Source organism: Engystomops pustulosus, chromosome 1 (genome assembly GCF_040894005.1).
Source record: "Engystomops pustulosus chromosome 1, aEngPut4.maternal, whole genome shotgun sequence".
Lineage (NCBI taxonomy): Eukaryota > Metazoa > Chordata > Amphibia > Anura > Leptodactylidae > Engystomops > Engystomops pustulosus.
The window spans coordinates 20842566-20945412 of NC_092411.1; the positions used below are offsets into that span (position 1 = coordinate 20842566).

The 102847-nt window shown below is 46.9% G+C and overlaps 1 protein-coding gene across 3 annotated transcripts; it reads right to left on the minus strand.

Annotated features, from left to right (window-relative positions):
* Positions 1-1331: 1331 nt before the first annotated feature.
* On the minus strand, positions 1332-57218 carry CPLANE1 (ciliogenesis and planar polarity effector complex subunit 1). Of its 3 annotated transcripts, none has more exons than XM_072135158.1 (53): positions 57101-57218; positions 55107-55243; positions 45059-45182; positions 43767-43886; positions 42742-42977; positions 41993-42099; positions 40662-40818; positions 40476-40579; positions 40203-40385; positions 38386-38641; positions 38126-38281; positions 36191-36915; positions 35882-36093; positions 34957-35037; positions 34697-34876; positions 34305-34472; positions 33288-33510; positions 33065-33204; positions 32709-32926; positions 31923-32087; positions 31704-31842; positions 30614-30723; positions 30025-30180; positions 29255-29363; positions 28818-29100; positions 26863-27748; positions 25993-26156; positions 25450-25583; positions 24677-24756; positions 24502-24569; positions 23937-24138; positions 23412-23705; positions 20023-20667; positions 17803-17912; positions 17269-17389; positions 16326-16383; positions 15909-16040; positions 14507-14590; positions 14262-14353; positions 13503-13638; positions 12360-12580; positions 12115-12202; positions 11900-12028; positions 10761-10791; positions 8672-8800; positions 8433-8592; positions 7838-7890; positions 7057-7203; positions 6690-6796; positions 5951-6034; positions 5611-5727; positions 2196-2344; positions 1332-1497 (listed from the first exon to the last, which is right to left on the minus strand). In XM_072135158.1, the coding sequence occupies exons 2-53, from the start codon at positions 55185-55187 to the stop codon at positions 1357-1359; spliced, it is 9195 nt and encodes a 3064-aa protein (XP_071991259.1). In that variant the 5' UTR covers positions 55188-55243; positions 57101-57218; the 3' UTR covers positions 1332-1356. The 3 variants fall into 3 exon arrangements, with proteins under 3 accessions (XP_071991259.1, XP_071991250.1, XP_071991268.1); XM_072135149.1 differs by having other exon boundaries at positions 57060-57216; XM_072135167.1 differs by lacking the exons at positions 38126-38281; positions 38386-38641; positions 40203-40385; ... (6 more) ...; positions 55107-55243; positions 57101-57218 and adding an exon at positions 37230-37271.
* Positions 57219-102847: the final 45629 nt, after the last annotated feature.

Here is a 102847-nt window from a genome sequence, read left to right on the forward strand (position 1 = left end):
TGTCTAGGGCCACATGCTATGGGTTTAGTGGGCAAGGTTTCGTAGCACAAGTGATGATGCTGGTGGTCAGAAAGGGTTGTGTGTTCCTGTTTGGAGTAAGACATTGGCGCATGCTCCGCTTCCAAACTGAAGGTTTAACTTTGCTTTGAAAACATCACATCTGGATTTTCTGCCTCATCAGTGAAAAAAACTGATAGACTTCTATGGGTTTCTATGATCTGAACCTGTGGGAAAAATGTTTGTTTTCACATTGATCCATTTATTGTGGGGGAAGAAAAAAAAATCAATGGCTTTGTGTGTAAAAAAAAAAAAAAAACTAAACCGCAGATGTGGAAAAACATCAGTGTGAACGAGCTCTTAGCTTCAAGAGCCAATGATTATATGATCCAGAGGTGTGAAGGATGTCAGTGCTTAAAGGGGTATTCTCTCTGCACCAAATAATTGACATGATTTGTGTAATGAAAATGTATATAATTTTCCCATATACTTTATGTATCAATTACTCACAGTTTTCTAGATCTCTGCTTGCTGTCATTCTATAGGAAGCTTCTATGTTACTTCCAGTGGACAGAAATCCGTCCATGGTCACACAGGTGCACGGCTCGTTATATCACACGGCTCTGATTAATTTGATTTCTATCCACAGGAAGTAATTATAGAACCTTTCTATACAAGGACAGCAAGCGGAGATATGGGAAACCGTGAGAAACTGATTCAATAAGTATATTATATAAATGTATCATTTTTCCATCACCTCTTTGTGTTGAGTGTTTCCAGGTAATAGAGAACATAAGGAGATAGTGATAAAGACATCACAAGGTGCAGTGGATTATTATTCCATAATAGTTTCCTCTGCCTGACCTGAAATGACCTACAGTTCACCTCTTAAAGGGAACCTCCACCATCTCCAACTCTTTACGACCCTCATGAGTCGCTGCACTGGAATCATGCTAAGGGATACAAAGATACAATTCATATTTGTCATAACCCAGAGCTTTGTCCATTTCTATGCAGATAATTTGGTTTCTTGTGTTCGCCTTGTACAATTCGGGAGACGTCTCTATTGCTTCCTGTCTTAGACCTTGTGTGGGATGTGTTCTGCCTCTCACTGATAGACGCGTTTCCCATGTGATTCTCTGGACAAGTTTTGCTTTATTCTCCCTGTACATTATATATAAAATTGCTGGATAAATTAAATTTTATTTAAAAAAAAAATATATAAACTTTATAAAACTTCACACAAATACAAAAAGGAGCAAAACTCCAAAATCCTGAGCCTGTGAATGCCGGACGCTGCAGGCTGAGGGGCGCCTGTGACTCCCTTGGTTGCACTATGATGCATCACATGGGTCCAGGTTAGGTTTCGGTGCTGCCCACGCTGGCCACCATGTCCTCTATGGCCGACCAGTCCAGCTTACTGAGGATACTCCCCGTGCTCTCCGAGGAATTGTCCGGGGTCAGTTTCTGGGAATCGGCTTCTCCATTGATAAATGACCCCTGTGCAGAGGGAGAGGAGAGGTTATGATATGCAGCAGTAGGGGGCGCTCCAGACTTGTGTCCTGCAGGTAGTGGCTGGTTTATTCTCTGGCATGAGCGCCCAGCTCTAGGTGCCATGGTTCCCGTGCTCAGGGACGAGCTGCAGCCCCTGTATGTGTCCCCCATATCACTGGGCCCCCACCTCATGGGACATCTATGGAGGGAGGTGGCGATGCTGTAGCCCCAGCGTATAATCTATACATCCCCTGTGTGTAGCGGGGTCTTTAGTTACCAGACCCCCAGTGTGACTCTCCCCCATCGGGCTGGCTGAGTATTTTGAAGCAGCCCATGTGACCACCAGGCACAATCACATCCCCCCGTGACCGTAATCATGATGGGGGTAGTAGCAGTGCGCAGTAGTAGGGCTCCTGGCTGAGGTTATGAGGCGCTGCAGCAGCTGACCGCTTTTTATACACTTCCAGTTCAGCCACTAGAGGCAGCACGACTTAGGACATCACTATAACACTAGGCACCTGTGGAGAGCCGCCATTGGAGACACCCCGGAGGACATTATGTATGTTAGTGTGGCCCCTCTAACACCACACATCTATCCTCTGCAGCTGCTGCCTCCTCCAGGCTTCTCTCTCGCTGGACTCTGTCTCCACCTGCTGGTGACTGCTGATGTTACATCTATGTAGAGGTCACATCATGTTTCATACCTGGGACAGGATGGAGTCTCTGCTGCTGTGTAATATCCGGTTTATTTCATCAGGGATTTCCCAAGGACTCACAATGTCCCTCTCATAGTCATCTCCTAGCGGGAGTTCACCGTACTGTGAGAGCGGACTGGTGCCTTTACTGCTCCTACCTGTGCAGGGAATAACACCACCAATTATATACCTGTATTATACCCCAGAGCTGCACTCACTATTCTGCTGGTGCAGTCACTGTGTACATACATGACATTACTTATCCTGTACTGATCCTGAGTTACATCCAGTATTATACCCCAGAGCTGCACTCACTATTCTGCTGCTGGTGCAGTCACTGTGTACATACATGACATTACTTATCCTGTACTGATCCTGAGTTACATCCTCTATTATAATCCAGAGCTGCACTCACTATTCTGCTGCTGGTGCAGTCACTGTGTACATACATGACATTACTTATCCTGTACTGATCCGGAGTTACATCCTGTATTATACTCCAGAGCTGCACTCACTATTCTGCTGCTGGTGCAGTCACTGTGTACATACATGACATTACTTATCCTGTACTGATCCGGAGTTACATCCTGTATTATACACCAGAGCTGCACTCACTATTCTGCTGCTGGTGCAGTCACTGTGTACATACATGACATTACTTATCCTGTACTGATCCGGAGTTACATCCTGTATTATACACCAGAGCTGCACTCACTATTCTGCTGCTGGTGCAGTCACTGTGTACATACATGACATTACTTATCCTGTACTGATCCTGAGTTACATCCTGTATTATACACCAGAGCTGCACTCACTATTCTGCTGCTGGTGCAGTCACTGTGTACATACATGACATTACTTATCCTGTACTGATCCGGAGTTACATCCTGTATTATACACCAGAGCTGCACTCACTATTCTGCTGCTGGTGCAGTCACTGTGCACATACATGACATTACTTATCCTGTACTGATCCTGAGTTACATCCTGTATTATACTCCAGAGCTGCACTCACTATTCTGCTGCTGGTGCAGTCACTGTGCACATACATGACATTACTTATCCTGCACTGATCCTGAGTTACATCCTGTATTATACTCCAGAGCTGCACTCACTATTCTGCTGCTAGTGCAGTCACTGTGTACATACATGTCATTACTTATCCTGTACTGATCCTGAGTTACATCCTCTATTATACTCCAGAGCTGCACTCAATATTCTGCTGCTGGTGCAGTCACTGTGCACATACATGACATTACTTATCCTGTACTGATCCGGAGTTACATCCTGTATTATACTCCAGAGCTGCACTCACTATTCTGCTGCTGGTGCAGTCACTGTGTACATACATGACATTACTTATCCTGTACTGATCCGGAGTTACATCCTGTATTATACACCAGAGCTGCACTCACTATTCTGCTGCTGGTGCAGTCACTGTGTACATACATGACATTACTTATCCTGTACTGATCCGGAGTTACATCCTGTATTATACTCCAGAGCTGCACTCACTATTCTGCTGCTGGTGCAGTCACTGTGTACATACATGACATTACTTATCCTGTACTGATCCTGAGTTACATCCTGTATTATACTCCAGAGCTGCACTCACTATTCTGCTGCAGTCACTGTGCACATACATGACATTACTTATCCTGCACTGATCCTGAGTTACATCCTGTATTATACTGCAGAGCTGCACTCACTATTCTGCTGCTAGTGCAGTCACTGTGTACATACATGTCATTACTTATCCTGTACTGATCCTGAGTTACATCCTCTATTATACTCCAGAGCTGCACTCACTATTCTGCTGCTGGTGCAGTCACTGTGCACATACATGACATTACTTATCCTGTACTGATCCTGAGTTACATCCTGTATTATACTCCAGAGCTGCACTCACTATTCTGCTGCTGGTGCAGTCACTGTGTACATACATGTCATTACTTATCCTGTACTGATCCTGAGTTACATCCTGTATTATACTCCAGAGCTGCACTCACTATTCTGCTGCTGGTGCAGTCACTGTGCACATACATGACATTACTTATCCTGTACTGATCCTGAGTTACATCCTCTATTATACTCCAGAGCTGCACTCACTATTCTGCTGCTGGTGCAGTCACTGTGTACATACATGACATTACTTATCCTGTACTGATCCTGAGTTACATCCTCTATTATAATCCAGAGCTGCACTCACTATTCTGCTGCTGGTGCAGTCACTGTGCACATACATGACATTACTTATCCTGTACTGATCCTGAGTTACATCCTGTATTATACTCCAGAGCTGCACTCACTATTCTGCTGCTGGTGCAGTCACTGTGTACATACATGACATTACTTATCCTGTACTGATCCGGAGTTACATCCTGTATTATACACCAGAGCTGCACTCACTATTCTGCTGCTGGTGCAGTCACTGTGTACATACATGACATTACTTATCCTGTACTGATCCTGAGTTACATCCTCTATTATACTCCAGAGCTGCACTCACTATTCTGCTGCTGGTGCAGTCACTGTGCACATACATGACATTACTTATCCTGTACTGATCCTGAGTTACATCCTCTATTATACTCCAGAGCTGCACTCACTATTCTGCTGCTGGTGCAGTCACTGTGTACATACATGACATTACTTATCCTGTACTGATCCTGAGTTACATCCTCTATTATAATCCAGAGCTGCACTCACTATTCTGCTGCTGGTGCAGTCACTGTGCACATACATGACATTACTTATCCTGTACTGATCCTGAGTTACATCCTGTATTATACTCCAGAGCTGCACTCACTATTCTGCTGCTGGTGCAGTCACTGTGCACATACATGACATTACTTATCCTGTACTGATCCTGAGTTACATCCTGTATTATACTCCAGAGCTGCACTCACTATTCTGCTGGTGCAGTCACTGTGTACATACATGACATTACTTATCCTGTACTGATCCTGAGTTACATCCTGTATTATCCTCCAGAGCTGCACTCACTATTCTGCTGCTGGTGCAGTCACTGTGTACATACATGGCATTACTTATCCTGTACTGATCCTGAGGTACATCCTGTATTATACTCCAGAGCTGCACTCACTATTCTGCTGCTGGTGCAGTCACTGTGCACATACATGACATTACTTATCCTGTGTTACATCCTGTATTATACTCCAGAGCTGCACTCACTATTCTGCTGGTGCAGTCACTGTGTACATACATGACATTACTTATCCTGTACTGATCCTGAGTTACATCCTGTATTATCCTCCAGAGCTGCACTCACTATTCTGCTGCTGGTGCAGTCACTGTGTACATACATGGCATTACTTATCCTGTACTGATCCTGAGGTACATCCTGTATTATACTCCAGAGCTGCACTCACTATTCTGTGTCACTATGTACATTAACCCTTACCTTTCCGGGACATTTGTTTTGCTGTGGGTTTTGTATTCTGTACAGTCGTCCTGTTCCTGGAGGGCAGCATGCCGCGGCGGGTGATCTGGGAGAGGCGGTCAGCAGGTAGGGATGGATCTAGGAAGAGAGGTAGAAGAGCTGAGGACCCGTCCGGCTATGTTATCACTCATGTGTACTTCACACTTACAATATGTTCTGGATCTGTGGACCCAGGCTCCACCCCCACAGATTTGAGAATGACATGTTAATAGCTGGAGTGGCCCTTTAAGCACCCCAGTGGAAACATGATGACCTAAACATGCACTGATCAGCCTTCCCAGTGTATATTATGGCCGCTCACCATACTTCCTATGCACAGGATAGCTCGGGGCGCTGCGGGTTCGGGGGTCCCTGTTGCTCTTTGGAAGCACAAATGTTGCTGATCCTGAGGAAGAAAAAAAAACAGAGATCAGGACCCTGCACCGAGCTCCACACATACAGGGTCACCACCTCCTGCAGAACTACAACTCCCAGCATACCCCAGGCACAAACAACTAGATCCTGTGACAAGTGACATCTACATTGGTTCAGCACCTGCACAAGTGAGAGTGTCCCCCTTTAACCCTTCACTATCTCCCTGTTTAACCCCTTCCCTACCCTAGATTACCAAGTATATGTATTAACCCCATCACTTCCCCACTAACACCCTCCTAACATAGATAACTAGTTGAGGGCCCCATTAACCCTTCATAACCCTAGACATCAGAGATCTGGCCCATTATCCCCTTTCCTACCCTAAATTGCCGGGTACATGCCCTTATTAACCCCATCAATTCCATGGACCACAATGAATGTTCTATTTAACCCCATCCCATAACCTTGATGACCAGGTTCATGCCATATTAACCCTTTCCCTGCCCTAGACCAAACATGGATCCGCCTCATCACCCCTCTCACTTTCCCGGACCACCGTGTATGTGCTCATTAACCCCTTCCCTACCCTATAATGACCTGATCTGAGGGATCATGACACATATAATGAGCAGCATATGGCGGCATTACGAGATGATCTGTCATCTCCAACCGAAGGAAACTCCTACCCCTAATCCGTGTCTGTGCAGGGGTAGATGTGGACTTGGTGCCGCCTCTTGAAGACGACCGACGCATCTCCTGATTGGCTGATAAACTCCGTGCCGCACTGCGAACGCTGCAAGAACAAGGGACAAATCACTAGATGTCACAGGGAACCGTACAGGGTGTGATGCAAAGGATCATTCATATATTTGCTCTTATCTGTCCCTAGGAAAGATGGGTGATGGCCAGTAGGTACTTGTTACCCGTGGTACTGGATATATGGGTCATCACACATCTTCCCTAGAATCAGACACTAGTGGTGTGACCGGTCCATGGCTCTACCACCCCATGTGCATGGACCTATGGACAATGTGGTCTTGTAAGGTCATTTACCCTTTAACAGAGGTCTGGGGTCCGGAGACGCGGGATGTGTTGGGTCTGGAAGTCGTAGAAGGAATTTGTTTGGCTCCTGACAAAATTTCCTGCATGAGACCGATGGCGTCTGACACCCGGTGACTGTGATGCTCCAAAAGCAGAGACCTACAAAGAGAAAGTAATCTGTATACAGCGGACCCCCGACAGCAGTCACCTCCCCCACACTACAAGACGATCTGTATACAGCGGACCCCCGACAGCAGTCACCTCCCCCACACTACAAGACGATCTGTATACAGCGGACCCCCGACAGCAGTCACCTCCCCCACACTACAAGACGATCTGTATACAGCGGACCCCCGACAGCAGTCACCTCCCCCACACTACAAGACGATCTGTATACAGCGGACCCCCGACAGCAGTCACCTCCCCCACACTACAAGACGATCTGTATACAGCGGACCCCGGACAGCAGTCACCTCCCCCACACTACAAGACTATCTGTATACAGTGGACCCCGGACAGCAGTCACCTCCCCCACACTACAAGACGATCTGTATACAGCAGACCCCGGACAGCAGTCACCTCCCCCACACTACAAGACTATCTGTATACAGCGGACCCCGGACAGCAGTCACCTCCCCCACACTACAAGACGATCTGTATACAGCGGACCCCGGACAGCAGTCACCTCCCCCACACTACAAGACGATCTGTATACAGCGGACCCCCGACAGTCAATCAGGTGTGCACTACACTGCGAACCAATGCACCTGTTGAATTACTGCACCGCACTCACCGATCCCGCTCATCCTTCACATGTCGCATTTCCTGGATCGTTTTTGAAGTTTTCTAAAAGAAAAAAAAAAAAAGTGAAAACCGGAAAATAATGATAGATTACCCGGTTGCCTCCTATACAGCGATCACCTGCTCATACAGGAGGGGCACATTTACCAAGGGCCTCGCACGTTATTGTAGGTGCAAACGGATTGCAAAAAATAAAAAATGGTGCCCTCTGTCGGGGCAGTGCAGGGGACGCCAGATTAATGCACTGCACTATACACAGGTAACTGCACATAGTACACAACACTGCACTGCTCTTAGTAAATGTGCCCCAGTATCTTCTGGAAGATTATATATTATATCAGACACGCACTACTCCCTACAACCTTTTACATAGTGATGAACTATCCATAAATCTGACTCATTGCCCCCTGCAGAGAAGGGTGCAGCTCCCAGGCTTTGAGTCTGTGGTTTCCCTTGTGTCAGTGTGAACCAACCCTTAATGTATGATTAATACTGAGCAGAACACACCAGGTCTTCAGGTTAGAGACACCAGTGAACCACAAGTCCCAGCATGACCTGGCAATGACAGGAGTGAATGTTGCCCTTACCCCATGCTGCTGCGCCTGGAAGGGCCGGTGTTCCGTCTCCCTCAGCTCCTGCAGCCTCCTCCGGTGCTCGGCCAGACGTTCCCTCTGCTTCTTCTTCATCCAGCGCAGTAGATCTGCCCGCTCGCTCGCGCTCCTCTGTGTTGCCCCCCGACGCTTCGCCCTGTTCAGAGAAGGTTTTTACGTTGTTCAGCATCGCACTATTGTATAGTCAGGAGGTCGCTGGAGTGTCAGGTTCTTACTTGGATAACTTCTGGGCCTGGGCGGGTGACAGCCCGAGTTCAGAAGCCGAGACCCCTCCGGCCAGGAGATCCCCCAGGATGTCAGCAACGTCACTGAGGCCGGTGATCTGCAGAGCGTCCGGGAAAACACTGCGGGGGAGGGGAAGGTGTTATTCAGTCTGTGTTAAGTCAGAGACCTCCAGTCCCCACAGGAAGGGGATGAAATGTCCTTTCTATTATTCCCTCTTATGTCAAATATCACTCGTTTATGTCCTCCAAAGTTACATGACAATGAGCAGAGAAGAGTCATATTTTTCCTGAGATGATTCAGGTTAAGAGCCTGCAGGGGGGAGCGGCACGTCAGACTCTGTTCTATAGCACCAAGAAACAAGCTGCCTGGTATCACATCTTTCAGCCCTCAGAAGCAGCGATACCAGATCTTTATGTACAGCTTACGTTTCAGGCTATGACTGCCTGGATCTCCAGCTCTGTAGATGACAAAACCACAAGGTCTCCTGATTTGGAAGATGAGATTATTATCTTTAACATGACACCAGCAGCCCGTTTCTAAATAGTATAGAAAAAAGGCCGCCTGAAGTGTGGCTTCCCCCCTGCAGCTTCTAAACTTGACTCATCTCAGGCAAAATATGACTCCTCTCTGCTCACTGTCATGTGACATTGGAGGAGGTAAAAGGGCGAGTTCACATAAAAGAGGAACTTGTAGAAAGGACATGTCATACCCTACCTGAGGGGGCTGCTGTTTTAAGCGGGTAAAAACTGGTGACTGATTAGCTTTAATCTGCAGCAAAATCCACAATTGCAGGTGAGTTCTGCCGCTTGTACATGGAACCTTTTAAACTTCAAAGGTTCTGGACTGAGTGCAAGAGCCCAGACTATCATATCCTCCTCACAGACAATACAACCAGTGTGTTATGTGCAGCAGCTTCTACATTGTCTCCATAGATGTATCTACATACAGTGCAGGAGTGATGGGATGTTGTATCCGGCTCTGCACTGTATCGTCTCCATAGATGTATCTACATACAGTGCAGGAGTGGTGGGATGTTGTATCCGGCTCTGCACTGTATCGTCTCCATAGATGTATCTACATACAGTGCAGGAGTGGTGGGATGTTGTATCCGGCTCTGCACTGTATCGTCTCCATAGATGTATCTACATACAGTGCAGGAGTGATGGGATGTTGTATCCGGCTCTGCACTTTATCGTCTCCATAGATGTATCTATATACAGTGCAGGAGTGGTGGGATGTTGTATCCGGCTCTGCACTGTATCGTCTCCATAGATGTATCTACATACAGTGCAGGAGTGATGGGATGTTGTATCCGGCTCTGCACTGTATCGTCTCCATAGATGTATCTACATACAGTGCAGGAGTGATGGGATGATGTATCCGGCTCTGCACTGTATCGTCTCCATAGATGTATCTACATACAGTGCAGGAATGATGGGATGCTGTATCCGGCTCTGCACTGTATCGTCTCCATAGATGTATCTACATACAGTGCAGGAGTGGTGGGATGCTGTATCCGGCTCTGCACTGTATCGTCTCCATAAATGTATCTACATACAGTGCAGGAATGATGGGATGCTGTATCCGGCTCTGCACTTTATCGTCTCCATAGATGTATCTACATACAGTGCAGGAATGATGGGATGCTGTATCCGGCTCTGCACTGTATCGTCTCCATAGATGTATCTACATACAGTGCAGGAGTGGTGGGATGCTGTATCCGGCTCTGCACTGTATCGTCTCCATAAATGTATCTACATACAGTGCAGGAATGATGGGATGCTGTATCCGGCTCTGCACTTTATCGTCTCCATAGATGTATCTACATACAGTGCAGGAGTGATGGGATGTTGTAATCCGGCTCTGCACTGTATCGTCTCCATAGATGTATCTACATACAGTGCAGGAGTGGTGGGATGCTGTATCCAGCTCTGCACTGTATCGTCTCCATAGATGTATCTACATACAGTGCAGGAGTGGTGGGATGCTGTATCCGGCTCTGCACTAGTCACGGCTGAGCCCCCAGCACAGTGTACTCTACCCCCACATATAGGACACTCGGCGTCGCCCCCTCCTTACCTCTGATCCATATCGTCCGCCTGCCTGGGAGCTGAAACAAGAAGAGATATTAGATGATGGCAGGTCGGAAATCCTGAGGACTCCGCACTAAGAAGCGATGGAGAATATTCCCAAGACTCGGCTTCGCACTTGTTGGGTTTCCCGGGGAGACAACGGCTGTAACACGATGATCCTACAGACGCTGCGGGGTTATGTAAGGTGACGCTGACAATGGATACATGTATACCCTCTGTGTGATTAACAGCCCAGGGAGAAGGGAACAGAGGAGGGAAACCGGCCAAAATATCTCCCCATCATCTATTCCGTAACAAGATCTGTTCCCGCTCCTTAATTAACCCCTGAAGTCTAAGGTTTGCCTCACAGTGTCATAACTTTTATTTCTGGTAAAAAGCCCTGATATTTAACACCTCAAGGAAAAAGCTAAATCATGCCTTAAAGGGGTTGCCTGGTTTTAGCAAATAATTGATAAGGTTTGTATAAGGAAAAGTTATACAATTTTCAAATATACTTACTGTATCAATTCCTCAATGTTTCCTAGATCTCTGCTTGCTGTCCTGCTATAGAAAGCTTCCATGTTTATTTGCGGTGAATAGAAATCTGTCCATTGTCTTGTGAGTGACACGCAGGTGCACAGCTCGTTATATCACACAGCTCTGATTACTTTCTGCAATAATAACGAGCCGTGCACCTGTGTGACCATGGACATATTTCTATCCACTGGAAGTAAACATGGAAGCTTTCTATAGCAAGACAGCAAGCAGAGATCTAGAAAACAGTAAGGAATTAATACAGGAAGTTTTCTGGAAAATTGTATAACTTTTCATTACACAAGCCATTGTTATTAATTATCTGTTGAATGTGGACAACCCCTTTAAGTAGTATTTCTACCACAAGAAGGGAGCCGATGCTTATGCAGTGAGTGAAGTTTGATTATAATGCATTGCTGATTAATTCCCATTTATATGGGATTTCTAGTATCACCGATTATATTTTGCGGCAGAATATGTCACCATCTTACATCATATCACAGGACTGAGCGAGGGGTCACTGCAGGATCCTCCGATTGTAGGACCATCGGTCGCTGTACGTTACTTTTATACTATTTCACTGTAAGTCTGAATTGTATAAACCCCTTGTACCTGTAATGTGATCTCCGTCACCTCTAGAAGATATCAGGACCTGCAGGGGGCGCTCCGGTGAGGAGATACCCACAGGGCTGCTCAGGTTGTATTCATCTTCCTCAGTCAGATCCTCTAATCTTAGATCACCTGGAAAAGATGATGACAATGAATGGAGACCTGGAGAGCTTTCAGGTACATGTATGATATGTATCATTTAGTCTGCAGCACTCTACCTCTCTGGGGGGCTCCGTATCTTCTAGAGGGGGCTTCGTTACGCTCCGGCTGTACTGCAGATGTTAAGGTCTCCAACGTGTTCACCAGCTGCAGCAGAGAGAAATCACTTGGATCATCAGAAACCAGCAGTGACCAAAGGGAAGATCATGGGGAGGACGAGATCCATTGATGACAGTGATAAAGGGGAACCGTGTGTCCGATTAATGTATAAGAACATCATGGTTGGGGGGGGATTACGGCTCACCAGTTTGGTATTGGCGAAGTCATACTCCATGCCGTCGGCCATGTTCTGCAGAGCCTGCAGCTGGGCGTCCATCTCCTTCAGTCTGGACATGGGTTCGCTGCTCCGGACGCGGGGGCTCTTCACTCTTCGGGCAGATATCGGATCTGCAGACAGAATTTGATGTGTAACCCCGTCCGCAGCAGTGGGTGCCCAGTCCCCTGATTGTAGTCTCTGTAACATATCTGGGGAAAAAGAAGGAACAACGTTAACATCAACTGTTCCTGCTCAAAAAGACTCCCTAACCTCAAATGCCTCGCCATAGCACACAAGATAGCACACAACCAACTAATAGGTCTCACAGCGGAGGGTTTGTTACCGTTGTATACAGCCTGGGGATCATTTGAGCAATAAACTGGCAGCAGAAGCTGGTACGGATCCGTCTGTGGTCCAGTTTCTACCTGCATCAGTCTGGAGTCTGGGTCATTGACCGAGGATTGTCTAGAATAGATGTATGTGTAGCAAACCCTCAGCTGTGAAAAATATAAGGGTGGGGCTACATGCGACCAATGATCAGCATATTGCACTGTGACAACAGAGGTAGTGCATGTCTAGTGTAATGTAAGGGTTTTCATTAATGTATCTATTCAACGACAACAAGGAGGCAAAATTATAACGCTAAAGAACAACAGAATTATTCTGCAACGTTGATTAACTCCATAATGACTTGCAACTTATTAGTAGGTCACAAGCCTATGATCAGGGAGTATGGAGCGGTTTCATAGGTGGCACATGGCAGTGGAACATTTTTACATATCTACAGCAAATTCTCAAAAACTCCAATGCAGTAGCAGTGAAATATATGGTAGGAGCAATCAGACTCCCTAAAACTCACCTTCACCCAGCTCTGTAGTTGGAAAGGTAAAAAAGTTATGGATTTTTGGAGAGTGAAAAACTCAAAAACAAAAAAAGGGCTAAGATATTAAAGGGGTCTTACAGAATTAGAAAAACATGACTTTTTTTTGCTGTAATAGCGACAAAACCGTACAAAAAAATTGGTTGTGGTATTGCAGCTCAATTACATAAAAGTGGATGTGTCAGAGCTGTAATCCTGCATATAACCCACAAGCAGAAAGGAAGCAGCTGCACCTGCTGTTGGACACTTACCTCTGTTCTGAATGTCGGCAGGAGACAGCACTTTGGTCACAGACGCCGCCATGAGATGTAGTTCAGCTGAAGATGGAAAATCCGGAGCGGCAGAGTCTGGGAATTCTCCTTCATCTGAGTGATGTTCCATCTGCATCTAATAAGAGGAAGCAAAATATAAGGAATTACAATCTGACTCCAGGCACTAACATGATCCCTTTAATGTTTCCCATGCACAACGCCATACATTGGGTTGAGAGGAAGTTGCATTAAGATGTATTACTAGAACTGGCCACAACCAGATGCACAGATACGTGAGAGCTTCTATTCCATCATCTGATCATAAGGACTGCGACTAATCCGCTGTGGATCAATATTCTGCCCCCGGAGAGGAATTTTAATCAACTATAAAAAGTACAACTGATATGGGGGCTTCAGGACATGGCTACAATGAGTCCATGATTAGAGACAACACCAATCACTGTCCTATAATCCCTCTGATGCCTTGGTCACATGAGATCACAGCATCTAAAGAGTTGGTTGAACTTTTATTATTGATCCCACAGGAAGATTATGGCAGCCATTCCCCCATTATGGCAGCCAGGAGCCTTCTGAAGCCTCACACTTTGTAGCTTTAGACATAAACTGATATACATTAGTCCTGCAGTCTGTGGGATGATCATGGAATATATACATGGAAATATAACAAAACTAAAGTTACAGGTGTTACAACTGTTCCCTGAAAAGTTTTGTGGCCTCAGATTATGTAAAGCTTCTTACATGGCGGTGCAGCTGTCCTGGATCATCCAGATACTGAAGATTTAAGAATAGCTCTGGAGGCCTCTGCTCCGGGATGTCGGGGGGCAAAACTTCTGTGTGGAAAAAAAAAAATATCAGAAAAAGGTAAATAGGAGGCTTTTGCTACTGTAAAGAAAATTCACACATTTCTACATAAGGTTGAGCCGGGTGTGGTGTGTTAAAAAACTCCAGATTTTCCACCAGGGGGCACATATAAGGGAACAAACCTGGATCCAAGTGCGGGATGGCCACAGCAGAGCGGGGGACCTTTTTATGCTGCATCCCGGAGTCTTTAAGGGATTGAATAGATCCTGAAAGGGAGAGGAGGTAGGAGAGAGATTATTATATGATTGTAGTAAAAGATACCACATTCTTGAATATTAGTCACAGCAGATACAACCCCACCTGAAATCCAGTAATGTACTCATACATAATAAACCATGTCGTCTTTAAAGGGGCACTCCACCCTCAAACATGCACCTACTTAAGCACCGAAGTGACACCTCTAATACATTCATCCAGTAAAGACACAACCGGCAGAGGAGGAAAATCGGCAAAGACCTTTATGTGGATGGAGCTGCAGACAGGGTTGTAGCAGAGCATGAAAGTTAAAGGGAATGGCAGAAAGCGCACCTTCAGGATGAAGCATGGCGGCCAAGTCACCGCGGGCACAGGTGTCTAAATCCATAGATTTGTCTTCTGTATTTCTGGATGCTGCGACAAGAGATGAAAGGAAGGAGCAAAGCGAGATCAGAGGCAAAGCTGTGAGCAAGAGGAGATCATAGAGGCAAGTAGAGAATCACCCTCCGATCTATACAGCAATAGACCAGCATAGTACCTGTACCCCAAGTAAATACATATCCAATATGAATACCCCACATGGGGTTATTATGCAGCTTTCTTAAAGCCTGCAGAGAAATTGTAATGCTAGTTAAAAATGCCACCACAGATGGGGCAGGAGTCAGCCAGGACACGGGAACCGGCACAACTGTTATGGGTAGGAAAAGTTGTTCATTTTTTTACTTGGGGCACATGTAATACAACTTTACATTTTCAGTAATACTGTCTGATGACATATGTGTACTTGGCTATATGTTTGCCCAAGTTTTACATTATACATGTTGCAAGGTTCCCTCAAAATGTCCATGTGGAGTGACTCCCTTGTCTGCGCATTTCCATCTGTGGTTGCATTTTTAACTAGCATTACAATTTCTCTTCATGTTAATCCTTTTGTATGTTAATTTAAGATTTATTATTCCATATAGAGTAGTGTGGCTTATGCTTTGGGCCTGTCCCCTTTCTTGTGGACAAAATAGGTTGATAGTTATTATTTGTAGCCTCAGCTTTCGGCTTTCTCATATGCTATTAGAGGGTACACTTAGTTATGGCTATATGCTATATTGAATAGGCACAGAATTAGTGGTACATTGTAGGCATAAGCTTTCTTAAAGCCCCAAGTATGAGATATAACTTAAAGGGGGTTTCCATGCCCATCCCTAGCAGAAATAACCAATATAGGATGCTTTGGGTTCTTTACTGTCCATAGGATAGGTTGTTCATATCATATCAGTAGGGGATCCACTCCTGAGATTAAGAGGATTACAAATCTGTCCCAATCCTAAACATTACCAGGATCTGTGTTGGTGCTGGCGTCCCGGATCTCTGGCGGTCTCTTCATGGTGGCAGCTATAAAATGTAATTCTGCCATCGAAGCCATGGGGGTCTCTGGGAGTCGATCTTGCAACATGGAGTCAAAAGAACCTGAAATAAAGTGGATGTAAATGTGAGGTTACAGTCCCCATTGCAGCTCAGTCCCATTAACTGAAACACAGCAGTAAAACAAATAGTGTGATCAATGGACATGACATAACAGCGCTTATAATATAATAAGCAGCAGTAACAGCTAATCAACAGTGGGTGCTGGGTGTCAGACCCCACAGATCAGATATTGATCACTTATGCTTAGCATAGGTGACCAAAAATAAGATATTCATTTAAAGACTATTACATCTACTTTGTCATATACAGGGTTTGGGAGACACTTACCAATCGGAAAAACAAATTCATTTCCTTCGTGGAGGTCCTGCTTTTTGTGATCCACAACCTGTGTTCAAAAAGAAAAGAAATAGCCTTAAAGGAGTCTCCCTATGTTAAAGGGTAATGGAGAGTTGCTAGGGTGTACCGTGACTTATAACAACAGGGGTCCGACCCCTGGGACTCTCCAGTGATCCTGAAAATTATTTGTGTGAAGGAGGAGGGAGCTGGGGCTGCATGGCTTACACAGGCCACAGGGGGGCTATTATAAAGTTATTATATATACTGTACCACGGCCACATATGACTGCTCAGACTGCTACTTTTACGCTCATAACCCTACACTGAGAAGGCTTCTATTGTAAGAACCCTAACAATGATTGAATTCTCTGACAGGAAGCAGAGGTAGGAACCAAGACACAGAAACTAACTATGACTCTAATTGGATTAGAAGCGTCTTGGAGATTCTTAGCTTCTACAATGTGTATTATTATGCTTTCTGTAATTTTGGATTGAGGAGACACATTTACGTACAGTTATACCCCCTTGATCTCTACCTCCAGTGGAATAACCAGGTTCTAAGTGTTGTCCATCACCAGCCTACGAATTATTGCATCGATGAGTGCTATAGCGTTATTTTCCTTTAAGATTGCACAATTGCATACATATTTCATTGCTTTCCCTTGTTATACCGAATAACCTTTAAAAATTATTTAAAAAAAAAAAAGAGAAGGGTCTGTAATCCCCTGTGGGCCAGAAAGTCAAATATACAGGTAAATTATAGAAACTTTTTGTCTTCCCACGGACAGGCACAAACCACTAACTCCAACAGCCGCCACTTAATGTAAAAGGATCTGGGGGTGGGAACGATTTCCATTTTTTTGCACAAAAATTTTACAACACCCCTGTTGCAAATTTTTTGCAGATTGTTAATTTTTAGGAATTAAATTGCACACCTCAGAGCCCGTGACCTCATCCAGATTGTTAGGGGCGATGATTGAGGCTTCTGGACGGAATGTAACTGATGCCTTCTTCTCCTTCTTTTCCATTTTTTCCTTCAGAGTGCGTCTGTTTTTCCTAAGGAGAAATAAAATCAAAAATTAATAGAGGCTGAAAGCGATATAATATTCTTTCTGGAATATATAATATTCTTTCTGGAATATATAATATTCTTTCTGGAATCCCCAGCGATCAGCGGTAAACTGCAGGAAATCCTTACAGTCATCGCTCACTTTCCTTGCTGCTCCCCCACAGGAGAAATGAGATATTACACAGTGTCTGTACATATTAATAGGTTTTCCATGTAATGTAGGACAGGACCTGCTCCTCTAGAGTGAGAGACGCTGGTGAGGATCATGAGAAGAACGTTTTTATCATGATCCTGACCTGCAGAGTACTGAAAATGGGGTTGAAAAGAGTCTCATCGGACTGGAGCTGGGATGACTGTGCCTGGTCCATCAGAATCAGAACTTCCATCACGTGATCCGCACCTTTTAATACTCTCCTCCGCTTGAGCCACGTCTTCACAGGGCAGAATGTTTACTTTCAACTGCTGGAGCTTTTCTTGAGTAGCGCCGGGATCTCGTCTCTGAACATCAGTCTGGAAAAGTCATTCAGCCCAAAAATGTTTATATCCAAACAGCAATAAACTGGTTCTAAAAATCTAAATAAACTTTATAAAAACTGTAAAAGGGTCTCATAGACGTCATTCATTACAATCTGCTGCATGACAGTATATTGTATAAGTGGTCAAAATTTAGAACACTTTCCCTAGAAGCTTATAAAAAACCCTCCATAAAAAGTTAAAAACAAAATAATTGGTCGAATGAAAAACATCAGCTCGCCCTACAAAAATAGGTCGGTTCAAGAAGACACAAGACTTTTTTTTTTTTTTTTACTTAACCCTTTAAGGACTTCGCCCTTATTTGTTTTTTCATTTCGAATTTTCACTCCCCACAATCAAAAATCTATATCTATCTGATGGTATTTACTATTCCATGCCGTGTACTGGGAAGCGGGGAAAAAAAATGCAAAATGCAGTGAAAATGGTGAAAAAAAAAGAGCATTTACGCAGTTTTCTTGTGGGCTTGGATTTCACGGCTTTCACTCTGCGCCCCTAATGACATGTCTACTTTATTCTTTGGATCGGTGCGATCACGGGGATAACAAATTTGTATAGGTTTTACAATGTTTTCATACATTTACAAAAATTAAAACTTGTGTAGAATTTTTTTATTTTTTTATTTTGCCATCTTCTGGCGCTAATAACTTTTTCATACTTTGGTGTACGGAGCTGTGGGTGGTGTCATTTTTTTGCGACTTCTGTTGAAGTTTTTAAATGCTACCATTTTTAGGACTGTACGAGCTTTTGATCACTTTTTATAGATTTTTTTTATATTTTTCAAAATGGCAAAAAAATGCCATTGTTGACTTTGGGCGCTATTTTCCGTTATGGGGTTAAATGCAGTGAAAACCGGTTATTATATTTTGATAGATCGGGCATTTTTGGACGTGGCGTTTCCTAATGTGTCTGTGATTTTCACTGTTTATTTATATTTATATCAGTTCTAGGGAAAGTGGGGTGATATGAATTTTTAGATTTTTTTATTATACATTTTTTTTAATTTTAACTTTTACTATTTTTCAGACTCCCTAGGGTACTTTAATCCTAGGTGATCCAATCATTGATCCGCCCATCTTTGCTGGCGGCAATGTGCGGGTTAACACCCGCGATTGGTGCCTTCGATATGCTGCAAAGACTTACTGGCTATGGAGAGGGTTCAGCCCGGGAAGCCCTCTCCATGCACCCGCGGCCGACCCGTGACGTGCATTTCCATCATACGTCGTGAAAGGGTTAAAGAGGACCTGTCAACTCTAAAAACTGGGAGCTGCTGTACAATTGAAACCGCCGGACCGCGGGTGTAATCATGAGGGGGCGGGATTATGAATATGCCCGACCACTTACAGCGCGGTCAATTGTACAGCGCTGCAGTGTTGGTTAGAGTTATCGAAGGTTTCGACAATGCTGTATGCTGTAGCACTAGGAGGTGCTCACTCCTAGTGCAGTTTTTTTTCTAACGGTATGAAGACAAAACAAAAATAAATTTAGTATGTCAGCGGTGTGAGGATTGTAGAGTGAAAGCCGTAAAAAAAAAAGCCCCTAAGATAATGGCGTAACTGCGTTTTTCGCCAATTCCAACAGATTCAGAATTTTTTCCAGCTCCCCAGTAGATAATAATAGATGGCACTAGGAAGTACAATGGGGAGAATTTATTAAGACTGGCGTTTTAAACACTATCCTTAAAGGGGTTTTCCCACGAAACAAGTTAACTTATCAACATATCAACTTTGTGTGTGCTCTCCATCTTGTATCTCTTTTCTTTTTGGACTAAAGTTTTTGCGGTTATGTTTGGTCGGAGATCAATTCTTCTGATAAAAGCTCCACATTTACTTCATAGAAAGTTGATGACAGTCTATGGCACCACTAGGAGGAGCTCATGAGCTTAGTGCAGACTGGTTATACATACTCATAACACTGTCTGCAGTAATCTCCTGAGCTCCCCCTGGTGTTGGCTGCATGCATGATAAAATGTAACTCTTATGTCTGTGCATCGGTCCCTTTCAGTATAAACTGGGGATTACAGTAGTATAATATCTGTATCCTACTTCCCATTTATTATTACAGTACAGTATGCGGTTCTGTCACTTACCTCTATCTGCTGTGGCAAGTTGGTTTTTAGCAAAGTCAGATTTGTCAGAGGCAATGTTTTGAATGGATCTGCCACGTCTCTGGGGAGGTGTAATAATGAAGGAGCTCTGGGGCCCGGATTCTGTACAGGTGGGATAAAGAGGACCGGATCTGTGCGCAGTTGGAGCAGGGGCATACCCGCCTTGTTACGGTCACTTGCAAACACAGGGATCGCTGGTTGCTGGTGAACACGGCCGGGTGTTTGTGAAGTAGGATGATAAGTGGGATGTGCCGGAGGTCCTCTAATCACAGGTTCTGCCCATTTCTGGATTTTATGTGTCATATTGGGATCACCGATAGCAGTAGGCTGTGTTAGATTTCTGGGTACAGGGGTGGTGGTGCTCGGGACAGAGCTCCGGGGTGCCCACGCTTCTCTCAGTGGTGGTCTCATACTTAGTGCTATGAACTGGGGCTCCGGCTGTAGTTTTAGAAGTGGAAATCCACTTTGGTTCTTCATGACTGGAGGTCTGATGAGGGTTGGGGTTTTCTGTGGTGCTGGCAGAGGGGTAATTAAGGGAAGACTATGCTGAGGAGCGGTGCTCAATAACCCCGACCTTGCTGGGATCTTGTCCTCCTGGCTGGTAGGGATGCTGAGCTCCGGAAGTTTCTGCACAGAAAATATGAGCAAAATATAAGGGAGTTGGAAAACTAGAAGCTGATATCACCGCTATGTTATGAAGTCACCAGTGCTAGAGATAATCAGCAATAAAACTATTTATCCCTCTCCACAGGGGATGAGGCACAATAACTGGCAGAACTGGGACCGCCAAATCCTCCTGTGCCACCAGCTGTCCTTGGAGTCCCATAGAAGTACAGTATATACTCGTGTATAAGCAGAGTTTTTCAGCACAAAAAATGTGCTGAAAAACGTCCCCTCGGCTCATACACGAGTCATTACTTAATATATATACTTAAAAAATATTTTAAAAAATAATAAAAACTTATATACTCACCCTCCGGTGGCCCCGATGTGCAGCGCTGCTCCCCCGATGTCCGCGCGGGTCCTCTTCTGGCTTCCGCGCCCATCTTCTTGCTTCTCTAACTTCGTGCCAGGCGCCGCCATGTTTTTCTTCCAGGCGGCACCTAGTATGACGTCAGCAGCGGCGCGTCATACTAGGCGCCGTCCGGGGGAGAGCAATGGCGGCGCCCAGCACGAAGTTAGAGAAGCAAGAAGATGGGCGCGGAAGCCAGAAGAGGACCCGTGCGGACATCGGGGGAGCAGCGCTGCACATCGGGGCCACCGGAGGGTGAGTATATAAGTTTTTTGTTTTTTTTTTAACGCTGGGCAGACTGTATACTACTGGGGGCTGTGCTGTATACTACTGGGGGCAGTGCTGTATGCTACTGGGGGCAGTGCTGAATACTACTGGGGGCAGTGCTGTATACTACTGGGGGCAGTGCTGTATACTACTGGGGGCAGTGCTGTATACTACTGGGGGCTGTGCTGTATACTACTGGGGGCTGTGCTGTATACTACTGGGGGCAGTGCTGTATACTACTGGGGGCAGTGCTGTATACTACTGGGGGCAGTGCTGTATACTACTGGGAGCAGTGCTGTATACTACTGGGGGCAGTGCTGTATACTACTGGGGGCAGTGCTGTATACTACTGGGGGCAGTGCTGTATACTACTGGGGGCTGTGCTGTATACTACTGGGGGCTGTGCTGTATACTACTGGGGGCTGTGCTGTATACTACTGGGGGCTGTGCTGTATACTACTGGGGGCTGTGCTGTATACTACTGGGGGCTGTGCTGTATACTACTGGGGGCTGTGCTGTATACTACTGGGGGCTGTGCTGTATACTACTGGGGGCTGTGCTGTATACTACTGGGGGCAGTGCTGTATACTACTGGGGGCAGTGCTGTATACTACTGGGGGCAGTGCTGTATACTACTGGGGGCAGTGCTGTATACTACTGGGGGCAGTGCTGTATACTACTGGGGGCAGTGCTGTATACTACTGGGAGCAGTGCTGTATACTACTGGGGGCAGTGCTGTATACTACTGGGGGCAGTGCTGTATACTACTGGGGGCAGTGCTGTATACTACTGGGGGCAGTGCTGTATACTACTGGGGGCAGTGCTGTATACTACTGGGGACTGGCTGTATACTACTGGGGGCAGTGCTGTATACTACTGGGGGCAGTGCTGTATACTACTGGGGGCTGTGCTGTATACTACTGGGGGCTGTGCTGTATACTACTGGGGGCAGTGCTGTATACTACTAGGGGCAGTGCTGTATACTACTGGGGGCAGTGCTGTATACTACTGGGGGCAGTGCTGTATACTACTGGGGGCAGTGCTGTATACTACTGGGGGCAGTGCTGTATACTACTGGGGGCAGTGCTGTATACTACTGGGGGCAGTGCTGTATACTACTGGGGGCAGTGCTGTATACTACTGGGGGCAGTGCTGTATACTACTGGGGGCAGTGCTGTATACTACTGGGGGCAGTGCTGTATACTACTGGGGGCAGTGCTGTATACTACTGGGGGCTGTGCTGTATACTACTGGGGGCTGTGCTGTATACTACTGGGGGCTGTGCTGTATACTACTGGGGGCTGTGCTGTATACTACTGGGGGCTGTGCTGTATACTACTGGGGGCTGTGCTGTATACTACTGGGGACTGGCTGTATACTACTGGGGGCAGTGCTGTATACTACTGGGGCAGTGCTGTATACTACTGGGGGCAGTGCTGTATACTACTGGGGGCAGTGCTGTATACTACTGGGGGCAGTGCTGTACACTACTGGGGGCTGCTGTATACTACTGGGGGCAGGCTGGCTACATACTGGGGGGGTCTGTGACCAATGTATTTCCCTACCTCGGCTTATACTCGAGTCAATAGGTTTTCCCAGTTTTGATGGTAAAATTAAGGGTCTCGGCTTATACCCGGGTCGGCTTATACTCGAGTATATACTCGGCTTAGAACTCTCTTCCGCACTCTTTCATGGGACTTCTGGGACAAGATCTAGTGACAAGATCTATTCTATGGGATCAGACGTATCGTCATTCAATATTAGGCGCTGGGGTGGGAACAGACTGGCATGCATGGCAGCAAAACTGTTCATTAGGGAACTTGATGGACATCTAAATCTATAAATCCATTCTGGAAAGGAAAATCTCCAATCTTTTGCAGCATTTGTATACAGCTCTATGTTAGCAGCATTTGTATACAGCTGTAGACTTGCAGCATCTATAGGAGAAGGAAACAGTGATATATGGCTCAGATCCCTGGGGCTGGCAGTGGCTCTCTCTAATGAATGCTGCTCTGAATTAGAAGAATTGCTGAGGACACAAGTAAGATAAATCCATTTCTTACACACAAGTGAGGACAGAAGACAATGATACCTGCAGATTCTCCTTATTGCTCTGGTCGCTCTTGGTCCGATTCTCAGCAGCGTTGATCCCGCTCCGGCTCTGCACTTCCTCCGCTTCCTGCCGTGTATCCGCCGTAGGTACAGCTGTTGCATTTTCTGCTGGAACTTGATGAATGACCTGTAGTGCAGTGCGCTCACCCATGGGGGGCAACACTGGATTCCTTCCGATTTGTGAGGTTTGCTCCAAGACGTGCTGCAGAGCTGGCATCGCCGCAAATGACGACCCGACGACTTGCATAAGACTCATGAAATTTATCTGCTGGAGCTGGGAGGGAAATAGATGGGAAATTTATATAAAGTTTTCTCAATCTGCAGCCAATACTGTCTGTGAGGTCTGACTCTCAGTGACCCCAACATTAACTAAGACTGTGCAGTGTCGTAGACCTCCAATACCCCTCAGCTGCTGTTCTGAGATGAGGCCATAAGTTTGCAATAGCTGGGAAAGATAAAGACGAAGATGACAGGAGTCATCAATCTGCAGTCACAAATTACAAACCTGGAGGAGTCTGAACATTTCATCTTGAAGAAGTTGTCTGACCCCTTCGGAGGAGCTGGGGGCTGGTGGAGGGTTCTGGCTTCCATTAGTATTGGTGGGTTCTGGCTGATTAGTGGTGGGAGGTGGGATGACAGCATCTGTACTGGAGACAGACTGGGGGGCTGGAGGACTGCAGCCTGCGGAAACAGGGGGCTCACCAAGTCTGGAAAAAAGAAAAGCAAAACACAAACTATGAACATTTTGCAGTAAAAATAAAAATAACAATCCCTCATCTAAACATGCAGACATCATGCTCACCTGTGTAGTCCCTGCACTGTCATCACTGTCTAAGAGCAGTGACATCACAGCTGCTTGTATATAATAATAATCATATATGAGCAGATCCCCGCTCTCCTGTCCCTCGCACAATCTCGCTCTTCTACTCCGCTCCATAATGGCTTGTTTTTCATCTCCAGAGCAACTAATCCCTGTCTGGACGCCCAATATCTGCTCCCTGACCCCTCCCGCTACCCGCCGTGCAGGTCTTAAAGGGATAGTCTCCTGAAATAACCCCTTCAATACTCACTGCAAGTCTTCTATTGTCAGGGGAACTGGTTTTTCAAGATTCTGATGTTCGCTTTCAAAGTTAATGCTCTGCAGAGAAGAACCGCAAAGTATTAAAAGGAAGCAGTGGCTGAGTCTTTGGTCCCTAATCATCACTGGTAACAGAGATAGACAGCAACTTGGGGTTCAGGGCTCACCTCCACTTCTGATAATACAGGACGGATACTGACTGCAATATTCATGCTTCTTTGTGTGTCAGTTTCATCTTCTTGGTCATCTGAAATAATAAAAACAATGATACATTGCAAAAAAAAACCGGCAGAGACATCTGTGTATCTGCTGGTGAAGTGTTTAGCTCACAGAGCATTGTATGGACTGGATACAAATGTGTCCATTCACAACAACCTAGTACATAGCTGCTCTCAGCTACAAAGTAGATACAATTGCATCCAATCTAGACAATGCTCTGTGAGCTAAACAGTCTGGACACCAAACTGATACATTGTAAAAAAAACAGCAGAAAGATCTGTGAAGCAGCTGCTGATGTGTTTAGCTCACAGAGCATTGTCTAGACTGGATACAATAGTGTCCATTTAGAGGCAGTGACCCTGTACATAGCTAGTCCTGCTTTCAACTGAGAAGTGGAGACAATTGTATCCAGTCTAGACAATGCTCTGTGAGCTAAACAGTCTGGACTTCAGACTGATACATGCAGAATCCAGCGAAGTCCATCTTGAGAGCAGTGGGGAATGAAGAGGTGGACAAATGTGGCTTTCCTAAAAACAGTCTTGCAGCTCTGTGATTCTTAGAAGACCCATAAAAGTGGATGGAGAGAAACCTCTTTGTTTATTGCACTGTTCTGGGTGTGGGTCCACAGCATCTATCAGAGATTCATGTCCTATCCTATGGTTTTACCAAGAATTTAAAAGATGTGGGTTCCCCCTTTTACACAGAAAATCTGAGTGCCAACCTTCAGTTTCTGACAGAATGGGAATGTCTTCCAGTCTGTGGTTCTCAGACACATCCGATGCGCCCCCCTGCGACTTCTCCTGAAGCCTCTCCTGACTTTGCGTGAAGCTCACTCTGCTGGTCTGTGATGCAGGTCTACAAGGACAGGTCAGGGTTATGGCAGCTCAGATGTGATAAAGGCAAAACTGACAGTATAGACCAGTGGTGGCGAACCTATGGCACTGGTGCCAGAGGCGGCACTCGGAGCCCTCTCTGTGGGCACCCAGGCCATCACCCCAGCATGAAGTTCACCAGACAGAACTCAAAGAATCTTCCTGCAGAATCTTCCTACAATGATAGATGAATTTGCCCTCCTACTTTCAACGGTGTTGGTGTCCTTGGGAGGCTGAAGGATTGAAAGTTGTCAATGAACAATGAGAAATAAATTACTGCTTAAATTGCTGCGCTGGCACTTTGCAATAAATAAGTGGCTTTTAGTTGAAGACTGGGCACTCCGGCTCTAAGAGGTTCGCCATCACTGGTATAGACCATAATGCACATTCACCTGGAAACAATTTCCTCCTCCAACTCGTCCTCCAGGTCCCGTGCTGTATATGGGGGGGATCCTTCTGGCTCTGAATACTCGGCAGCAGCTCTGGAATCGGTTTGTTGTCTGGAATTTTCTTCTCCTGGTAATACAGGAGCCACAATGTAATCACTGGGAGGAACCTGCAAGGAACAAAGGGGAGGAAGTGACATTAGACAAAGAAACCTAATATGCTGCTAATGCAATTTATGATTGGATGGGACCCTCGTGGTCACTAAGACAGAGGAGTCAAAATCCTTCATGATAAACCAGGGACATTACTCATAGATCCAGGCACTAAGACTGTGGCATCTTATTACATTTTTTATCCATGGCCTCCTTCCTTCTAAAATTAAAATCATGCTAAAGAGTGTGAAAGGCTACTGGGGAGGCTCCCAGAGCCCTTCCATAATGCAACTTCACAGGCTGTTACACTGTGCAGAAGCACTTCCCCCTCCCACTGTGTGCTGTAACTTCCTGTGCTGCAGTGAGGTTACATAAAACAGAGGGTGGAAGGAAGTGATAAGGAAGCAGAGGGCAGACAGTGTAAGAGCCTTTGAATCAGCAGCACAGAGGGGCTCCGGGATCCACCCGAGTAGCCTTTCATGCTGATTAGCATCATTTTAGACATTGATTTTAGAAGGAAAGTGGCCATAGATGAGAAATATAAGAAGATTACCACAGTCACTGAGCCTGGGTCTAAGAGTAAGTGCCCCTGGTTTATCATGCTGGATTTTTAATGGAAAAGTGGCCGAGCATGCAGGTGCCATTCTAGTAAAAGTCTATGTGACTAGGGAGAATTATAATACCGCCCCCTACAGACCAGACTGAGCAGTTGTGAAATCTTACAAGATGAATATAGGAGCTTCCTAGGTACGGCTTCTCCAGTAGCCAGATAGAGGTGAGTAGCGCAGCGGAGGAGGTCTTTACACGTATCGCGGTGCTTGCAGGGACATGGCACAGTTCTGCTTTGCCCGTGCTCCAGAACAGCCTGCGGTCAGACCATCGGATCATCCATTCCACCAGTTTGGCTTCATTACTGTACTTGGCCTGTAGTTCGCCCCCCAGTTCTTCATTAGGGGTACAGAGCTTGTTCTGGATTAGCCTGTAGCTATACTGGGGTGTAAGGGACTGGTAAGCATCATTGTTCTTCTGCTTCTTTGGTCCCTGATCTTGAAGGCCAAACAGCCCACTTCTGACTGAACGTTTGGACTTAAGGTTAGTAAAGTGTTTCTTGCTGAAGATAAGAGGTTTCCCGAGTACCACCGTTGGACAGGGGGCATGGGAAGGATCAGCTACACCCTGTGTATGAGGCGGAGCACCCTCCATATCCTTAGAGTCGTCGTCTAAACTTGCAGAATTCATCGTAAAACGGGATCCGGCCCTATAGACGCTCCTTATGCCGGCTCTCACCAGCTTACGCTTCAGGGTGGTGTGAACGTCAAAGACGAGGGAGTTCAGCTCATGTTCTCGTAGCTGCGGAGAAAAAGTGGTGAGGAAAGGGATCCCAGCTTCACCGCTATGAAGGAGATCCCGCTCCAGGAGGTAACTAAGGAACAGATCCAGGAATCCGGTGTATTCATCATCATTGCACTCAAACTCCCAGGTGCCGACTTTAGGTGGAGACGTCCCGGACGAGCTGTGAAGTTCTCTTTCTGCCATTGATTTCTTTATGGCAGATGTGACTGGTTTTCCAGGATTCATATTCCTATCTATCGGAACGCTAGAATCCATTCTGAAATGGAAGAATAAATGAACGTTCTTATGCAAAATGTTTTGTTATTCCCCACGTTTCAACACTGATAACCCTAATGGGGACAGGAAGAGGAAAGGGGGAAATCAGTGCCTCTGGTCATGTGATAAAGTGTCTATTATACGAAAACCTCATTAAAGCCTCATAGGTTGGCTTATTCTCTTTAAACATCCAACACAAGGACAAGAAATGTTCCAGAGCTTGTAAACTGCAACTCCTGGGCCGGTGCCGACAGTGGTTAACAGATCCAATACTTTCATCCCTCCACCTCTATCGTCATGCTACCCCTGTACATTAGCTTCCTTTCTCCGTCTATATTTGATCTAACAGAGAAAGGGCTGTGACCAAATTGTAACCTAAAATCCACTTGAATCTACAAAGTACAGATTTCATCATAGATTTTCAGGCTAACTTGAAAGTATTTAAAAGGGTATTCCAATAATTATAAAAATCCCAAAAATATGGAAATAGAAGCTAGACAGAAACCGAGTCTTATGTGGCCTCTACCTTTTTCCTCTCCCTCCATGAAAATAATGGTCTGCTTATTGGACCAACATGTTGCCTACCTGTTATACATGTTCTGCTATTTGCTGTAAAGGTCTTACTGAAATTTATTATGGTTGTAATGTTCACTTTCTATGACCACATTGACTTTGTTGTATTATTTGTAACCTCTGTGAACCTCTGTAAACTATTCAATAAAATAAAAAAATAAAAAATCCCAAAGAGGGCAGATTTTGCACATGATGCCAAACTATGCGGTTGCGTCTTGTGGACTAAGTCCCCTACACATTAAAGTGGATATTTAGGATGTTATAATGGTCACAATAGGGCCAGGTATCTGGCATGATCAAGCACGTCTCCCCTCCCATTGTGTGAGATTACATCAGGGAGAGGGGGGGGGGAAGCGTGGTGACTTGTTACCATAATTTTAAAATTTTAAAAGTTGATTTCACATGGAAGGAGGCCATGAATGAAAAAGATCACCATACTCACGGTACCTGGATCAGGTTTATCATGATGGATATGATTAACTTTGATTACACATTACCTGTCATCTGCTCCATTCCACACCAATGCTTCAGATATGGTGTCAGTGTCGCTGTAAATCTGCGGCCTCCCCAGATCGGTGAGTGTGCTCCTGCTGAGACTAGTAGTACCCAGCGAGTACTTATCATAGCAATGGGACTCATCCCGCAAAGTTTCATCCAGAGGAGGTTCCCACAAATGCATTTCCACCGGGCCAATGTTTCTCTGAACACGTCTGAGGGTCTTCACTCGCACCCTCTGCATGTTGTGGATAGTGACGGACATCATCTCTTCACCGTGGAGTCCTGAAACAAGCAAGAACAGGTCTTTACAGAAATTACAAGCAAACTGAAGGCTCCTTATGGCTATGCTCTACTGAATATCCAATAATGGGTTAAAAATCACCTAATATTGTACAGTTTATTCTGTGCTGAAGATAAATCCATTTGTAGGAATCACCTTTTATTTTGGAGTGTCTCAGCCGCTGCTGAACTGACTGATACTTTTCCCTTAGGGGAACCCGGACATCTTCAGGATTAGGGAAAGCTCTGACCATGATCTCTGCAACCTACAGAAAGACAAGCAGACAATTATTAGGAGACATCTGAACAGGACTCTGCATATAGTTAGGCCTCTTCTAATCTCTCATAGTCCATAGTCTGCAGCAGCTCTAACGACAGTGGTCCATATACCCAAATCTATCAATATCTCCATATAAATAGCCATGTAAATATCTGTTCAGCACCTTGTTCCAGTGACTATGGATCGGACCCCACTAATGAGAATATTACCTCCTATCCCCTTTAAAGGGGCTTGACCGACTCAGAACAAAAGCTACTTAAATAAACGTTAATGTTGCCTTATAAACGTATATGTCCCCTTTGCTCCAGTCACATGATTGCAGCAGGTCCCCTCTGGCGGTAGTCATGTGATGTGTCGTTTTATGTGCAGGTCCATGCTGCAACCAATTACTGGCATCTATACATCACCACCAAGACCACTGATTGACTGCTGCCGTGACCTCCAGAGGCACATCACATGACAACTGCTGAATAGTAATGGCAGCAATTAGAACCAGGGCTCAGGAGCACAAGGATCAGGATAGTTTAGTGTAAGAGGAGATGCTCTGCAACTCAAGCATCTTTGTGCTGGAGTTGGAAAGCCACTTTAAAAGATCAAAGTGTGCACAATCATTTATAGAAAATATGGTCATGAAATTGAAGGTTTACCTTTCTCACAGGAGGCAGCTCACTGATCAGGCTTAGGATGAGATCTTGTATCAGCTCCTCACAATTGGTCGCCCTTGTGAACGGCAACATGCGACAGGCCCACTCCAACGCCTCGAAACAGTGCTCGATCACACACGAGTCAATCTCATCTGCACTCTACAGGAGACAGGGAGAGATCTGGTGTCAGAGACATCCACCCAACACCAAGTTATATCGCACTCACAGCAGCTAGTGTATATCAGTCTGGAGTCCAAGCTGCTTAGCTCAAAGAGCATTGTCTAGACTGGATACAATTGTCTTCACTTCTGTCCTGAGAGCAGGACTAGCTATGTACAGGGACACTGCCTATGAATGGAAACAATTGTATCCAGTCTGGACAATGCTCTGTGAACCAAGCACATCAACTGCTATACAGATCTCTCTACTGATGTTATGATGTATCAGTCTGGGGTCGAGGCTGTTTAGCTCACAGAGCATTGTCTAGACTGGATAAAAGAGTGCTGGACTAGCTATGTACAGGGTCACTGCCTCTAAATGCAGCCTATGAGACGCAGATATATATTGCCAAAATAACATGTTATTCCGTTACCTTAAATAACTTGCCGTTGTCTCTGGCTTTCTGGTACTGTCTGCAGGTGATGGACAATCGCTCTCGGACGTGAAGCATCCAGCATAAAGCACACAGCTCTCTGAAACACACTGAAATGACAGGAAACTTTACTGGCTACATGAATGCAGATAAGAAAATGTATGAATGCTACAGTCTCCTGATAAAATATGCAATTAACTTTTTCAGAATGGGATAAGGAAAACCTTGCCTTTTTTATAGCTACCTTGTAAAGCAGCTCCCTTAACATCAAGCTTGACTTTTAGGAAGACCAATGACATGATGTGGGATTAAAACCAAACCAGTCTAATCTATTCCCTACTGTAGACAGCTCTGTTTCTATGTGGTTGCATCATTTCAGTACAGTGTAGGAAAGTGGTTGTAAATGGTTTGGTTTCAATCCCTCATCATGTCATTAGGCTTCCTGAAATTCATGCTTGATGTCAAGGGTGCTGCCTTACAAGGTATCTAAAAAGGGGTGTAGTTTCCCTTATATTTTCCCAGAATCCCTTTGTGGAGCGTCAATGGCTAGAAGTTTCCACAGGCCTACAAGGAGTTCTTAGGGCTGTTAAACAAGAACGTGCGAGGCCCATGTATGGTGGTCGTATGGTGGCACAATATCAAAGGCTGCACACAGTGCAGAGGATGGGAGACCCTCCATTATATAGATATATAATGCAAGGAAGTTCCCTCTGCTGGCCGAACAGCTGCACCAGAATTGTAATAGTTAATATAGTTTCGGAAGCAGCTGTTCGGCCGGCAGAGGGAACGTCCTTAGATCATCAGGTAGTGAAAGGAGCTGTAGGGTTAACATTAGGGGGAACACAACCCACAATCTTGTGACTAGTGGGGTCACAGAAGTCCGATGCAGGAAACGTGGCTGCATGCATATAGCTCTCTCCTTTCAGAGAGCCCAGAATGAAGACCCCATGACTTCAGGGGTAAGGGGTATCGTGAAGTGGAGAACTTGATGCCTTGGACTTTTAAAGGGATGTAAATGCCATTCCTAACCCGTATAAAATTTTCCATGATTACTACCCCCTACCCCCCTCGATTATACACCCAGTCTCACCTACTACACTGCAGGACACCCGCTCATCCATGGGCTCTCCGCTTGGTCCCGGTTTCAGTAGCACGGTCCGGCTGTTGGCGTAATTTAGCAGGTTCTCTGGAAGTGACTCAAGGGGCGGCAGAGAAGCTTTAGCTCTAATCTAAGAAAAAAAAAGTGTCACATCATTTACATCTTTGAAGTGAATAGATGGATATTAGAACTAAAACACATAAAACTAACCTTTTGCATGATTTTTCTCGCTCGCTTGATCTGTTTGATGTACCACTGGGCGGCGGGAAGAGAGCAATGAGCCACGCGCAACAGTAAGAGGACGAGCTGCAGGACGCCAGACAGCTGCTGGCGGGTGCGTTTCTCTGATTCCAGGGAAAAATTGCATGGATCCTCCTATAAAGTCATAGGAAAGATGAGACGCGAGAAAGAAATAGTAATTTTGTTTAGAGTATACAATAAATGGAAAACTTTAGAATGTTCTTGGTCACTCTGCTTTCCTCTAGCCAGATAGGACTACTAATATAACCACAAATGCAATCCCTCCACTGAGCATGCCCACATTAACTGCTTAGTGAAAAGCTGAGTGACCACCAGTATGACCACAAGTGAGCATGCCCACACAGGAAATCCCCCCAATGAACATGCCCACATAAACTGCTTAGTGAAGGGCTGGGTGACATACATGAACACTATTTAGACCACTTCTGCAATGCTCATATCTTCTTAAAGGGAAACAGGGTGACATCTGGCATGACCACTACTGCAATCCGTACTGAGCACGCTCTCATATCTGCTTAGTAAAAACCTGGGTGATCACTGGTATGAACACTTTTGCAATTCCCACAGAGCATGTCCATCAGCCAAGATGGGTTACAACCACTTTGACAATCCCCAACTGTGTGACTGCAGGCATGCCCACTACTGCAATCCCCACAGAGGATGGCCACAGTCCTGAACAGTAAATCTTCTCAGTAATACAGGACTATGGGGCACATGAGCAGTAACAGCACTTACCTCGCTGACAGATGTGGGCTGTGGACAGTAGAGCGGCGGTGCTGGGAGGTATAAACGCTCCGGCACTAGACCTGAAAGCTTTGTGCCGAGTTCCTTAGCAGAGTCTATCAGCTGGTGAAGAGTTTCAGTGAGGATCTCAGCATCGGCCATCACCGCTGCCTTCAACATCTCCTGCACTGAGGTGAAGAGAATATCTGCATCTTCTTCCTCAATGGGATCTGAAGGGTGAAAATACAGGATATTCAATAGAAAAGGGAAATCTGTCATCTTGATTAACCCCTTCAGACATATCAGTACCTTACATACACAGACTTCTATTTGAATCATATATGTCACTATGGATTGGATGTAATTACCAGTGAATTGTTTTGGTTCTGCATTCCCAGTACTTGTGACTTTTGAATTAGGTGGATGGCCCAGGAAGGACTGCAATTTCTCCTGGAATATGTGAGCAGGAGACAGACACAGGGGCATTGCGGGAAATTCATCTTTTTGCCTGAAATTAAGTAAATCAACAATTTTAGCGATGAGAGATGATCCACAAGCAGCTGTATCCTGTATCTTCATTGAGGCACCCACTCCTCAGCGACGTTGCTCCGGTGCAGGTTATATGCCACTGCCATAGCCACGGACATTTTCCAGTCTCCCAGCTTGTTTGCCAGCCATGAGGCTTCTGATATCAGGCCACCGACAAGAAGCAGGTCCAGCGTGTACTCCACTGTCCAAACGCTGGACAGATTCTGATCCCTGACCGCAGCAGCAACCACAGCATGCTGCAGGGGGACGACACGAGGAAGTTTCTCTATGGGAGACACAACACTATATTAGGGTGAATGGAGAGAGTATTGCTAAATAGTAAAAGTATGTCTCTATTATGTCTTGTATGATCATGCTGATGCTTCCGAGAGAAAGAGAGAGACACACAGAAATAAAAAGAAGCTTCTATGTTACCCAAAGTGCTTTATTCACATCAGCTTAGGTCGTTACCACTCTATAATGTCCTATATTAACCTGCTGATGCTCCCGAGAGAAAAAAAAAAACACAATAACACAGAGCGGCAATAACACGTGGGCTCAGAGAGAGGCTGCTGGAGATAATAAAAAGTTTCTATGCCTCCCCAAGTGCTTTACTCACATCACTACAGGTCAGTGTGTCTCTATAATGTCCTATATGACTCTTGTTTTGCATCTTAGTGAGAGAGGAGAGACACAGATACAGACAGAGGCTGCTGAAGATAATATTAAACCTCAATCTCACCCCAAGTGCTTTATTCCTATAAGCAGAGGTCAGTACTTCTCTATAATGTCCTGTATGATCCTAATGATGCTGAGTGAGCCAGAGTTATGCAGCAGATCCTCCTCTTCCTTCTGTCTGCAGTGTATGGGAGACATCGGTCAGCAGCTAAGAAGTATATTTCTCACCAATAAACTCTGACATGGCTCATGATCACTGCAGTTCATACAGAGTTAAAGGCCAACCTTGCATCACTGGCAAGTGCATTAAACACAAATACATATTACACTGTGTATATTTACAGGTCTAGTATGGCTTATGTGCACCGTACACTGTGTGGTCCATAATAAAAGCAGCATTACCTGTAGGGACATGAAGAGGAGCCAGGACACGGACATTGTGTGGAGGGAACACATACAGCAGCTGGTTAGTGAAATATGCGGCCATGAACCTGCCCATAGAGCGGATGACAGCAAGTGCCGCATCTGGGTGCACCTGTTCCAATAGTCTGTGGCCAGATAGAGTGTCTGCTGTGGAGGTAAAGGGTTAGACAAACATTAAGGACTATAACAGGAGCCTGTAGACCTACGTCTCAGTAATTCAGGAGCTTCCAGTAACTAACAGTAACAGAAGAAAGCGCCCCCCCCCCCTCGCCTCCTGATGGTATAATATCTGCATGGTCCTGACAGATGTGTATGGGGACTAGTGATGCATTGGTGGTTCCTTGCATCATGTGTAACAAATACAGACTGACCTGTAGGGATCTCCCCCGGGATACTTGGCTCGGTCTCAGGGAGCAGGCTGGATTGGATGAGCAGCTCTCTGACCAGCAGGTCGCACGTCCCCTGGGCATCAGTGAGATTATAGTGATAGAGATGGCAGTACAGAACCGCCAGGTAATACCGAGTCTGGAGTAACTCACTTCTCCTTCCTCCTAAAAATAAGAAAAACATATAAGTAGCCGTCATCACAAAACAAGACATTTCATGCATCCAAGTACATTGTAATATTCACCTCGGGCGGTGGCCTCCAATAATTCCTTTCTCCAGAAATCTACAGACTCTTTATAGGATCCCAACAGGAAATATTCTTCACCTTAAAAGTCAGAGAAAATGTAGATGACACATAAATAACAGAGGAGATCTGATGCCTTAATATACTGAAAGAGACCCCACTTCTCTATTCCTAATTGAGTAATCAAATTTTTGCAATCCTTCGCCGGACCCGTTCCACCTGAGCCAGGCCGCCGTGACAAGTCAAGCACTAAGCCTCGCTAAAGTCAGCCACTCGGGTACCATGGGAATCCAGCTGCCCCCAAGCCATTAGGTCAGGCCCAGGTTGGAGGATGTTGCACCAGTGTCCTACTCTTGTTCTCATGGTGCTGCGCTGATCTGGTGGCTGTTACAATGAGACAACAACCAGGATTCTGGCTCCTTCCCCATCATGATGTCACCACTGGTCCTTTTCATTGCTTTTTTGATGAAAATAAAAAACTTCAACTATATAAAAATTAAAAAGGGGTGTTCGGGTTCACAAATTTTTCTTTACATCCGTTCCTAAATTATAAAAAAAAAATAATAAAGAAATAATAGCAACACAGACCAATGGTGTTGTGAGAAGTTGTGCTCGATAAGAACTAATGAAAAAGATAAGTAGAACTTCTTTGTTATTTTTCTACCAATTGTATTCAAATCCATGAGCCCAGAAAAGTCCTTTAATACAAGTATACATATGGGCACTTGCTGTATACTCCACAAAACCCACTATTTTGCTACTAAAATCAATATAAACCTCTGATGCTTAAATTTGCAAAGCTACAGCATGCCCAAAAACACAATACCAGGCTACAATGATACTGATCCTACACCAGGAGAATTGGACCAACAATGATTCTATAGGTATGGGTTATATTAGATTAGAAAGTGTAATGTTACACTACCGGTGACTGGTAGAAGCCGTGAGCTCCCCGATAAGAGTCCTCCACCACTCTGGAGCTCGGCCTGTAGATGACATAATAGAAACCCAACGGCCTTGTCCTCGTTTTGGACCTCTGGAGTTGACTGCATGGACTGATGCAGAGAAACACGCTTCCTCAGTCGGGTCTGGTACCAGAGAGTCTGATTATACAGGAGACGCCACAGCGGGGCCAACCTGCGAAGTAGATGAGGTGAAGACATTATCTACCTATCCATCCCCCCATCCACGCCTATTATATCTAAACTACTGGTCTGCTGTTTTCTCCTTGTACCTTTTCTCGGACTTCATAGTCTCTACCACTGCATGTGGGGGTTCCTTAAGAATACAATGAAGAGGGGATCTCACGACTGGCTGCTTTATAGCTTCAAACACTGGGGTCTTTAGAGAGTCACCATGACCCATGTCGTCCATGGTGGTAGCCTGAAACCTTGACTTATAGATCACATGTAAGGTGCGGGACACCATCTTTACTAGGCAGAAGGCTTCCAGGAGACTCTTGGAGCGGAACGGCTGGTTTTGGAGGAGGATCAGCTTCACAGCCTCTGCAGTCAGTTTTATCATGTGACCCATCGTCTGTCGGGGGGCCACATCCCAGGATAGTACAGTGAGGCACTGGTGGAAGGTGGAGATGTAGGAGGTCCAGGGGTCGTCCTTCGCTTTCCTCTTGGAGGGTTTTTCCTGTTTGAGCAATGGGCATTTGGGACTCTGAAGGATGGACAGGTAGTGGGTGAGACAGCCGACAGTGTAGTGCAGCAGGGTGCCCGCCTGTGCCCCACTGCCCATAGACACTCCTACAGCCCATGCAGCCAGTAGGCTTCTCTGTATACGCAGCAGGTCGCTGCGGACATCGCTCTTCTCTGTGTACTGGTCATTGGCGTGGATGGTGTCAAACATGGAAGCAAATTCTAGTCTACCCTGCTCAGCTCTGCTGAATGTACCGTCCACAAGACCAGCGCGTTTATAATAATCCTCGTTATCAGACTCCTCGCTGTCCTCCTGGGAAAAGAAGAAATATACAGGCAGTCCCCGGGTTACATACAAGATAGGGTCTGTAGGTTTGTTCTTAAGTTGAATTTGTATGTAAGTCGGAACTGTATATTTTATGATTGTAACCCCAGCCAGAATTTCTTTGGTCTCTAAATTACCAATATCCAGTGGTCCGTTTGTAACTAGGGGTCGTATGTAAGTCGAGTGTTCTTAAGTAGGGGACCGCCTGTATACACAACTGTGTTAAAGGGGCTGTCACAGTGGAGGGCTCTTAAATTAAATCTACCACTATATTTTACTAAAATTAACGTACATGTACTTACCTATAGCCCTCATCTCCTCAATCCAGGCACTAGTCTTCTTTAATGTTGACAAGCCAGGATCGCTGGATAAAAAAAAGAGTTATAAATAGCAGTTACTGAATTCACGCCTCCTACGCAATAGATACCTCCCTCTCCCATTTTGGAAAGGGAGGTAACGTCACGTGAGAGGCATGAATAATTAACAGCCCGCAGTGTTGGACATCGCAACCCTGTGATCTGTAGCTGCTATTTATTACTATTTTTATGGGGATCCCAGAGGGTCAACATTGAAGAAGACCAGTGCCAGGATCGAGGAAAATAGGTGTATAGGCAAGTATGTGTAGGTTAATTTTAGCAGAATATAGTTGTAGATTTGCTTTAACTCTCTGCTCCGAGATCCTCCATTGCCCCTTCTCTCTTCTGATGGACTGTTTAGTAGCTTGCTAAAGCTTTCACTCAGGGTAGAGGGGGGGGGGGGGGGGGGTTACACAGAAGTTAAATGCAGAGAGCACAGATCATTGGAGGAGGACACATCTACAGTGCACTTGGAGAAGCTACAATCCTGAAATATAAATCCATATTTTACAGTCCTGCTGCTACTAACAACGTAACACATCTCTCCAGGGACAATACAACACTGGCTTGAGCCTGCATGGTTATACATACTGAGTTTCCCCATTGAGGCCTTTTTCATAGGGTGCATTTCGATTGCGTTTTGAGCCACAATCCAAAGGCTTCACCCATGATCCCATGTGGAAATATCATTGAGTTTCCACAGCGTTTATCAAGCGCAGTGTTACAACAGCACATGATCACGGTTGGAGCCTTTGGATTACGTCTAAAAATGCAATCAAAACGCACAGTGTGAATGCGGCTTCAGATACCAAAGCAGACAGTCCAAATCAAGGCTCACGCACCTGTGCCAATAACTTCTCCAGGTGGCCACAGATCTCCTCCTCCTCTTGTAGGAAGCTTGGTAGAGTTGACATTGCAGAGGGGGGTTTAGAAGGGTCTTTCAGTAAAGTGGCTTTTAACGACGACAGGGGACGCAGGCTGACCCCATTTTGTTTTGACTGCAAAAGAAACAAAAAGATGAAAACATTATATATTAGATTTCTACATAAAAAATATTTCAATTGGGATTATTATTAATTTTCGTGATGTTACACACTGCTACCTTTCCTATCTGCAGCCTGTGCCGCACATTCTCCAGTCTCTGGGCCGAGTCCAGCAGTAAAGTCTTCATGAAGTTCTGTGGGGAGAAATGTTCTGCAAAGCGTATAGTGGTCACCATGTAGCCATCAGACACCATGATGTAGGGGAGGCGAGGGTGACAGGTGACAGAATATCTTTGTCTCAGGAGATCCGCCTGTGATGTGACCGATCCCAGCGAGTCATCGGGATTACAGGATTCAGGCACCGGCACTGGAGGTCTACACAAGTGAGAGAGCGAGAACGGAGATTTTACTAAATGCAGCTTATATGTGGTGATAATCTAGCAGAAAGCAGGGAGAGACAGTGTAACAAAACCTCTGCTCTCTCAGCACATGGACGGGGAAACAAGTGAACCATGGTCTGGCTATTTTAGGATATGAAAATCTTCTTTATACAGTTTCAAAAAAAAATTTTGAAGAGGAAGAAAGAGATTGGGAAAGGAAAAGCCGGGATATCACATACTACTTGTGGACATTCAACATTTATCAGTCAGGAAAGCCTGCGAAAACTTAGTTACAACATAACACACATTTTAACTCTGTTGTGGTGAAATGTGCAAAATTCTAACACTAAAACTGTCCTAAAAGGGATTTTACGGACTAAAAACATTCATAATATATCAATAGCATAGTATAGTGGGCAAACACCCAGTAGCCCTACAGATCAGCTGTTCTCAGACACTGGTAAAGAGAGAATGAAACAAATCAGGCAGCACAGTTTTCTTTTTAGAGGCCAGACCAGGTTACTGCAAGAAGCTCACAATTAGCTGCAGGTACTTGGTACAGCCAATACACAAAGAACGCTGCTGTCCGTTTCCGTTTTCATTATCTGTGTATCAGTTGCATGTTTTGGTTTCCCAAAAAAAAAATATTCAATTTTCGTAGACAGAAAAACTTCTTATGTTGCACCCCATCCCTAAACCAACAGGTTTCTAAGGCTTTCTTCACATCTGCGCTCCGCCTTGCATAGTTCTTTTCTATTAGAGAATCACAATGGATCCCATTACACTAATGGGGCCCATTTCTGTTCTGGTGTTTCGCATTTTGCCCCAGTTAATAGCCCTGCATAGCATGCGTGTGAGCAGTGGCGTAAAACATGAGCAAGAAACAATGTTATTATTGGTCCTCTATACTTACACAGATTGTATGACGGCAAGACAGAAGAGGTGAAAGAAAAGAGGCTAGAATGAGAAAATGATGAGCGAAAGATAAATGGAAAGACACAAAGAAAACAAAAGAAGATCACAGAAAATCTGCACTATGAGAAATGGAGAGACAGAATCCAGGATTGCATTGCAATGGGTCCTATATTCAGGATCCTGATCTCTTAACCAGAGTGTACAGTGGTTACAAAGAACATATCCCTCTCTGGAGGACCCGTCCTGTCCTAGATTACACAGACAGCTCACTGATGTTAACAGACATGGAGTAATACTTTCTTTTACCCAGCTGACCAATGAAGATCTTATGCCATTATTTTACACATCTGTAAAATAAACCATGTAATAATATAACTTTATATTAAAGTTCTGACTACAAAAAGTTGGTTTGTAGTCTGTAACCATGGAGACACTCAGACCTGTGTAAGAGCTGTGTACACAAAACACTAGAAACAATAGATTATGTCCTCAACTCAACTTGTGCCCTTAGTAGATTCACTACTAAGGGCAGCAGTAGACATTAGGGAATAGGTTGTGAAGAGGAGCCATGTGGACTTACAGAATCTCCCTTCAAAGTGAAAACCTATACAGATTTCTAGCTTGACATAGATAACACTAACCTGTATGTAATTAAAGGATGAAGTGGGATAAACTCTGCTGGGCCAAATTCAACACTACACCCAAAGGTTGTAAGTGTCAGGAGTTCCCCCATCCGTGTCAATAGGAGTAAAGACCCTCTCTTCAGTATACAGGTCAGGAACAGACTATCTGCCGTCCAAGACATGTCTGCCACCCAGTAAGACCTGTAAGAAGGACCAAAAGTCACATGAAAGCTAGGACTAGGACAATGCTACTTAAAAAAAAAATAAAAATAAAATTAGTAATCTTCTGACCTTAGCAATCTGGATGGGATTTGTTGATCCTTACTGCCGCATCCCCTCAAACTGCCGCACACGGTCACAAGGTTCATGGAGTTTATAAAGAGGACACGGGTCTCCTGTAAGAAGGATGAAGGATGGGACTCATGACAGAAATCACACAGCGTCTTAAAGACGTCAGTAAAGTACTGATGATAGTACCTTGGGGTCCTTTTGATTTAGTGCCAAGGCCAGGACTAATCCATCCCTTGAGAAGCGAGCCAGCAGGGAGCCTCTGGATTTCACTGGAGCACAGGATGGAGCAACGCCAGTCACAGAGATCTCCTGTTTGGTCCATAGAACTTGGTATGGGGATGCACTAAAAGCAGTTGAATTTGTTAAATAACCTCACTCAAGAAAGATATCAAAACATGTCAGCAGCCACACAGATCTCTCCGCTGGTTTATATTAATCAGTCTGGAGTCCAGGCTTTTTAGCTCACAGAGCATTGTCTCCATTCAGAGGAAGTGACCCTGTATGGAGGGCAGCACGGTGGCTGAGTGGGTAGCACTTCTGCCTAATCCCACCCAGGTCAACATTTGCAAAAGAGTTTGTATGTTCTCTCCGTGTTTGCGTGGGTTTCCTCCCACACTTCAAAACATACTGGTAGGTTATTTAGGTTGTGAGCCCCCATGGGGACAGGGACCAATTTGACAAGCTTTGTGCAGCTTTGAGTAATCTGTAGGCGCTATAGAAATAAAGAATTATTTATTTTATTTATTTATTATTTACATAGCTAGTTCTGCTCTCAGCTGAGAAGTGGAGACATTTGTATCCAATCTAGACAATGAGCTAAACACAGCAGCTGTACAGATGTCTCTGCTGGTTTGTTACAATGTATCAGTATGTAATCCAGGTTGTTTAGCTCACAGAGCATTTTCAAGACTTGATACAATGGTTAGCATTCAGATGCAGTAACCCTGTACATGTTCAGACAATGCTCTGTGAGCTAAACACCTCACCAGCAGCTGCACAGATCTCTCTGCTTGTCTCTGCGGGGACGTAGAGAAGCAAGCGGACGGCCATGTAATACAGGAAAATATAGGACACGGTGTAGTGAGACATCATGACCGGAAGCCAAAAGGTGTCTATGGGGACCGACATCAGGCCACTCATTGCGGACAGATATAGGTCCCCACACGTTTGTGTGTAAGGGGCCTGACCCTGTAGATAGCTAGCCCTGCTCTCAGCTGGGAAGTGGAGACAATCGTATATATTTGACAATGAACAAGAAGGTTTTATTGATTTTCCAAGAAGGTGCTTATTATTAAAAAAAAACAAAAACTAGAAGGTGTTACGCTGCCGGACAATATACTAGTAGTTGTTTATTAGAGCAATTGCTGAGGACAGGTTTCCTTTAATAGAATTGTATGAAGAGCTGAGCCATATTGTAGCACCATACATTTCTATGGTGGAAGCTGTGACCAAGTGCTGTGCAGCTTATATCCACCTATAGAGATTAGCCAATTTAAAAGACAAATGTTAGCACTTACCTGTGTGATTTCTGATCCTTCTCAAACCATCGTAGAGCGAGGAAAGTCATCACAATCCGAGACCCAGAATAGAAGACGAATGTGCACAAGCAGCTGTCACCCAACACCTAGAGACAGGACACAGGAAAGCTGAGTGGCCATCCATACAACTTACCTGCCTGCCAAATATCCCTAAGTCTCCACATTAATAGGCGGGATGACTGTTGAGGACTGACCACCCAGAAATATGGGAGGTTAGTAATATCGGAGCCATCTACGCCAGCAATATCGGCTACAGAATAATGCAAAACATTTCTTGACCTCAAACAAAGAAGATGATGATAACTGGTATTTTAGAGCTAACACTAACATTTTCTAACCTTAGGTATCAATTCATGACAAATATCTAAGTCCTGTGCTTGCTGTCAGTGAATAAGAGTCTCCCTGTTCCATTCAGAGGCAGTAACCCTGTAAATAACTAGTCCTGCTCTCAGCCGAGAAGTGGAGACAATTGTATCCAGTTTAGACAATGCTCTGTGAGCTAAACACATAAGAAGCAGCTGCACAGATCTCTCTGCTGGTTTGTTACAATGTATCAGTCTGGAGTGCAGCTCATACAGCATTGTCTAGACTGAATACAGTTCAACGATCTCTGAATAAAGACAATTGTAGCCAGTCTAGACAATGCATTTTAAAATTGCAGAACTTCTCATTCAGCTTCATTTACACTTCTGCACTTATTTCTAGGACCACCACAAGACAGGCTGTACCTCATTCTTGATGAAAGCAGCGTGCACAGCCGCCTCCTTGTCCATGACACCAGGGAACAGGGGGGTATCACCATGCTCTATCCTACTCCATCGGCACGGCAGGATCCTCTTTTTCTGGGATTGGAGCTGAGGATTCTCCTCTGTGTTCTCCCACAGGTAGACGGAGCCGGTTTGAGTGACCAGGAGAACTCGGCTGCCATCATCACACACATAAAGGTAAAACTTCAAGGAGGTTCCTGAGAGATAAAGACATGGGACACACTTTACTAGGGTTCACATGCCAATTAGGACAAACAGTCCTAATGTCAGACTCGAATAAATCAATTTTTTATCCTAGCCTACCGATAGGGGGTTTAAGTTAAAAGGGAATCTACCACCAGGATGAAGGACTGAATGCTAATGAGCCTGAGGGGCTCCAGGCTCCATAGGTGTTAATGGAGCCTGGAGCCCCTCAGGCTTATTTTAATACACAGTCTTTCCTCCTGGTAATAGATTTCCTGTAGGGCCCTGGAGCGGAGCTTTTAAATAATTATAAAGAATTCATTATTACATGACACGATGATGATTCATTCTGAGTAATACAAGCGACATGTGCAGTACAGGCGGTCCCCTACTTAAGGACACCTGACTTACAGACGACCCATAGTTAAAGTCTCTGGATGTTACTATAGTCCCAGAATGCAATGATCAGCTGTAAGGTGTCTGTAATGAAGCTTTATTGATTATTCTTGGTCCAATTACAGCAAAAAAGTTTGAAACTCCAATTGTCATTGGGGCAAAAAATTTTTTTGTCTGGATCTACTATTATAAAATATACAGTTCCAACTTACATACAAATTCAACTTAAGAACAAACCTACGGACCCTATCTGGTATGTAACCTGGGGACTGCCTGTATTGGATGAGAATCATCTCTATGCCATAGCAGTCACAAACAGAAGACCCCAAGTACCGGTGACAACCCATACCCAAAATCCCCCTCTATACATGGAGAACAAGAGGGACAACCCCTCCCATCCTGGTTACCTTGTGCAGATGCAATTTCTTCTGAGATTACATCATTTGCTGGAACAATCTGCAGACAGTCTACATCCTTATTCCACAGGGACAGCTCCCCTGAGAGGTGCAGAGCAGCTATCCACGCTCCTGAGAGGGAAACAATGGGACAGCAAGTATTAGTAAGATCAGCACCCACATCCACTAATGTAGGTGAAACCAGCATGAGGTGTGTAAGAGTTTGTTTACATGGACGATCCTGAGGTGGTCTACTGCCTCCAAACATGTCGCACTCTGCAAAATGAACAGGCAAACTGCACATAGTACAGAATGCAATAGTTTTGAAAAATGTGGCCCATTGTTTTCAGCAATGAATGAGAACAATGGGAGGCAGATCTGTAGTTTGCGTTTAATGAGGTCAGAATTAGTACACAAAAGTCCCACGTGAGCATAGCCTAAGTTACAGATCTGCACATGTAGATTTGTTTGTCTGTAGCAACCAGAACAGGATTTGTAGCTTCTCCAATTGCACTGGAGGTGTGTACTCACACTGCTGTGCTCTGTGATCTCTGTATTTTTCTGCTCCACAGCCCCTGCATTCTGCTTTGATTAAATGCTGTTGCAATTGTTCTTTATTGGATATACGCTACAGAAATCACTCAGAGCATGGGGGGGGGGGGGGGGGGGGGGACTGGGGGACAGCTGACTGCACAAGGCACAGAGCCCAGCAGTGTGAGGACAGTTCCTGAAAAATCCCTAATCCTGGAATATAAATCCATGTATCACAGTTTTGCTGCTACTAACAACATACACAAATATATGATTACACATCTCTCCAGGGACAATACCTAACACTAAGAGAGCACAGAGCACAGCAATGTGTTAACACAACTCCAGTGCACTTGGAGAATCTACAATCCTTGTATATGAATCATATATATCACAATTTAATTGCTTTCTAACAACATACATAAAGGTGTATGAGTACACATCTCTCCGGGGACAATACCTAACACCGGCAGAACCTTTTAAGGGATTGACTGCACAAAGACCCAAAGGGGCTCATTTACTAAGCGTCGCACGCTGCACTTTCGACAGACTTGGCACCTTTTTCGGGGATTGCACGGCTTGGACAGGTATTTAACAGGGGTCTGCGCTGGGATTTTTTTTGCACGTGATCTATTTCTGCGCTGCTTCAATGCGACACAAATTGGGGGTCGTTCCGTCGGACAATGCACTTTCTGTGAACTTCGTCGGACAGGTAAGTAAATGTGCCCCATAATGTCATGTAAATATAAGTAGTGCCATACTGAACCCCTCACCATTATCAGAGGTAGCGAGAGTCACAATATTGGTCTTCTTTAGGACATTCTTCTTCACACTGCCAGAGCGCAACTTTATCTCACTGACCTGCTGCTCATCAATGAGGAAAACAGCTTCCTTCTCCTGGAATACAGCGAAAACAATACATAAAAACATTTCCCAAAACTAAAGTGATGTTCTGTCTCATGTATGTACACAGTGACTGCACCAGCAGCAGGATAGTGAGTGCGGCTCTGGAGTATAATACAGGATGTAACTCAGGATCAGTACAGGATAAGTAATGTCATGTATGTACACAGTGACTGCACCACCAGCAGCAGAATAGTGAGTGCAGCTCTGGAGTATAATACAGGATGTAACTCAGGATCAGTACAGGATAAGTAATGTCATGTATGTACACAGTGACTGCACCAGCAGCAGGATAGTGAGTGCAGCTCTGGAGTATAATACAGGATGTAACTCAGGATCAGTACAGGATAAGTAATGTCATGTATGTACACAGTGACTGCACCAGCAGCAGATAGTGAGTGCAGCTCTGGTGTTGCTCGTTACCTCGTTAGCTGTCTGTTGCTGTGAGAGGCTGTGTGCTGCTGCTGCTCCTGAGCTCCAGGGAAAACCACCTCCACCTGGGGCCTGCTCTCTCCTCTCCCAGGGAGGGAGTGGGTTTTCAGGCATGAGCCAGGGCAGCAAGTCCCAGGCTCCTGCTTCCCGGTCTAGGCCGGCGGGAGGCAGGGGTAGCCAGGAACCGGCCAGCGCTGCGGAAGCCTTGGGGGTAAGAAGATCTGCAAGGAACAGCAGCAATGCTGCTCCAAGTACCCCCAGGCCAGCTAAGGCTTCAAAAAGCAGCAAGACCTCAGAAAAGATGAATACCTCAGGAAAGCTGGATACCTCGGGAAAGCTGGATACCTCGGGAAAGCTGGATACCTCGGGAAAGCTGGGTACCTCGGGAAAGCTGGATACCTCGGGAAAGCTGGGTACTTCGGAAAAGCTGGATACCGCAGGAAAGCTGAGTGCTCAGAGAGGTGAGGCTGACCTCAGTGAAGAGGGCTGGGGAATGCTGAGGACCCGGGAGTCTATTTCCAGCTATGCCTCCCGGGCTCTGGGCCACCTCTCTGAGTACGAAGAAGCCAGCAAGACGGTGAGGAGACTGCGGGAGGAGCTCAGGTGCGCCCATGCCAGGGCAAGCTCTGCCCCAAAGAGGAAGAAGGAGCAGATTATGGCAGAGATATCCAGGCTCCAGACTGACATCCAGGCCTTGGAGGAGAGGAAGGCTTACCTGCTGGAGAGGAGCGGGCCGTTTAAAGAAAAGATCCTTAATGATGAGAGATTCCGGGAGATGGAGGAGGAAAAGCAGAGGCGGCTGATGGGGCTTCAGCCTGAGAGTCAGATGGAGGAGGAAAGTTCGGTACCGTGCAGTGGGCCCCCTGCAGGACAAGCGGCTATGTCATCTGGCTGCGGTTCTGCCGGCCCGGGTGAGGATAGTGACAGCCACCAGGGAGGGGCGCTGATGGAGGAGATCCGACGGCTCGAGTCCCCTGTGCACCTCCAGGACTTTACTTTTGGAGACGATCTGCCGGAGGATGCACCGGGGGGCAGCAAACCGCGAAAGAAGAAGACCAAATACGTGGAAGTGGTGAGTCTAGTCTACAGCCCCCTCCCCGTAAAACCCGAGTCGGCCGCAGGGTCAGCTCACTGTGCGAGCCCCGTTACCCAGCCCAGCACGGGTCCTGCAGTGGACTCAGTGCCAGGGAGCGGGGAGATTACAGGTGTGACATCTGATGTGGCGATGGGCTCCGTCTCTGTTTGTGGTAACAGTGGGGGAGCAGGGGAGACATCGGCCACAAGGCCGGACAGTCAGGGCGGCTCGGCAGTGGCGATACCATCGAAATCCAGTGCTGTGGTGCGTCCCCCAGTGGGAGGGGGGGATAGCCCGGCACTGGTGGCAGCTTCCGGTGCCTCGGCGCCTCTTCATGCTGTTGCCGCTGATCACTTGGTTACGGAGCGGCGGCAGCGTGGAGGGGTCGCTGAGGCTGAGGGCTCCGGACCTCCCAAACCTAAAGTCCTATTTTGTGTTGGTGTTGGAGACAGTCTGCAGAGGAGTGCTGAGGAAGGTGGGGATCAGCGGTGCCACATACCAGCCAAAGATCAGCGGCGACTCCTACCTTCCTCTAAGAAAAGTAAAATAACATCTGCTACCGATGATGTGGAGGGCACAAGTGTGACACAAGTTGGGGTTCCCTCTGGGCGATGCGCTGCGGGGGGACCCCCGTCCCTTGTGCCTGAAGATGCGGAGGTGGTCTTGTCTGCTAATGTTGTTGCTGGTCCAGCCAGTGTGAGTGGAGTCAGTGATGTTGTGGTGGATAATGTGAATGGTGTGAGTGGTGGAGAATCTTTTCCAGCTTTGGGGGTGGGTGATGGAGTGACTGGTGGTGTGAGTGGCGCGGCTGAGTGTAACATGCAGGTGGGTAGTGTTAATGTGGTGGGTGCAGGGGTTGGTCCGGTTGCTCCCCCAGTGGCGGCCCCTATTAAGAGCTATGCCAGTGTCGCTGCTGGGGGACGTAGGGTTCCATCATCCTCGTCTCTGGGCTCTGGGGACGGCTTTTTGCAACGGCGCCTCCTGCAGGCCTTACAGAAGGGAGAAAGGACGATCAATGTAGCGGGGCAGGAGGTTGATTTGTCGTTTTGGATAGAGAGGCACGGCCTGTCTGCCTTCCGAGAGCAAAGAGGCAGGGAGACATCATGGACGCTCCCGACAACCGGGCCGGGTGCTAACCGTAGGAATGTGGTCCGTCTTCGGTGGCGTGGCAGTGATGTGTGTCCCCCTCGGGCACGGGTAGTTGAGCTGCTGCTGAAGATGGACTTCAAGGCAGCTGACATCTTTGCCTTGATCCATCCCTATGGTACATCTGAGTTTGATGTCAGCTTTGTTCGGCCGGAGGGGCTTGAGCTCTTCTGGTCCAACTATGAGCTGAGATACAACGAGCCCGAGTGGCGGGACTTTGCTGTGCAAGCAGTGTCCCGCCAGAGCGAACTCAAGAAAGTGACCGTTCTTACCCGTAACGAATCATTATCTTGCTTTGACATCATGACCTGGATGAATCGTTATGGAGAGGTACTGGGAGTACCCGAGAAAAATCGTGACGAGTATGGTATCTGGTCAGGGGCCTGGACCTTCATGGTGAAGTTGAGGCGTTCAGGTAACTCAGTCGCCCACATCCCTTCATCAGCCTTCCTGGGGAGGGATCGGATCCTGATCTTCTACCGGGGGCAGCCTAAGCTGTGTCACAGGTGCGGTGACCCCACACATTTCAGCGCAAACTGCACCGTGCAGAAGTGTGCGTTGTGTGGGGGTGTCGGCCATCTCGCTGCATCCTGTACAGGGCAGATTAGGTGTAACCTGTGTGGTGATCTCGGTCACCCGTACAGTCGTTGTCCTCTTTCCTTCGCTAATGCGGGCTCAGCCTCAGCGGATGAAAGCCATGAGGCTGAATCTGCTGGGGAGGGGACTAGCAGAGGTGGAGGAATGGAGGGGCCAGGGAAGAAAGACAGGAAAAAGACGCCTGCCCAGCTAAGGCGTCTAGAGAAGCGTCAACAGGAGAGAGAGCGGGGGGAGTCTCGGGCTGCTGGGACAACCTCTGGCGCTCTCCTAGAGATCACACCTGTCGCTGAGGCCCCAGGGGAGGATGTACTGGATGAGGAGGTCAGGAGGATCGAGAGAGAGGAAGGTGCCACGTCCTCAGACTCCTCCCATTATGAGAGTATGGACGAGGATAATAGGGCGTGGCTAGAGGAAAAGCGTAAGCGTGGCGCCAAAAAGAAGAAAAAGGGTAAAAAGAAGGGAGGTGTAAGATCTTCTCCCTCCCTGACTAAGGTACCCAAGGAAGGTGCAACCGACCCCCCGCTGGTCGAACTTTCAAATCGATTCCTGGCCCTGGATGGAGCGCCTCCTGCCGATGGAGGGGCTGAGGGTGAAGGGCCAGAGGTGGCGGAGCCTGCAGGAGGTGCCGAGTCTCCCCCTGGGGAGTCAGGGTCCTCAGGAGGGGAGACTGGCCCAGAGTCTGGAGACGAGGATGAGGGGGCAGGTCCTGGATCTGCCCCTGAAGCATCAGAGGTGCGGGAGATGGACACCACAATATGTCTAAAAAGGGGGTGTTCATTTCCCGAGGGTGGTGGTAAGATGGGTAAAAAGAAAGCCGTCTAACTCAATCACTCATGATGGCGGCACCCACTCCGTTGACGCTGGCGTCCATTAATGTCGCCAGCATTAAGTCTGATGCGGCTAGATTTGCGGCCTTTGATTTTCTCGGCCGTGTTGAAGCCGACATTTTATTTTTGCAGGAGACCAGGCTGCCAGATTTGGCGGCCGTGTTTAAAGCTAAGAGGGAATGGAGACACGGGCCTTCCTATTGGTCTCTTGCGGCCGAGCCGTATAGCGGAGTGGCGGTCCTTTTTACCGCACCGGTAGAATGCCGACGAGTTATTGAGTTAGAAATGGGGAGGTGCCTGATCCTGGATGTCCTCATGAAGGGACAAGAACTTCGTCTTATTAACATCTATGGTCCCCAGTCCAAGTGGGACAGGAAGTGTCTCTTTATGAGGATCAAGCCCTACCTTTTTACAAGTCGGCAGGTGGTCTTTGGAGGGGACTTCAATGCTGTCACGAGGTCCCAGGATAGGGGAGGTTCCAGAGACAAGCTGACTTATGATAGCGTCGCTCTTAATAGCATAGCTAGTGAGGCTCGCCACATCCGGCACACCCCAGGCCACGCGGGGTTCACCTATTATAGGGGTAGCTGCAGGTCTAGAATAGACAGGTTTTATTTAAAGGAGGAAGCCATTTCTTCACCAGTGTCCGTTGTTGAGGTGGAGTTCTCCGACCACTGTTTAATTTTGTTTTCTCTGAATGTTACAGAGACCCCCCGGATGGGAAGAGGCTACTGGAAGCTCAATTCGTCTCTCCTGGAGGAAGCGGAGATAAGACAATCCTTTGAGGACTTTCTTCAGAGCCAGGTACCATTGCTGGGCCTTTGTAGCAGTAAGTCAGAGTGGTGGGAGATGCTCAAGAAAAGGGTGGCGAGATTCTTCCGCCAGCTCTCGAGCCTCAGGAGCCTGGACAGGTACCGCCTGTATCAGGGCCTGAGGAGGAAACTCGAGCATCTCGTCTCGACTGGAGGTAGTCGTGAGGACATCTCCAGAGTGAAATCCTTGCTGAAGAGGTGTCAGTACGATAGACACGCATCTTTGGTTTTTGAGAGGGATTACGGGAAATACCTCTCGCCCGACCCTTACAGAAACTGCAAGATGTCAGTGAATGGTAAAGTTGTCACGGGACTGGTTGACAGTACGGGATCCCTGAAAAGGTCCAGATCAGGGATCCTGGAGGTCGTCAGATCCTTCTACTCGCACTTCTTGGGCAGGAAGGATCTAGATCGGGATGTGATGTCGGGTTTCCTGGCTGAAACTGTCCCTGAGCCAGGAGTAGACCCCTCTCTTGATGTTTTGACAGAGATGATCAGGGAAGAGGAAGTCAGCCGGGCGATTGAAGGGCTCGCCCTCAAGAAATCGCCAGGCCCGGATGGCTTAACATCTGAGTTTTATAAGACCTTTAAGGACGCCTTGGTTCCCCTCTTGACTGAGGTATTCAATGAGTGTCTTTCCTCGGGCGCTCTGCCGAAGTCAATGAGGAGGTCTGCCCTGATCATCCTGTCAAAGGGTAAGGACCGATCTCGTATTGAGAACTGGCGTCCCATAGCGCTTCTCAATACGGACAGAAAGGTTTTGGCAAAGGTGCTGTTTAATCGGCTGGTGCAGTTTGCGCCCCGGCTCCTTTCGGGGACCCAGCACTGCTCTGTTCCAGGCCGCAGTACATTTAGTGCTGTGCTTTGTGTCCGGGAGGCAGTGGAGCAGGGCAGGGCTGGTAACTGGAAGGGGTACTTGCTGTCCTTGGATCAGGCAAAAGCGTTTGATCGGGTTAACCACGAGTACCTCTGGTCTGTCCTTCTGAGGTATGGCCTGCCGGGTGGGTTTGTCAATTGGCTAAAGGTTTTGTACGCAGGGGCAGAGAGTTTCCCGCTTGTGAACGGTTGGATTGGCCGCTCTTTTGAGGTCGGGTCTGGTGTTCGCCAGGGTTGTCCTCTGAGCCCACTACTGTACGTGTTCGCGATTGACCCATTCCTTAGGAGGGTTGATCGTGGGCCGTTGGTGGGAGTCGGGATGGATCGGGCAGCACCGGAAGCCACTCTAAGGGTGGTAGCGTATGCTGATGATGTCACCGTTTTCGTGTCCTCGGGAGGGGAGGCGCAATGGGTGATGTCAGAGGTTGACCGCTACTCAGAGGTTTCTGGGTCCAAGATCAACCGGGATAAGTGTGAGAGTCTCTGGCTGGGAGAGGGGGATCCAGGCTTTGATCTCCCGGACACTCTTCCAGGGCCCCAGGACTCCGCCAAAGTTCTCGGCATCGAATTCGGCCAGGGGGATTACCCCATGCAAAACTGGGATGGCAGGCTTAAGATCGCCGCTCAGAAGGTGGACCAGTGGAAGGGTTGGTCTTTGACCCTCAGAGAAAGGGTTAATCTGATCAAAACTTACCTGCTCCCGTTACTGATTTATCTGGGCAGTGTGTGCATGTTGCCAGAACCCCTCTGGACTCGGGTCTACAGTCTGTTCTTCCAGCTGTTATGGGGGAATAGGCTGAACCTTATCAAGAGGGAGGTTACTTACCGCACGAGGAGACAAGGAGGGTTGTGTATGGTCAACCCTGTGGTGTTCCTAGTGAATACCTTTCTTAAGATCAATGTAGCAAACCTCTGGAAAGAGAGGGCTCCTCCGTGGGTATACTCCTGCAGGGGATGGTTTCGGCCTTTCTTCCAGGAATGGGAGACAGGAGGGCAAGTGAAGGATCTCCGTACACCACATGGGCATCTTCCGGCTTACGCTACCCCGGTTCTGAAGGTGATTCGCCGGTGGGGTCTGGGAATGTGGGAGATCAGGACCTTGTCGAGGAAAGTCCTTGACAAGAGGGTTCTGTTGACCCATTTCCAGAAGCCTCTGGCCCTCAGGGATTGCCCAAGTCGGGATCTGGGGGTGGGTTTGAGTTTATTGAATTCCATCAGGATCCCCTTGAAGTTTTGGGACGTGACTTGGCGCTGCTTCCATGGAAAGCTGTGTGTGAGGGACAATCTGAAGTGTAGGAGCTCTGAGGAAAGGGGTTGTCCCCGGGAGGAGTGCGGTGGTCTGCTGGAGAGCATGGACCACTTCCTGCTTCAGTGCCCCTTTAACACAGAGGTGTACAACCGGGTGGGTGCTTCCATCCATTGGCCCGGGTTGGCCGGTCTCTCCTATGCGGAGTGGGCCTATGGAGCATTCAGAGGCCTGGGTGGCCGGGACCGCTGCACGTTATTCTTAGTCAGTCTAGTGGTCAGGTACCACATGTGGAACGCAAGGTGTTTAGTTTCGACGCAGCGTAAAATCCTCCCGGTGGATGAGGTGGTTAGGAACATTGTGGGTGACCTGGTGAAGGTGCGCTCTCTGGAGTATGAGAGGCTGGGCACGGGGAGGGCCTCTCTCCTTTGGAGGGGGTTCTCCTTTAGTGTCCCTTAGTCTCATCTCCTCTCCTGGTGTTGGGCTGATGCTGCACTGTAGATTTTTGTTTTGTGTTCTGAGGTTATAGTGATGTAGGGGCTTGCAGGCGCCGAACCTGGGCTTTATGTGGTTTGTATTTATGTTGTTTAGACTTTATTTGTATTCTGTTTTCTTTGTTATGTTGTAAATACTGTATATATTGTATATATTGTATATAGTGGGGTTTGGGACATAGTGTTAGGTTGGGAGGGGGGTGATGGTGGTGGGACTTATGAACTGACCTGGGCACTGGTCTGGACTACTTAACGCAAACTTTGGACGTTAGACCAGTGTCTGGGGGGAAGGGGAGGGTGCGGGCGAGGGGTTTTAGTTTAGTGTAGTGTTATGTGTATTCTGTGTTTGTTATTATATATATTTAAAAAAATAAATAAATAAATAAAAAAAAAAATGGGTGTGGGGTGGTTTGTTATTAGAGGGTGTGGGGTGGGTTTATGTATATTTATAGTCTTTTATGTTTAATTGTGGGTGTGGCTTGTCTTATTGTTTATTGGTTTGGTTGAGGGTGTGACAATCGGTTGGGTGGGGGTTGTGGTATTTGGTGTTTATTCATTTTGGTGTATTGTAAGTTATTATTTTTGCTAGGTATGAATGGGGCTGGACCAGCAGGTAAGATATTGTATATATTGTATATATTGTATATTATGTTTGGTTTGTGTTATGTTTTTTTACTTTTATATAAAATAAAAGATCTACAGGATGTAACTCAGGATCAGTACAGGATAAGTAATGTCATGTATGTACACAGTGACTGCACCAGCAGCAGAATAGTGAGTGCAGCTCTGGAGTATAATACAGGATGTAACTCAGGATCAGTACAGGATAAGTAATGTCATGTATGTACATAGTGACTGCACCAGCAGCAGAATAGTGAGTGCAGCTCTGGAGTATAATACAGGATGTAACTCAGGATCAGTACAGGATAAGTAATGTCATGTATGTACACAGTGACTGCACCACCAGCAGAATAGTGAGTGCAGCTCTGGAGTATAATACAGGATGTAACTCAGGATCAGTACAGGATAAGTAATGTAATGTATGTACACAGTGACTGCACCAGCAGCAGAATAGTGAGTGCAGCTCTGGAGTATAATACAGGATGTAACTCAGGATCAGTACAGGATAAGTAATGTCATGTATGTACACAGTGACTGCACCAGCAGCAGAATAGTGAGTGCAGCTCTGGAGTATAATACAGGATGTAACTCAGGATCAGTACAGGATAAGTAATGTCATGTATGTACACAGTGACTGCACCAGCAGCAGAATAGTGAGTGCAGCTCTGGAGTATAATACAGGATGTAACTCAGGATCAGTACAGGATAAGTAATGTCATGTATGTACATAGTGACTGCACCAGCAGCAGAATAGTGAGTGCAGCTCTGGAGTATAATACAGGATGTAACTCAGGATCAGTACAGGATAAGTAATGTCATGTATGTACACAGTGACTGCACCAGCAGCAGAATAGTGAGTGCAGCTCTGGAGTATAATACAGGATGTAACTCAGGATCAGTACAGGATAAGTAATGTCATGTATGTACACAGTGACTTCACCAGCAGCAGAATAGTGAGTGCAGCTCTGGTGTATTATACAGGATGTAACTCAGGATCAGTACAGGATAAGTAATGTCATGTATGTACACAGTGACTGCACCAGCAGCAGAATAGTGAGTGCAGCTCTGGAGTATAATACAGGATGTAACTCAGGATCAGTACAGGATAAGTAATGTCATGTATGTACACAGTGACTGCACCAGCAGCAGAATAGTGAGTGCAGCTCTGGTGTATTATACAGGATGTAACTCAGGATCAGTACAGGATAAGTAATGTCATGTATGTACACAGTGACTGCACCAGCAGCAGAATAGTGAGTGCAGCTCTGGAGTATAATACAGGATGTAACTCAGGATCAGTACAGGATAAGTAATGTCATGTATGTACACAGTGACTGCACCAGCAGCAGAATAGCGAGTGCAGCTCTGGGGTGTAATACAGGATGTAACTCAGGATCAGTACAGGATAAGTAATGTCATGTATGTACACAGTGACTGCACCAGCAGCAGAATAGTGAGTGCAGCTCTGGAGTATAATACAGGATGTAACTCAGGATCAGTACAGGATAAGTAATGTCATGTATGTATACAGTGACTGCACCAGCAGCAGAATAGTGAGTGCAGCTCTGGAGTATAATACAGGATGTAACTCAGGATTAGTACAGGATAAGTAATGTCATGTATGTACACAGTGACTGCACCACCAGCAGAATAGCGAGTGCAGCTCTGGAGTATAATACAGGATGTAACTCAGGATCAGTACAGGATAAGTAATGTCATGTATGTACACAGTGACTGCACCAGCAGCAGAATAGCGAGTGCAGCTCTGGGGTGTAATACAGGATGTACTGACCAGTCCTAGCCAGCACAGTCTGGGACAAGGCTTTTTCCTCTTGATGCTTGATGATAGAAGAACCTCCAGAGAGACGTCCATGTTCCTTATCACATATCCGGGATGTGCTGCGGGCGGCTGGGGGGAAGCTCCGGTACCTGGCAGGATATATATACACACACATCATAAGCAATAATTCACAAACCATAACATGTTTAATAGATCCGCAGCCACCGCACCGGACTAACTACAACTGCCAGCAGCCACCGCACCGGACTAACTACAACCGCCAGCAGCCACCATGCCGGACCACAGCCACCGCGCCGGACTGACTACAACCGCCAGCAGCCACCGCGCCGGACCACAGCCACCGCACCGGACTAACTACAACCGCCAGCAGCCACCATGCCGGACCTCAGCCACCGCGCCGGACTGACTACAACCGCCAGCAGCCACCACGCCGGACCACAGCCACCGCGCCGGACTGACTACAACCGCCAGCAGCCACCACGCCGGACCGACTACAACCTCCAGCAGCCTCCGCGCCGGACCGACTACAACCGCCAGCAGCCACCGCGCCGGACCACAGCCACCGCGCCGGACCGGCTACAACCGCCAGCAGCCACCGCGCCGGACCGGCTACAACCGCCAGCAGCCACCGCGCCGGACCGGCTACAACCGCCAGCAGCCACCGCGCCGGACCGGCTACAACCGCCAGCAGCCACCGCGCCGGACCGGCTACAACCGCCAGCAGCCACCGCGCCGGACCGGCTACAACCGCCAGCAGCCACCGCGCCGGACCGGCTACAACCGCCAGCAGCCACCGCGCCGGACCGGCTACAACCGCCAGCAGCCACCGCGCCGGACCGGCTACAACCGCCAGCAGCCACCGCGCCGGACCAACTACAACCGCCAGCAGCCACCGCGCCGGACCAACTACAACCGCCAGCAGCCACCGCGCCGGACCAACTACAACCGCCAGCAGCCACCGCGCCGGACCGACTACAACCGCCAGCAGCCACCGCGCCGGACCGACTACAACCGCCAGCAGCCACCACGCCGGACCGACTACAACCTCCAGCAGCCTCCGCGGCGGACCGACTACAACCGCCAGCAGCCACCGCGCCGGACCACAGCCACCGCGCCGGACCGGCTACAACCGCCAGCAGCCACCGCGCCGGACCGGCTACAACCGCCAGCAGCCACCGCGCCGGACCGGCTACAACCGCCAGCAGCCACCGCGCCGGACCGGCTACAACCGCCAGCAGCCACCGCGCCGGACCGGCTACAACCGCCAGCAGCCACCGCGCCGGACCGGCTACAACCGCCAGCAGCCACCGCGCCGGACCGACTACAACCGCCAGCAGCCACCGCGCCGGACCGACTACAACCGCCAGCAGCCACCGCGCCGGACCGACTACAACCGCCAGCAGCCACCGCGCCGGACCGACTACGACCGCCAGCAGCCACCGCGCCGGACCAACTACGACCGCCAGCAGCCACCGCGCCGGACCGACTACGACCGCCAGCAGCCACCGCGCCGGACCGACTACGACCGCTAGCAGCCACCGCGCCGGACCGACTACAACCACCAGCAGCCACCGCGCCGGACCGACTACGACCGCCAGCAGCCACCGCGCCGGACCGACTACGACCGCCAGCAGCCACCGCGCCGGACCGACTACAACCACCAGCAGCCACCGCGCCGGACTGACTACAACCACCAGCAGCCACCGCGCCGGACCGACTACAACCGCCAGCAGCCACCGCGCCGGACCGACTACAACCGCCAGCAGCCACCGCGCCGGCTACAATCGCCAGCATTCACTAAGGTCACTTAGTAGTCATCTTACACTCACTGTGGAACTACAACTCTCAGCATGCCCGGGCAGGATATGCTGGGATTTGTAGCTCCACACCAGCTCCAGAGCCGCATTGTGTGCACAGTGCACCGGCCTCCCCCGTACTACACACCGGGGCCTCTCCTGCTTCCCGGCCTCCCCCGTACTACACACCGGGGCCTCTCCTGGTTCCCGGCCTCCGCTCCGCGCAGCCTCTGACATCTCCTGACAGGAAGCCCGGGAAGACGAGCGGCAGCAACCGGGACACGGGGGGCGTCACCCTGCTAACAGAGCCCCGCCCTGGCAACGTAACCCCGCCCAGAGAGGGCGCCAACACCGCAGTCGCTCTATAACCAGGCGCCGCCACAAGGGGCGCTGTGATAGAGGAGCGCAGGTTATACACGATAGTGCAGCGCCCACAGGCAGTGGGGGACCCCCAGCCATCATAATTCCACTAAGAGCTTACAGTCTATGAGGATGAGGGGGTGACACAAGAGCTTACAGTCTATGAGGATGAGGGGGTGACACAAGAGCTTACAGTTTATGAGGATGAGGGGTGACACAAGAGCTTACAGTCTATGAGGATGAGGAGGTGACACAAGAGCTTGCAGTCTATGAGGATGAGGGGGTGACACAAGAGCTTACAGTCTATGAGGATAAGGGGGTGACACAAGAGCTTACAGTCTATGAGGATGAGGGGGTGACACAAGAGCTTCTGGTCTATGAGGATGAGGAGGTGACACAAGAGCTTACAGTCTATGAGGATGAGGGGTGACACAAGAGCTTACAGTCTATGAGGGTGAGGGGGTGACACAAGAGCTTACAGTCTATGAGGATGAGGGGGTGACACAAGAGCTTACAGTCTATGAGGATGAGGGGGTGACACAAGAGCTTATAGTCTATGAGGATGAGGGGGTGACACAAGAACTTACAGTCTATGAGGATGAGGGGGTGACACAAGAGCTTACAGTCTATGAGGATGAGGGGGTGACACAAGAGCTTACAGTCTATGAGGATGAGGGGGTGACACAAGAGCTTATAGTCTATGAGGATGAGGGGGTGACACAAGAGCTTACAGTCTATGAGGATGAGGGGGTGACACAAGAGCTTACAGTCTATGAGGATGAGGGGGGACACAAGAACTTACAGTCTATGAGGATGAGGGGGGACAAAAGAGCTTACAGTCTATGAGGATGAGGGGGTGACACAAGAGCTTATAGTCTATGAGGATGAGGGGGGACAAAAGAGCTTACAGTCTATGAGGATGAGGGGGTGACACAAGAGCTTATAGTCTATGAGGATGAGGGGGTGACACAAGAGCTTACAGTCTATGAGGATGAGGGGGTGACACAAGAGCTTACAGTCTATGAGGATGAGGGGGTGACACAAGAGCTTACAGTCTATGAGGATGAGGGGGTGACACAAGAGCTTATAGTCTATGAGGATGAGGGGGTGACACAAGAGCTTACAGTCTATGAGGATGAGGGGGTGACACAAGAGCTTCTGGTCTATGAGGATGAGGAGGTGACACAAGAGCTTACAGTCTATGAGGATGAGGGGTGACACAAGAGCTTACAGTCTATGAGGATAAGGGGGTGACACAAGAGCTTACAGTCTATGAGGATGAGGGGGTGACACAAGAGCTTCTGGTCTATGAGGATGAGGAGGTGACACAAGAGCTTCTGGTCTATGAGGATGAGGAGGTGACACAAGAGCTTGCAGTCTATGAGGATGAGGGGGTGACACAAGAGCTTACAGTCTATGAGGATAAGGGGGTGACACAAGAGCTTACAGTCTATGAGGATGAGGGGGTGACACAAGAGCTTCTGGTCTATGAGGATGAGGAGGTGACACAAGAGCTTACAGTCTATGAGGATGAGGGGTGACACAAGAGCTTACAGTCTATGAGGGTGAGGGGGTGACACAAGAGCTTACAGTCTATGAGGATGAGGGGGTGACACAAGAGCTTACAGTCTATGAGGATGAGGGAGTGACACAAGAGCTTACAATCTATGAGGATGAGGGGGTGACACAAGAGCTTATAGTCTATGAGGATGAGGGGGTGACACAAGAGCTTACAGTCTATGAGGATGAGGGGGTGACACAAGAGCTTACAGTCTATGAGGATGAGGGGGTGACACAAGAGCTTACAGTCTATGAGGATGAGGGGGTGACACAAGAGCTTCTGGTCTATGAGGATGAGGAGGTGACACAAGAGCTTACAGTCTATGAGGATGAGGGGTGACACAAGAGCTTACAGTCTATGAGGATGAGGGGGTGACACAAGAGCTTACAGTCTATGAGGATGAGGGGGTGACACAAGAGCTTACAGTCTATGAGGATGAGGGAGTGACACAAGAGCTTACAATCTATGAGGATGAGGGGGTGACACAAGAGCTTATAGTCTATGAGGATGAGGGGGTGACACAAGAGCTTACAGTCTATGAGGATGAGGGGGTGACACAAGAGCTTACAGTCTATGAGGATGAGGGGGTGACACAAGAGCTTACAGTCTATGAGGATGAGGGGGTGACACAAGAGCTTACAGTCTATGAGGATGAGGGGGTGACACAAGAGCTTACAGTCTATGAGGATGAGGAGGTCGCACCTGTGGAACGACCTGGTGGCTTCCCGCCGCAATAAGACCATCCCGCTTTGCAGCGGGCTCCGGCGACGTCCAGGGGCCACTTAGATTCCGGTCCTGGGTTGCGGCTAGTATCATCATCTTCCAGGGAGTCCACAGACTTTAGCCTCAAGAGACTCTCCCACACCCCTGTGTGTGACAGAGCACAGCAGTGTGAGGACACATCTCAGTGCACTTGGAGAAGCTTCAATCCTGGAATATAAATCCACATATCACAGTCCTGCTGCTACTAACTACATAAACAAATGATTATGAGTATGATTACAAATCTCTCAATTTGTCTCAATTATAGCAACAGTTGTCAGTTGGACAGTTTTCAGAGCAAGTGTAAAACTGATATCTAACTCTATATTGACGTTAGTAATGTCCAGCAGTGTTGTTTTCCAAAAAGGATAAAAACACAATTTATTTCCAAAGTATTAAAATCATCACAATGCCATGGCAGTGAAAAATGTAAACTTCTGACGCGTTTCGAGTCCTAACATGGATTCTTAGTTATCTTTGACTAAGAATCCATGCTAGGATTCGAAACGCGTCAGAAATTTACATTTTTCCCTGCCATGGCATTGTGATGTTTTTGGAAATAAATTGGGTTTTTATCCTTTTTGGAAACCAATACTGCTGGACACTGCCTTTTTTTCTTCTAAACATTGCATGTACTGACCCCGACTCAGCTTGCCCGCGCAGTGGAGCAATCACGGACACATAGCACTTCAGGTGAGCTTTCTCCCTTCCAATCTTTCATATAATTTTTGCAATTACGAAAGTAATATTTGTCTTATTACAGACAATTATCTTCTGTTGCTATATGCTAGTAATGTGGGGTCAATGGTAACAGTGGCATATTTCCCCAAAGGAGCTAAGATGCTTGTACATTCTAATCTGTCTCAAAGGACGTAGCCTCTGCCTCTCACTGGTCTCAAGGAGTCTCAGAATCAGCACTGCAGGGTCATAACCTGTCACAGTCATAGACATAGGATTCCCCAGTCCTCACATCTTCCGGGACATACTAGGAATCCTTCTATCTGTCTTTAGATATCATTGAGATGGCTCTGCCTCTGAATGTGAACTAGAATGTCCTAATTTAGTGAAAGTAAGCAGAGAGATCCTTAAAAAGAAGAAGAATTGAAACATTCTGTCTACTCGAGAGTTGTAGAACTTTACATTTCCACACTAATAACACCTCATTTACATGAAACCGGAACCGTCTTTAAGCTAATGGCACATTTTGGTCCGAGTCGTCACCACGTGTCCTTATTAAGAGCCTCATTAATACCTGGACACTTTAGTGATGTGCCGTCATTTATGTCCATGGCTGCCAAGGAGCTATCCTAATCACCTACATAGTATCCCCTAGATGGATTATAAGTCGGATATACAGATGGATTAAAGTTACTTGTTGCAACAAATAGAAAGCCCAGATATAATTGTATCTCCTCGGTAGATGTGTTAGAGGAGTAGCCTCATTGTATGCTTGAAGGATATCTCTATGTGAAATCACATCATGATGATCATGGACGCATCAAAGCTCACTGAGATCTGCTTCAGAACATTGCTCTGCTTGTTCGGCATCTTGGGGAATTCGTCTTTGTTAATCTTTACGATCCCCTCGGAGCGTCGGAGGATTGAACCGTATAAGATTCTCCTCATCAACCTTGCGTTATCTGATCTCCTGACAAACTGTATGGTTGACTTTCCCGGCATCTTGGTGGAAATTTCTGGGACTTGGTTCTTGGGGACCTTGTACTGCAAGATATTTTGGTTCATGGCCAGCCTGTCCATTACCAACAGTATCCTCACCACGCTGGCCATGAGCATCTTCTGGTTTCACAAGTTGGTTGGAGGAAAACCCCTAAACTACTACATTCACCGGTCTGTGGAGCTGAGACGCTTGAGGATTCTTATTCCTCTGGGCTGGTTGGTATCCGTTACTTTCAGCATCCCCTTCTTGTTTGTTTGTGGTGTCCGTATGATTAAGAATGAGTATGAGGAACCAGGGAAGCAGAAGTCCAATCACAGTATTTTTGGATGTCAGGAAGCCTTTCCTTCCAGATCCCAAAAAAACCTCTATGAGATCCTCTATCTGGTCCTGGCCAACGCTCTTCCTATCCTTGGAATGTTTGTCATCAATGTCAGAGTAATTGTATTTTTGATACGGAACAGGAAACGTGTTACTACCCTGGGGTGTAAAAAGTCGGTGATTACGTCATCGGTGCCGAATTGTGCGGAGGATGCAAAGGCCAAGTGTGAAGATACTAGTGGGCAAGTAGGAAGTGGAGTCGTTTCTTGCATTTCTTCAATCGCTAACGATATTATATCAGCACAAACTTTTGAAGATTCACTTAAAGGCAATGTCAAAATAATTGAAAAGGAGCAAAAACATCCCTCTCTTTGTGTCATGGACAGTCCTTGCAACTGTAAGGAAAGTGCTGAGACCACAGATGTCTGCAACCTCAAAATTCCAGACTTAGACCTTGTCCCAGAAACCATCTGCACCGATAGCAAAACATATCCTCCAGGTGAGGTCTACTCTATCAGTCTCACCTGTTCTCAGGACCTGTGCATCCTGGGAAATGGCAAAGACAATCTCCCTAATCTACTTAGATCCTTGAACAATAAAGGACGTCCAGCACCCAAAAAAGCCATAAAATACATCTCCACCACGACACAGATTAGGGCAGCCATCAGCATCATGGCGGTGGTCGGAGTCTTCCTGATATTCTGGGTCACCCATTTAACTCTAAGAATCAAAAAAGACACCGAAGGCCCGGTGCACATCATCGATACTGCGAGTCTCATTGCTGCGTCCTACACCACAATCATACCCTACATATTTATATACAGCATGAAAAAGTGTCCATGTGGGTAACAGGACAGTAATAGAGATGAGTGGAGCCAATGGTTGGTTTTTTTTGGGGATCGGCCAACTAACCCGGATATATTGCCGGATAAGTGATCTGGCAAAGCGACGCCCCTAGCAATTAGCCATGGCTGTGATTGGCCAGGAGGATATCCCCAGGCCAATCAAAACCAAGGCTAGGGGAGTCAATTTGCTGGATTGGCTGTTCAGCCACTAATCAGGTAATATGTTCGGGTCACTCGACTGACCCGACCACCAGATCCGCTCATCTCTAGACAGTAACCAAATTACCTCCAGAATATCTTACTTCAATTCTATCTGAACTTTGGAAAGCTGAGTGACAAATCATAGCCATTATTGTAGCTAGCATAGCACTTGTCACCCAGAGATGCTTAGTCTACCTAGCTGTGCTGTCATATGTTGGGTGTGGGTGTTATTGGGTCATATTTGTTGTTACCCAGCTCTCTAGAATTTGGTGACTCTCTAGCTTTGCATATTTTATTTGTACTGTATTGTATTGTACTAGGATTTGTGATTTGCGATAAATAAAATGTGTCCTGATATGAACATATTTTAGATATTTTTATATTGCTGCTAATTCTACAACACACTTGATAATTAACTGGAGACTTGGTAATAATGTTTGGAGTCAATTTGAATGACAATGTTGACTAGGGACTTTCTTACCAGTAGTGTATCAGCAGTTGGGACCATACAGACAGTGTTAGGTATTGTCCCTGGAGAGATGTGTAATCAGACCTTTGTGTGTGTTGTTAGTAGCAGCAGGACTGTGATATATGGCATTATATTCCAGGATTGTAATTTATCCAAGTCCACGCTTCTGTGCTTCCAGCATTAGGTATTGTCCTTGAAGAGATGTGTAATCATACCTTTATGTTAGTAGCAGCAGGATGGTGAAATATGGATTTACAGTATATTATAGGATTATAATTTCTGCAAGTGCATTGGGGGCATGCCCTCACACTGCTGTGGTCTGTGCTCTCTGATGCCAGTATTAGGTATTGTCCTTGGAGAGATGTATAATTATAACTATATGTAAGTTGTTAGTTGCAGTAGGACTGTGAAATATGGATGTTTAGGTCTTGTCCCTAGAGAGAGGTGTGTGTCCCCTGATGATTTGTACTGGTGATGATGATGAAGTGAGGAACCTAACTTTCTAAATATGTTGTGACAAGTTGTCACAGAAGGAAAATGACGTTGCGGCCAGGTAGAAGAAGAAAATAAAAGAAACTCCTCTAATTAAAGACGTCATTTGTGAGACACTAGTTTTAGGCCACACGGCCATATGGAGGAGGTATATATGACCTCCACAGGCCCGCAATGGGCGCGCAGCGCCAATAAGACATGTCCTATCTTTTCTCAGCATACGGCGCCATATATCCCTATGGAGAGGGACGGGGGTGAGCAGCACTCACCTCCTCCCCCTCTCCCCGGCGCCGACGTGTGCCCTCCGTTCTACATGTGTGTCTGAATGTAGCCTTACAGTAAGTTTTACTACATTCCTCTATGTAGCAATTTTGGTTACGGTAAAGGATATACCGTATTTTTCCAGTCCAGTGCGCCTTATATATGAACCGTACTTACAGACAACAGCTGCCTTGAACTGTGCACAGGTCTGCCACCTGCTGGTCATTCATCCTTATAATCACTAACATCTACCTTCAAAAAGGGCACAATATAGCAGTAAGCTGTACAAGCTTTGTGAAGGGGAGTCAGGTTATACCTCACGCCATAAAAATCTATGAAGGACGGGGCCAGAAAATTGATGCTCTGGGTTTCCCGCTTAACTTTCCACTAGCAGCCAGATTGTATGGGAGATAATGTGGCCTCTGTGCTGTCCCATCATTCCCCCTCCACCCCATCCTATAGCAATGTATCAGGGTATTTTATTAGTAATCAGGGTCTCCATTAAGTGTTTCATACCCATCCTGGCATTAGTGTGAATAGACACTATTTTTAAAGGGAACATTTCAGCAGAAATTGACCAAATAAACCACAACCAGTATGTTGCCAAGCAGCTGAACACCTTCCAGATCATGTTTCTTTCATGACCCAGTGTGGTGGCATCATCCAGAAAATCAACTTTAAAGTGAGATGTAAATGGGTTGTATAAAGTCAGGGAGGCGGAGATATTAACACTAAAGTCATGCTCTCATGAAGTCTGATCAGGGGCGGACTGGGAATTTAAAGTGGCCCTGGAAAAAACTGTAAAAGTGGCCCCATTTTGTGGGCGGGGTCAAAACAAGTAGGCGTGGCCTTGTGATGTGGGTGGAGTTACTAAACTCCATACAAACTGATAATAGATGGTCTAAATCAACATGTACACCACAGAGAAAGAGACTCATACTGCCTCCTTGTAAAGGAATAACACTTCTATTTTAAAGGGAACCTACCACCAGGATTCTACCTATAAAGGTAGATCGGGGGGTAGGTGGATGTAGGGAACGTGAGGAGAACCCTTTTTGTGCTAATCCTCACGTCCCACTATCTTTTAGAAAACTTTAATACTGTGATATGTAAATTTTTTTAAGCGGGTACTGGGGCGTGGAGTAGCCGGACATGAGGCTACACGTCGCGGCTACTCCACGCCCCAGTAGCCTCTTTACTCCGCCTACCATGTCATCTTCGGTGCGCAGCTCCTCATAGCTGCGCGCCCTCGTCCGAGTACCCCGGCATCTGCGGCCTTCTGCGTATGCGCAGTAGCTCCGGCCCCGGAGCTGCGGCCGCACAGCCGAAGATGACATAGTAGGCGGAGTAAAGAGGCTACTGGGGCGTGGAGTAGCTGCGACGTGTAGCCTCATGTCCGGCTACTCCACGCCTCAGTACACGCTTAAAAAAATTTATTATTGATTATAATACTACTGCCCCCTATGTACAAGAATATAACTACTATAATACTGCCCCCTATGTACAAGAATATAACTACTATAATACTGCCCCCTATGTACAAGAATATAACTACTATAATACTGCCCCCTATGTACAAGAATATAGCTACTATAATACTGCCCCCTATGTACAAGAATATAACTACTATAATACTGCCCCCTATGTACAAGAATATAACTACTATAATACTGCTCCCTATGTACAAGAATATAACTACTATAATACTGCCCCCTATGTACAGGAATATAACTACTATAATACTGCCCCCTATGTACAAGAATATAACTACTATAATACTGCCCCCTATGTACAAGAATATAACTACTATAATACTGCCCCCTATGTACAAGAATATAGCTACTATAATACTGCCCCCTATGTACAAGAATATAACTACTATAATACTGCCCCCTATGTACAAGAATATAACTACTATAATACTGCTCCCTATGTACAAGAATATAACTACTATAATACTGCCCCCTATGTACAGGAATATAACTACTATAATACTGCCCCCTATGTACAGGAATATAACTACTATAAAACTGCCCCCTATGTACAAGAATATAACTACTATAATACTGCCCCTCTGTACAAGAATATAACTACTATAATACTACCCCCTATGTACAGGAATATAACTACTATAATACTGCCCCCTATGTACAAGAATATAACTACTATAATACTGCCCCCTATGTACAAGAATATAACTACTATAATACTGCCCCCTATGTACAGGAATATAACTACTATAAAACTGCCCCCTATGTACAAGAATATAACTACTATAATACTGCCCCTCTGTACAAGAATATAACTACTATAATACTGCCCCCTATGTACAGGAATATAACTACTATAATACTGCCCTCTATGTACAAGAATATAACTACTATAATTCTGCCCCCTATGTACAAGAATACAACTACTATAATACTGCCCCCTATGTACAAGAGTATAACTACTATAGTACTGCCCCCTATGTACAAGAATATAACTACTATAATACTGCCCCCTATGTACAGGAATATAACTACTATAAAACTGCCCCCTATGTACAAGAATATAACTACTATAATACTGCCCCTCTGTACAAGAATATAACTACTATAATACTACCCCCTATGTACAGGAATATAACTACTATAATACTGCCCCCTATGTACAAGAATATAACTACTATAATACTGCCCCCTATGTACAAGAATATAACTACTATAATACTGCCCCCTATGTACAGGAATATAACTACTATAAAACTGCCCCCTATGTACAAGAATATAACTACTATAATACTGCCCCTCTGTACAAGAATATAACTACTATAATACTGCCCCCTATGTACAGGAATATAACTACTATAATACTGCCCTCTATGTACAAGAATATAACTACTATAATTCTGCCCCCTATGTACAAGAATACAACTACTATAATACTGCCCCCTATGTACAAGAGTATAACTACTATAGTACTGCCCCCTATGTACAAGAATATAACTACTATAATACTGCCCCCTATGTACAGGAATATAACTACTATAATACTGCCCCCTATGTACAAGAATATAATTACTATAATACTGCCCCCTAAGTACAAGAATATAACTACTATAATACTGCCCCCTATGTACAGGAATATAACTACTATAATACTGCCCCCTATGTACAAGAATATAACTACTATGATACTGCCCCCTATGTACAAGAATATAACTACTATAATACTGCCCCCTATGTACAAGAATATAATTACTATAATACTGCCCCCTATGTACAAGAATATAACTACTATAATACTGCCCCCTATGTACAGGAATATAACTACTATAATACTGCCCCCTATGTACAAGAATATAACTACTATGATACTGCTCCCTATGTACAAGAATATAACTACTATAATACTGCCCCCTTGCTGAGAGGTTGAGTGCAGTGTGAGCTCCTGAGGTCTCCTCATGTCTGGAGCTAGCCCAGGGCGGGGCCACCCTGGGTGGGGATCTTCCCCATGCAAGGCCCAGGCTCCAAGGCCTAATCTGGGAAATAACTACATCATTACATCATTACAAAAAAATTTACAGTCATTATTGGAAGAAGGACGTTGTTTAGGGATTTTTGACGAAAAAACCACCCAATTTTTACTGCCAAAGGACCCGGTCAGTCCCTCATTTTATGCCCTACCTAAGGCTCACAAATCTGGTTTTCCACCCCCCTTTAGACCAATTGTATCCAGCGTGGGGGCACTTACAGAAAGACTGGGCATTTGGCTTGACAAACTTCTACAGCCCTTGGTTTTCCGTCTACCTGGTTATCTACAGGACTCAAAAGCAGTATTAACAACTATGAATGATTTTGACTGGACTCCCTCCTCAAACTGGCTCTCATGCGATGTCACCGCGCTGTACACCTCTATACCTCACAATCTTGCCAATGAGGCTCTCGAATACCATCTTAGAAAATTCAGCAATTATGATCTCATCTTGCAGGACTTTATGATTTCAGTTTTGTCTTTTTTACTGTCTAACAACTTTTTTCTGTTTAATACCAGGTTCTATATCCAAAAACTCGGATGCCCGATGGGTGCCAGCTTTTCACCCTCGTTGGCAAATCTCTACATGGCTCTCTGGGAGGAACATTACTTATTCTCTCCACACAACCCTTTTTCGAGTCACATTATGTGGTATGGCAGATATATAGATGACTGTCTCCTGGTCTGGAATTCGGACCAGGAGGCAGTCATCAGTTTCATGCAATACGTCAATAACAACCCGTATAACCTCACATTTACTTATGAATTCAAACAAAACACAATTTCATTTTTAGATATCTCCCTAGTAGGGGATAATATAATAGGCAAAGTGCAGACCTCACTTTTTCATAAAAAAACGTCAGGAAATACTCTTCTACACTCCAAAAGCTGCCATGCCCCCCATACAATAAAAAACCTCCCCATAGGGGAATATATCCGAGCAAAAAGAGCTTGTACCACAGAGTTCCAATATAAAACAGAGTGTCACACCATAACAGAAAGACTGAAACATAGGGGTTACTCCACAAAGCTTTGTAAACGGGCCATGTACCAAGTTAGTAAAAAAACCCGGTCCGATTACTTACAAGCCACTACTAAAATTACACCAAACAGACCCACTCTTACATTCAGCTCTGAATTCAGTACCCAGTTTTACGAGATTACCAACATAATAAAAAGACACTTACCTCTTCTTCAACATGAGCCCACACTTGCAAAAATCTTAGAAAGGGGTGTTTCTTTTGTCTCCACAAAAGCTACAACGTTGGGAGACATTCTCTCCCCCAATACGTTTTCTAACATTGTACGTAAAAACAAAAACACATGGCTCCAGACCACTGGCAGTTTCTGCTGTGGTGGTCTACGCTGTAATATATGTAAATATGTCAATAAAACCACACGATTTTCCTCATACAGTACGAACAGTATCCACAATATAAGAACCCATATGAATTGTGAGACAACTCACCTAGTTTACTTAGTACAATGTACCACCTGTTCACTACAATATGTAGGCTGTACGATGAGGAAGCTCAAAGACAGAATTAGCGAACATATAACAGCAGCAAACCCCAAAACTATTTCCAGCACCCGGAACCTCTCAGGGGTGTCTAAACACTTTAAAGAAGTTCATGCTGGCAACACCAGCAGCATGCAAGTTATTGCTATGGGACAAGTTTCTCGTCCCCCTAGAGGAGGCGATTGGAAGAAACTTCTCCTTTCAAAAGAAGCATATTGGATCCTATATCTTGATACTCGTTATCCAAAGGGTCTCAATCACAGACATGACCTATTATATTTTTACTAGTACATCTAGGTATGTCACGTATTGTTTCACACCAGTTGCCATTCACGAAAAAATCTCTCCCCCCCACCTTTGTGGAGGCGTGGTTCCATGCAGGAAATCCACTCATGCACACTTGTGCTAACACTATTTAACCTAGGTGAGGACCACAAGCAAACTAGGTATGACTAAGGACTGAGATCCCCCAATAGAGTCCGAAACGCGTTACCTCTGCTATCCCCCCCCCCCTTTTTTTTCGTGTCACACTGTCTATTGCTGTGTCCATGTTTTTCCATGCTATTCAGCAGTGTTTTAAAATATTTTTCTAAATAAATGCTTCCACATGTTTTTAAAGAGTCGCTTACCCTTGGACTTTTTTCATGAGTGCCGGTTTCCCGATTTTCCTCTTCTTTTTTTGATTCCTATGATACACCACTGTGGATTACCGGAACAGTGAAAGGGATTTTACCGTGCACCTGGCCTTGAATCTCCACTACAACCAACTGCAACAAAAGGGTGAGCCGTTACCAGAATTTTGTTTTTCCTTTTTCTATGTATAACTACTATAATACTGCCCCCTATGTACAAGAATATAACTACTATAATACTGCTCCCTATGTACAAGAATATAACTACTATAATACTGCCCCCTATGTACAGGAATACAACTACTATAATACTGCCCCCTATGTACAAGAATATAACTACTATGATACTGCCCCCTATGTACAAGAATATAACTACTATAATACTGCCCCCTATGTACAAGAATATAACTACTATAATACTGCGCCGTATGTACAGGAATATAACTACTATAATACTGCCCCCTACATACAAGAATATAACTACTATAATACTGCCCCCTATGTACAAGAATATAACTACTATAATACTGCCCCCTATGTACAAGAATATAACTACTACAATACTGCCCCCCTATGTACAGGAATATAACTACTATAATACTGCCCCCTATGTACAAGAATATAACTACTATAATACTGCCCCCTTGCTGAGAGGTTGTGTGCAGTGTGAGCTCCTGAGGTCTCCTCATGTCTGGAGCTAGCCCAGGGCGGGGCCACCCTGGGTGGGGATCTTCCCCATGCAAGGCCCAGGCTCCAAGGCCTAATCTGGGAAATAACTCCCAGACACCCAAACCAATGGATGAAAATCCAAAAGTCTCCAGTGCAGTAAGTCATGTCAGCGGCTGCAGTTCTGCAAGAAGCAGTGAAGTAAAGAATGAAGATGTTGTGAAGAAAGAAGCCGCAGTAAGTTCCAGTTTGGTGAAGTTACCTGCCAGTGTGAATGTGCAGCAGAAGCCAGTGAGTGGAACACAATGTCGGGTCATCCAGGACAGAGGAGCAAGCAGGTTGTGCAGGAGCAGAGGAAGCCTCCAGCCCAGGCCTCAGCTGTGCCGTGTACACCTCCATCATCCAGGCAGAGGAGGACATCTCTGGAGAAGCAGACCTTGCTGGAGAACCTGCAGCAGCCTGTGCTCATCCGATCTGAGCGCACAAGGTATGGGAGTGGAGGCAGCAAGGCCGAGACCAAAGTAGCAGGGAGGCCTCAGGCTGCCACAAGTGCTGCTACTGGACAGTGTCATCCCCCCCGCAGTAAGAGCCGCAGCGCGCCAGAACCCAACAGTGGTGCAGAGGCCCGGACCCAGCAGATTGCCAGTACCTACCACCAGTAAGCAACCTGCAGCAACTCCATGTACAGCGGCTGAGCGTGCACCTGCAGCACCTCCATGTGCAGCGGCTGAGCGTGCACCTGCAGCACCTCCATGTACAGCGGCTGAGCGTGCACCTGAACTCCTCCTGGCTGATCAGATCCCAGCACTGGTAAAGAGACTGGGAAACCTGAAGGAACAAAAACTGCTGCTACAAAAAAACATTGACTGTGCCTACAAGCTCAAAGCAGCAAATACGGAGAGACATGAGCTATTAGACAAAAAGCTCACCACCTTGGCCAAGCAGCTCGCTGACAATGTCGTCCAGACAGAAGCTGTCCTGGAGCAGATGGGTCCCCTGGCAGAGACCTACAGGAACCAGGAGCGCTTCCAGGCCCAGAGACATCATGGAGGAACATCTAATCCGGCAACTGAGACCTGCGCTGGTGGTGTCCAGCAGACCCAGGGGAAACCTATACTTCAGCCTGCGACTTTCCCGTACCAGCAAAGGGATCTCTACAAGAAAGATATAGCCATGGATCAGCAACCACCCACAGCAGAGGCACCACAAGTCCCAGCAACCTGCAATATGCAGAAGGATCACAGCCGTCCCTCTGAAGTTACCAGAGCAGAGCAAACACCACATGTCCCAGCATTCAGCGTGCAACGTGGATATCTGCCTGATGGTAGCGGTGGAGAACAAGCACCACAAGTCCCAGGTGACGGCTCACTGCAGAAGGACTGTGCACCTGATCCTGAAGGTAACGCTGTGGCATCTGAGCAGGACTCTGCTGGGACTGATGGTACTGACATTGATGGGACTTCAGTGCCTGATACTGCTCATACATCAGTGCCTATTGCCTTTTCCCCTACTGTCTGTGATACTGCCGCCCCTAATGTCTGTGACACTGCTGCCCCCAATGTTGGTGATAATGCTGATTTATCTGCGTCTGTTCCTGTTACCAATATTGATACCATTGTGTGTGATAATGTTCCAACAGGAGAAGCGCAGTCTGTGTGGGATGTTGCCATAGAGCAGGCAGAGCAGTGTATGGAGGCTGATGGTGGGGAGGGGGTAGTACAGTCTGATGCTCAGGACTTCCCCCCTCTAGTTGCTGAGGTAGCAGACCCTCAGAGTGCAGGAGCCCAGCAGCCCCCGCTGCGCCCCCAGACACAGCAGGGTACAGGCCCTCACCAGTCTTCTTCTGGCAACGCTTGGAGCCGGGGTGCACCATCATTTTCATCTGGCTCTCATTACACCGGTCAGGCGTTTAAGAGGAGGAATGTGGTGAGATTTAGACACAGAGGGGCCAAGGAGGACCTACCTGACAGGCGGTTTGTGGTCAGATCACTATTGTGTGAACAAATGGGTTTCTCGCCAAGTGACATTTTGGCAGTAATTAACCTCCCTGACCGCCAGGGATATGATGTGAGCTTTAAGCTGATGTGCAACCTGGACCGGTTTTGGGCCATCTTCCCCAGGTTTAGAGATGCAGAGGGGTGGAATAATTTCAGCTTCATCCCCATCTCTAAACTTGGTACAGTCACTGTCACAGTCATCTTCTGGAATGAGTCTGTTCCCCAGCAGGATATTGTCATCTGGCTCAAGAGGCACTGTGACCTCATGTCAGAGCTCACCAAGACCCGGGATGAGGACGGGATCTGGACAGGAGGGTGGAAGGTCCTGGTGAAATTAAGACAGTACAACAACATAACCCAGCACCTGCCCAACTCCTTCTTCATTGGCCGGGAGAAGGGAGTATGCTTCTATCCAGGTCAGCCCCGTAGATGCTTCAAATGTGGTAGAGTCGGTCACATCGCCAGTAATTGCTCTGTGGTCAAGTGCAGCCTGTGTGGGGATATCGGCCATGTGAGTGCAGACTGCCAAAACATCAGGTGTAACCTGTGCGGTGAGATCGGGCATGCCCACAGGGATTGTCGCAATGCCTGGCACAACATATGTAAGAGCTTCCCTGATGAAGACCTATTGGCAGGGGCAGATGACCTGGGGGAGGAGGAGGCATTGTTATTAGGGTCAGATCAGGCTACGCCAGAACCTCAGCAGGTCCAAGAGTCAAGTGATGCTATATCAACACCAGACCAGCCTCAGACCCAAACCACGGAGGGAGATATGGAAGTTGTCCAGCTGGTTGCACCACCCTCAGTGCTCATTCCCTCTCCAGCCACAACATCTGCTAATAAGAGGAGGAAAAAAGATAAGTCCACCCGGAAGCCGGAGGGTGAGTGGACCACAGTTCACAAGTCATCAAAGATCAGAGTGGACAGTGGAACAGACATGACTATGACTGTGAATAGATTCAGTGTCCTCTCAGAGTCAGACGCAGAGGAGGAGCTAGAGAAGGAATTGCAGAGGATGGTGGCAGAGTATGATGAGGATCCCGATGGTGACCCCCCCTCAAAACGTAGACCCCATAGGGTGGGACCAGAGTCTGAATCAGACATGGAGACGGGTGGTGAAGAGGAGGGATCTGATCCAGATTTATGATGATGGGGACACTCTCTCTGCTTCTTGTTATAGCTCTAATGGCGAACTTTAATCTGAAAATAATATCTAGCAATGTCAACAGCATTAGGGCAAGAAGGACAAGACATGCAGTATATGAACATCTACATTATCTCGATGCCGATGTCTTTTTCCTACAGGAGACTCATCTTAATAGTCTTAGTTTGTTAAAAGAAACAGAGAGAGAATGGCGCTCCGGGCCGTCCATCTGGTCACTGTCTGTGGAGCCATGTGCCGGGGTCTCCATACTGTTTAATACCCACGATGTCACCATTCATAGACTAACCGAGGTGGCAATAGGAAGATGTTTGGTGCTGGAGGTTACTATCCGAGGTAGAAGGCTCCGGCTTATCAACATCTATGGTCCACAGACAGTGACTGACAGAGTCAATCTATTTAATGATGTGAAGCCCTATTTATTTACATCTCTCCCAGTCATCATGGCAGGTGATTTCAACGCCACTAGGACATTGAGTGACAGACCCACTGGTAGGCCTCTTGCTAGGGACTCTAAAGTCTTAAATGATATTATAACACAGTCAGGTTTATCTGATGTCTTTGTGCAGGGTGGTAGAAAACCCAAATTTACCTACTCCTGTGCTGGGAGGTATAGCAGAATAGACCTGGCGCTGGTGAGTCCCACAGAGGTCATTGGGGATAGAAGTGAGAAGTCTGTCCCATACTCGGATCACCTGGCCCTTTACTTCTACTTGGGTAATACAGAACGGCCAGATATAGGAAGAGGCTTATGGAGACTAAATTCTACCCTATTAGAAGAGGTTTTTGTCCAGGAGCAAGTCCACTCTCTTATACAGGGTGAATTGGACAGAGTGTATTTCTATAATCATACATCTGACTGGTGGGAGGATGTCAAGGAGGAGATCCGGTCCCTCTTAAAGAGACTGTCAGTAAAGAAGGGGAAGAGTAAGTGCAGCCAGTATCTCAAGCTGCGGAAAGAATTGGAGTCACTGTATTCGGCGGGTGGGGATGAAAAACAAAAGATAGACCGACTGAAATCTGAAATAAAGCAGTATCAGTACAGCCGCTACACGTCCCTGGTTGTGGAGCGAGACTATGGAAACTTAGTCACGCCAGATCCATATGAGAGTTGCCGGGAACGTGTGGCTAAGAAATCGATCGCAGGTCTCACTGACTCCCAGGGAGTTTTGCAGGAATCTCGGGAGGGTATCCTGGGGGTGGTGAGATCCTACTATGCTGAATTATTTCAGAAGAAGGTTTTGGACAAAGACAAAATGGCTCAATTCTTGGAGGCAACTCCAGGTCCTGACACTAAAGATTTGGACTTTTCTCCTTTGACAGCAGGAATAACAGAGGAGGAGGTTAAAGAGGCCATTGATAAGTTAAATCTGAAGAAGGCACCAGGTCCTGATGGTATAACATGTGAATTCTATAAGAAGTTCAGAGACCTCTTAGCTCCAATCCTTGTAGATGTATTTACAAATTGTCTAGAAAATCACCTGATGCCTCCATCCATGAGAGTGTCCTCCCTTATTCTGCTGTCCAAAGGTAAGGAGCCTAGTGACATAAAGAACTGGAGGCCGATCGCCCTCTTGAATGTCGACAGGAAAATTCTGGCAAAAATTCTGTTTTCTAGGTTAGTCTGTTTGTCCCCGGCACTGTTGGCAGGCTCTCAGTACGGCACAGTAAAAGGGCGGAACATCTCTGGAGCAGTCATCTCGATAAGAGAGATGTTTGAGAGATGTAAAGCTCTGAGGTGTGGGAGATATGTTGTAGGTCTGGACCAGGCTAAAGCCTTTGACAGGGTTGATCACGATTATCTATGGGCCACTTTGTCAAAGTACGGTATTCCGGGACAATTTATAGATTGGCTGAGAACTTTGTACAGAGAGGCGAAGAGCTTTCCTCTGATCAATGGTTGGCAGGGGGACACTTTTGAAGTAGAGGCCGGGGTGCGACAGGGCTGCCCCCTGAGTCCACTGCTGTATGTGTTTGCCATAGACTTGTTTCTGCGATCACTGCAGCGATGTGATTTTCAGGGGGTGCCGGTACCCCATTGCTTGCCTTTGAAGGTAGTCGCCTACGCGGATGATGTGACTGTGGTGATATCTGAACCTCGTGAGGTGGAGATGTTATCCACAGCCATCAGAAGTTACTCAGAGGCCTCCGGGTCTTTGGTCAACCTTGAGAAGAGTCAGGCTTTCTGGACATTGGATACTGCTCCTGGCTTTGATCTGCCACAGTTCGCCAAGGCCTCCACCCATATTAAGATCCTTGGGGTTAAATTCGGGAGGGAAGACAATGCCAAACTAAATTGGGAAGAGAAGTTGGATACCAGAAATACAAAGGTTCAGCGATGGAAGAACTGGAGGCTGACCTATAGAGAAAGGGTTACTCTGATGAAGACTTACCTGGTCCCTGTCTTCCTCTACGTCTCTGTCGTATTTCCTTTGCCAGAATCTTTCTCCGCTAGGCTCTTTAGCCTGTTCTTCCAGCTTTTATGGGGCAACAGGTTGAACCCGGTTAAAAGAGGGATAACCTACCTACGGAGGAGAGAGGGTGGGCTGGATATGTTAAATCCAAGGGTTTTCTTTGACTCCATGTTTCTGAAAGTCAATTTTGGTTGCCTGGACTCAAATAACAGTCTCCTGTGGGTAAGTAGTGTCAGGGACTGGATATTGCCTTTTGCAGAGTCTTGGGTGCGAGGCGGCAGTCTCAAGAGGGGCCGATGGACTCCTGGTTTCCTCCCCCCGTATCTGGTATATGGTCTGAAGTGTGCCAGGATGTGGAAGCTGGAGAAGTCCTACATTGTCAGTAACACCAGGAGAGACCTCTATACTAGGATATGTCGGGCTTTCTACCACTCACCACTTGCTCTCAGAGACTGTGTGACCACCACCTTACAGAAAAGTCTCAGGTTCCTCAATGGGAAGCGACTTCCCCCCAAGTTGTTTGATATCTCTTGGTTGTCACTACATGGGAGGTTATTTGTGAGAGGGAACCTAAAGTTTGTGAGTGTGGCAGATAGGAAGTGTCCCCTGGGGTGTCAGCAGGAGGAGACGATGGAACATTTCATCTCTGAGTGCTGGGGAGGGAGGAAAATCTGGAAGGAAGTATCTGACCTGCTGAACATCCCGAGGCTGCAATTCCTCCAGTACCCGGACATCATCTATGGCGTCCTATCTCCAGATGGTGATATTGTTTCGGGAACAATGTATCTTATAATAACAGTAATCAAATATTACCACTGGCATGCCAGAACCCGGGTGTCCCTACACAGTGAGGACTATAACTACACGGCTGTGGTATCCCAAATATTGTCTGAGCTAAGGTGGATAAAATCACTGGAAGTCAGGAAAGACCAGAGAAATAGGAAATTATGGAGGAATATATCTGGTGTTTAATTTCTATATATATTGATTTTGCATTTTTCTTTTTCCTTTCCAGCAGCAGCAGCGATGGACTCTAAGTTACATTTACTCTGAGTTTATATTTGTTTGATTCCTAATTGTGTATACAGAAGAATGTATTTATGATTTTGTTTAATTGTATTTTGTTGGTTTTTACAATAAAAATTGCCCCCTATGTACAAGAATACAAAGAATATAACTACTATAATACTGCCCTCTATGTACAAGAATATAACTACTATAATACTGCCCCCTATGTACAAGAATATAACTACTATAATACTGCCCCCTATGTACAAGAATATAACTACTATAATACTGCCCCCTATGTACAAGAATATAACTACTATAATACTGCATCCTATGTACAAGAATATAACTACTATAATACTACCCCCTATGTACAAGAATATAACTACTATAATACTGCATCCTATGTACAAGAATATAACTACTATAATACTGCCCCCTATGTACAAGAATATAACTAATATAATACTGCCCCCTATGTACAAGAATATAACTACTATAATACTGCCCCTATGTACAAGAATATAACTACTATAATACTGCCTCTTATGTACAAGAATATAACTACTATAATACTGCCCCCTATGTACAAGAATATAACTACTATAATACTGCCCCCTATGTACAGGAATATAACTACTATAGTACTGCCCCTATGTACAGGAATATAACTACTATAATACTGCCCCCTATGTACAGGAATATAACTACTATAATACTGCCTCTTATGTACAAGAATATAACTACTATAATACTGCCCCCTATGTACAATAATATAACTACTATAATACTGCCCCCTATGTACAAGAATAGAACTACTATAATACTGCCCCCTATGTACAGGAATATAACTACTATAATACTGTCCACTATGTACAAGAATATAACTACTATAATACTGGCCCCTATGTACAAGAATATATCTACTATAATACTGCCCCCTATGTAAAAGAATATATCTACTATAATACAGCCCCCTATGTACAAGAATATAACTACTATAATACTGCCCCCTATGTACAAGAATATCACTACTATAATACTGCCCCCTATGTACAAGAATATAACTACTATAATACTGCCCCCTATGTACAAGAATATAACTACTATAATACTGCCCCCTATGTACAAGAATATAACTACTATAATACTGCCCCCTATGTACAAGAATATAACTACTATAATACTGCCCCCTATGTACAGGAATATAACTACTATAATACTGCCCCCTATGTACAGGAATATAACTACTATAATACTGCCCCCTATGTACAAGAATATAATTACTATAATACTGCCCCCTATGTACAAGAATATAACTACTATAATACTGCCCCCTATGTACAAGAATATAACTACTATAATACTGCCCCCTATGTACAAGAATATAACTACTATAATAGCCCCAGTATACAGCCAGGCAGCCCATAGCCCCAGTATACAGCCTGCCAGCCCATAGCCCCAGTATACAGCCAGACAGCCCATAGCCCCAGTATACAGCCAGACAGCCCATAGCCCCAGTATACAGCCAGACAGCACATAGCCCCAGTATACAGCCAGACAGCCCATAGCCCCAGTATACAGCCAGACAGCACATAGCCCCAGTATACAGCCAGACAGCCCATAGCCCCAGTATACAGCCAGACAGCCCATAGCCCCAGTATACAGCCCAGACAGCCCATAGCCCCAGTATACAGCCCAGACAGCCCGAGTATACAGCCCAGACAGCCCATAGCCCCAGTATACAGCCCAGACAGCCCATAGCCCCAGTATACAGCCAGATATCCCATAGCCCCAGTATACAGCCCAGACAGCCCATAGCCCCAGTATACAGCCCAGACAGCCCATAGCCCCAGTATACAGCCCAGACAGCCCATAGCCCCAGTATACAGCCCAGACAGCCCATAGCCCCAGTATACAGCCCATAGCCCCAGTATACAGCCCAGACAGCCCATAGCCCCAGTATACAGCCCAGACAGCCCATAGCCCCAGTATACAGCCCAGACAGCCCATAGCCCCAGTATACAGCCCAGACAGCCCATAGCCCCAGTATACAGCCGGACAGCCCATAGCCCCAGTATACAGCCCAGACAGCCCATAGCCCCAGTATACAGCCAGACAGCCCATAGCCCCAGTATACAGCCGGACAGCCCATAGCCCCAGTATACAGCCCAGGCAGCCCATAGCCCCAGTATACAGCCCAGACAGCCCATAGCCCCAGTATACAGCCCAGACAGCCCATAGCCCCAGTATACAGCCCAGACAGCCCATAGCCCCAGTATACAGCCCAGACAGCCCATAGCCCCAGTATACAGCCCAGACAGCCCATAGCCCCAGTATACAGCCCATACAGCCCATAGCCCCAGTATACAGCCCAGACAGCCCATAGCCCCAGTATACAGCCCAGACAGCCCATAGCCCCAGTATACAGCCCAGACAGCCCATAGCCCCAGTATACAGCCCAGACAGCCCCAGTATACAGCCCAGACAGCCCATAGCCCCAGTATACAGCCCAGCCAGCCCATAGCCCCAGTATACAGCCCAGACAGCCCATAGAGCCAGTATACAGCCCAGACAGCCCATAGCCCCAGTATACAGCCCATAGCCCCAGTATACAGCCCAGACAGCCCATAGCCCCAGTATACAGCCCAGACAGCCCATAGCCCCAGTATACAGCCCAGACAGCCCATAGCCCCACTATACAGCCCAGACAGCCCATAGCCCCAGTATACAGCCCAGACAGCCCATAGCCCCAGTATACAGCCCAGACAGCCCATAGCCCCAGTATACAGCCGGACAGCCCATAGCCCCAGTATACAGCCAGATATCCCATAGCCCCAGTATACAGCCCAGACAGCCCATAGCCCCAGTATACAGCCCAGACAGCCCATAGCCCCAGTATACAGCCCAGACAGCCCATAGCCCCAGTATACAGCCCATAGCCCCAGTATACAGCCCAGACAGCCCATAGCCCCAGTATACAGCCCAGACAGCCCATAGCCCCAGTATACAGCCCAGACAGCCCATAGCCCCAGTATACAGCCCAGACAGCCCATAGCCCCAGTATACAGCCCAGACAGCCCATAGCCCCAGTATACAGCCGGACAGCCCATAGCCCCAGTATACAGCCCAGACAGCCCATAGCCCCAGTATACAGCCAGACAGCCCATAGCCCCAGTATACAGCCGGACAGCCCATAGCCCCAGTATACAGCCCAGGCAGCCCATAGCCCCAGTATACAGCCCAGACAGCCCATAGCCCCAGTATACAGCCCAGACAGCCCATAGCCCCAGTATACAGCCCAGACAGCCCATAGCCCCAGTATACAGCCCAGACAGCCCATAGCCCCAGTATACAGCCCAGACAGCCCATAGCCCCAGTATACAGCCCAGACAGCCCATAGCCCCAGTATACAGCCCAGACAGCCCGAGTATACAGCCCAGACAGCCCATAGCCCCAGTATACAGCCCAGCCAGCCCATAGCCCCAGTATACAGCCCAGACAGCCCATAGAGCCAGTATACAGCCCAGACAGCCCATAGCCCCAGTATACAGCCCAGACAGCCCATAGCCCCAGTATACAGCCCAGACAGCCCATAGCCCCAGTATACAGCCCAGACAACCCATAGCCCCACTATACAGCCCAGACAGCCCATAGCCCCAGTATACAGCCCAGACAGCCCATAGCCCCAGTATACAGCCCAGACAGCCCATAGCCCCAGTATACAGCCCAGACAGCCCATAGCCCCAGTATACAGCCCGGACAGCCCATAGCCCCAGTATACAGCCCAGACAGCCCACAGCCCCAGTATACAGCCCAGACAGCCCATAGCCCCAGTATACAGCCCAGACAGCCCATAGCCCCACTATACAGCCCAGACAGCCCATAGCCCCAGTATACAGCCAGACAGCACATAGCCCCAGTATACAGCCCAGACAGCCCATAGCCCCAGTATACAGCCCAGACAGCCCATAGCCCCAGTATACAGCCCAGACAGCCCATAGCCCCAGTATACAGCCCAGACAGCCCATAGGCCCAGTATACAGCCGGACAGCCCATAGCCCCAGTATACAGCCCAGACAGCCCATAGCCCCAGTATACAGCCAGACAGCCCATAGCCCCAGTATACAGCCAGACAGCCCATAGCCCCAGTATACAGCCGGACAGCCCATAGCCCCAGTATACAGCCCAGGCAGCCCATAGCCCCAGTATACAGCCCAGACAGCCCATAGCCCCAGTATACAGCCCAGACAGCCCATAGCCCCAGTATACAGCCCAGACAGCCCATAGCCCCAGTATACAGCCCAGACAGCCCATAGCCCCAGTATACAGCCCAGACAGCCCATAGCCCCAGTATACAGCCCAGACAGCCCATAGCCCCAGTATACAGACCAGACAGCCCATAGTCCCAGTATACAGACCAGACAGCCCATAGCCCCAGTATACAGCCCAGACAGCCCATAGCCCCAGTAAACAGCCCAGACAGCCCATAGCCCCAGTATACAGCCCAGACAGCCCCAGTATACAGCCCAGACAGCCCATAGCCCCAGTATACAGCCCAGACAGCCCATAGCCCCAGTATACAGCCAGACAGCCCATAGCCCCAGTATACAGCCCAGACAGCCCCAGTATACAGCCTAGACAGCCCATAGCCCCAGTATACAGCCTATAGCCCCAGTATACAGCCCAGACAGCCCCAGTATTACAGCGCCACCCCCACACCCGGAACATAAAAATAAACTCACCTCCCCGATGCCCCAACGCTGCTCCCCTGCTTGGTCCAGTCCGGCCGCGGTATCAGCCGCTTGCCGACGTCATGGTCTGTGCGTCGCCGGCGCGTACGCTGTTTTCACCGCGGCCGGACTGGACCAAGCAGGGGAGCAGCGTCGGGGCGTCGGAGAGGTGAGTTATATGTTTTTTTATTTTTCCACCGGCCCCACCAGTCCAGGACCGGCCCCGGACCGGCCCAAAACTAATCTGCCCACATGGATTTCTCCCGGTGGGTCTTATGGCCAGTCCGCCCCTGAGTCCGATGCATTATGTCAATCACAGAGGAGGAGGCGTTCAGAGCTCTCCACCTTGACTTCATCGTTAAAATCTCTACCTTCTTGACTTTATAATACAACCAATTTACCGCTCACTTCAAAGTTGATATTCTGGATGATGCCACCACACTGGACCATGAAAGAAAAAAAAACTAGAAGATGTAACGCTGTTTGACAATATATTGGTATTGGTTTATTAGGTCAATTGCTGATGACAGGTTCCCTTTAAGTGTCAGGTCCTCCTTTGTAGCAGGTGACTGCACCCCTATAGCTGCCCCCATCTTGCTGCAGGTGGTGCTGTCTGAGACAAGATGCTCAACTCAACTCATGACTGGTGGACCCCTATATACGAGTATATACCACAGCTCATCTATCCATATATACCACAGCTCATCTATCCATATATACCACAGCTCATCTATCCATATATACCACAGCTCATCTATCCATATATACCACAGCTCATCTATCCATATATACTGCAGCTCATCTATCCATATATACCACAGCTCATTCTTCTGTAAAAGTTGTTCCAAAAGGTCATTGTCCAAATAGAGAAACCATTAATAACTATGTAACCAAACCGTGGATTCACCGGAATTTAAATTACCATACATTACCCAATTACAAGGTGCAGGGATGTCCCCCCTCAAATGAAGCCTAATTGTAGTTGGGGGGGGGGGGTGCAACATCACCCATTCCACAATATTTAGGGTCGCTCTGCGCTAGTACATCCATAGAGGGCAAATAGAAAGAAAGAAGAGAAAAAAAATATTCAGCCCGTAGTCATTGGCTGAGGGGATTATAGGTGGAATAAAATGGAACTTTTATAAAGTAAACAATTTTTTTCCAAATTATATAAAGGGTAAATGTCATGGAAGGGGCTGCTAAAAGGATGTACTATGCAGCTAGTGACTAATATCTGCCATATAGGGAGCTGCTTCATCCTCTCGTAGTGCGTATAGTGGGGCACATTTACTAAGGGTCCGGAATGCCGCACTTTCAGTGTGTTGTACTGGTAATTCCACAAATACACCACTAGATGTCAGTTAAATGATGTAACTAGACAAATACTATGTAACGTAAAAAAAAGAATTGGAAAATACACAATGCAAACACAAAGAAAAGTCAGCTCACCTGGACACAGGAGACAAAGATTATAGTTTGCAACGAGTAAAGGATTAGCCTTCACCAAAAGATTTAAGCATTTTCCGAAAAAACTGAGAAATCCAGCTTCAGTGCAATGGTCCCATAAAAACTTCAGTATTTATTAGCAAAATAGTAAAAAACTTTGTCCAAAAGTAGAACAAGAACATAGAAGACAAATAGAGGGGTCTGCAGGCAAAGCCTAAGTGTTTCAATGGAATATCTTAATCATGGCTTAGGCCCATTCCACACTTGCGAGTGTGATGCGATGAACTCGCATCACACTCGCAACGCGTGCTGCCGGGAACGCACGGCCCGAATGCTGCACACCGGGAGTGAACTGACATGCTGAGTTCACTCCCGCGGTGCAGCGTTCGGGCCGTGCGTTCCCGGGAGCTTGCGTTGCGAGTGTGATGAGAGTTCATCGCATCACACTGGCAAGTGTGGAACGGGCCTTAGCGTGTAGCTCTGCTCGCCTGACTTATATTCCCTTAAAGAGCCGGTGTCGCGTGATTATCGTTACTGCCAAAATCTATGGAATATAAAATGTAAGAACAAACAAAGTCCTGGTTTCTGTTATACATTTAAACATTCAATTCTCCCACTGTAATAGACACAAGAAAAATAGATAAAAATGAATAAAAATGATGGTATTTATCAGTATTGGCTAATAGAAATAAATTATGTCTTGGCGACTGTTCAGACCTGAGGGAATGTGGGTCTTTAAAGGAAAAATCCAAAATGTTTCTCGTTTTAATAGGCATCTTTTGTGGTCCCCACCCCTCCTTGGTTTGCCCACTTTATCAATGGCAACCACACTGCAGGAAGCGCAGTTGCCTGCATGTATATCTCGCAAGTGTTTTGACACTACCGCGACATTGACCGCAGACTCACTGACAACATTTGACAGATGTCCACGTATCCTGGTTTTAAGAGTATTCGTGGTGCAGCCGACATACTGCAGCTTGAAAATTACACATGTGATGAGGTATATAATGTAAGAAGTATTGCAATTTATGTATTGTTTTATTTGATACTGTTCTCCAGTAACTACCAACGAAAATGTGTTTTATTGGTGTCAAATATGAACATTTTGAATGGGGGGCAGCGTCATGGACCTGTCACCATCTTAAAAGTGGAATTTGACACTTAATAATAGCATTTTTTCACACCAGTTGTTGACATGGGTGTGAGACACTGCATGGAGAAACCATGAACTTACCCGATATCTTTCCACTGGATGCGGAAGAGTGGGTGGCAGAAGTTCAGGTTCACCTCTAGGGTTAAGGATATCTCTCCTCAGACTTGGCGTTATTGTTGGTTTCTTAATCGTTTCATCCCCCCACCCCATAATCAGAGGAATAATCAAGAGACCGTGATATTTGAGAAGTGGTTATAGTGTTTATAGTAGCAGCCATTGACAACTACTAGGGACAAGCCACTAGCCAGGAAAGGGTTAATGCGCTACACTAGCTACAATGGGGCTCACTTACTAAGGGTTGCTGTGCACACTATTGTCGGACTGTGCACCTTTTTTCGTGGCTAAGACGGCTTGCGCAGGTATTTAAGAAGTGGGTGCACTGGGATTGCGGCACATGCAACCCTTTTGTGATGCAGCTCGCTGTTCTCCATGCGACACACTTCATGGGGCGGGCCATCGGACGATCCGACTGAACTTTTTGTGAACTCCAGTGACCGGGTAAGTAAATGTGCCCCAGTGGGGGATATTTATCATACGCTGGCGCTCGTGCTGCCTCTTGATGTATCGGGGCGGGAGGCTGCGAAGCGTTTATCCTACGCCAGGCAGGGCCTGGCGTAGAAAAAACCGCAGCCGGCGACTTCTCACGTATGAAAGGCCGCCGGCAGCAAGTGCGCAGGCGCGGGGACAGTAACGCCCCGCGCCGGCCCACTCCCGGCCGGCCGCGCCCCCTTCACGCCCCTTCACGCCCCGCTGGCATGAAGGTGGCGGATCGGGGCAAATAATCGCAAAAGCTAGCAATAAGTGAGCATTTGCGATTATTTCAGGGCCTCTGCGCCACTGGCGGTGCGCAGAGGTCCTGATAAATATCCCCCAGTGTCTCTAAATAAATTGTCCAACCCTGATGGTGGGTACAGACCTATCAGTCCCTACTCACTGTCTACATTCAGAAGCTTAGGTCACCATATAAAAACACAGGAGAAAGATGTTAGACCTTCAATTTGACCAAAATCAGAAAAGCCAAACCGAGGCTTGTGGCAAGGATCTATTGCGGGAGTCCATTTCTAGAAGAACCCATTGGACTTAATGACTAATTCAAAGGACTCATCTAAAAGATTGGGGGTCATTTACCAAGGGCCCGAATCGCTCTTTTTTCGTTGGGCATCGGCGCAGGCATGCATGCATGCGACCGAAATCAGGGGCGTGGTCATCGGAAAACCCAACGGATTCGGAAAAACCGCGGTATTTTTTTAAAAAAATGTGTCGCTTGACACGCACTTACCTGCACCCAGAATAGCTTGGTGAACTCCGACGGACTTCAGCGCAGCAGTGACACCTGGTGGACACCGGAAGACCCAAATCCTCGACGGAGAACGCGCCGCTGGATCTTGACTGGACCGGGTAAGTAAATCTGCCACATTATGTTGTTTCTGTTCTAGCAGCACACGCATATATTATATCTCCTCTATAAGTTAGATTCCACATGAGAACTGAACAATTCCAGATGTCAGAACCACAAGATATTGGCAATATGTGATCGCATGTAATTATGTAATCAGTCACGTATCATTTTATAAGTTGTACCACGCATTAATACCCATAACTCCTCCTTGTATCCACCTCAGAAGCTCTCATCATATGCACGTGTATTCATAAAGATTTCTGGGTGAGGTTTTTGGAGATCTTCCTTAAGATGCAGCAAATGATGTCTGCTTCTTTATTGGTACAGGACGCTGACATGCGGCAAGGCGATGGCCGTTTCGCGCTAGACAGCGCTTCCTCAATCCCAACCGGGCCTAGCCTTTTTGGTCTTTGGGGCAGCTGGATTCCCTTTGGTAGCTGAGTGGCTGGAGGTACCTAGCGCTTATCTGGGTCTCGGTCGCTGGGTACTGAAGGAACAGGTCTCGTCCACGCCAGGCAGGTATCCGACAGGTAGACTTGAGAAAAAAAGAAGAGAGATGATGCAGATGAGTGATAGCTCTTCCTGGGGCACTCCCAATGTAGGTGTAGGGATCCCTGGATGATGGTAAATAGGGGGCCCTTGATTTTATACAGCTTGAACTGCTGAATGACTTAAGACGCTATAGATTGTCCTCATTAGCGGGCCGTTGGTGCATAAGGACGATCTATATCGTCTTCAGATTGCTATGGCACTGTCAGCAGCAACAGCAGACAATGTTTGAACTGGTTCAAGGTAGCTGGTTGGTTGGTGTACGGCAGAGGGTGCTGACAGCCTGGTATAGGGAGTTTCATGCTGGAGATGAGTGGCTGCTTCAGCAGCCGGATGATGCAGACTCCTGAAGGTGGAGATCTGCAAAAGCCTGGAAACCACACAGGCCGTGTACTGAAATATGTGCTGCTCCACAGCACTCCCAGAAAGAGCAAAGAGCAAAACACCCAGAACGTTCCACCCCCAAGGACTTATTGAAACTTTCCTTGGGTGTGCCCAGCTCAGTTTATCCAACCAGCACCTTTCATAGGTCCTCATTACATCTATTAGGAGCAGTATTTCACAATACACTGCATTGGCAGGGGTGTTGCACAATAATAATACAATATAGGGTAATTACTATAGAACCTTCATCACACATACCCCCTAAACCACCAGGGAAAACCCGTTGTAATGGTGATAAACTCCATAACTATAATAAAACCAAAATCCATTGTCACCAACTTCTTTCCCATATGTTACATATTCCACCATGACTTGAAGCCATTTTTTCATGTTGTATTGTTCAACATACTTTTTCAAACCATTTCCCAATAGAAGGGGCATAGAGCAAAATAGTTCTCCTTGAGACATGAAGGGCCTGTACTATTGACTGAGCCAGATATTTATCTTTAAGGCTTCATACCGTCAGGATCGGAGTTGGTGGACCCACTGAACCACCGACAGCGATTGTGTAAGCCAATACTTGGGAGTGGAGTCTAAGTGGCACCCGGTATTCACCAGAGCCTGCCGCAAAGAGGGTTGTACTTGCTGCCAGGTCGCTACACAGGCGCGACTCTGCTTGTGGTAGTGTCTAAGGGGAGGTACAGAAATGGCAGGCAGAATCCGAATCGTAGTCAGGCACTAGGTCAGGACAGGCAGCACAAGACCGGAGTTGGGGACGTAGCAGAAGGTCAGGACAGGCAGCAGGGAATCAAATTCTGGAACGGAAGCAGGGGTCACAATGGATTATCGTAAATAAAGCTTTCAAAACAAGCTTTCTCTTAGGCGTCGAGGCACAGATCTGGCAGGGGTCAAAAGGTAGAGGCAGGCTATATAGGCGGACAGCCAATTAGCGCCACGCTGGCCCTTTAAATTTCACAGAGCCGGTGCTCATGCTAGGAGGTGGGGGTGTGCGCCGCACCACAGGAGCCGTTGCTGGCACGTGGATGGGTGACTATCCCTGCAGCTGCTGAGATGAGGTTCACGTGGATCCACGGGTGTGCCTGTGATCCGAAACATGGGTCCCAGGAGCACCTGTGATAGTATCACCCTTTGGCCATTCCCTCTTCTAAGCCTGAAGGAACCTTTGAAAATACCATGGTCCAGAATGTTGCCTTCAAGTTCCCGAAATCCCTCCACTGGCCCGCACCCCTTCCAGTCAGATATGATATATCCGAGGAAAGGAAGACTCTTTTGGTGGAATAAGCAAGCTTGGCATACAAGCGATTGGCCCTTAGGCACCTGAGAACTAGCTGTACATGTTCCTGATGGGACTCAAGGTCAGGAGAAGACACCAGGATATCGTCCAGGTAGACCACAACACAGGCATATAGCAGGTCTCTGAAAATGTCGCTGATGAACTCCTGGAATACAGCTGGTGCATTACAAAACAGCATTACAAGATACTCAAAGTGTCCATCACGAGTATTGAATGCGGTCTTCCATTTGTCGCCTTCACAAATGTGGATGAGATTATATGCCCTACGTAGGTCTAATTTGGTGAAGACCTTGGCTCCGCATAGGCGATAAAAGAGTTCAGTGATCAGGGGCAGTGGGTAGCGGTTCTTCACAGTAATTTTAAGTCCACAATAGTCTATGCATTGACGGAGTGAGCCATCCTTCTTGGCCACAAAGAAGAACCCAGACCGGCAGGGGAAAAGGCCTTGCGTATGAACCCGTCTGCAGATTCTCCTTCACATATGCCAATAAAGCTGCGGTTTCAGGCACAGAAAGTGGGCACACCTGACCTTGTGGAGGAGTTGTGCCTGGCGACAATTCTATAGGGCAGTCTTGGGGTCGGTGTGACGGTAGATTCTCCACTTGCTTCTCCGAGAAGACATCAGCAAAGCCCATATATAAAGTGGGGAGACCCACCAGGGGTTTGGAGTACATTGGAGAAGTCGTGGTGGAGACAGGATGAAGTGTCACAAGACAGCGTAACTGGAATTCAGGTCCCTAATGAAGGACTTCCCCAGTCTGCCAGTTGAGCACAGGAGCGTGACTCTGCAACCACGGATGACCCAGAAGAACAGAAGAGGTAGACTGGGGTAGCACATAAAACAAAGTTTTTCTTTGTGCAACACCCCAACTTGCAGATCCCGTAACTTTGATACGACCCGACACTCCTTTCTTAAAGGTGGCAGCCAAGGCCGCTTCATTCCAAGAAAGCTCGGAGTGCAGAATTGAACTGCGTAGTCACCAACTGACAAGTCCCCTTGACGCAAATTTAACAGGGTGGTCTCAGCGAAGATGCCCGGGCTGGTTCCTCGAAGTCAGACCGGAATTCTGTGAGGAATGCGGTGATGTTGGCAGTGACAGGGTCGTTCCTGTCCCAGATGAGGGTGGCCCATGCCAGGGCTTTCCTGGAGAGTAGGCTGATCACGAATGCCACCTTAGACCTCTCTTTGCACATCGAGCTGATGCCTAAGCAGTTCTCCAGTCAGCACTGGGTGATGAAGCCCCTACACGACTTGGCGCCTCCGTCATATTTGGCATAGACAAGCGGAGTCTGGGTTCTGCAGAAGTTGCTGTAGCGGAAGGTGCCATAGGGACTGGTTGCTGGGCGGCTAATAGCTGCTGCATCATGGCGGTGAGCTGATTAAGCTGCTGGGCCTGCATGGCAATCTGCTGGGACTGTTGAGCCTTGATAGTGGCAAGGTCAGCTTCTTCAGGCAGAGGTACCCTGGCAGGATCCATGGCCGAATCTTACTGTCAGGATCGGTGGTGGTGGACCCACTGAACCACCGCGAGTGATGACGTAAGCTAATACCTGGGAGCGGAGTCTAAGTGGCACCCGGTATTCACCAGAGCCCACTGAAAAGCAAGTTGGACTTGCTGCGGCGGAATACCACCAGGTCGCTCCACAGGCCTGCGGTAGTGGCCAAGGCGAGGTACAGAAACAGCAGGCAGAATCAGAGTCGTAGTCAGGCAGGAGGTCAGGACAGGCGGCAGAGGATCAGAGTCAGGAACGGTAGCAGAGGTCACAACGGATAATTTCAAGAGTCTCAAAACAAGCTTTCTCTTAGGCACAAAGATCCGTCAGGGCTCAAAAGGGAGGGGCGGGCTATATAGGCAGACAGCAGCCGAGCAGCACCAATTACCGGACCACAGGAGCCGCCGTTGACACGTGGATGGGTGAGTATCCCTGCGGCTGCAGAGGTGAGTACACAGGGGACCACAGGTGTACCTGCGACCCCAGACATGGCTCTCAGGAGCACCGTGACACACGTTCAAAACCGTATTTGTGTGCCGTGAGCTAGCGGTGAGCAGTCTGAACATACAGGAGATTCTTGTGATCAGATGACAGACCAGATGACGTGCTCCTTCCAGAAGGTAACGCCACTTCTCTGAGGCAAGCTTTATGGCCAGAAGTTCCTGATCACATATGGAGTAGTTCCTCTGCATCAGCTAGCGGTGAACTCATGGATCCATCGACTTTATTGGTCTGAACTAACGCAATTTGCAGACCTTTTTCCGGTCTTCGTTCCAGCAGCGGATACCAGCAGAGCCCAGTTCAGCGATTTGTGTCCGTGCATCGAGTGGATTGTTTTCAGTTCCACCGGCGGTGACAGAAACTGTGCTGGAAGATGGACAATTTAATCAAATATTTTCACTTTTACAAGACTCTAGCCCCGAACCAAACTTTTTTTTGTTATAGCAAAGCAACGAGGGGTCTTGATGTTGTCACAGACCGTCACCAGCCTGAGTGAGCCGTGTCTCCTTCAGATTTTCTTTTCACCTCATAAAACAAGCTTGGAGATGTCAGATGGATCCAGGGGCGGATGGGCTGTATGAATATTATAGCCCCTACAGGTCTGGAAGTCACTTCCTACATACGGTACTAGAATCAGCTTCTTGGGGAATGGAGAACGCGCCCCTTCTGCCGACTTTCCATCGGAAATTTAAGGCCCTTCAAAGGTGAAATGGCCCTTGTGTACATGCGTAATGAAAGCAGAAAAAGATGTATATGGATTTCATGGGTGAAAGTCCTTCTTAGTAAATAATTTGGTGGCTGACTTGGGTGGCCCTGAGCCCCCTAGAAGGCTTGGTCCCAGAGCTATCTATATTATAATCCAGTACTGGACAGATCACGGCTACAATATGAGGAAAACGAGCCCTGAGTACATCCAAGATGTAAAGGGTAAGATAAGATGTGAGGCAAGAGATACACAACTGCTAATGCGGCAAGTCTGGATGCACAGGTTTTGTTCGATATATAAGACGCTGATTCTTCATTATGGTCTATATATCATGGTGCCGAGGTTATACGGATGCCATTCACAGAGCAACTTAGCCGCTTTACAATCATTCAGTAAACCTGGAACAACAACAGGGATTGTAGAGTAAATATAGACAGGATACACTGAAAGCATTTGGGGTCTAGAAGTTCAGATCTGAACAAAGCCATTGACTAAAGCCATAGTCTCTCATATTGATCCAATCTAGCAATCATCTGCTCGCACATGCCCTCGTCTCCCTGCCTGCTGCTTCGACCTGGCAACCAATCACAGTGAACAAAAAAAAAAAACTTCATCCCATTTGTTGTTGGACTTGGTGTATTTGTTTTTATTTGGTAGTATTATAAAGTAATTGGATTACATTAACTTGTTAAAATACAGCTTTATTAACAACCTTCATAAAGTCAAGGTTGACTCTGGCTCTGACTCGGCTCTATACACAATGTAACACGCTTCTGGTTCACCCGTGAGCTCGGCACTGACCCTGCGCATATCCGGCTGGCTACACTGCGCATGCGCAAGACATATACTGTCTAAGCTTTTATATCCAGCTGGGGAAATGCAGGGGTTGTACCAAGATCAGCCCCAGAAGAGTATGACATTGTGTAAGGGGTCGGGTTAGGTGTTTGTGTGGACGAGAAGAGGCAGGGTAGCTTGCCTTTATGTAGAAGCCCCCCAGCCACCTTGACTTTATTAACTTCCATAAAAGGGGGTTAATAAAACTGCAGGATGATGGCATCAAACTACTTTATTAAAGCACGAGTGACAAACACTGGACATGGTAATATGTGGGGTATGGCTGGTGACAAGTTCCCTTCAAATGTTAATCAACATAATCTACCAATTTTGGTGGATTCCACCAAAACGGAGGGCTCAGAACTCTCTACCGATGGCAGATATTGGGGGATATTAGGATCAGACATATTGGAATTAGCCTGCCGTGCCACTAGACTCATTATTTATCACACTATATATTATGACACAATATAATAGCTGTATGTGTAGGAGGGAGTGGGGAGAGATAACCAATGGACAACTCATCAGGCTCATCTCTGCCTATGGGAGACCTCAAGTCAATTAGCTAAAGCAGAAAAGTACAATTTTCCTGCGAATAGGATGCAGTGCTCCAGTCCAGATCATGAGAAGTGGGTGAAGGACCCACCTTGGCACTGCGCCCTCTGGTTCTGATCAGCTCTCTTCAGTGTGAGTGGTGTAGAAAACTGCTTAATGGATTGGTTCACTTTAAAAGGAATCTATCATGTATAATAACCTAAGAAACCTGACATTATAGTACGGTGTTTAGAATGCCTTGTGTCCATGTGTGTATTAGGACTGTGTATAAACTGTACATTAAGCACCAAGGATTGGGTCACATGACGTTTCCTCAACCTCGTAAGCACATAAGTATTACATATAACTAGAAGCACACACTTGGTAGTTAAGTGATGACATCACCGTGGAAGGAAGTTTCTGTACGCAGGCGAGAGGCTCCTCCGTTAAACATGTGACTGAAGTATGAAGCCTAAGGCACGGGCATATTCCTAATATGCGTATTTGAAACAGTTTTTTTTTTTTTTAAACAAAAAGCAATAAAAATGTAGTTAAATTAACCAACGCAGTTTGGGAAATGACCCGTTTACCTCTCTGCTGGATTCGTCATGAACCCATCATGAACCCAAGGTTAGGGTGGGGTCAAAGTGAAAAGAAACCACAATCTCTTGTCACCGTGAATGAGAGATGACATGTTGGACCGGGTAGTCACGTTGCATTTCTTTCTAACACTCGTAAATCGGATCAGAGACAAACTTTCTAGTTCAAGAAAGTCTCCTCCAAAAGAAAAAAAAAAAAAAGGTGATGATTGGGAAAACGTGCTCAGAACTAATTCTTGGATTGTGGGCACTGCGTGGTACCTTGGCGCTGTCTTACTTGACGGCTGAGATGTTGCAACGCCCAGAAGATATACAAGGTACCAAAGCATAGTTTGCGTGTTGCCAAAGACGAGGAATAAAATACTTGGCAAGTCTTGCGTGGACGACACCTAGGAGGTCGTGAGGTTCGAAATCTCTTATTCCTTGATGGTGCACGGAGTCTAGACACTGCGATTTCTCACACTGTTGTTGCCTTCAAGTTCCCGAAATCCCTCCACTGGCCCGCACCCCTTCCAGTCAGATATGATATATCCGAGGAAAGGAAGACTCTTTTGGTGGAATAAGCAAGCTTGGCATACAAGCGATTGGCCCTTAGGCACCTGAGAACTAGCTGTACATGTTCCTGATGGGACTCAAGGTCAGGAGAAAACACCAGGATATCGTCCAGGTAGACCACAACACAGGCATATAGCAGGTCTCTGAAAATGTCGCTGATGAACTCCTGGAATACAGCTGGTGCATTACAAAACAGCATTACAAGATACTCAAAGTGTCCATCACGAGTATTGAATGCGTTCTTCCATTTGTCGCCTTCACAAATGTGGATGAGATTATATGCCCTACGTAGGTCTAATTTGGTGAAGACCTTGGCTCCGCATAGGCGATAAAAGAGTTCAGTGATCAGGGGCAGTGGGTAGCGGTTCTTCACAGTAATTTTAAGTCCACAATAGTCTATGCATTGACGGAGTGAGCCATCCTTCTTGGCCACAAAGAAGAACCCAGACCGGCAGGGGAAAAGGCCTTGCGTATGAACCCGTCTGCAGATTCTCCTTCACATATGCCAATAAAGCCGCGGTTTCAGGCACAGAAAGTGGGCACACCTGACCTTGTGGAGGAGTTGTGCCTGGCGACAATTCTATAGGGCAGTCTTGGGGTCGGTGTGACGGTAGATTCTCCACTTGCTTCTCCGAGAAGACATCAGCAAAGCCCATATATAAAGTGGGGAGACCCACCAGGGGTTTGGAGTACATTGGAGAAGTTGTGGTGGAGACAGGATGAAGTGTCACAAGACAGCGTAACTGGAATTCAGGTCCCTAATGAAGGACTTCCCCAGTCTGCCAGTTGAGCACAGGAGCGTGACTCTGCAACCACGGATGACCCAGAAGAACAGAAGAGGTAGACTGGGGTAGCACATAAAACAAAGTTTTTCTTTGTGCAACACCCCAACTTGCAGATCCCGTAACTTTGATACAACCCGACACTCCTTTCTTAAAGGTGGCAGCCAAGGCCGCTTCATTCCAAGAAAGCTCGGAGTGCAGAATTGAACTGCGTAGTCACCAACTGACAAGTCCCCTTGACGCAAATTTAACAGGGTGGTCTCAGCGAAGATGCCCGGGCTGGTTCCTCGAAGTCAGACCGGAATTCTATGAGGAATGCGGTGATGTTGGCAGTGACAGGGTCGTTCCTGTCCCAGATGAGGGTGGCCCATGCCAGGGCTTTCCTGGAGAGTAGGCTGATCACGAATGCCACCTTAGACCTCTCTTTGCACATCGAGCTGATGCCTAAGCAGTTCTCCAGTCAGCACTGGGTGATGAAGCCCCTACACGACTTGGCGCCTCCGTCATATTTGGCATAGACAAGCGGAGTCTGGGTTCTGCAGAAGTTGCTGTAGCGGAAGGTGCCATAGGGACTGGTTGCTGGGCGGCTAATAGCTGCTGCATCATGGCGGTGAGCTGATTAAGCTGCTGGGCCTGCATGGCAATCTGCTGGGACTGTTGAGCCTTGATAGTGGCAAGGTCAGCTTCTTCAGGCAGAGGTACCCTGGCAGGATCCATGGCCGAATCTTACTGTCAGGATCGGTGGTGGTGGACCCACTGAACCACCGCGAGTGATGACGTAAGCTAATACCTGGGAGCGGAGTCTAAGTGGCACCCGGTATTCACCAGAGCCCACTGAAAAGCAAGTTGGACTTGCTGCGGCGGAATACCACCAGGTCGCTCCACAGGCCTGACTTTGCTTGCGGTAGTGGCCAAGGCGAGGTACAGAAACAGCAGGCAGAATCAGAGTCGTAGTCAGGCAGGAGGTCAGGACAGGCGGCAGAGGATCAGAGTCAGGAACGGTAGCAGAGGTCACAACGGATAATTGCAAGAGTCTCAAAACAAGCTTTCTCTTAGGCACAAAGATCCGTCAGGGCTCAAAAGGGAGGGGCGGGCTATATAGGCAGACAGCAGCCGAGCAGCACCAATTACCGGACCACAGGAGCCGCCGTTGACACGTGGATGGGTGAGTATCCCTGCGGCTGCAGAGGTGAGTACACAGGGGACCACAAGTGTACCTGCGACCCCAGACATGGCTCTCAGGAGCACCGTGACACACGTTCAAAACCGTATTTGTGTGCCGTGAGCTAGCGGTGAGCAGTCTGAACATACAGGAGATTCTTGTGATCAGATGACAGACCAGATGACGTGCTCCTTCCAGAAGGTAACGCCACTTCTCTGAGGCAAGCTTTATGGCCAGAAGCTCCTGGTCACATATGGAGTAGTTCCTCTGCATCAGCTAGCGGTGAACTCATGGATCCATCGACTTTATTGGGCACATTCACAAAGGTCTCAGCATTGTCTTCTCTCACTCTCCGAGCTCTAGCAGATGAATTAACAAAAAATGAAGTTCTGACCTGAAAATATGCCAAATCTGCCCGCAAGATATTGTCAGAATTTCAACACAGGGGGGTGGGGGTTGATCTGAGGTCCAGTTATGTTGAAATTTTGGAAAACTAGAGCTGACCGAGCAAATTTTCCACAACTGGCACCACAAATAGTAGAAGAAGCAAAGACATTCGCTCGCACAAAAAAATGTTTTCAGCCGGCCAGAAACAACGGTACGCGGCCAGACGTTTGCAGCCAACAATACACACAGGGGCACATTTACTTACTCGGTCCCTCAGAGTTCCCGAAAGTGCATTGTCCGTCCGGAATGCACTGTGCCGCGATTTACATAGGTCGTTCGCCCGATATCCTGCATGTGTCGCTTCCCCGCTCAAGTCCGCCGGAGTTCGCCACCTTCCTCCAGGTTCATGTAAGTGCTTGGCTTGCGGCACAATTTTGACGTTAAATTCCGCTGTGAAAGCCGGCGCGATTGTGCCAAAATCTGATTGCGTGCACCAAAAACATCTTTTAAATCCCTGTCCCAGTGGTGCAAAATGGAAATCGTCGGGATGTCCGACGAAAGTGCAGTCCGCGGGGCCCTTAGTAAATGAGCCCCACAGTCATTTGCTTGAATAGTGTTAGTATTTGACTCTAAAATACAGAGCACTGGATTGAGTTCAATCTGGACCTTTGCCACCAATCTTGCAACTTTTGTCTTCAATTCCCACCTAAGGCAGACAAGCCCTTGTGAGCTGCAGCAGTACTCCATTGTAATCCAGTGAATCAGGTGATCTCTTTATTCATCAGAAATACATGCAACGTTTTAACACTCGGGGGCTCATTTACAAAGGGTCGCGGAGCTCACTTTTGTCGGACTCTTCGACTGTTTCGGGGATGACACAGTTTGGTCAGGTATTTAACAAGTGTCTGCACTGGGATTTTGGCGCAAGCGATCCTTTTTTGGTGCAACTGCGCTGGCTTCCATGCGCCTAAAGTTAGGGGCTTCAGACTGAGCACTGCATTTAACTTTCAAATTGTGACACAAGCCCAAGCACTTACATGCACCACAAAATAGAAGGTGAACTCTGTGGTAATTGAGCGGGGAAGCGACACATGCTGGATATTGGGCGCACAATCTTAGTGAATTGCAGCACAGTGCTTTGGAGTTGGACAATGCACTTTCGGTGAACTCAGGGGACGGGCTAGGTAAATGTGCCCCTCAGTCTTTAAAACCGAGTGTTGAAACATTGCATGTATTTCTGATGAATAAAAAGAACACCTGACGTACTGGATTACAACGGAGCGCTGCTGCTTTTTCTTCAATTTTATCTTCCTAGACCCATACAACTAGGATCTTTCTTCTGCAGACACCTACCACAATATATGCAAGAACCTCTTCAGGGAAGCAACACATGCAGGATATCGGGCGCACGCTCATAGTGAATCGTGGCAGAGTTCATCCTCGTCAGACATTCTGGATCAGGGAATCACGCAGGGACCGGGTAAGTAAATGTGTCCCATAGTTTTTCTCCACATCACATGCACCTGTCAGGATTCGAACCTGTGCTCTGGTGCCTGGTGCTCTGTCTGATTGTATGCTGAGCCACTCAGCTAATTGAACAGTTGTCTGCTGGACTATGGTGCTGAACCTACTTGCAAAACCCGACACCTGCTTCTCCTGATTAGTACTGCCCTGAGTTTACCTTGATTGGTCTGCCTATATATACGTGCCTCTGACACTTCCTGCTTGTGTTAGTATTGTGTTCAGTTTACTGAGTACAGCCTGTACACCCAGGAGACCTCCTTGTTGGAGATCTTCTAGTTCCTCGGAACATTACCTTTGCTGACTGCAAGTTATTTATACTGCACCTTCAGCTCCTGAGATATACCGGATTATTACTCTGGTCTCTGCACTCCTGCTCAAGACTGCTACTGCAGCCCCCTGCGGGCTATCTGTGTATTGCCTCCAGCCTCCTCTGCCTTACCTGACTACTGGACTCCTGCTCCCGTCCCACTAGTATCAGGATACTAACACCTACGATGGAGTCCGTTGGGAAAGAAGCTTGGGAGGTCCGCTTCAAAAAAAGTAGAAGCTGCCTTGGGTGCGATGTATGTTGAAGTCCAAGATATGAAACAACAATGGGAGTCTTTTGATCAGCTGATCGCTGGTAAAATTACTATGCAAAGCCAAGCTCTGCAGGAACGTATTGCTCTGCTGGATACGCAAAGCCTGTTTCCCGCCTCTGTTCCATCTCCGAGATTGCCTCCATTTAGATTCAATGGTGACCGGGAAAAATTCAGAGGATTCCTGAACCAGTGCAACCTTTACTTTGACGCACATACAAGCCAGTATCCAACTGAAAGATCAAGAGTGCTGTGCGTTATTATGCTACTGACAAACAAAGCTATTGCCTGGGCAAATCCACTAATCGAAACCGATGACATCTGCTTAAATAATTACAAAGACTTTATGGATTCCATGAAAAGGACGTTCGAGGACCCCAACAGAACGGTTACAGCAGAGACTACCATATTAGCGTTACGGCAAGGCAGACGTTCTGTTGCGGATTATACCATGGAATTTCGAAATGGATTGTGGACACTAGCTGGAATGACTCTGCAAGATTAGCACTTTTCAAGAGTGGACTTTCTAGCATTATTAAAGATGAATTGGCACGAGTGAAAGCACCCTCAGTTATATCTGAATTTATTGACCATTGCAGTCAGATTGATACTCATCTGACCGAACGTCGACAAGAGAAATGGGGCTTTGCAAACCGCACAACTGGTCAGCACATTACCACAACACCACTGGATTTTAAAAGGTCATCTGATCAGCAGTCTCGTGAATCCCAATCCGAACCAATGCAAATTGATGCAATTCAGAAACGGGAGAATGCAGAGCGAAGGGAACATAGGTTTAAAGAAAATCTGTGCCTGTATTGCAGGAAATCGGGACATTTCCTTATAAACTGCCCAAACCGCTCTGCAAATCGTCCTCGGAGAACAGTGGCAGCTGTAGTGGATCCTGATGCATCCAATGAGGAGTCTTCTGCTTCAGAAGGGGAACAATCAGCGGGAGAGAGTGTCCATTATATATCATCAGTGACCTCTCAGGTTGAAAAGAAGAATAAGGACTCACATTACTTTATTCCCCTTAAATTACTTATTAACTCCATGTGGGTCTCAACATCAGCTATGGTGGATTCTGGGGCAAGCGGAAATTTCATGGACTTTGGTTTCGCTCAGAAACATGTAATATGTTCGTCTAAAAGACATTCACCTATTTTGATGGAGACAGTAGACGGGTCTCCCCTGAGTTCGGGACCTGCAGATCAGGAAACTGTACCTGGAGATTCTCATAGAACCTCAGCATCATGAAACTCTTTCATTCTTATGCCTCTCTCCTCGTCAAACCCGATGGAGTCTATTCCTGAATCACTTTAATTTCACAATTTCTTTTCGACCAGGATCTCGTAACGGGAAAGCAGACGCTCTGTCACAGATGTTCTCTAGTGATTCTAACCCATCAGTTCCACCTACTCCCATTGTGCCCGAGAAAATGGTGGTAGGTATTATTCATAAAGGTGACTTATTCAAGGACTTAAAAGCGGTCTATGACACTGACCCATTTCTAGCACATCCATCAGGCGATGTACACCTATTCCTTAGGAATCAAGTAAGGACTGATGGTAAGCATCTATATGTACCAGAGGCCATGCGTCTGAGGATTCTACAGTTTGTACATGATTCCAGATTAGCAGGACACAAGGGAGTACAGAAGACACAAGAACTTTTATCCCGTTACTTCTGGTGGCCCGGCTGTTTAGAAGAGGTGAAAACTCTCTTGTGATACTTGTGCCCACTACAAATCTTCACGTACCTCACCGATGGGCTTGCTGCAGCCATTGTCCATTCCAGTACGGCCTTGGAGTTCGATCTCAATGGACTTCATAGTAGATCTACCTAATTCTAAAGGAAAGACATCAATACTGGTAGTGGTGGACCGACTCACTAGGGGAGCTCATTTCATCCCTTGTACTGGTTTGCCTTCTGCCAAAGAAACGGCTGACTTAATAATCAACAACATCTTTCGCCTTCATGGTGTACCGGATGAAGTAGTGTCAGATCGTGGAGTCCAATTCACGTCTAAACTCCGGCGGAGTTTCTGTACATCGTTAGATATTAAACTTCACCTGTCAACTACTTACCACCCCCAGTCTAACGGATAGACAGAACGCACTAATCAAACCTTAGAACAATATCTGCGCTGTTATATTTGCCATCTGCAGGATGGTTGGGTAGATTTATTGCCTTTTGCTAAATTCTCTTACAACAACTCAGAATTCTTCAACAAAGCAAACACCATTTTTTGCAAACTTAGGATACCATCCAAGCATTCTCCCCAAAAATCCGGTTGCTCCGTTAATTCCAGCAGTTACAGAAAGAATGACATCATTGCAACAAAATCTAAGGATGCTAAAGGACACATTGGGAGCTGCTCAGGAGCGATATAAGAAAGCGGAGACCAGCTCCTGAATTCAAAGTAGGGGATCGAGTGTGGCTTTCAACTCGGAATATTAAGCTGAAGGTTCCTGCACCCAAACTCGGACAGACATTTATTGGACCCTATAAAATTTCTAGAATAATTAGTCCTCTTGCAGTACGTCTACAACTTCCAGAAACAATGAAAATTCATCCTGTTTTTCATGTGTCTCTACTAAAAAAGGTTACTGTCAATCCATTTCCTGAAAGATCTTCTCCACCTCCAGATGTGATTAAAGTTGATGGACAGGAAGAATTTGTTGTGGAAAAGATTCTGGACTCCTGTAAATGCAGAAATCAACTACAGTATCTTATCAAATGGCAAGGCTATGGTGTAGAAGAAAACTCATGGGAACCAGTATCTAACATCAATGCTCCTCGCTTGATTAAACGTTTTCATCAGCAGTATCCAACAAAACCAGGTCCTGTGGCGCCAGAGGTCGCCGTTAGGAGGGGAGTGATGTCAGGATTCGAACCTGTGCTCTGGTGCCTGGTTCTCTGTCTCCTTGTATGCTGATAGGGGCCCCCCAGTTGTAAGCTGGGGGACGCATGGTGGACTGGTTTATTAATTTTACCTTGAGAGTTATTACATGAGTTGGAATTGTTATGGTGGTTTTTAAAAAATATTTAATTGATTATTTATTTAAATGAGTATTTATTTATGAATTGGTTATTTATTAAGTTATTTATGTAACCCATAATAAACGCCGCAGCCAAAATTGTTCCAAAAAGTCGTTGTGTATTTATTTAGCATCAGTATCGATGGGGCTTGTGATACCATGAGCCACTCAGCTAGTTGAATAGTTGTCTGGACTATGGTGCTGAACCTACTTGCAAAACCCGACACCTGCTACTCCTGATTAGTACCGCCCTGAGTTTACCTTGATTGGTCTGCCTATATATACATGCCTCTGACACTTCCTGCTTGTGTTAGTATTGTGTTCAGTTTACTGAGTACAGCCTGTACACCCAGGAGACCTCCTTGTTGGAGATCTTCTAGTTCCTCGGAACATTACCTTTGCTGACTGCAAGTTATTTATACTGCACCTTTAGCTCCTGAGATATACCGGATTATTACTCTGGTCTCTACACTCCTGTTCAAGATTTACCAGCACTGGAACCACCATTACGCAGATAGAAGGAGAAGCAAAGACATTTGTGCAAAGCCGCTCGGACAGAACTTGTGGATCATGCCTAATATCATGGAGGACCTGAGATGTTCAATCTGTCGGGAGAGATATCATTCCATGCTGTACTGTGGGCACGGCTTCTGCTATGGCTGTATACAGCGTATCAGGTCTGTAGGAAATGGATGTCCTGTCTGCCATCCTTACCGTAAATTTCTCTATTGTTGTCTGTTCCTCTACTTGGTTTACATCTTTGTTTTTGTAGTAATTACCTTATATAGACGCCCCTTAAACTAAACTTGTTTGTCTAAAAGGGGTTATTTAAGTTTATTAAAAAAATCTGAAGGTGGCCTGGGGATGGGGAGGGGAGGCTGTAAAACAAATTTAACTTGTACTTACCTCCTCTGGCGCTCTCGTTTACCGCTGTCCATTGAAGCTGTGCTCCTATTTGTTTACGGTGGCAGGCACCGACAACTCTGACAACTTCTGCCTGCCTGGCACATCCCCTGATTCACCATTAGTTTCAATGTGCATAAGGCACGGGGACAGGGGACAGGTGGATATGCAAGTTTATTTTATTTTTACAGTTAACTCCGAACAACCCCCTTGGATAAAACTTCATATATAATAGCTTAAGATTGCCTACAATTACATACAGCATAATATTTACGACATTTGAGCTTCTTCTACCTTCTCTCAACTGCATATCACAATTGATCCAAGGGTGTCCTAGTCCAAAGTGGATAAAAGAGTGCAAGTATATTTCCAATACAAAAGAGCAACATTAATGAGAAAATGTAGAGACTTTTACAGGAGGAATCAGGTTGGAATTCATAGTTCTGTGACGGTGCAAACAGCTCAGCTGTGGCAGAACCTTGTGGTCAAGGATACAATTGCGGCAGAATTGCGGGTACATGACGCGATTGCGGAAGAAACTCATGGTATACGGTTCGACTGTGGCGAAATCTTGCGGTATAAGATCCCACTGCGACTGAACCTCGCGCTAACTGACCCCACTGCCGCAGAACTTTATGATACACAACTCAGCTGCTGCTGCATGTCCCAGGTTGCAGGTGCACCCGTGTGCCTCCCTGTGCCCCCTCGCAAGGTGCACTTAACTTGCCGTGATCCAGCGACAGTCTCCACGGTCTAGCATGCGCGCCCCCGCCTCCTAGGGCGCGCGCGCGTCATCAGTCCGAGATTTAAAGGGCCAGCGCACGGCTAATTGGCCAGGCCACCTTGCGCAACAAGTCCAAGCCATTTTACGGTGGGCTCTGGTGAAAACCGGGTGCCACTTAGACTCCGCTCCCAGGTGTCGGCTTATGTCATCATTCGTGATGGCACAGAGCATCCACTACCCCTGATCCTGACAAGAACCTTGCAGTACATGACTCGGCTGCTGCAGAGCCTCGCGTTACACAACTCAGCAGCTGCAGAAGCTCAAACCTGGTGAGACTCCGAAGATGCAGAGCTGTCCAGAATGTCAATGCTTCTCCTTTGTGGATCATTTGTCGTATCCTTCCTTATATTTGTGTCTTTTTATTGTATTATTTTTGTAACCACTTACTGATTTTTTTCATAATAAAGCTTCATTTAACCCTTGTTGCTCTATTCATGTTTCTTTTTTTTAGAAAAGCATATATATACTGCTAAGCTGTGTTACTCTGTGGATGTTTTGTACAAAGGCTGTAACAGCAATTTGTGCGGATGTGTGACTACTAGAAATGAGAGAACCTGATGATCAGGTTCGGCATTTGGGTTCGGCCGCCTCACCTTGACATATTGCCGGTTTGGCGGCATCTATCCATGGCTACGATTGGCATGGGACTGTT

Excerpts from the sequence above, each read along its gene's own strand:
- CPLANE1 (XM_072135158.1), bottom strand. The coding sequence starts at position 55,187 with ATGGACGTCTCTCTGGAGGTTCTTCTATCATCAAGCATCAAGAGGAAA. Across the intron at positions 45,183-55,106 it reads GACTGTGCTGGCTAGGACTG|GAGAAGGAAGCTGTTTTCCT; the intron begins GTCAGTACATCC and ends GCTGTATTCCAG. Across the intron at positions 35,038-35,881 it reads ACGGCTTCTACCAGTCACCG|GTGAAGAATATTTCCTGTTG; the intron begins GTAGTGTAACAT and ends CTGACTTTTAAG.